Source organism: Scyliorhinus torazame, chromosome 24 (genome assembly GCF_047496885.1).
Source record: "Scyliorhinus torazame isolate Kashiwa2021f chromosome 24, sScyTor2.1, whole genome shotgun sequence".
Lineage (NCBI taxonomy): Eukaryota > Metazoa > Chordata > Chondrichthyes > Carcharhiniformes > Scyliorhinidae > Scyliorhinus > Scyliorhinus torazame.
The window spans coordinates 49,224,102-49,368,280 of NC_092730.1; the positions used below are offsets into that span (position 1 = coordinate 49,224,102).

A 144,179-nucleotide genomic window follows, 5' to 3' on the forward strand; every position below is an offset into this window, starting at 1 on the left:
TACTCACTCTCTGATACTGTGTGAGTGTGGGATTAACTCACTCTTTGATACAGTGTGAGTGTGTGGGATTTACTCACTCTCTGATACAGTGTGTGACTGTGGGATTTACTCACTCTGATACAGTGTTTGAGTGTGGGATTTACTCACTCTCTGATACAGTGTGTGAGTGTGGGATTTACTCACTCTGATACAGTGTGTGTGGGGGGGGATTTACTCATTCTCTGATACAGTGTGAGAGTGTGTGATTTCTTCACTCTCTGATGTAGTTTGAGTGTGGAATACACTTACTCTCCGATACAGTGTGAGTGTCTGGGATTTACTCACTCTCTGATACAGTGTGTGAGTGTGGGATTTACTCACTCTGATACAATGTGTGAGTGTGGGATTTACTCACTCTGATACAGTGTGTGAGTGTGGGATTTACTCACTCTCTGATACAGTGTGTGAGTGTGGGATTTACTCACTCTCTGATACAGTGTGTGAGTGTGGGATTTACTCACTCTCTGATACAGTGTGTGAGTGTGGGATTTGCTCACTCTCTGATACAGCGTGTGAGTGTGGTATTTATTCACTCTTTGATACAGTGAGAGTGTGTGGCATTTACTCACTCTCTGATACAGTGTGTGACTGTGGGATTTACTCACTCTGATACAGTGTTTGAGTGTGGGAATTACTCACTCTCTGATACAGTGTGTGAGTGTGGGATTCACTCACTCTCTGATACAGTGTGTGAGTGTGGGATTTACTCACTCTCTGATACAATGTGTGTGGGGGATTTATTCACTCTCTGATACAGTTTGAGAGTGTGGGATTTACTCACTCTCTGATACAGTGTGTGTGGGATTTACTCACTGTCTGATACAGTGTGTGAGTGTGGGATTTACTCACTCTCTGATACAGTGTGTGAGTGTGGGATTTACTCACTCGCTGATACAGTGTGAGTGTGGGATTTACTCACTCTCTGATACAGTGTGTGTGTGGGATTTACTCACTCTCTGATAGTGTGTGAGTGTGGGATTTACTCACTCTGATAGAGTGTGTGTGGGATTTACTCACTGTCTGATACAGTGTGTGAGTGTGGGATTTACTCACTCTCTGATACAGTGTGTGAGTGTGGGATTTACTCACTCTCTGATACAGTGTGAGTGTGTGATTTACTCACTCTCTGATACAGTGTGTGAGTGTGGGATTTACTCACTCTCTGATACAGTGTGTGTGTGGGATTTACTCACTCTCTGATACAGTGTGTGAGTGTGGGATTTCCTCACTCTCTGATACAGTGTGTGGGGGATTTACTCACTCACTGATACAGTGTGTGAGTGAGGGATTTACTCACTCTCTGATACAGTGTGTGTGTGTGGGATTTACTCTCTCTGATACAGTGTGGGATTTACTCACTCTCTGATACTGTGTGAGAGTGTGGGATTTACTCACTCTCTGATACAGTGTGTGGGTGTGGGATTTACTCACTCCCTGATATAGTGTGTGAGTGTGGGATTTACTCTCTCTCTGATACAGTGTGTGTGTGGGATTTACTCTCTCTGATACAGTGTGGGATTTACTCACTCCCTGATACAGTGTGTGAGTCTGGGATTTACTCTCTCTCTGATACTGTGTGTGTGTGTGGGATTTACTCACTCTCTGATACAGTGTGTGTGTGGGATTTACTCACTCTCTGATACAGTGTGAGAGTGTGGGATTTACTCTCTCTCTGATACAGTGTGTGTGTGTGGGATTTACTCTCTCTGATACAGTGTGGGATTTACTCACTCTCTGAAACAGTGTGTGAGAGTGTGATTTACTCACTCACTGATACTGTGCGAGTGTGGGATTTACTCACTCTCTGATAGTGTGTGTGTGAGATTTACTCACTCTGATACAGTGTGAGTGTGGGATTTACTCACTCTCTGATACAGTGCCCGAGTGTGAGATTTACTCACTCTCTGATACAGTGTGAGAGTGTGGGGTTTACTCACTCCCTGATACAGTGTGTGTGTGGGATTTACTCACTCCCTGATACAGTGTGTGTGTGGGGGATTTACTCACTCCCTGATACAGTGTGAGAGTGTGGGATTTACTCACTCTCTGATACAGTGTGTGAGTGTGGGATTTACTCACTCTCTGATACAGTGTGTGAGTGTGGGATTTCCTCACTCTCTGATACAGTGTGTGGGGGATTTACTCACTCTCTGATACAGTGTGTGAGTGAGGGATTTACTCACTCTCTGATACAGTGTGTGAGTGTGGGATTTACTCACTCCCTTATACAGTCTGAGAGTGTGGGATTTGCTCACTCTCTGATACAGTGTGTGAGTGTGGGATTTACTCACTCGCTGATACAGTGTGTGAGTGAGGGATTTACTCACTCTCTGATACAGTGTGTGAGTGTGGGATTTACTCACTCTCTGATACAGTGTGTGAGTGTGGGATTTCCTCACTCTCTGATACAGTGTGTGGGGGATTTACTCACTCTCTGATACAGTGTGTGAGTGAGGGATTTACTCACTCTCTGATACAGTGTGTGAGTGTGGGATTTACTCACTCTCTGATACAGTGTGTGAGTGTGGGATTTACTCACTCTCTGATACATTGTGAGTGTGGGATTTACTCACTCTCTGATACAGTGTGTGAGTGTGGGATTTACTCACTCTCTGATACATTGTGAGTGTGGGATTTACTCACTCTGATACAGTGTGTGTGATTTACTCCCTCTCTGATACAGTGTGAGAGTGTGGGATTTACTCACTCTCTGATACAGTGTGAGAGTGTGGGATTTACTCACTCTCTGACACAGTGTGTGAGTGTGGGATTTACTCACTCTGATACAGTGTGTGAGTGTGGGATTTACTCAGTCTCTGATACAGGGTGTGAGTGTGGGATTTACTCACTCTCTGATACAGTGTGTGAGTGTGGGATTTACTCACTCTCTGATACAGTGTGTGAGTGTGGGATTTACTCACTCTCTGATACATTGTGAGTGTGGTTGTATTACTCCAGCTGAGGCCTAACTAACGTTTTTATAGTTCCAGCAGAACCTGCCTGTTCTTAATCTCTCTGCATCGGCTATTAGAGACAAGGGTACCATAGGCCTGGCATTTTAAAGCACACGGTCGTGACCTATGGGTGGATCTCGGGAAGGTTACAGGAGGGTGGCGATAATCCAGATTGCAGGAGGAATGGCCAATGGTCACGACCAGCTTTTAAAAGTACTGGCTGTGATGGCCGTTTTGAGATTAACGGCCATCCCGCGCATGCCTGCCTTATCAAGTAGTGCGCAAGGTGTACCGGCTCCTCCTGATGTCAGTGCACAATCCCAGGCCAGTTATTTTCAGCAAATTCTGGAGTCCTCCCACCGGAGGCGGCGCCAGCGAGCAGGTCACACGCCCCGTACGCTGACATCACGTGTTCTGGGCCCGAGAGAGATTCCTCCATTTTGCAGCTGCCAGCAGTGCTGGTGTGAACTCCAGGGCCTCTGGTGAACAACCCATGAAGAAGCTGAAAACAGGAACAAAGCAGCACAATGATGATTATTTGAGGGGTGGGTTTATAAATTGTGCCACTGCAATCAGGAGTCAAATTTCATGGGTGTTACATGCAGGGAATTACTGGCAAATGAAAGTTTAAAACCCTCAAAATGTCAAAGACATTTGAAGAGTAAGCAGGGCGAGTTCCAGGACAAACCTCTGTATTTTTTTCAACGGATGCAGTGAGATCTTAAATCATCAGCTGAAGTCATTATCAGAAATGTAACATTGAATAACAAAGCAAGTGAGATCGTGGGGACCAAGCAGGCTCACCTGTCACATTAAAGTCAAGTGAAAATGGTGGGTCGCGAAGATCAGCCGGCGATGGTCGCAAAGGCCGCCCAGCGAGGGTCCCGAAGGATGGCCGGTTGGTAAAAATTGGACCCCAGTTAAAAAGTTTGATCCACACTGCCATAAGCTTCCTTAACCATTGTATCCAGCTGCTCTGCTACCTTAATGTACTGGTGTACATGCACACCAAGATCCCTCCGGTCCTTCGAGCCTCCCAGCGTCCTGCCATTTATCATGTATTCTCTTGTCTTGTTTGTCCTGCCCAACTGCATCTCTTCCAGATTGAATTCCGTTTGCCACTGATCAGTCCATCTGTGTCCTCCTGTATTCGGAGGCTATCCTCCTCAATATTTACCACCCCACCAAATTTCATATTAGCAGCAAACTTACTGATCAACCCTCCTATATTCATATCTAAAGCATTTGTATCAACCACAAACAGCAAGGGCCTCAACACTGATCCCTGTGGGAAACCACTGGACACGATCTTCCAATCAGAGGCTAGGAGCTGGTTTAGCACAGTGGACTAAACAGCGGAACAATGCCAGCAGCGCGGGTTCAAATCCCGTACCGGCCTCCCCGAACTGGTGCCGGAATGTGGCGACTTGGTGCTTTTCACAGTAACTTCATTGAAGCCTACTTGTGACAATAAGCAATTATTATTATTATTAGAAAGACACTCCTCCACCAACAGCCTCTGCTTCCTGCCACTCAGCAATTTTGGATCCAATTTGCCAAATGTCCTTCAGTCCCTTGGGCATGTGTCTTCACATCAGTCACCCATGTGGGCCCTGCTGAAAAGCCTTGCTGAAGTCCAAGTAGATTACGTCAAATGCATTTCACTCATTGACACTCCTGTTCATCTCTTCGAAAAATTCAATCAAGTTGGTCAGACATCTCCTCCCCTTAACCAAACCATGCTGACCTTTTAATATCTGCCTCTACAAATGCAGATTAATTCTGTGTCTCAGATTTGCTTCCAATAGTTTCCCCACCACACAGGTTAGACTGACTGGCCTGTAGTTTCCTGGTTTATCCTTTCCTCCCTTCTTCAATAATGGTACCACATTGGCGATCCTCCAGTCTGCCAGCGCCTCTCCTGTGGCCAGAGAGGAATTGAAAATTATTGCCAGTGTCCCTGCTATTTCCTCGCTTGCCTCACTCAACAGCCTGGGATACATTTCATCTGGCCCTGGAGCTTTGTCTACTTTGAAGCCTCCCACTCAGAACCTCCTCTCTGTCTATATTAATCTCTTTAGTTTTATTACATTCCTTCTCCCTGCTTTCTATACCCACACTGTCCTTCTCACGGGGGAACATTGACACAAAGTACCCATTTCGAACCCCACCTCCATCCCCCGGCTCCACACACATGTTACCACTGTGATCCATCATGGGCCTTACTCAGCCCCAAGTTATCATTTTACCCTTAATGTACTTTTAGAACAACTTAACAACTTTATTTTACCTGCCAGTATCCTTTCAGTATCTGGTGCGACTGCATTTGGAGTATTGCGTGCAATTTTAGTCGCCGCATTATCGGAAGGATGTGGAAGCATTGGAAAGGGTGCAGAGGAGATTCACCAGCATGTTGCCTGGTATGGAGGGAAGATCTTATGAGGAAAGGCTGAGGGACTGAGGCTGTTTTCGTTAGAGACAAGAAGGTTAAGGGGTGACTTAATTGAGGCATACAATAGGGCAGCACAGTGGCGCAGTGGGTTAGCCCTGCTGCCTCACGGCGCTGAGGTCCCAGGTTCGATCCTGGCATTGGGTCACTGTCCATGTGGAGTTTGCACATTCTCCCCATGTTTGCGTGGGTTTCGCGCCCACAACCCAAAGATGTGCAGGGTAGGTGGATTGGCCACACCAAATTACCCCTTAATTGGAAAAAATGAATAGGGTACACAATTTTTTTTTTTTTTTTTTAAAATTGAGGAATACAAGATGATCAGAGGATTGGATAGGGTGGACAGTGAGAGCCTTTTTCCTTGGATGGTGATGTCTAGCACGAGGGGACTTAGATTTAAATTGAGGGGAGATAGATATAGGACAGAGGTAGGTTCTTTGCTAAGAGAGTAGTAAGGGCATGGAATGCCCTGCCTGCAACAGTAGTGGATTCGCCAACACTAAGGGCATTCAAATGGTCATTGGATAGACATATGGACAATAAGGGAATAGTGTAGATGGGCTTTAGAGTGGTTTCACAGGTCGGCACAACATCGAGGGCCAAAGGGCCTGTACTGCGCTGTAATGTTCTATCTTCATGTCTCCTTTTTGCTCTCCTCATTTCCGTTTTAAGTCCCCTCTTGCACATTCGATACACCTCTAGCACTTCTGCTGTTTTGAGCCCTAGATATCTGCCACAAGCCTCCCCTTTTCTACTTATCCAACGCTGTATATCCCTCAATATACATGGTTGACTGGATTTGTTGGTCCCACCCTTTTCTTGATTGGAACATGTTGGCCGTGTACTCTCCCTATTTCCTTGTTGAATGTGTCCCACTGTTCTGTCACAGATTTACCTAATGGTGTCTGCTCCCTATCAACTCTGGCCAAATCATATCTGATCTTATTAAAATCAGCCTTCCTCCATTTGTGAACTTTGATCTCAGGTCCATCCATCTCCTTTTCCAGAACTATCTTGAATCTAATGAAGTTATGATCACTGTCTGCAAAATGCTCCCCCAACGATACTTCAACCACTTGTCCAGCTTCGTTACTGAAAATGAAGTCCAAGACCGCTCCTCTCTTGTCTGTCCTTCTACGTACTGGCTTAAAAAGTTCTCATGGATGCATTTTAAGAATTACGCTCCCTCGAAACCGTTCACACTATGACTACCCCAGTTCATATTGAGGAAGTTGCGATCCCCCACTGTTCCCACTATCACAACCCTATTACTTTTCCACTTCTCTGAAATTTGCCTCCATATTCACTCTTCTATTTCTCTCGGATGGTTAGGGGGCCAATGGAACACTCCAGCAATGTGATTGCTCCTTTTTGGTTTTTAAGTTCTTCCCATTTGGCTTCAGTATAGTTCTAATATCTGGGCCCCGCAAGGCTGCCTACTTAGCCCCTTACTATCCTCCTTGTACACACATGATTGCGTGGCAAAATTTGTTTCCAACCCCATCCACAAGTTTGCTGATGATACGATCATAGTGGGCCGAATCGCAAATAATGACGAGTCAGAATACAGGATGGAGATCGAGAACCTGGTGGAGTGGTGTAGCGACAACAACCTCTCCCTCAATGCCAGCAAATCTAAAGAGCCGGTCATTGACTTCAGAAAGCTAAGAACTGGACACACCACTGTCAGCATCTATGAGGCCGAGGTGGAGATGGTTAGCAGTTTCAAATTCCTAGTGGTTCACATCTCCAAAAATCTGTCCTGGTCCACCCACATCGACGTTACCACCAAGAAATCTCAACAGGGCCTTTACTTCCTCAGCAAACTAAGGAAATTCAGCATGTCCACATTAACTCTTACCAACTTTTACAGATGCACCATAGAAAGCATCCTAGCTGCTGCATCACGGCCTGGTATGGCAACCGCTCGGCCCAAAACCGCAAGACACTTCAGAGAGTCGTGAACACAGCCCAGTCCATCACACGAACCTGCCTCCCATCCATTGACTCCATCTACACCTCCCACTGCCTGGGGAAAGCGGCAAGCACAATCAAAGACCCCTCCCACCCGGTTTACTCACTCTTCCAACTTCTTCCATCGGGCAGGAGATACAAAAGTCTGGGAACACGCACAAACAAACTCAAAAACAGCTTCTTCCCCACTGTTACCAGACTCCTAAACGACCCTCTTATGGACTGACCTCATTAACACTACACCCCTGTATGCTTCACCCGATGCCGGTGTCTATGTATTTACATTGTGTACCTTGTGTTGCCCTATTATGTATTTTCTTTTATTTCCTTTTCTTTTCATGTACTTGATGATCTGTTGAGCTGCTCGCAGAAAAATATTTTTCACTGTACCTCGGTACACGTGACAATGAACAAAATCCAATCCAGTTGAAGAGCTTTCTAAGATGTCATCTCTCCTTACTGCTGTAATTCATTCTCTGATCAAAATTGTGACACTCCCTCCTCTTTTACCTCCTGCCCTATCTCTCCTGGAGATCCTGTATCCTGGAATATTGAGCTTCCAATCCTTCCCCTCTCCCAACCGTGATACAGTGACAGCAAATACATCATAACCCCATGTTCTCACTTCATCTGCCTTGTTCGTCTAACTCGCAATCTCGCTGTGATACAGAACGCATACTTACTGTTTACTGCTAAGTTAGTGTGTGTGAGTTTTATCCTCAATGTCTCTGTGATATATAATGCATATTTTACTCCTTCTTGCTCAGTTACTGGTGTGTCAGAGTGAGAGAATGTGAGTGTGTGTGCGTGTGTTTTATTTTCAATATCACTCTATGATATATAACACGTATTTTACTGCTTACTGATCAGTTATTGATGAGTGAGTGTGTGTTTATGTGTGTGAGAGAGTGTGAGTGATCGCATTAATGTGTGTGAGAGCGATCGCGCGTGAGAGCGAGCTCGTGTGTGAGAGCGTACGTGCGTGTGAGAGCGAGCACGCGTGTGAGAGCGAACGCGCGTGTGAGAGCGAGCGAGTGTGTGAGAGCGAGCGCGTGCGTGAGAGCGAGCGCGTGAGAGCGAGCGCGTGCGTGAGAGCGAGCGCGTGCGTGAGAGCGAGCGCGTGCGTGAGAGCGAGCGCATGCATGAGAGCGAGTGCGTGTGAGAGCGCGAGTGCGCGTGTGAGAGCGAGCGCGTGTGAGAGCATGAGAGAGTATGTGTGTGTGTGAGCATGTGTGTGTGTGAGCATGTGTGTGTGTGAGCATGTGTGTGTGTGAGCATGTGTGTGTGTGAGCATGTGTGTGTGTGAGCATGTGTGTGTGTGAGCATGTGTGTGTGTGAGCATGTGTGTGTGTGAGCATGTGTGTGTGTGTGAGCATGTGTGTGTGTGAGCATGAGTGTGTGTGAGCATGAGTGTGTGTGAGCATGAGTGTGTGTGAGCATGAGTGTGTGTGAGCATGTGTGAGTGTGAGCATGTGTGAGTGTGAGCATGTGTGAGTGTGAGCATGTGTGAGTGTGAGCATGTGTGTGTGTGAGCATGTGTGTGTGTGAGCGAGCATGTTTGCATTTTACCCTCTATCTCTCTTTGATATATTGCACATATTTTCCTGTTCCTGCCCAGTTACTGGTGTGTGTATGAAAGAGAGTGAGCGTGTGTTTTACCATCATTGTCTCTCTGTGATAGATGATGCATATTTTACTGCTTTTTACTCAGTAACTGTTGTGTCAGAGATTGTGAGTATCAGAAAGTGTGAATATGAAAGAGTGTGTGTGTGAGGGAGCATGTGCAAGTGAGTGTGTCAGTCTGTGTGAGGGAGTGTGTGAAATAGTCTGCAGGAGTGTGAGTGTGTGGGGGGAGAGAGTGTGTGTTTTACCTTCATTGTCTCTCTGTGATATATAACATATTTTACTGCTCAGTCACAGGTGTGTGAGTGTTTTATCCTCACTGTCAGTCTATCAAAAATAACATATTTCACTGCTCAGTAACTGGCGTGTGTGTGAGAGAGAGTGTGTGTGTGGGGAGAGCGCGTGTGAGCATGTGTTGTACCCTCACTGTCCCTCTGTGAAAACAGCAAGAAGTCTTGCTGGAGAGGGATAGGGCCATACGGCAGGGCAAGGTTTATAATTGGGGGAGGGGGGGGAACTTCCGGTTGCGGCTATGCGGAGCTAAGTTGCACATTCGGCGGCTCCCGCAAAAATGGACTTTTGGGCTCTTTTCAATGCCCCCAACGGCACTTTTTCGACGTTTCCCGGTGTGGGAAGGAGTCTACAACAGCTCCCCGTCAGTATATGGCTTCAACTAGGAGCGGGGTGAAAAAAAAGGTGGTGGTGGACCCGAAGAAGGTGCGAGGGAAGAAGGACAAAATGGCGGCGGGCGGAGACCAGGCAGCGTGGATGCAGTGGGCGGAAGAGCAGCAGGAGGGTATCCAGCGCTGCTTCAGAGAGAATAAAATGGACCTGCTAGAGCCGATGAAGGCGTCGATTGATAAGCTGCTGGAGACACAGACGGCCCAGGGAGTGGCGATCCGCGAGGCTCGACAAAAGATCTCTGACAATGAGGACGAGATCTTAGGCCTGGCAGGAAAAGTGGAGGCGCACGAGGCGCTCCACAAGAAATGGCAGGAGCGGTTCGAGGAGATGGAGAATCGGTCGAGGTGGAAGAATCTGCGGATTCTGGGCCTCCCGGAGGGGTCGGACGTGGGGGCCTATGTGGTCACCATGTTGAACTCGTTGATGGGAGCGGGGTCCTTCCAGGAGCCCCTGGAGCTGGAAGGGGCCCATCGAGTGCAGGCGAGGAGGCCCAAGGCTAATGAGCCTCCGCGGGCGGTGCTGGTGAGGTTCCATCGGTTCGTCGATCGGGAGTGTGTGTTCAGGTGGGCCAAGAAGGAGAGGAGCAGCAGGTGGGAGAACGCGGAGGTTCGGATATATCAGGACTGGAGAGCGGAGGTGGCGAAGAGGAGGGCCGGGTACAATCGAGCGAAGGCGGTGCTGCACAGGAAGGGGGTGAAGTTTGGCATGTTACAGCCGGAGCGACTGTAGGTTACCTACAAGGACCGGCACCACTATTTTGAGTCTCCGGAGGAGGTGTGGGCCTTTGTTCAGGCCGAGAAGTTGGACACAGATTGAGGGTCGGGACGGGCGATTGGGGACTATGGTTGATATGCTATGTTTATTTTTGTTTCGAGGGGGGGGCTTTTGTATTGCTCCGGGTTTCTTTTTCTTTGTGTTTTTTCTCTTTTGGGTCGGAGAAGGTGGCTGGGGCGGGTTGGGCACTGTTTTGGTTGGGTTGGTCGGGGGGGGCTCTTGAAGGTGAGATGGGGCCCCGCGGGGGTGGGGGAGGCCCGAGTCAGGGGTGAGGGGACAGGGCCTGTAAAAGGAGCTGCGTCAGAGGAGGCGGGGCCTGGTAGGTGGAAAGCGCGGGCTTTTTCCCACGCTGAAGACTGGAGGGGGCGGGGTGGGGAAGCGAGGGTCGTTTCCCGCGCTTAGAACAGAAGGGGGAGGGGGAGAGCCTATGGATGGGGACGGGAGAGGAGGGTGTGCCACACAATGGGAGGAGTCGAAGGAGAGGCGGGAGTGGCCGGGGTCAGCAGGAGACAGCTGACTTGCAGAAGTGCAATGGGGGGAGTAAATCAGCTAGGATGGGTCCTAACCGGGGGAGGGGGGTTGAGTGGGGGGGGGAAATCGAGCTGCTGCTATGGTCAAGGAGGAGCTGGAGAGAGTGGGGGTGGGGGGGGACTAGACGGGGGTATGCCGCTGTGGGGAACGGCCGGGTGTGGGGTGTGGGCACGTGGCTGGCCAAGGAGGGGCCATGGCTAGTCAGCGGGAGAGGGGGGCGGGTAGCCCCCTGATCCGGCTGATAACCTGGAATGTAAGGGGACTGAATGGGCCGATTAAGCGGGCCCGCATGTTCGCACACCTGAAGGGGCTCAAGGCGGATGTGGTTATGCTTCAGGAGACACACCTGAAGGTGGCAGACCAAGTAAGATTGAGGAAAGGGTGGGTAGGTCAGGTGTTTCACTCGGGGCTGCATGCCAAAAATCGAGGGGTGGCAATCTTGGTGGGAAGGAAGGTGTCGTTTGAGGCGTCGAGCATTGTGGCAGATAATGGCGGCAGGTACATGATGGTAAGTGGTAAGTTGCAGGGAGAGAGGGTGGTACTGGTCAATGTGTATGCCCCAAACTGGGACGATGCGGGTTTTATGCGGCGTATGTTGGGTCGGATCCCAGACTTGGAAGTGGGGGGCCTGATAATGGGGGGAGACTTTAACACGGTGCTGGACCCGACACTGGATCGCTCCAGGTCTAGGACGGGTAGGAAGCCGGCGGCGGCTAGAGTGCTGAGGGGGGTTTATGGACCAGATGGGAGGGGTGGACCCTTGGGGATTTGCAAGGCCGGGGGCTAGGGAATTTTCATTCTTCTCACATGTCCATAAGGGTTATTCCCGAATCGACTTTTTCATCTCGAGTTGGGCGTTGATAGCGAGAGTAGAGGATACTCAGTATTCGGCAATAGCCATTTAGGACCACGCCCCGAATTGGGTGGACTTGGAGATGGGGGAGGAGAGGGACCAGCGCCCGCTGTGGCGCTCGGAGGTGGGGCTGTTGGCGGACGAGGAGGTGAGCGAGTGGGTCCGAGGAAGTATAGAGAGGTACCTGGAGACCAACGCCAACGGGGAGGTCCGAGTGGGGATGGTATGGGAGGCACTGAAGGCGGTGGTGAGGGGAGAGCTGAACTCCATTAGGGCCCACAAGGAGCGGAGGGAGTGGGGACAGAGGCTGGTGGGGGAGATGGTGAGGGTAGACAGGAGGTATGCGGAGGAGCCCGAGGAAGGATTGTTGAGGAAGAGGCGCAGCCTCCAGGCCAAATTCGACCTGGTGACCACCAGGAAGGCGGAGGTGCAGTGGAGGAAGGCCCAGGGGGCGATTTACGAGTATGGGGAAAAGGCAAGCCGGATGCTGGCACATCAGCTTCAGAAGCAGGACGCAGCTAAGTTAAGGACAGTGGGGGGGGGGGGGGGGGGCGCGGAGTGGAGCGGGCATCAATAGGGTCTTCAGGGACTTCTACGAGGAATTGTACCGATCCGAGCCCACGGGAGGGAGGGAGGGATGGGCCGCTTCCTGGACCAATTGAGGTTTCCAAAGGTGGAAGAGGGACTGGTGGCGGGATTTGGGGCCCCAATTGGGCTGGAGGAGCTGATCAAAGGGATAGGAAGCATGCAGGCAAGGTAGGAACCGGGGCCGGACGGTTTCCCGGTCCAATTCTTGAAAACATATCTGGACCTGTTGGGCCCGCTGTTAGTTAGGACCTTCAATGAGGCAAGGGAGGAGGGGGCTTTGCCCCCGACGATGTCCCGGGCACTGATCTCCTTGATCCTGAAGCGGGCAAGGATCCCCTGCAGTGTGGGTCTTACAGACCGATTTCCTTGCTAAATGTAGATGCCAAGGTGCTGGCGTAGGTCTTAGCCTTGAGAATTGTGTGCCGCAGATCATCCATGAAGACCAGATGGGGTTTGTGAAGGGGAGGCAGTTGAACGCGAATGTGCGGAGGCTTTTGAACGTTATCATGATGCCGGCGAGGGAGTGGGAGGCGGAAATACTGGTAGCGATGGACGCTGAGAAAGCCTTCGATAGGGTAGAGTGGGGGTATCTGTGGGAGGTGCTGAAGAGGTTTGGGTTTGGGGAGGGGTTTGTCAGGTGGGTTAGGCTGTTGTATGAGGTCCCGATGGCGAGTGTGGCCACAAACAGGAAGAGGTCAGAGTACTTTCGGTTGCACCGAGGGATGAGACAGGGGTGTCCCCTATCCCCCCTGCTCTTCGCACTGGCGATTGAACCCCTGGCTATGGCACTGAGGGAGTCAAGGAACTGGAGGGGGTTGGTGCGTGGTGGGGAGGAGCATAGGGTGTCACTTTATGCGGACGACCTGCTGCTGTCTGTGATGGACCCGGTGGGAGGAATGCCAGAAGTAATGAGGATTCTTAGGGAATTCAGGGACTTTTCGGGGTACATCCTCAACATGGGGAAGAGCGAGCTGTTCGTAGTTCATCCAGGGGACCAGGAGAGGGGGATTGGCGAGCTCCCACTAAAAAAGGCGGAGAGGAGCTTCATGTATCTGGGAGTCCAGGTGGCCAGGAGCTGGGGGGCCCTGCATAGGCTTAACTTTACAAGGCTGGTGGAGCAAATGGAGGAGGAGTTCAAGAGGTGGGACGCGTTGCCGCTGTCCTTGGTGGGTAGGGTGCAGTCAATCAAAATGACGGTGCTCCCAAGGTTTTTATTCCTGTTCCAGTGCCTCCCCGTGTTTATCCCGAAGGCTTTTTCAGGCGGGTTAACAGGAGTATAATGGGGTTTGTGTGGGCGCGACGGATCCCGAGGGTGAGAAGGGTGTTCCTGGAGCGGAGGAGAGATAGAGGGGCACTGGTGATGCCCAACCTCTGTGGATACTACTGGGCCGCCAATGCGACGATGGTGCGCAAGTCGGTGATGGAGGGGGAGGGGGCCGCATGGAAGAGGCTGGAGACGGCATCTTGTGTGGGTACGAGACTGGGGGCGCTGGCAACGGCACCGCTCCCTCCAAGGAGGTATACCATGAGCCCGGTGGTGGTGGCTGCCCTCAAAATTTGGGGGCAGAGGAGGCGAAAGAGGCCGGAATTCTGGCCTTTGCATCCCTGCTAGCCCGGCGAAGGATTCTTCTTCAGTGGAAGGATGCGAGGCGGCCAAGCGTGGAACCTGGATCAACGATATAGCGGGGTTTATTAAGTTGGAGAGGGTGAAATTCGCCTTGAGAGGGTCGGTACAAGGGTTCTTTAGGCAGTGGCAACCGTTCTTAGACTTCCTGGCAGAGCGGTAGACATTGGTTAATGGCAGCAGCAACTCGGGCGGGGGGGGGTTCACTTTATTTTTTTTGTTTTTGTTATTTACACTGGAGAGTCTGAGGGGTTGGATATACTTGTTGTATTAAGTCAGGGTGTTAATGTTAATTTATTATTTATGTACAGGGCGGGAGGGGGATATGGAGGGTTGTTTTTCTGGACTGTGTTTTGTACTTAACCCTGTTGGGTTTCTTTTTCATTTTGTTATTGATATTTTATGAAAACCTTTAATAAAAATTATTTTTTAAAAAATAATAATAATTGTGGGAGGGGTAATGATGATGCGATTAGGCAAGAATTCGGAAGCATTAGATGGGAACAGAAACTGTCAGGGAAAAGCACAAATGAAAAGTGGAGCTTGGTCAAGGAACAAATACTGCGTGTCCTTGATAGGTATGTCCCTGTCTGGCAGGGAGCAAATGGCCGTGTGAGGGGACCATGGTTCACAAAAGAGGTTGAATGTCATGTCAAGAGGAAAAAGGAAGCGTATGTAAGGATGAGAAAACAAGGTTCAGTAGGGTCGCTTGAGGGTTAGAAAGTAGCAAGGAATGAGCTTAAAAAAGGGCTTAGGAGAGCTAGGAGGGGGCATGAGAAGTCCTTGGCGGGTCGGATCAATGAAAACCCCAAGGCTTTTTCCTCTTATGTGAAAAATAAAAGAATGACCAGGGTGAGGTTAGGGCTGGTCAAGGACAGTAGTGGGAACTTCTGTGTGGCATCAGAAGAGACAGGAGAGGCGTTGAATGAATACTTTTCTTCAGTGTTCACCAAAGAGAGGGGCTATGTTTTTGAGGATGAGTGTGTGAGACTGGCGGGTAGGCTGGAGGAGGTAGATGTTCTGAGGGAAGATTTATGAGGAATTTTGAAAAATCTGAGGGGCAACACGTCCCCTGAGCCAGATGGGAAATATCCTCGGTTTCTTTGGGAGGCATGGGATGAGATTGCAGAGCCTTTGGCTTTGATCTTTGGGTCCTCACTGTCCACGGGGATAGTGCCAGAGGACCGGAGAGTGGCGAATGTTGTTCCTCTGTTCAAAAAAGGCAATAGGAATGACCCTAGTAATTATAGGCCGGTTAGTCTTACTTCGGTGGTCGGTAGGTTAGTAGAAAGGGTCCTGAGGGATAGGTTTAATGACCATTTGGAAAGATTGCCCAATTAAGGGGCAATTTAGCTTGTCCAATCCACCTAACTTGCACATCTTTTGGTTGTGGGGGTGAAACCCCCGCAGACACTGGGAGAATGCGCAAACTCCACACGGACAGTGACCCAGGGCCAGGATTCGAACCCGGGTCCTCAGCGCCGTAGGCAGCAATGCTAACCACTGTGCCACCGTGCTGCCCTTGGTGGTCGATAAGTTCATGGAAAGTGTCCTGAGGGATAGGATTAATGACCATGTGGAAAGATGCAGCTTAATCCGGGATTGTCAACAAGGATTCGTGAAGGGTCTTGCCTCACAAATTTGATTGAATTCTTTGAGGAGCGAAGTGTGCAGATGAAAGTAGAGCAGTTGATGTACTATACATGGATTTCAGTAAGGTTTTTGATGAGGTTCCCCATGGTCAGCTCATGAAGAAAGTAAGGAGGTATGGGATCGAGGGAAATTTGGCCAATTCGATAAGTAACTGGCTATCACATAGAAGACAGAGGGTGGTGGTGGATGGAAAATTTTCAGACTGGAGACCAGTTACCAGCGGTGTACCACAGGGAGCAGTGCTGGGTCCTCTGCTATTTGTGATTTTTATCAATGACTTGGAGGAGGGGGCTGAAGGGTGGGTCAGTAAATTTGCTGATGACACCAAGATTGATGGAGTAGTGGATGAGGTGGAGAGCTGTTGTAGGCTGCAAAGAGACATTGATAAGATGCAGAGCTGGGCCGCAAATTGGCAGATGGAGTTTAACCCCTGATAAGTGCGAGGTGATTCATTTTGGTCGGACAAATTTGAATGCGGATTACAGGGTCAACGGCAGGGTTCAGAGGAATGTGGAGGAACAGAGAGATCTTGGGGTTCATGTCCACAGATCTCTGAAGGTTGCCACTCAAGTGGACAGAGCCGTGAAGAAGATCTATAGCGTGTTAGTGTTTATTAACAGGGGCTTGTGTTTAAGAGCCGTGGGGTTATGCTGCAATTTACACGACCCTGATGAGACCACATTTGGAGTATTGTATGCAGTTCTGGTCACCTTATTATAGGAAGGATGTGGAAGTATTGGAAAGGGTGCAGAGGAGATTTACCAGGATACTGCCTGGATTGGAGGGTAGGTCTTATGAGGAAAGGTTGATGGATCTAGAGCTTTTCTCATAGGAGTGAAGGAGGATGAGAGGCGACTTAATAGAGGTTTAAGATGATGAGGGGGATAGATAGAGCGGACGTTCTGAGAATATTTCCTCGGGAGGATGTAGCTGTTACAAGGGGGCATAACTATAAGGTTTGGGGTGGGAGATATAGGAGGGATGTCCGAGGTAGTTTCTTTACTCAGAGAGTGGTTAGAGTGTGGAATGGACTGCCTGCTGTGATAGTGGAGTCGGACATTTAGGAACTTTCAAGCGGTTATTGGATAGGCACATGGAGCACACCAGAATGACAGGGAGTGGGATAGTTTGATCTTGGTTTCGGACAAAGCCCGGCACAGCATCGAGGGCCGAAGGGCCTGTTCTGTGCTGTACTGTTCTATGTTCTAACAACACCAGGTTCAAGTCCCACAGGTGGTGCTTCGAAACAAACCTTTTGGACTTTAACCTGGTGTTGTAAGACTTCTTACTGTGCTCACCGTAGTCCAACGGCAGCATCTCCACATCATCGCTGTGATATATAACATATTTTACTGCTTAGTAACAGGTGTTGGAGAGTGTGCGAGTGTGTGTTTTACCCTGACTGTCTGTCTATCATATACAACATATTTTGCTGCTCACTGCTCAGTTGCTGGAGTGTGTGAGTATGTGAGAGTGGCCAGAGTGTGTTTTACCCTCACTATCCCCCTGAGACATACAATGCATATTTAACTGCTTACTGCTCAGTGACTGGTGTGTGAGAGAGCATGAGTGTGTGTGAGAGATAGTGCCTGTATGGAGAGTGTGAAGGTGTGATTTGCCCTCATTGTTTCTCCGTGATATATGATGCTCACTGGTGTGTGTGAGAGAGTGTGTGTGTATGAGTGGGTGCTTTATCCTCACTGTCACTCTCTGGTACATAACATATATTTTACTGCTTACTGCTCAGTTAATGGTTTATGAGTGTGTGCGTGAGTGAGAGAGTGTGTGTGAGATTCTCAGTGATGTCTAAAACCTTGTAATATTCAGTTAACGGCGTGTGTGTCTGAGAGAGAGAGTGTGAGCAGAAGAGTGTGTGTGGGTGTCAGTTTTAAGACCATAAGACCATAAGACATAGGAGCGGAAGTAAGGCCATTCGGCCCATCGAGTCCACTCCACCATTCAATCATGGCTGATTTCAACTCCATTTACCCGCTCTCTCTCCTTAGCCCTTAATTCCTCGAGAAATCAAGAATTGATCAACTTCCGTCTTAAAGACACTCAACGTCCCGGCCTCCACCGCCCTCTGTGGCAATGAATTCCACAGACCCACCACTCTCTGACTGAAGAAATTTCTCCTCACCTCTGTTCTAAAGTGACTCCCTTTTATTCTAAGGCTGTGCCCCCGGGTCCTAGTCTCCCCTGCTAATGGAAACAACTTCCCTACATCCACCCTATCTAAGCCATTCATTATCTTGTAAGTTTCTATTAGATCTCCCCTCAACCTCCTAAACTCCAATGAATATAATCACAGGATCCTCAGACGTTCATCGTATGTTAGGCCTACCATTCCTGGGATCATCCGTGTGAATCTCCGCTGGACCCGCTCCAGCGCCAGTATGTCCTTCCTGAGGTGTGGGGCCCAAAATTGCTCACAGTATTCTAAATGGGGCCTAACTAATGCTTTATAAAGCTTCAGAAGTACATCCCTGCTTTTATATTCCAAGCCTCTTGATGTGAAAGTGTACAAACTCAGCAATAGCATGATGGGAAAAATAGCCAATTCATGTAACCAAGTGTAGGACAGCTGTGTCAGCTAAGTGCCAAGATCAGACCCTGACAAACTAGACAAAGCTAAGAATCCACATAATTGTATCATACAAGGCCAGAAGAGGGAAAATAGTGCCTGACCTTATTAAAACCTGATAACAAAGCCACGATCTAGGAATGTCCTAATAACACAACCTCCTCATGTCCTAGGTTCATCTGCGTCAAGGCATCATGAGGGCAGAGGTAAAAACAAAATAGGACCACGTCTTAAACCCTCTAAAGACAAAATACTGCAAATAAGCCGAGTCAGGGTCTTTCCATGACAACATGTTTGATCAGAAGTTATGACTGTATTGACATTTTTGAACAAGGTCTGTTTTTGTAAAATGATACAGCTTTTGTATAAATATTGAACGTTTTCTCCATGTCTTTGCGAGCTTGAGAAAGAATGAGCAGGTTTACCTTAACAGCTCTCTCTCTCTCTAACCTGTAGCCATCTGCATGCAGACTTTGGTCAATAAAGACAAAGTTAGTTTTATCGAAACCAAGGTGTAAAGTTGTTTTTGTCGCAGTCTTGAAGTAGGAAAGATTTTAAAAGACGACATTGCATTTGCATGAATGACAACATTGCATTTGCTTTCTTAATTACGGACTCAACCTGCAAGTTTACCTTTAGCGAATCCTGGACCAGGACTCCCAAGTCCCTTTGCACTTCAGCATTATGAATTTTGTCACCGTTTAGAAAATAGTCCATGCCTCTATTCTTTTTTCCAAAGTGCAAGACCTCGCACTTGCCACATTGAATTTCATCAGCCATTTCTTGGACCACTCTCCTAAACTGTCTAAATCTTTCTGCAGCCTCCCCACCTCCTCCATACTACCTCCCCTCCACCTATCTTTGTATCATCGGCAAACTTAGCCAGAATGCCCCCAGTCCCGTCATCTAGATCGTTAATATATAAAGAAAACAGCTGTGGCCCCAACACTGAACCCTGCGGGACACCACTCGTCACGGGTTGCCATTCCGAAAAAGAAACTTTTATCTCAACTCTCTGCCTTCTGCCTGACAGCCAATTGTCAATCCATGTTAGTACCCTGCCTCGAATACCATGGGCCTTTATTTTACTCAGCAGTCTCCCGTGAGGCACCTTATCTAAGGCCTTTTGGAAGTCAAGATAGATAACATCCATTGGCTCTCCTTGGTCTAACCTATTTGTTATCTCTTCAAAGAACTCTAACAGGTTTGCGAGGCACGACCTCCCCTTACTAAATCCATGCTGACTTGTCCTAATCCGACCCTGCACTTCCAAGAATTTTTCTCCTCATTGTCTCTGTGATACATAAGGCATATATTAGTTTATGCTGCTCAGTTACTGATATGTTTGAGAGTGGGTGTGCGTGAGAGAGAGTTGGTGTGTGTGCAAGAGGGGAGTGGGCGTGCGTGTGTGAGAGAGAGTGGGCGTGCATGTGTGAGAGAGAGTGGGCGTGCGTGTGTGAGAGAGAGTGGGCGTGCGTGCGCGAGAGAGAGCGGGCGTGCGTGCGCGAGAGAGAGCGTGTGTTCGCGAGAGAGAGCGGGTGTGCGCGAGAGAGAGCGGGTGTGCGCGAGAGAGAGCGGGTGTGCGCGAGAGAGAGCGGGTGTGCGCGAGAGAGAGCGGGTGTGCGCGAGAGAGAGCGGGTGTGCGCGAGAGAGAGCGGGTGTGCGCGAGAGAGAGCGGGTGTGCGCGAGAGAGAGCGGGTGTGCGCGAGAGAGAGCGGGTGTGCGCGAGAGAGAGCGGGTGTGCGCGAGAGAGAGCGGGTGTGCGTGAGAGAGCGGGTGTGCGTGAGAGAGAGCGGGTGTGCGTGAGAGAGAGTGGGCACGCATGAGAGTGTGGGTGTGCGTGAGAGAGTGTGGGTGTGCGTGAGAGAGAGTGGGCGAGCGTGAGAGAGAGTGGGCGAGCGTGAGAGAGAGTGGGTGTGCGAGCGAGTGAGCCTATGTGTATTTAACCCTCATTGTCTCTCTTTGATATATAACACATATTTTGCTGTTGCTGCTCAGTTACTGGGGTGTGTGGTGAGTGTGTGTGAATGAGAGTGAGAATCTATTTGACCATCACTGTCTCTGTGATATATGATGCATATTTTACTGCTCACTGCTCAGTTACTGTTGTGAGAGTGTGTGAATATGAGAGTATGTGAATATGAGAGTGTGTGTGTGAGAGAATGTGCCACTGTGTGTTTGGGAGTGTCTGAGTGTGAGAAATAGTCTGCGTGAGGGTGTGTGTTTTACCTTCATTGTCTCGGTGATAAAAAACACATATTTTACTGCTCAGTTACTGGTGTGCGAATGTGTGTTTTACCCCCACTGTCCCTCTGCGATATAAAACGCATATTTAACTGCTTACTGCTCAATGACTGGTGTGTATGTGTGTGTGTGTGAGAGAGAGTCTGTGAGAGAAGGAACAAGAGTGTGAGAGAGAGAGCGTGAGTGTGTGTGTGTGAGAGTTAAAATATGTGAGTGTGCGCGCTTTACCCTCACTGTCCATGATGCATAACACATATTTTACAGCTTACTGCTCAGTTACTGCTGTCTGACTGAGTGAGAGAGTGTGAGTGAGAGAGTGAGTGCATGTTTTACCCTCACTTTATCTCTGTGGTATATATCACATATTTAATTGATTACTGCTCAGTGACTGGTGTGTGTATCAGAGGGAGAGTGTGTGTGTGTGTGAGAGAGAGTGTGTGAGTGAGTGTGTATTAACCTCACAGTCTCTCTGTGATATACAATTAATATATTCTTGATTACTGCTCAGTTATTGATTTGTGAGTGTGTGGGAGAGACAGTGCGTGGGTGTGTGAGAGTGTGTGAGAGACAGAGTGTGAGTGAGTGTGTATAAACCTCTCTGTTTATGTGTGCGATATATGACATATTTTACTGCTTAATGCTCAGTTAATGGTGTGAGAGTCCCTGTGATATATACTGCATATATAGTGCTTCCTGCTGAGTTACTTGTCAGTGAGCATGGGCATAAGAAAACGCGAGTGTGTGTTTTACCCTCACTGTCTATTTATGATATATGGCATATTTTACTGCTTCTTGCTCAGTTGTTGGTGTCTGAATGTGTGAGAGTGTGTTTTCCACGGTAGCTGTCTGTCTCTGTTATAAGTGTGAGGGGAAAAATTAATTTGATTCTCTAACTCCTCTCTCTGTGCTTGCATTTGTAGCTGTCTGTCTCTGTTATGGGATTCTGGGTTTAATCTCCGTCTGTAATATTATTTACAGATACACGAGAGGACAGGTAATCTCAGTCTGTCCACCTCTCTGATGTGCAAGATTTTACTGTATTTTCTGTACTTGTCAATATCTGTTTTGTGAGTTAAGGGTGAACATTCTGTTCAGTATTGATCCTCCATTATTACTTTTAGTGATAACATTGATATGTTAAATGATCTATTTCCATGTCTGGTTCATGAGAATGACACTGTACCATTATATCTGAGATTGTGTGAGATATTTGGATTGGAATTTAATATTTTGTTTTGCGAGGTGTCTCGGTAGAAGTTTATGATTAATTTGGCCCTTTTCAATAAGCTGTACTATCCGACCTTCCACTTGTATCAAAGGTTCACAACTTGTGAGAATGAAGGATGGCCTTACAATTTGATAAGTGTCCCTTTGGAGAACTATTTCAATGTATCATTTTTCTGTTAATGCCTTATTCAAGTGTTTTGCTTCTGATATATTTTAAACTAAGAAAGTTACAAAAAACTGCCAGTGGATACTTGCACATTGATTGCTGAATCTATAGCCTAATTAATACTATACTGATTACTTTACAGATGAAACGCTGTTGTCAAAAGTTGATCCAACATTCCTTGAGAGAGTAGGGGTGAATTGTGAAAAATTATGCCACCTGTCCTCTCGTGTATCTGTAAATAATATTTACATTTTCTCCAGAAGTCCAGATTTACTTGAATTTCTTCAATTGGATAATGAGGACTGTTGGATTGGACATGTTTATCTGGGACTTGAGGTCTCTGCGAATCTGACTGCTTCTGCTCTGTGACGGTGGAGCTGATGTGTCTGTGTCTCTGCAATGTTGCATTAATATTGTACTTACAGTCAGTTAGAAGGAGACGGCTGCACATTCACGTTGCTGAGGAGTCATCATAATCATCTTGGAACTCCTCTTTTCATCTGTTGAACTAGGAAGAAGAAAACAAATTTCATGTAAGTTAGGGTCAGATGAGACCAATGATAGATCAATCTATTCTTTCAACTGATAATCAGTAAAAGAAAGAAAATACTCCACGAATCCTATCCCAGAATCAGACAATAAGCCAGGCCCAAAAAGAGCTCTCCCTTCCCCCCCGCTCATTCCAAGTCCCGGAACAAGATCGTGCTCCGCTGCGCCTCTTGCAAACAGCGCCCGATTCTCCCTGAACTCCCCCCCCCGAGTCAGTCATGATCTCTGAGCCTCTTTGCTCACACTCCCAGATGGAGGTGCTGCTGCAATGAGAACGCTGTTTCCTCGCTGACCTGGGCGCTGACATTGACATTTAACTCAGTTTCAACAAAGCCATTCCACTCACTGACCAAATGGAGAGTGTGTGGGGGAGGGGCTGCGCATGCGCTTAATCTCAGAGTGACGTCTCTGGGGCGTGGTTCACCGGGCATGCGCAGATCCCCGCAGCAATTCCGCATTGAGAATCAATGGGAGTATTCCCCATTTCACTGTCATCACATGTGGAGCAAAACCTCCTCGAGAGCCCGTGTTGGGGGGACTGTGTGTGTGGCTGCAAGTGGCCCTGCGCCCTCGGCTCAACCAATCACCTTTGTAGCTGTGTGTTTGTCCCAATGAGAGATTCAATTTGCAGTCATTGCCTGCAGCTTGTTTGTTATTACTCTGTCACTCAGCCCCTCAAACTCACACTTTCTGCAAACTACCATTTCACTGAACCACAGAATTACTACACTGTGAAGGAGGCAATTCGGCCCATCGAGTCTGCAGCGACCCTCTGAAAGAGCACCCCAGCTCCGCCCACTCGCCGCCTTATCCCCATAAACCCGTAACCCCACTGAACCGACACACCCCTGGACACAGCGGGAATTCAGCATTGCCGACCCACCAAACCTGCACATCTATGGCCTGTGGGAAGAAATCGGAGCACCCGGAGGTAACCCATCCACACACACGGGGAGAACATGCAAACGCGAGACAGGCAGTCACTCAACGCGGGTCCCTGCCACAGTGAGGCAGCAGTGGAAATCACTGTTCCACCTCCGGGCTTACTCACTCCCCTGGTTTACACACTCACCTGGTTTACTCACTGTTGTGGTTTACACACTCACCTGGTTTATTCACTTCCCAGGTTCACTCACTCCCCCGATTCACTCACTCTCCCGGTTTACTCACTCTCCCGGTTTACTCACTCCCCCGGTTTACTCACTCCCCCGGTTCACTCACTCCCCCGGTTCACTCACTCCCCCGGTTCACTCACTCTCCCGGTTCACTCACTCCCCTGGTTCACTCACTCCCCTGGTTCACTCACTCTCCTGGTTCACTCACTCCCCTGGTTTACTCCGGTTCACTCGCTCCCTCGGTTCACTCGCTCCCCCGGTCCCCTCGCTCCCCCGGTCCCCTCGCTCCCCCGGGTTCACTCACTCCCCCGGTTCACTCACTCCCCGGCTTCACTCACTCCCCGGCTTCACTCACTCCCCCGGTTCACTCACTCCCCCGGTTCACTCACACCCCCGTTTCACTCACTCCCCCGGTTCACTCACTCCCCCGGTTCACTCACTCCCCTTGTTCACTCACTCTCCTGGTTCACTCACTCTCCCTGTTCACTCACTCCCCTGATTTACTCACTCCCCTGATTTACTCACTCTCGCGGTTCACTCACTCCCCTAATTTACTCACTCTCCTCGTTCACTCACTCTCCTCGTTCACTCACTCTCCTGATTCACTCACTCTCCTGGTTCACTCACTCCCCTGGTTTACTCACTCTCCTGGTTTACTCACTCCCCTGGTTCACTCACTCTCCCGGTTCACTCACTCTCCCGGTTCACTCACTCTCCCTGTTCACTCACTCCCCTGATTTACTCACTCCCCTGATTTACTCACTCTCGCGGTTCACTCACTCCCCTAATTTACTCACTCTCCTCGTTCACTCACTCTCCTGATTCACTCACTCTCCTGGTTTACTCACTCCCCTGGTTTACTCACTCTCCTGGTTTACTCACTCCCCTGGTTCACTCACTCTCCCGGTTCACTCACTCTCCCGGTTCACTCACTCCCCCGGTTCACTCACTCCCCCGGTTCACTCACTCCCCCGGTTCACTCACTCCCCCGGTTCACTCACTCCCCCGGTTCACTCACTCCCCCGGTTCACTCATTCTCCCCCGGTTCACTCACTCCCCCGGTTCACTCACTCTCCCGGTTCACTCACTCCCCTGGTTTACTCACTCCCCTGGTTTACTCACTCTCCTGGTTTACTCACTCCCCTGGTTCACTCACTCTCCCGGTTCACTCACTCCCCCGGTTCACTCACTCCCCCGGTTCACTCACTCCCCCGGTTCACTCACTCCCCCGGTTCACTCACTCCCCCGGTTCACTCACTCCCCCGGTTCACTCACTCCCCCGGTTCACTCATTCTCCTGGTTCACTCACTCCCCCGGTTCACTCACTCCCCCGGTTCACTCACTCCCCCGGTTCACTCACTCTCCCGGTTCACTCACTCCCCCGGTTCACTCACTCCCCCGGTTCACTCACTCTCCTGGTTCACTCACTCCCCTGGTTTACTCCGGTTCACTCGCTCCCTCGGTTCACTCGCTCCCCCGGTCCCCTCGCTCCCCCGGTCCCCTCGCTCCCCCGGGTTCACTCACTCCCCCGGTTCACTCACTCCCCCGGTTCACTCACTCCCCGGCTTCACTCACTCCCCCGGTTCACTCACTCCCCCGGTTCACTCACACCCCCGCTTCACTCACTCCCCCGGTTCACTCACTCCCCCGGTTCACTCACTCCCCTTGTTCACTCACTCTCCTGGTTCACTCACTCTCCCTGTTCACACACTCCCCTGATTTACTCACTCCCCTGATTTACTCACTCTCGCGGTTCACTCACTCCCCTAATTTACTCACTCTCCTCGTTCACTCACTCTCCTGATTCACTCACTCTCCTGGTTCACTCACTCCCCTGGTTTACTCACTCTCCTGGTTTACTCACTCCCCTGGTTCACTCACTCTCCCGGTTCACTCACTCTCCCGGTTCACTCACTCTCCCGGTTCACTCACTCCCCTGATTTACTCACTCCCCTGATTTACTCACTCTCGCGGTTCACTCACTCCCCTAATTTACTCACTCTCCTCGTTCACTCACTCTCCTGATTCACTCACTCTCCTGGTTTACTCACTCCCCTGGTTTACTCACTCTCCTGGTTTACTCACTCCCCTGGTTCACTCACTCTCCCGGTTCACTCACTCTCCCGGTTCACTCACTCTCCCGGTTCACTCACTCCCCCGGTTCACTCACTCCCCCGGTTCACTCACTCCCCCGGTTCACTCACTCCCCCGGTTCACTCACTCCCCCGGTTCACTCACTCCCCCGGTTCACTCACTCCCCCGGTTCACTCACTCCCCCGGTTCACTCACTCCCCCGGTTCACTCACTCCCCTGGTTCACTCATTCTCCTGGTTCACTCACTCCCCTGGTTCACTCACTCCCCTGGTTCACTCACTCCCCTGGTTCACTCACTCTCCTGATTCACTCACTCTCCTGGTTCACTCACTCCCCTGGTTCACTCACTCCCCTGGTTCACTCACTCCCCTGGTTCACTCACTCTCCCGGTTCACTCACTCTCCCGGTTCACTCACTCCCCCGGTTCACTCACTCCCCCGGTTCACTCACTCCCCTGGTTCACTCACTCCCCTGGTTCACTCACTCCCCTGGTTCACTCATTCTCCTGGTTCACTCACTCCCCTGGTTCACTCACTCCCCTGGTTCACTCACTCCCCTGGTTCACTCACTCTCCTGGTTCACTCACTCCCCTTGTTCACTCAATCTCCTGTTTCACTCACTCCCCTGGTTCACTCACTCTCCCACTTCACTCACTCTCCCGGTTCACTCACTCCCCCGATTTACTCACTCTCCCGGTTCACTCACTCTCCCGGTTCACTCACTCTCCCGGTTCACTCTCTCCCCTGATATACTCACTCCCCTGGTTTACTCACTCTCCTGGTTTACTCACTCTCCTGGTTCACTCACTCCCCTGGTTCACTCATTCCAATGGTTCACTCACTCTCCTGGTTCACTCACTCCCCTGGTTCACTCACTCTCCTGGTTCACTCACTCCCCTGGTTTACTCACTCCCCTGGTTTACTCACTCCCCGGGTTTACTAATTCCCCGGGTTCACTCACTCTCCTGGATCACTCACTCTCCTGGTTCACTGACTCCCCTGGTTCACTCACTCCCCTGGTTCATTCACTCTCCTGGTTCATTCACTCTCCTGGTTCACTCACTCCCCTGATTTACTCACTCTCCTGGTTCACTCATTCTCCTGGTTCACTCGCTCCCCAGGTTCACTCACTCTCCTGGTTCACTCACTCTCCTGATTCACTCACTCCCCTGGTTCATTCACTCCCCTGGTTCACTCACTCTCCTGGTTCACTCACTCCCCTGGTTCACTCACTCCCCTGGTTCACTCACTCCCCTGATTCACTCACTCCCCTGGTTCACTCACTCCCCTGGTTCACTCACTCTCCTGGTTCACTCACTCCCCTGGTTCACTCACTCCCCTGGTTCACTCACTCCCCTGGTTCACTCACTCTCCTGGTTCACTCACTCCCCTGGTTCACTCGCTCTCGTGGTTTACTCACTCCCCTGGTACACTCACTCTCCTGGTTTACTCACTCCCCTGGTTTACTCACTCTCCTGGTTTACTCACTCGCTCTGCTGGTTCACTCACTCTCCTGGTTTACTCGCGCCCCTGGTTCACTCACCCTCCTGGTTCACTCGCTCCCCTGGTTCACTCACTCTCCTGGTTCGCTCACTCTCCTGGTTCACTCACTCCCCAGGTTTACTCACTCTCCTGGTTTATTCGCTCCCCTGGTTTGCTCACTCTCCTGGTTCACTCACTCTCCTGGTTCACTCACTCTCCTGGTTCACTCGCTCTCCTGGTTCACTCGCTCTCCTGGTTCACTCGCTCTCCTGGTTCACTCGCTCTCCTGGTTCACTCGCTCTCCTGGTTCACTCGCTCTCCTGGTTTGCTCATTTCGCTGGTTCACTCACTCACTCTCCTGGTTCACTCACTCTCCTGGTTCACTCACTCCCCTGGTTCACTCACTCCCCTGGTTCACTCACTCCCCTGGTTCACTCACTCCCCTGGTTCACTCACTCTCCTGGTTCACTCACTCACCTGGTTCACTCACTCCCCTGGTTCACTCACTCACTCTCCTGGTTCACTCACTCTCCTGGTTCACTCACTCTCCTGGTTCACTCACTCCCCTGGTTCACTCGCTCTCCTGGTTCACTCACTCTCCTGGTTCACTCACTCTCCTGGTTTGCTCACTCCACTGGTTCACTCACTCACTCACCTGGTTCACTCACTCTCCTGGTTCACTCACTCCCCTGGTTCACTCACTCCCCTGGTTCACTCACTCCCCTGGTTCACTCACTCTCCTGGTTCACTCACTCTCCTGGTTCACTCACTCTCCTGGTTCACTCACTCTCCTGGTTCACTCACTCTCCTGGTTCACTCACTCACCTGGTTCACTCACTCCCCTGGTTCACTCACTCACTCTCCTGGTTCACTCACTCTCCTGGTTCACTTACTCCCCTGGTTCACTCACTCACCTGGTTCACTCACTCCCCTGGTTCACTCACTCACTCTCCTGGTTCACTCACTCTCCTGGTTCACTAACTCTCCTGGTTAACTCACTCCCCAGGTTCACTCACTCCCCTGATTCACTCACTCTCCTGGTTCGCTCACTCTCCTGGTTCACTCACTCCCCTGGTTCACTCACTCCCCTGGTTCACTCACTCCCCTGGTTCACCCACTCCCCTGGTTCACTCACTCCCCTGGTTCACTCACTCCCCTGGTTCACTCACTCTCCTGGTTCACTCACTCCCCTGGTTCACTCGCTCTCGTCGTTTACTCACTCCCCTGGTTCACTCACTCTCCTGGTTTACTCACTCCCCTGGTTTACTCACTCTCCTGGTTTACTCACTCACTCTGCTGGTTCACTCACTCTCCTTGTTTACTCGCGCCCCTGGTTCACTCACTCTCCTGGTTCACTCACTCCCCTGGTTCACTCACTCCCCTGGTTTACTCACCCTCCTGGTTCACTCGCTCCCCTGGTTCACTCGCTCCCCTGGTTCACTCACTCTCCTGGTTCACTCACTCTCCTGGTTCACTCACTCTCCTGGTTCACTCACTCTCCTGGTTCACTCGCTCCCCTGGTTCACTCGCTCTCCTGGTTCACTCGCTCTCCTGGTTCACTCACTCTCCTGGTTTGCTCACTCCGCAGGTTCACTCACTCACTCTCCTGGTTCACTCACTCCCCTGGTTCACTCACTCCCCTGGTTCACTCACTCCCCTGGTTCACTCACTCCCCTGGTTCACTCACTCTCCTGGTTCACTCACTCTCCTGGTTCACTCACTCTCCTGGTTCACTCACTCACCTGGTTCACTCACTCCCCTGGTTCACTCACTCACTCTCCTGGTTCACTCACTCTCCTGGTTCACTTACTCCCCTGGTTCACTCACTCACCTGGTTCACTCACTCCCCTGGTTCACTCACTCACTCTCCTGGTTCACTCACTCTCCTGGTTCACTAACTCTCCTGGTTAACTCACTCCCCAGGTTCACTCACTCCCCTGATTCACTCACTCTCCTGGTTCGCTCACTCTCCTGGTTCACTCACTCTCATTGTTCACTCACTCTCCTGGTTCACTCACTCCCCTGGTTCACTCACTCCCCTGGTTCACTCACTCCCCTGGTTCACTCACTCCCCTGGTTCACTCACTCCCCTGGTTCACTCACTCCCCTGGTTCAATCACTCCCCTGGTTCACTCACTCCCCTGGTTCACTCACTCCCCTGGTTCACTCACTCCCCTGGTTCACTCACTCTCCTGGTTTACTCACTCCCCTGGTTTACTCACTCTCCTGGTTTACTCACTCTCCTGGTTTACTCACTCGCTCTGCTGGTTCACTCACTCTCCTGGTTTACTCGCGCCCCTGGTTCACTCACTCTCCTGGTTCACTCACTCTCCTGGTTCACTCACTCCCCTGGTTCACTCAAAACCCTGGTTTACTCACCCTCCTGGTTCACTCGCTCCCCTGGTTCACTCGCTCCCCTGGTTCACTCGCTCCCCTGGTTCACTCACTCTCCTGGTTCACTCACTCTCCTGGTTCACTCACTCTCCTGGTTCACTCACTCTCCTGGTTCACTCACTCCCCAGGTTTACTCACTCTCCTGGTTTATTCGCTCCCCTGGTTTGCTCACTCCGCTGCTTCACTCACTCTCCTGGTTCACTCACTCACTCTCCTGGTTCACTCACTCTCCTGGTTCACTCACTCTCCTGGTTCACTCACTCTCCTGGTTCACTCACTCTCCTGGTTTGCTCACTCCCCTGGTTCACTCACTCTCCTGGTTTGCTCACTCCACTGGTTCACTCACTCACTCTCCTTGTTCACTCACTCTCCTTGTTCACTCACTCTCCTGGTTCACTCGCTCTCCTGGTTCACTCGCTCTCCTGGTTCACTCGCTCTCCTGGTTCACTCCCTCTCCTGGTTCACTCACTCTCCTGGTTTACTCACTCTCCTGGTTTGCTCACTCCGCTGGTTCAGTCACTCACTCCCCTGTTCACCTACTCCCCTGGTTCACTCACTCTCCTGGTTCACTCACTCTCCTGGTTCACTCACTCTCCTGGTTCACTCACTCCCCTGGTTCACTCACTCCCCTGGTTCACTCACTCTCCTGGTTCACTCACTCCCCTGGATTACTCGCATCCTGGTTTACTCGCATCCTGGTTTACTCACTCCCCTGGTTCACTCACTCTCCAGGTTCACTCACTCCCCTGGTTCACTCACTCACTCTCCTGGTTTACTCACTCCCCTGGTTCACTCACTCTCCTGGTTCACTCATTCTCCTGGTTTACTCATTCTCCTGGTTTACTCACTCCCCTGGTTCACTCACTCTCCAGGTTTACTCACTCTCCTGGTTTACTCACTGCCCTTTTTTACTCACTCCCCTGGTTTACTCACTCTCCTGGTTTACTCACTCCCCTGATTCACTCACTCCCCTGGTTTACTCGCTCCTCTGGTTCACTCACTCTCCTGGTTTACTCACTCTCCTGGTTTACTCACTCCCCTGATTCACTCACTCCCCTGGTTCAACCACTGCCCTGGTTCAACCACTGCCCTGGTTTACTCACTCTCCTGGTTTACTCACTCTCCTGGTTTACTCACTCCCCTGGTTCACTCACTCTCCTGGTTCACTCACTCTCGTGGTTCACTCACTCCCCTGATTCACTCACTCCTCTGGTTCACTCTCTCTCCTGGTTTACTCACTCTCGTGATTTACTCAATCTCCTGGTTTACTCACTCTCCTGGTTTACTCACTCTCGTGATTTACTCACCCCCCTGGTTTACTCAATATCGAAATGGACATATTAGTGAGAGGCAGCATGGTTTTGTGAAGGGGAGGTCATGTCTCACTAACTTGATAGAGTTTTTCGAAGAGTTCACAAAGATGATTGATGCAGGTAGAGCAGTGAATGTTGTCTATATGGACTTCAGTAAGGCCTTTGACAAGGTCTCTCCTGGAAGACTGACACAAAAGTTGAAGTCACACGGGATCAGGGGTGAGCTGGCAAGGTGGATACAGAACTGGCAAGGTCATAGAAGGGAGAGAGTAGCAATGGAAGGGTGCTTTTCTAATTGGAGGACTGTGACTAGTGGTCTTCCACAAGGATCTGTGCTGGAACCTTTGCTGTTCATCGTATATATAAATGATTTGGAGGAAAATGTAACTGGTCTGATTAGTAAGTTTGCAGATGACACAATGGTTGGTGGAATTGCAGATAGTGATGAGGACTGTCAGAGGATACAGAAGGAGTTAGATCGTTTGGAGACTTGGGCGGAGAGATGACAGTTGGAGTTTAATCCAGACAAATGTGAGGTAATGCATTTTGGAAGGTCTAATGCAGGTAGGGAATATACAGTGAATGGTAGAACCCTCAAGAGTATTGAAAGTCAAAGAGATCCAGCAGTACAGGTCCACAGGTCATTGAAAGGGGCAACATAGGTGGAGAGTTGTCAAGAAGGCATACGGCATGCTTGCCTTCATTGGCCGGGGCATTGAGTACAAGAATTGGTAAGTCATGTTGCAACTGTATAGAACCTTAGGCCACACTTGGAGTTCAGTGTTCAATTCTGGTCGCCACACTACCAGAAGTATGTGGAGGCTTTAGAGAGGGTGCAGTAGAGATTTACCAGGATGGTGCCTGGTATGGAGGACATTTGCAATGAGGAGCGGTTGAATAAACTCGGTTTGTTCTCACTGGAACGACGGAAGTTGAGGGGCGACCTGTTAGAGGTCTATAAAATTATGAGGGGCATAGTCAGAGGCTTTTTCCCAGGGTAGAGGGGTCCATTACTAGAGGGCATAGGTTTAAGGTGCGAGGGGCAAAGTTTAGAGTAGATGTACGAGGCAAGTTTTTTTACACAGCACAGTGGGTGCCTGGAACTCGCTGTCGGAGGACGTGGTGGAAGCAGGGACGATAGTGACATTTAAGGGGCATCTTGACAAATACATGAATAGGATGGGAATAGAGGTATACGGACCCAGGAAGTGTAGAAGGTTGTAGTTTAGTCGGGCAGCATGGTTGGCACGGGCTTGGAGGGCCGAAGGGCCTGTTCCTGTGCTGTACTTTTCTTTGTTCTCCTTTAGATTTACACACTTCTCTGGTATCACCATTCTCATGATTCACACAATCTTCTGGTGAATACACTCCCTGCTTTATACATTCCCCTGTTGTACACACTGCCCTGGTTTACACACTCTCTGGTTTACAAACTCTCAGGTTTACATAATTTTTAGTGTGCACATTCTCATGGTTTTGCACACTCTCCTGGTTTACACTCACTAATTTTAAACACTCTCCTGGATGGAAACTCCCCTGGTTGTAAACATTCCTCTGATTTCCAGGTGCCCGGATTGTGGAAGTGCCTCCCCTCCACACACAAAGTCCAGCTCTATGAGTTCATCCTTATCCTTGTTTCTCTGTCACACTCTCTATTTTTCTTGTCTTTCTCTCTCATTTTCAATATGTCATCAGGAGTGTTGTGGACACAGTGATAACATGTGTAACACTGGCCCTCACTGTGAACACTGGACACAGTGATAACACGTCGAACACTGGTCCTCACTGTGAACACTGGACACAGTGATAACACGTGTAACACTGGCCCTCACTGTGAACACTGGACACAGTGATAACACGTGTAACACTGGTCCTCACTGTGAACACTGGACACAGTGATAACACGTGTAACACTGGCCCTCACTGTGAACACAGCTGCCGTGTTGTGGGTGAGACGGTCAGTGTCCCTCCTCCACACAGAAAGTCCGGCTCTGTGAGTCCATCTTTATTTTTTAAATTTGCTATTGGGATCAGAATGGTCAGAATCTGTGTGTCACTGTGAAAATCTCCACTCTCAGAGGGGGTGGGATTATTCTTTAACTGGGTGTCCCTGCTTGTTGAGTTTGGGGTTCAGTGTTACCGGGCAGTGCAGGAGGATCACATCAAACAGGAAAATCTCCACTGATAGAGAGGAGATAAATTGTATTTTCACCTTCACGAAAGGTGGGTCATCAATGAATTTAGATTTAAAAATATGACTGGCTGCTGCCGGGTATTTAGGTAAACAGAAAACTCAGAGAATTGATCAGTGAGATGAAAATCTATAATTAAGACACGGATTGGGAACAAGTGCTGAGAAGAGGGAGAATTCTGCCCTGGGAAATGTCATTTCCAAACCTTGTGTGTGGATGTGAATATTGTGGAAGAGAGAGTGTGTGAAAGGGGCGGGCCAAACAGGAGAAACCAACTGTGTTTGTGTGTCCGCTCTGACCAGGAGATCTCCCAATCCCTCTGGGACTGAATGGAAATATTTTTCATTCCAACAATCCCCCTGTTCCCCTCCTACTTTTCCATGTTGGATTTCAGGGCAGTTTCGATGCTGCTTTCCAGATTTCTGTGGAAAAGTTGGGAAAATGAGAGCGATCGGGTGAGAGAGCGCGAACAGTGCATCAGTAAAACGGGGTTAAATGCAAAATGGAGCCTTCAAATCGCGTGAAACCTTTTCTACAGCAAACATGAGAGTGTGAGAGACAGGAAGGAATTATCCTGGGACACTGTGGAGCTGGAATTTGAGTGGAATTGGAGAGTTTGGGACGAGAGAAAAACACAGAGAGGCAGCAGCAGCCTGGAGCTGAGAGCAGGTTGTCTCCGCCCCGTCCGCTCGCTGCCTTTAAGTTGCTCAGTGCCGCCACCAGAGGCTTCATTTCTCACCCACATTGACGGAGAGATTTTGTGCAGAGTCTCGGACATGAGCGATAGTGCAGCCGCCGAAACGGCTCCTCCAGCCGCCGCCCCAGTCAAGGCTGTCAAGAAGCAGAAGGCGGTTCCCCGGAAGAAACAAGAAGGTCCCGGACTGGGCGAGCTGATCCTCCAGATTGTGGCGGAAAGCGGCGATCGCAAGGGGATTTCCTTACAGGCCATAAAGAAGGCGCTGCGGAGCAAAGGGGTCGATGTGGATAAACGGGGGGCCCAGATCAAGCAAAGTGTCAGGAGGAGTGTGGACAACGGCAGCTTGGCTCAGGTCAAGGGCACGGGCGCCTCCGGCTCTTTCAAGATCGTTAAGAAGACAACCGGGGGGAAAGTGAGACAGACCGGAGCAGGCAAGAAACCTTCAGTTAAGAAAACAGCAGCCAAGAAATCTCCCAAGAAACCATCAGCCACGAAAGCTTCAGTGAAGAAACCAGCAGCCAAGAAATCTCCCAAGAAACCAGCAGCCAAGAAATCTCCCAAGAAACCAGCAGCCAAGAAATCTCCCAAGAAACCAGCAGCTAAGAAGGCGGCAACTCCCAAAAAGAGCGCGAAGAAAGCAGCCCCGAAGAAAAGGTCTCCTGTGAAAAAGACCACGGGCGTAAAAAATCCGACCCAATCGAGGGCCAAGCCCAAAGTCAAATCAGTAAAGGCTAAGAAACCAGCAAAGAAGTGAAAGAAGGCGAGCAAATTGTAAACCTGAACCCAAAGGCTCTTATCAGAGCCACCCACATCTCTCCGGAAAGAGCTGACCCCCCGACCAATGAATCGCTGTCCCGGTGCTGGGAGCAGATTTCAGACAGAAATGTCAATCCAGTATTGCCGCTCACTCGCTGACATGCTCTGCACCGGGCCTCTCCCCCCACTCTGCACTAAAACACAGGGATGTTGCTGCCTCTTCTAACCCGGATGTGTCCGGGGCAACAGTCACAGTTTGTGTTAGTTTCATTATTCACAGATTCAGGGGAGAGTCTGTAAAAGAGTTACATGGCGAAGAAATCCCACCTCATAACTTTAACACTTTATATCAGCTGGAAGGGATGTTAGTAAAATCCCCAACCCGTCTGGGAGAGGAGTTGTGTGGGGATGGAATAGGAGCTGGGGTTGAAATAGGAGCAGATAGTTGGGCTGGTTCTAGAAAGGAGTGAACTGAGGCGGGAATATTACTGACAAGTCTGGATTTAATAGATCTGCGATTCTAACTAGCTGCTATCTGATGTTGCAGTTTGTACGTGTTGTTCAGCGCGCTCTTTTCACTTCTGTTTGGAATATAAAATGTGGGTTGGAGCAGGCAGGAGGCGGAGCTGGATGATCAAAGACATTTCACTGCTCTGTCTGTCACTCAGTCTGCTCCCCGCCTCTCTCTCTCAGTCAGGTCGGGGCGGGCTGTATAATAAAGGAAAGAGCAGCAACTCGTCTCACATTCGGCAGCGATTTGACTGAACAATCATCATGTCTGGCAGAGGTAAAGGAGGCTAAGGACTGGGTAAAGGCGGAGCAAAGCGGCACCGCAAAGTGCTTCGTGATAACATCCAAGGCATCACCAAACCAGCAATCCGCCGCCTGGCTCGCCGTGGCGGCGTCAAGCGCATCTCGGGTTTGATCTATGAGGAGACTCGCGGGGTGCTGAAGGTTTTCCTGGAGAATGTGATCAGGGATGCGGTCACCTACACTGAACACGCCAAGCGCAAGACCGTCACCGCCATGGATGTGGTTTACGCTCTTAAACGCCAGGGCCGCACTCTCTATGGATTCGGCGGCTGAGAAAGTCAATTTGACAATATAACAAAATCCAAAGGCTCTTTTAAGAGCCGCCCAAATCCTCACAATGAGACCACTGACCTTAGAATGGCAGCAGCATAACTCATCGAGCTGGTTTAGCGACTCATAGCTTGGAAACCTCGATTTCCTGTTAAAACGGGTGCCGTTAGAGCAGGAAATCCTTTCCGAGCATTGATTTCTGTTTTAACTCTTTTGAAGAGCCGGTGCAGATTCGATGGGCCGAATGGTCTCCTGCAGTATAAATTCTATAATTCGGCGACATAGTTGTACAGTCTGAAACACGAAACCATTCTCCGAGGTCAAACCTGTAACCGCGCACAATGAACACTGACATTGATCAGAGACACTATTTACATAACTGATCTGTAAACACCGCCTCCTCCTTCCATCTCCCCCAGAACAGTCGCTGAACGAATCAGCCAATTTTCCCTTTGATACCTATCGCTCTTTGCATTGAAAGAACCGATATCGCTGATCAGATAAAAATGAGACAGAATTCCGCCCCTCAATACGAGCTTTATCCCAGTCTGTTGTAGAACAATCAGGGAGTGAATCTGAATTTAATCCGGGTGCTCAGGCAGTGGGTCGAATCTGAGACAAAAATGGGACCAGGAATCATTGAGAAGTTTTTGATATTTATAACTTGAGATTGAGTTTGTCAGTTTTCTCAAATATCCGTTCCTTGTCCCTGTGAAATTGGCGGGCTTTTTGAAATTGATGGTTTGTCAGTTGCAGGTCCACCAATCAGGGCGCTGATATCCTTGCCGCTCATCGCTCTTTTCAAACTTGTCCACGGGATCGGGCTGCATCCAATGAGGAGAAGTGGGCGGTCACTATAATGTCTTAAATAGGCAGCGAGAGAGCGGCGCTAGCATTCTCAGCGTGTGCGTTTCCCCCAGTTTCACATCATGGCCAGGACCAAGCAGACAGCGCGCAAATCGACCGGAGGCAAAGCTCCTCGCAAACAGCTGGCTACCAAAGCGGCCCGCAAGAGCGCTCCAGCCACGGGCGGAGTGAAGAAGCCCCATCGCTACAGACCCGGCACTGTGGCTCTGAGGGAGATCCGCCGCTACCAGAAATCCACCGAGCTGCTGATCCGCAAACTGCCCTTCCAGCGCCTGGTGCGAGAGATCGCTCAGGACTTCAAGACAGACCTGCGCTTCCAGAGCTCCGCCGTCATGGCCCTGCAGGAGGCCAGCGAGGCTTACCTGGTCGGGCTCTTTGAGGACACCAACCTGTGCGCCATCCACGCCAAGCGAGTCACCATCATGCCCAAAGACATCCAGCTGGCCCGCCGCATCCGCGGGGAACGCGCCTAAAGCCCGGCTTCATCACCAACAGCAACAAAGGCTCTTTTAAGAGCCACCAAGTCTGTCAGGAAGGGAGCTTCACCACCCAATACTCATTTGACGTGATTTCGAATATAAGCATAGGCTTTAGGAAGCTTTATTGAAATCACATACCAGAATTATTCCCGGTCCTGAGTAAGAAACGAGTCACATAGTAACCCACTTAGATAGCCATTGCAGAAACATCGACACATTAAATAGCAGAGCAGAAACTCTACAGGATAGATTGGATCGCAGGCTTCCTTATTTGAGCAATATTATTGGAACGCGCTACGGATTGATACCATAAAGCGTTAAATATTTTCATATTAAGTAGCAGAGCAGAATCTCGAGTGTCAAAAAATAATTCGCTCTTTTTCAGATCAAGTGAGTGGCTCTGAAAAGAGCCTTTGGGTTATTAGATTAAAAAATGGTCGCTTCACTTCTTGCCGGCGCCAGCGCTGCTTTTCTTGGGCAGCAGCACGGCCTGGATATTAGGCAGCACCCCGCCCTGAGCGATGGTCACCCCTCCCAGCAGCTTGTTGAGCTCCTCGTCATTGCGGACGGCCAGCTGCAGGTGCCTGGGGATGATGCGGGTCTTCTTGTTGTCCCGGGCCGCGTTGCCGGCCAGCTCGAGGATTTCAGCGGTCAGATACTCGAGCACAGCAGCCAGATAGACCGGGGCTCCGGCCCCCACACGCTGGGCATAGTTGCCCTTTCTCAGGTGCCTGTGAACACGCCCCACCGGGAACTGCAGTCCAGCCCGGGAGGAGCGAGACTTGGCCTTGGCCCGAGCTTTACCGCTGGTCTTTCCTCTTCCAGACATTGTCCCAATTTCACAAACACTTTCACACAGAATGAGGAAACCCGCCCACATTCACTTCTCTTATAGCTTCAGGAGGAATGGCGGTGCACACATTGCTGATTGGTTATCTGAACAACATTGCGGAGTATGCTTCAACGTGACCAATCAGATATCTGTTTGAAGCACCAATCAGGGGGATCCCGGGTACTGAGGTCGAAAAGTTTGGGCGCCAAATGTTCAGATTCCAACCGAAGATTGATTTCAAAACTTAAAAGAGCGCGAAAAGATTTAAAAAAGAGAAAATTGAATAGGGACCGTAAAAAATGTGAATAAATCTATGAATATTGAGTGTAAGAATGTTGGATTCTCTCTCTATCCCTAGTCCACAGTTTCTCTTCATCTGTCAGTTTCTGATTTCGTGTTTTCTCTGTAACTGACAACAAACCCAAAATAAATTAAAGCAAAATAATGCGTTGCTGTAAATGTGAATTAAGGAGAACGTGCTGGATAAACTCAGCATGTCCGGGGGCATCTTTGTAAACGTTTTGAATCTGCAGAACGTGGATTTAGATCCGAAACTGTCTTCAAATATTTTTACAATTTGCAGTCCAGTCGGGTTTAATCTGGCTGCTGTTTAAAACGCTCTCAGTCGCCGACAGAATGTCAAATATACGGCCAAGTGAAAATTTTATAATTTGTTTCCATATTGTATACTGCTTCCTCAGTGTTAAAAGTGGAGCGAGCAATTTGGAGCTCGTGTCAGTATTGAAATGGAGTTTTCCCACACCACTGGTGTGCTCTCAATAAACTGATCGATTATTGAGTAAACCTGAACATAAATGGAAAGGGAGGTTTTTCGGAACCTGAACACAAATTGAAAGGGAGGTTTTGGAGTTCTATTGTCTCTCCAAATCTAGCGACAGGGACTGAATATGACCAAGTCAGAAACCAAAGACACACAGCGTCACCGAGCAGTCACGAAATGATGGGACTTTATTATCAAGGCACGAAGGATGTTATGTTCCAGTGAAACGCTATTTGAACGGATTTGGCTATTCTTAAACTGATAATTGAAAATATGATAGTTTGGCTGCTTTGCAGAAATTGTGGGTGGCTCTTAAAAGAGCCGTTGGGTTTTGATGAGTTTGAGAACAGTTTTACTTGGAGCTGGTGTACTTGGTCACCGCCTTTGTCCCTTCCGACACGGCGTGCTTGGCCAGTTCCCCGGGCAGCAGCAGGCGCACGGCGGTCTGGATCTCCCGGGAGCTGATGGTGCTGCGCTTGTTGTAATGGGCCAGGCGGGAAGCCTCACCCGCGATGCGCTCGAAAATATCGTTGACGAAGGAGTTCATGATGCTCATGGCCTTGGAGGAGATACCGGTGTCGGGGTGAACCTGCTTCATCACTTTGTAGATGTAGATGGAGTAACTCTCCTTCCTGGCTCGTCTCCTCTTCTTGTTGCCCTTCACTGGTACCTTCTTCTGGGTTTTCTTAGCGCCCTTCTTGGGAGCTGGAGCTTTCTTGTCCTCAGCCATGGTCAGAGCAAACTGCAGACACACAATAACTGAGAATTGCCACACAACTGTTCTTTTCTCGACTAACTCAGTGAACTATGTTAATGAAGGATGGGTGAGAGACCAAGTCACCATTGGTGAATTTAGAATGCTCAGACATTTATGAGCATCTGATTGGTTGTTTCAGGTACCCAATTAGAGCAATTTCCCCTCCCATCCACAAACTTCTGTGGCCAGTCAGATTCCCCTAATTGACACATTGCTCTGACTCTGGGCCTCCCTCTGCCGGCAGCAGCACATTCTCTCTGCTGGTAAAAACACGTCACTCTCCAGGGGCTGTCCCGGGTGCCGGCTATACCGCGCATGCGTGCCCACTCAGCCCGATCAGGCAGTGCGCAGGCGCGGTACACAGCGGGCCGGACCGCCTCCTCCTGACGTCACCGGGCTGTCCAAGGGCAGCTTCTTTGCAGCAACAGCAGGTTGAAGCGGCGCCAGAGAGCAGATCCTCCATTTTGTAGCTGGCAGCTGTGAAGAATTGAAAATGGACGGTTTTGTAATAAGGAAGAGAGGGTCAGAGACACAAACAGGCCCGGATCACACATCTAAATCTGTGGGAGAGAGTCGCTAAGGAGAGTCCACAGCAACACAAAGCAGAGCTGGGGTGAGCTCCACGGCCTCTGCTCAACAACCCATTAAGAAGAAGCTGGAAACAGGAACACAGCAGAATAAAGGTGATATTTGAAGGTATGTCTTTATAAATTGTGCCAATGCAAATCAGGATCCCCTCTGGCTGATTTGTTTGCTGATGAAACGTGGAAGCTCTCTATGTCTTACCTTGCAGACATCTTTTCAATTCTAAACACACTGAACCGCAAATTGTCAGGGAAGGAGGATGATTGCTTTTGGCGCTGTGAAGAATTTGATGCTTTCCAAAAGTAATTGAACGTTAGGCAACTGCACGTAGAAAGCCAAACCTACTACATGTTCCCCACACTGCAATGACATCTCGAAGAAAACGGTTAGGAAGGGAACTGTTGATAGACTGGCTGCGCTGAACAACAGTTTTTATCGCTATTTTCCAGAGGAGAAGTTTCAGATTTTGAGAGAGAATTAGTTGGTGAAAACTCCCTTTGAGTTCGAGACCCCAGACTCAATTTACTGATTTATAGCTGACTCCAAATGTACAAACTGAGCTTCTGCACCTTACCTGTGACAGCACATTAAAAATAAGGCACAACTCCATGAGGTTTTCAGAATTCTGGCATAGCGTCTAGGAGGAGTATCCAGTACGGAGTAAAACAAGCATTCTTTTGCTATTACACATCACAGGGATCTACATGTTCAAGGTTGGATTTTTCATCCTCAAAAGGATGAAGACAGCACAAAGGAACCAGCTGAACTCTGCACCTGATACACACACTGCCCTCTCCTCTAAACCTGATTGGAGTGAGATCATAAGGACCAAGCAAGTTCACCTACTGGATTAAAGGTAAGAGAACATAGTGGGTCACGGAGGTGTGGGTCCCAAAGGCTGGCCAGCATGGGTCCCAAGGGATAGCCGGTTGGTTAAAATGGGTTGCAGGTAAAAACAGTTTAAAAGTACTGCTCTGTAAAATTCTGCTGATTCAGTTCATCCACTTTTCCTTCATTTACCAGGACTAACTGATCTAATGTCATTGATGTAGTACATATGTTACAGATAAGAACATTTATAACTGAAGCAGAATGGAAAGGCAGTTTCAGACATCAGGACAAGACCAGGTCTCATGCTACAAGAAGAGACCTGAGCACTGATACATTGTTAGAATTATTATTGGTAAACATGCAGTTACTGAAGAAGAATTTTAAAATCCAGGTTTGGCAGTATGTCATGGTGCTCATTACAGAGAAAGTGCTGCAAACTGCTCCGAACTGTTTGTCAACAATTCAAGTGGAGACTGGAGAAGCTTTCCACTGGAGCTGAGTTCATAGATTTCATCGAGTCTACAGTGGCCACTCGGCCCATCAAGTCTCCAACGGCCCTTGGAAAGAGCATATTAATAATAATAGATTGTCACAAGTAGGCTTCAATGAAGTTATTGTGAAAAGCCCCAGTCGCCACATTCTGGCGCCTGTTCGGGGAGGCCGGCACGGGAATTGAACCCACGCCGCTGGCCGTGTTCTGCATTACAAGCCAGCTGTTTAGCCCACTGTGCTAAACCAACCCTCCCCAACTACCTAAGCTCACACCTGAACCCTATCCCCACACCTCCAACCCTTCCCTAACCTTTTTTGGGCACTAAAGACAATTTAGCACAGCCAATCCACATAACCTGCACATCTTTGGACTGGGAGGAAACCGGAGCACCCAGAGGAAACATGGGGAGAACGTGTGACTCAGTTGACTGTGTAAACCAGGGGAGTGTTCAAATCATATTCAATTTCAAATTGGAAAGGAGTGAAAATGAAGTCAGTCAGTGAAATGGTAGTTTGCAGAAAGTGAGAGTTTCAGGGGCTAAGTGACAGTGTAATAACAAACAAGCTGCAGGCAATGACTGCAAATTGAATATCTCATTGGGACAAACACACAGCTACAAAGGTGATTGGTTGAACCCGAGGGCGCAGGGCCACTTGCACCCACACACACACAGGGTCTCAGTCTTGCGGGAGTGGAGCTGCTGCTTTGCTACTGGAGGTGGGAGTGAGACTACCTGGGGCCTGTTGCTGCTCCCTCCCGGGGTGAAGGCCCTGACCTCTGTCCTCCCACCCCTCTGCCTGAGGTGGGACCACATGGGGCCTGGTGCTGTTTCCCCTCCCGGGGTGAAGACCCTGCCTTTGGTCCTCCCGCCCCTCTGCCTGAGGTGCGAGTGGGACCGCTTGCGGCTGCTGTTAAGAAAAGGACTTTGTTTCGGGCCCCCACAGGGCTGAACAGGGCCGACCGCCCACCATTCCCACCCCCTGTGGCGGGTGTGGGGCAGCTTGGGACATTGATTTCGGCCCCTCCAGGGCTGAAGAACGCTGCCCCGCTTACAGTGACTATCTGCTGTTGCCCTGCAGCTCCTTCTCTTGTGGCACCTGCTGTTGTGGGGCCATGTCCTTCCCCATGTACCCTGATCTCAGTTACAAGGCCATGCCATACCAGGGCCAGTAACCCAGGGGCACCCTCCACTCTGCCGGGGGCACGGTGGACAAGTCACTATGCGGGGAAGACAGCCTCCTCGCCCTTCCGCAACTTGGGGTCAAATGTTATGCCCACCCAACCATGGCCATCAAGGCGTGCACTCGTGCGATGGCCGGGGTCATCAGCCCTTTGGCCATCGTAGCCGCTTCTAGGATGTACGGTAAGGCCGTGTTTTTCCTGCGAGCCGAGCAGGCGGTCTACCGTGTCCTGGAAAGGGGGCTCACAGTGGGTGGGACACACGTGGTGGTGGACCCATTGGAGGCCACCGCCGAATGTGTCGTTCCTTCAAACGTCCCGCTCTACCTCCCCACCGAGCTCCTCCTCCCCATCTCAACTTCCTGAGGGAGGTCAGGTCCGGGGTGGCGCCGCTGACACTCGGCCTGCGGGACACTTCCCTCAGTCATGAATACTCCTTCCGGCGTCAGGGTTTTGTCTGCCTGACCCGGGAGGAGGTCATGGAGGGAGGATTTGTGGTTCCCCACCAAGGGAAGGACCATAAAGTGATCTGGTCTGCGGATGGCATGCGGTGCCATGCCTGAAGTGGGCTGGGGCATATATTCGCCGGAACTGCCCCACCCTAACGGCCACTGCCAACACCATCTCCAGGCCGGCCATGGCTGGCACAGCCCCCCTCTCCTCCACCACCTCTGTCTGCCCAGCACACCTTGGCCCCATCACGAGTACTGACCCCGTGCCCGTCCCAACCAACACAGAGGCCGCAGCCTCACCTCGCGATGCCGCCGCCACCTCGCAACAACATGAGGGGCCTGGAGAGACAACACACAGGCTCCGGAGGGCGGTGGGGACCCTGTGTACAGTCCCGAGCTGGATGCTGTTCCGGCCCCACCACAGTCCCAGGGGCTCAACAGATGCGGAGGGGGGGGGCATTGCAGAGGGTGGGGGGGGGTTGCTGCCGAGGGCCCTCCAGCAGTGGTGGCCCCGCAGCAACACCAGCTTGCCCACCGCAAGCACCAGCGGCCTGGGTTGGAGGTGGTGGTGGATCTCGCTACCCCCTCCCCAGGCGAGCGGGGTTTGGTATCTCCTGTGTTTATTTCCATCACCCTGATGCCCAGCCCCGTTAAAAAGGCCAAAGCAGCCGCCAAGGCAACCGAGCTGCCGTCGTCACCCGAGCAGGGAGGCCTGGGCGCGGGCGGAGACGTGACCCCCCAAATGCTTGTTCTGCCCGGTGCAGTTTTACTCCCCGAATACCTTTTGTTCATCGCTGGGGGCCGGCGGCAGCCACCAGAGCCCCTATATCTTCGGGTCGTGGGCGGGCGACGGGGAGGAAGGCTCCCCGCTCACAAGACCCAAGCAGACGATGCGAAGGAGCACAGGATCCATCCCGGAGCTGTTCCCGGGGGTCTTTCCGGGTCTCTCCGAGGGCCCGGCATCGACGGCGGGGTCGGTGTCGCCACGGACTCTGAATCGAGGGGGGGCAGCCTGCGAGGAACCCGCCTGAGGATGATCCTGGGGGTGGGATCGACTCGGACCAGGGGGAGCAGTGCCAATCTGTTCTGTTCCTCGCGGGGCTCCTCAGGGAGTGGAGGGGGCAACAACCCTCTACTCCCTCTGAGCAAAGTTATGGGTGATTGGTGAAGGACACACGCTACAACTGACTTGGAGGTAACCATAGCCAGCCTCAACATCCACGGCAGCAGGGACGCGCATCACCGTTTCCAGTGCTTCTCTGTCCTCCGGGATGCAAAGTATGGGGTGTGCTTCCTGCAAGAAACCCACGCCATTCCGGGGGACAAAGCTAAGTGGACCCTGGAGTGGCAAGGGGGTGTCTTCATGAGCCACTTGGCCCCACGTTCGGGCGGGGTGGCTATCTTGATGATTTCCCATTTTCAGCCAGAAATCTTGAGGGTCAAGGAGCCAGTGCCAGGCCGTCTGTTGCATTTAACGGTCCTTGACGGGGACGTGGTGCGTCACTTTGTGAATGTATACGCTCCCTGGCCGGGCCGCAGCAAACGACTTTCTTTGACAAAGTGTCCACTCTTCTTGGCACCATTCCTGTGGGCGAGTGCATCATCCTTGGAGGGGATTTCAATTGCACCCTCCAGGACAAGGACCGTGGTAGAGTCCAGTGCAGCACGCAGGCGGTGATGAAGTTAAGAGACCTGGTCAGGTCCTTTGACTTGGTGGGCGCCTGGAGAACTCTCCATCCTGAATCTCAGGTGGACACATTTTATGGGCCCTCTGTTGGGAGCGTCCAGAATCGACCGTCTTTACATTTCTAGGACGTACTTGCCCAGCGTTCAGACGGCCTGTGGAGCAGGTGCTGTGCTCGGATGACCACCTGGTGTGGGCGGGGCTCAGCCAGCTCCGCGCTCAGGCACGGTCCGCGTACTGGCACTTTAACAACCTGCTGCTGGAGGACAAGAGGTTCCTGGAATCGCTTTGTCATTTCTGGGCCGGCTGGAGAAAGAAGCGGGATGGCTTCCCCTCCTTGAGGCTATGGTGGGACTTGGGCAAGACTCATATCCGCGCCTTCTGTCAGAGGGACACAAAGCGGTCGATGCCAGGGCGGAAATCCACGATCGCCAAATTGGCTGAAGAAGTCTTCCATCTGGAGTCACGTCTCGCTCAGCCTGATGAGGACCCACCCTGGGGCTGCTGTACAGGGAGAAGACGGGCGCACTGCGGGACCTGCAACTTGTCGGGTCCCACGGCGCGTATGTGAGGTCACGGATCCGTCTCCTGACAGACATGGACCGTGGCTCCCCCTTCTACTCGCTGGAAAGAGGATGCAGAGCCAGTCGGCCGACGACGGTCCCTCGTCTCGGATCCGGAGGGGGTCAGGACCCCAATTAGGGACTTTTATTCTGACCTCTTTACTGCAGATCCGTGCAGCGAGGACGCTTGCAGAGTTCTGTGGGAGGACCTGCTGCAGGTCGGCCCGGAGGGCGTCGGGGTCTCGACCAAACCGTCAATCATCAAGAACGGCGCCCTCGACAGCAAGACCCCAGGGCTGGACGGGCTGACCATGGAGATCTTCAGTGCGTGCTGGGACGTCCTGGGGAGTGACTACGTGGGGTCCTGGGGAATGTATCGTGACCGGGGAGATGCCCCTTTCGTGGTGCAGGGCCGTTATGGCGACCGGTCTCCCTCCTCAGCACGGACTACAAAATAATTGCCAAGGTCATGTCTTTGCACCTTGGCCCTGTGCTGGACCACATGATCCACCCTGACAGTCCCACACCGTCCCGGACCGCACCAATTACCATGATCCACCCCGACAGTCCTACACCGTCCCGGACAGCACCATTTACCATGATCCACCCTGACAGTCCTACACCGTCCCGGACCGCACCATTTACCATGATCCACCCTGACAGTCCCACATCGTCCTGGACCGCACCATTTACCATGATCCACCCTGACAGTCCCACACCGTCCCCGACCGCACCATTTACCATGATCCACCCTGACAGTCCCACACCGTTCCCGGACCGCACCATTTACCATGATCCACCCTGACAGACCCACAACGCACCCTTTACCATGATCCACCCTGACAGTCCCACACCATCCTGGACCGCACCATTTACCATAATATCCATCTGGTCCGGGACATCCATCATTCCCAGACGACTGGGATGTTGAGCGCCTTCCGGTCTCTTGACCAGGAGAGGGCGTTCGACAGGGTGGGGCACGAGTATTGGCTCGGGACTCTGCGAGCCTTCTGGTTCAGGACGCACTTTGTCTTCTGGATCCGATTATTGTACGCTTCCTCGGAGTGTCTGATTAAGGTTAACCTGTCCCTGACGGCGCCCCTTCACTTTGGGAGAGGTGTGCGTCAGGGCTGCCCCTTGCCCGGCCAACTTTATTCTCTCTGCGTGGAGCCTTTCCTGCGCCTCCTGCGGAGGAGGTTGTCGGGGCTAGTTCTGAGTGAGCTGGGCATGGCGGTGGTCGTTTTGGCTTAGGCTGATGATGTGCTGCTCATGTTCATTGACCCCGGTGACCTGCGGAGGATGCGAGAGTGCCAGGCTGTGTACTCCGCCGGATCTTCTGCTGGGACCAACCGGGCTAAAATGTTCCGGACTCCTGGTCGGTCCATGGCAGATGGACCCCCTCCCAGAGGAGCTCAGGCCTTCAGCTGGCGCCGGTCCAACATCTACTTGGACCAACATCCTCGACTTGGGAGTCTATCTTTGCCCGGCAGAGGAAGCCTGGCCGGCGAACTGACAGGAGTTGGAGACCAAGATCACCGCTCGCCTGGGACGCTGGACAGGACTGCTCCGAGTGATGTCCTACAGGGGTCGAGTTCTCATCATAAACCAGCTGATAGCCTCCATGTTGTGGTACCAGCTGGTCACTTTGATCCCTCACCTTGACTTTGTCACAGGCATCCAGAGAACTCTGATTCGGTTCTTCTGGGACAATGGATTGCACTGGGTCGCTGCAGAGGTCTGCAGTCTCCCGCTTGCGGAGGGCGGTCAGGCGCTGGTGTGCCTTCGCATCCAGATCACGACATTACGCCTTCAGACTCTGCAGCGATACCTGGACGTTGAGCATCCTCCATGATGGTGTGCCCGGGCGAAGTATTTCTTCCCCCAGGTGCACGGCCTGAACTACGATGTGCAGCTCCTGTTCGGTGACCAGCAAGGTCTTCAGAATTCTTTGTTGACGCTGCCTGTCTTGTACCAGGATCTTCTCAAAGTCAGGAACAGGCGACATATTTCTTCTGCCAGGTGCACAGCCTGAACTATGACGTTGACCAGCAAGGTCTTCAGAATTCTTTGTTGGCGCTGCCCGTCTTGTACCAGGACCATCTCAAAGTCTGGATCAGGGTCCCCACGTGCCACAGCTCTCCGCTGTCAGAAGTAGTGGCTCTCGTAAGGGAGCCGCTGCTCAGGAATCCGCACCTCAGCCAATATCCATTCCGGTGGCTGGCGGAGCGGAGGGCTGTGGATGTCGGGGTGACCAGGATCGGGGACATGCAGGGTGGCAGAGGAGTGCACCTGATGACGCCCTACGAGCTCACCGAGCGCGGTGCTGTATCCATCCAGCACGCGGCCAAAGCCATCCGAGGCCTCAAAATGGTCGTGCTCGGCCCCTAGGACTCGAGACGGCGCAGTTGTGCGGTGGCATCCCGTCTGAGCGGACCCCTGCTCGGATGGAATGCCACGTTGGTCCCAGGACCCGGAACCCCTTCCGGGCGCCGGTACCCCACAACCCCAGTCGCTTCATGTAGACACCCCCCGTGCCTTTTCGTACCGCGCAGATGTGTTTCCTGTACGGCCTGCTGCTGCACACCTTCCACCTCCTTGCCCTCGCCCGCCATCCGGACACGGCTTGGCGTGCCTTGCTGCTGTCCGGCAGCGGAGGTCCCAACTGGAGTTCCCTCTACGGAGGCGTCTTCCCTATAAGACTTGGGGACCTGGGATGGAGGGTGCTGCACAAGGCAGTGTCGTGCAACCATCGCTTAAATCACCACACGGCCTCCCCAGAGACCTGCCACTTTTGCGGCCTGGTGGAGTCTGTGGAGCATGTGTTTGTTGTCTGTCTTTGGCTGCACTCCTTTTTTAGTTTTTTGACGATATTCTTGTTGAGGTTTTCTTTGCACTTAAGCCCCACGCTCCTGATCTATGGACATCTGGTGTGGGAAGGTGGGGAAGCGGGGAAGGCGGAGGACCTCCTTGTGAACCTGCTCCTGAGCCTGGCCACACTTGCCATTAATAGGTCCAGGCAGCGGGCGACCGAGGGGGTCGTCCGGCCTGAGTGTCTGCCCCTCCTCCGCAGCCTCGTTCGCGGCCGGGTGTCCCTGGAGTGGGAGCTTGTGGTGACCACGAGCACACTCGAGGCCTTCCGTGCTCGGTGGCCGCCGTAGGGGTTGGACTGCCTCATCAACCCTGATTTTCACACTTTAATTTAACGTGTTTTGTTCCGTTTCCGTTTCCTTTCTGATTCCTTTTTGGGCTCTGCTCCAGTTGCTTTCTTTTTGGAGCACCCCCCGGTTTGCTTTTGTCCCTCAGTTAATTTTTGTATTTTTACTTTCGTTGTCACGCCGTGCATCACTCCAGAATAGTCGGTGGATGCAGGGTTTTAATCCTGCTGCGTGGAGATAAATGCAGCAGGTCATCACTCACAAGGGAAGAAAACACAAGAAAAAAAACCAACACAAAAATATTATGACAGTTGTTAAACCCGATAAAACCCCCCACACACATTGCCCCCAACACGGGCCCTATAGGAGGTTTTGCTCTATATGTGATGACAGTGAAATGGGGAATATTCCCCTTGATTCTCAATGCGGAATTGCTGCGGGGATCTGCGCACGCCCGGCGTAACCCCGCCCCCTGCCTGTCGTCACTGAGGGTGAGAGCGCATGTGCAGCCCCTCCAGCCCAGGAACAGCGTTCTCATTGCAGCAGCACATCCATCTGGGAGTGTGAGCAAAGAGGCTCAGAGATCATTACTGACTTGGGGGGGAGTTCAGGGAGAATCGGGCGCTGTTTGCAAGAGGCGCAGCGGAGCACGATCTTGTTCCGGGACTTGGAGTGAGCGGGGGGGAGGGAGAGCTCTTTCTGGGCCTGGCTTATTGTCTGATTCTGGGTTAGGATTTGGAGAGTATTTTCTTTCTTTTACTGATTATCAGTTGAAAGAATAGGTTGATCTATCATTGGCCCCATCTGACCCTGATTTACAAGAGATATGTTATCTTCCGCCCAGTCCAACAGATGAAGAGATGAGTTCCAAGATGATGATTCCTCAGCAACGTGAATGTGGCGACTTGGGGCTTTTCACAGTAACTTCATTTGAAGCCGACTTGTGACAAGAAGCGATTTTCATTTCATTTCACATGGTTAGGTGGGGTTACTGGGTAAGGGTGGAGGCGTGGAACGCTCTTTACAAAGATGGGCTCGATGAACCGAATGGCCTCCTTTTGCACTATAAATTCTGTGATTATCAGTTGAAAGAATAGACTGATCTATCATTGGCCTCATCTGACCCTGATCTACAAGAGATATGCTTTCTTCCCCCTAGTTCAACAGATGAAGAAATGAGTTCCAAGAACAAGATGATGATTCCTCAGCAAAATGTATGTGCTGCCGTCTCCTTCTAACTGACAGTAAGTACAATATTAATCCAACATTGCAGAGACACAGACACAACATCAGCTCCACCGTCACAGAGAAAAGAAGCAGTCACACTCACATTGACCTCAAGTCCCAGATAAACATGTCCAATCCAACAGTGATACACGAGAGGGCAGGTGGGGTAATTTTCCACAATTCACCCCCCCCGCCATATCATGGAACGTTGGATCAACTTGTTGTGATAATAGCTTTTCGTAAAGTAATCAGTCTAGAATTAATTAGGTACAGATTCAGCAATGTGTAAGTATCCATTTGCACTTTTTTGTAACTTTGTTGGATTAAAATGTATCAGAAACACTTTAACCTCACAAGTTGTGAACCTTTGGTGCAAGTAAAAAGTCAGATAGTACAGCTGATTTAAAAATACAGAATTATTCGTAAGTTTCTACTGAGACAAGTCAGAAAACAAGATATTGGGGGAATGTCCAATTCACATAACAAGCATGTCTTTCGGGACTTGTGGGAGGAACCCGGAGCATCCGGACTAAACCCACACAGACACAGGGAAAACGTGCGGACTCTGCACAGGCAGCGACCCAAGCGGGAATCAAACCTTGGAATCTGGCACTGTGAAGCAATCCCCTGATTTACACAATCCCCTGGTTTACATCCCCCTGCTTTATACACTCCCCGGCTTTATACACTCCCCTGCTTCATACACCCCCCTGCTTTATACACTCCCCTGCTTTATACACTCCCCTGCTTTATACACTCCCCTGCTTTATACACTCCCCTGCTTTATACACTCCCCTGCTTTATCCACTCCCTTGCTTTATACACTCCCCTGCTTTATACACTCCCCTGCTTTATACACTCCCCTGCTTTATACACTCCCCTGCTTTATACACTCCCCTGCTTTATCCACCCCCCTGCTTTATACACTCCCCTGCTTTATACACTCCCTTGCTTTATACACTCCCCTGCTTTATCCACTCCCTTGCTTTATACACTCCCTTGCTTTATACACTCCCTTGCTTTATACACTCCCTTGCTTGATACACCCCCTGCTTGATACAACCCCCTGCTTAATACAACCCCCTGCTTGATACACCCCCCTGCTTTATACACTCCCCTGCTTTATACACTCCCCTGCTTTATACACCACCCTGCTTTAGACATCCCCCTGCTTTTCCACTCCCCGGCTTCATACACCCCTGTGCTTTACACCCCCCCTGCTTCATACACTCCCCTGCTTTATACACTCTCCTGCTTCACACACACCCCTGCTTTATAAATCCCCCTGCTTGATACATCACCCTGCTTGACGCACTCGCCCAGCTTGACACACTCGCCTGCTTGATACATCCCCCTGCTTGATACACCCCCCTGCTTTATACACCCCCCCTGCTTTATACACCCCCCCTGCTTTATACACCCCCCTGCTTTATACACCCCCCTGCTTTATACACTCCCCTGCTTTATGCACCCCCCTCCTTTCATCCCCCTGCTTTATACACCCCCCTGCTTTATACACCCCCCTGCTTTATACACACCCCCTGCTTTATACACCCCCCCCCTGCTTCATACACCCCCCTGCTTCATACACACCCCTGCTTTACACGCCCCCCTCCACACACCCCCCACCCCACCCCCACACACCCACAACCCCCCCAACCACACACCCCCACACCCCCTCCACCCCCCCTCAATACTCCCCCCTCCACACACATCCCCCCTCCACACACCCCCCCTCAAACCCCCCCACACCCCCTCCACACACCCCCTCCACACACCTCCTCCACCCCCCCTCCACACACACACCCTCCACACCCCCCACACACCCCTCCCCCACACCCCCACAGCCCCTCCCCTCCCACACTCCCCCCCCCCCCCCTTCCCCCCACCCTCCACAACCCACCCCCTCCACACACCCCCCCCGGCTTGGTATATCCCCCTGCTCTATACATCCCCCTGCTCTATGCACTCCCCTGTTTTACGCACTCCCCTGCTTTACGCACTCCCCTGCTTTACGCACTCCCCTGCTTTACGCACTCCCCTGCTTTACGCACTCCCCTGCTTTACGCACTCCCCTGCTTTACGCACTCCCCTGCTTTACGCACTCCCCTGCTTTACGCACTCCCCTGCTTTACGCACTCCCCTGCTTTACGCACTCCCCTGCTTTACGCACTCCCCTGCTTTACGCACTCCCCTGCTTTACGCACTCCCCTGCTTTACGCACTCCCCTGCTTTACGCACTCCCCTGCTTTACGCACTCCCCTGCTTTACGCACTCCCCTGCTTTACGCACTCCCCTGCTTTACGCACTCCCCTGCTTTACGCACTCCCCTGCTTTACGCACTCCCCTGCTTTACGCACTCCCCTGCTTTACGCACTCCCCTGCTTTACGCACTCCCCTGCTTTACGCACTCCCCTGCTTTACGCACTCCCCTGCTTTACGCACTCCCCTGCTTTACGCACTCCCCTGCTTTACGCACTCCCCTGCTTTACGCACTCCCCTGCTTTACGCACTCCCCTGCTTTACGCACTCCCCTGCTTTACGCACTCCCCTGCTTTACGCACTCCCCTGCTTTACGCACTCCCCTGCTTTACGCACTCCCCTGCTTTACGCACTCCCCTGCTTTACGCACTCCCCTGCTTTACGCACTCCCCTGCATTACGCACTCCCCTGCTTTACGCACTCCCCTGCTTTACGCACTCCCCTGCTTTACGCACTCCCCTGCTTTACGCACTCCCCGGCTTTACGCACTCCCCGGCTTTACGCACTCCCCGGCTTTACGCACTCCCCGGCTTTACGCACTCCCCGGCTTTACGCACTCCCCGGCTTTACGCACTCCCCGGCTTTACGCACTCCCCGGCTTTACGCACTCCCCGGCTTTACGCACTCCCCTGCTTTACGCACTCCCCTGCTTTACACACTCCCCTGCTTCATACATCCCCTGCTTTAGCGTATAAAGGGTGTATTAGCTGGGCTGGTTTAGCACACTGGGCTAAATCGCTGGTTTTTAAAGCAGACCAAGGCAGGCCAGCAGCACGGTTCGATACCCGTACCAGCCTCCCCGAACAGGCGCCGGAATGTGGCGACTCGGGGCTTTTCACAGTAACTGCATTTGAAGCCTACTTGTGACAATAAGCGATTTTCATTTCATTTATGCACTCCCCTGCTTGAACCACTTCCAATCGTTTAGAAGCTCCACTGGTTTCCACACTTTCTTGTTGCGCACATCCCTCTGTTTTCACATTTTAAAAAACAAAAAAAATTGCCGTTCGTTTTCATTTATTGTCCAGAAACAAAGGATTCTTCTTCGCTTTCTCTAATAACAGTCTGTCGCCATCTGGCTCAGCAAACAATCCTCCCTATTCCCCCCCGCACCCAGCTCGCCTCCCACTGACCCCCCCCCCCCCCGCCCAGCTCCCCTCTCCCTGAACCCCCCCCCCCCCACCCCCGCGCAGCTCCCCTCTCCCTGACCCCACCCGCCCCCCCCCCCCCCCGGCCCAGCTCCCCTCTCCCTGACCCCCCCCACCCAGCACCCCTCTCCCTGACCCCACCCGCCCCCCCCCCCCTGGCCCAGCTCCCCTTTCCCTGACCCCCCCCCACCCAGCACCCCCTCCCTGATTCCCCCCCCCGCCCAGCTCCCCTCTCCCTGACCCCCCCCCGCCCAGCTCCCCTCTCCCTGACCCCCCCCCGCCCAGCTCCCCTCTCTCTGACCCTCCCCCCCCCCCCCACCCAGCTCCCCTCTCCCTGACCCCCCCGCCCAGCTCCCCTCTCCCTGACCCCCCCCACCCTGCTCCCCTCTCCCTGACCCCCCCGCCCAGCTCCCCCCCCCCACAGCTCCCCTCCCCCTGACCACCCCACCCCCCCCATCCAGCTCCCCTCTCCCTAACCCCCCCGCCCAACTCCCCTCTCCCTGACCCCCCCCCCGTCCAGCTCCCCTCTCCCTAACCCCCCCCCCCCCGCCCAACTCCCCTCTCCCTGACCCCCCCCCTCCGTCCAGCTCCCCTCCCCCCGCCAAGCTCCCCTCTCCCTGACCCCGCTCCCCCCCCCAGCTACCCCCCCCGCCCAGCTCCCCTCTCCCTGACCCCCCCCCGCCCAACTCCCCTCTCCCTGACCCTCCCCCCCCCCCCCCCCAGCTCCCCTCTCCCTGACCCCCCCGCCCAGCTCCCCCTCCCTGACCCCCCCCCCCCCCCCCGCCCAGCTCCCCTCTCCCTGACACCCCGCCCCGATGGTCTCCTTTTTAAAAATAATTGATTTAAAATACAGTTTTGTCCAGGTTGTGGATACAGGTATATACCTGACAAAACAAAACACAGACTCCAGGAAATATACCCAGACAGGAGGGGTCTTTCCTCCCCTCTCTTCTTTCCTTTTCACTAATCATCTAACTGGGCAATTGTTCGTTTCCCCTTCCCAGTTTTCTTTGCGTTCTCTCACCGTGCTGTGGTTGCTCCTACTGTCGTCTTCCCCTGTGCTCTGCACCCCCCCCCCCCCCTCGCCCGTTTTAGTTTCCTTCTCTTCCCCCTTCTGGCTACCCCTTTTTGTCCCTTTTCCCCCCTTCACTGCTGCCCCCATTCTTTCTTGCTGGCTGGCTTTTGTTACATCACCTTCCCCCCCACCCCGGTCCTCCCTCGGTTTCCTCTTTCTGTCTCGTCCTGGCTATTTCTCCCGGGCTACTCGCTATTTATTCATGTGTTGGCCACAAACCGGTCTCGGAGCAGTCGGGTGAATGGCTCCCATGTTTTGTGGAAGCGCTCTTCCGACCAAGGATGGTGAATTTGATATTCTCCATTTGGAGAAATTCCGATCGGCCGGGAAGCCAGTCTGCAGTTTTAGGTGGTGCTGCTGATCGCCAGCCGAGCAAAATTCTACGGCGGCCGATCAGGGAGGTAAAGGCATCCGCCCTCCTCCCCATGAAGAGATCTGGCTGGTCTGATACCCCAGAGACTGCCACTTGCGGGCATGTCTTCACTCTCATCCCTAACACTTTGGACATTGCCTCGAAGAAGGCTGTCCAGTACCCACCAAGTCTGGGCAAGACCAGAACATGTGGGCGTGGTTGGCCAGGCCTCCTTGGCAGGTTTCACATCTATCCCCCACCTCTGGGAAGAACCTGATCATTCGGGTTCTGGTCAAGTGGGCTCTGTGTACCACTTTTAGCTGCGTTAGGGTGAGCCTCGGAGGGAGAGTTGACCCTGTGCAGTGCGTCGCTCCAGAATCCCCACCCTATTTCGAACCCCAAGTCGTCTTCCCATTTCCTCCTTGTCGTTCGTACATGTCACTACAGTTCCCTCTGCCTAGGATGTCTGCGCCCAGTAGCTCTTCCAATAGTGTCTGTCATGGTGGTCGTGGTTATGTCCTTGTCTCCTTCCTTGAGGAAGTTTTGTCGCTGCAGGTATCTGAGTTTGTTGCCTTTAGCTGGTTGGAATCGCTGCGTCAGTTCTTCCAGTGTTGTGACCCTACCGTCAGTGTATCGGTCCCTGACTGTCAATGTCCCCCACATCCTGTCTCCACCTTTTGAAGGTGGCGTCGGTGAGTGCTGGTGTGTACCTGTGGTTATTGCAGATGGGGGCTTTGTCGGATATTTTGGTCAGTCCGAATTGCTGCCGTAGTTGGTTCCACGTCTGGAGGTGGCTATCAACACTGGGCTGCTGGAGTGTTTCTTGGGAGAGCCGCCTTGGTGAGGGCCCGGGGGGAGGTCCCCTTGAGGGGGTCTCCTCTGCGTGCATCCACTTGGCTTCTGCCTCCTTTGTCCATCCCATCTCTCTTGGATTGGATTGGATTTGTTTATTGTCACGTGTACCGAGGTACAGTGAAAAGTATTTTTCTGCGAGCAGCTCAACAGATCATTAAATACATGGGAAGAAAAGGGAATAAAAGAAAATACATAATTGGGCAACACAACATATACAATGTAACTACATAAGCACTGGCATCTTATGAAGCATACAGGGTGTAGTGTTAATGAGGTCAGTCCATAAGAGGGTCATTTAGCAGTCTGGTGACAGTGGGGAAGAAGCTGTTTTTGAGTCTGTTTGTGCATGTTCTCAGACTTCTGTATCTCCTGCCCGATGGAAGAAGTTGGAAGAATGAGTAAGCCGGGTGGGAGGGATCTTTGATTATACTGCCCGCTTTCCCCAGGCAGCGGGAGGTTTAGATGGAGTCAATGGATGGGAGGCAGGTTCATGTGATGGACTGGGCGGTGTTCACGACTCTCTGAAGTTTCTTGCGGTCCTGGGCCGAGCAGTTGCCATACCAGGCTGTGATGCAGCCTGATAGGATGCTTTCTATGGTGCATCTGTAAAAGTTGGTAAGAGTCAATGTGGACATGCCGAATTTCCTTAGTTTCCTGAGGAAGTATAGGGGCTGTTGTGCTTTCTTGGTGGTAGTGTCGATGTGGGTGGACCAGGACAGATTTCTGCAGATGTGCACCCCTAGGAATTTGAAACTGCTAACCATCTCCACCTCGGCCCCGTTGATGCTGACAGGGGTGTGTACAGTACTTTGCTTCCTGAAGTCAATTACCAGCTCTTTAGTTTTGCTGGCATTGAGGGAGAGTTTGTTGTCGCTACACCACTCCACTCGGTTCTCTATCTCCCGCCTGTATTCGGACTCATCGTTATTCGAGATCCGGCCCACTATGGTCGTGTCATCAGCAAACTTGTAGATGGAGTTGGAACCAAGTTTTACCACGCAGTCGTGTGTTTACAGGGAGTAGAGTAGGGTGCTAAGTACGTAGCCTTGTGGGGCGCCGGTGTTGAGGACTATTGTGGAGGAGGTGTTGTTGTTCATTCTTACTGATTGTGGTCTGTTGGTAAGAAAATAGAGTATCCAGTTGCAGAGTGGGGAGCCAAGTCCTAGGTTTTGGAGCTTTGATATGAGCTTGGCTGGGATTATGGTGTTGAAGGCGGAGCTGTTGTTGAAGGCGGAGCTGTAGTCAATAAATAGGAGTCTAATGTAGGAGTCCTTGTTTTTGAGATGCTCTAGGGATAGGGAGTGTAGGGCCAGGGAAATGGTGTCTGATGTGGACCGGTTGCAGCGGTATGCGAATTGCAGTGGATAAAGGCGTTCTGGGAGTCTGGAGGTGATGCGCTTCATGATCAACCTCTCGAAGCACTTCATTACGACTGAAGTCAGGGCCACTGGTCGGTAGTCATTGAGGCACGTTGCCTGGTTCTTCTTTGGTACCGGTATGATGGTGGTCTTCTTGAAGCAGGTGGGGACCTCGGAGTGGAGTAGGGACAGGTTAAAGATGTCCGTGAATACCTCTGTCAGCTGCTCCATGCAGGCTCTGAGTGCACGACCAGGGATCCCGTCTGGACCCGTCACCTTCCGAGGGTTCACTTTCAGGAAGGCCAATCTGACTTCGGAAGCTGTGATGGTGGGTATGGGTGAATTATGGGCTGCTGGGGCACTCGCCAGCGGATTGTTGGTTACCTGCTCGAACCGAGCATAGAATGCATTAAGTTCATCGGGGAGGGGTGCGCTGCTGCCAGAGATACTGTTCGGCTTCGCTTTGTAGCCCGTTATATTGTTTAGTCCTTGCCACAGCCGCCGAGAGTCTGTCTGACTCTAGCTTGGTTTGATCTTCTCTCTTGGCATTCCGGATGGCTTTGCGGAGGTCGTACCTGGATTTCTTGTATAGGTCAGGGTCGTCTACCTTGAACGCCTCAGATCTGTCCTTCAGTAGGGAGTCAGTCTCGCGATTGAGCCATGGTTTCCGGCTGGGGAACGCACGTACTGCTTTCTTTGGCATGCAGTCGTCCACACATTTGCTGATGAAGTCTGTGACGGTGGTGGCACACTCATTTAAGTTGGGCGCTGAGTTCTTAAATATGGACCAGTCCACTGTCTCTAAGAGCTCTTCTGTCTCCTCGGACCAGCACTGCACAACCTTCTTAGCTGGATTCTCCCGCTTGAGTTTCTGCTTGTATGCCGGGAGTGTTGATCTCCAAATTTCTTTCCCTGTCAGTCTGGCCTCAATAAAAGTTGAGACGGATTCGCACGTAAACAGAAGTTATTTATTTAGCTTGCAAGCTTGAATCATCTTACAGAAATGTAACAGGACATCCAGCCTCTTACACTCCAGAAAACGACTGACTAAAAGACAAAGGGATCTCTGCAAAATCAGTTCAAATGGTATCAAGTTTCACATACTCGACGGACATAGGTCAGCCTAGGTCCCTCCTGACCTGTTTAATCTATTCTGATTGGCTCACTTCCAATCCCTTTCTCTGGCCCCTATCAATGCAGCATCACTCTCATAGACACACCTCTTCCTGCTTTTTCCATGCGGTCTCAAATTCCTTTGTCCCTAACTGCAAGAATCAAAGTGGCTTATTTCTACATTACATTAACTAGTAACTCTAAAGTAACTATTTTATATCACATTCGTCATTCCCTCCTTTTATCATTCCATGATAACCGAACTATCCAATCTATAGCTACGGTTCCTCATCTAAAAAGATCCGTCGCTGCATTTCCAATTCCTGTCTTAGCCCCCCTTCATCTGCCTCACCCTCATGGATTTTAACAGTTAAATTTTTTTTCTCGGTGATTGGGGCGGTGATCTGATCTAGTGCACCCCGCATTCTACCCATCACACATTTAAGGATGGCCAGGCCCACAAAGATGCAGCCGATAGCTACCACTAGATACATGGCCATATTTATCAACCAGTCCTTCCATCCTCCAGATCCCCAGTTACCCCAAGAGTCAGGATCCTGCATCCCGTCCAAGTGATCCCGTATGCGATCCATAAATTTAGTAATGTTAGCGGTCAAGTCCTGAACACCCATGATCCACTTGCCCTGTACTATGGCGCATACCCCACCCTCACGGGCCAGAAGATAGTCAAGAGCATACCGGTTCTGCATTGCAAACAACCGTAGCTGAGACAACTCCTTGGTTATTGCCCCGAGGGCTCCCAAGGTTTCATTTCCCAAGATGGTAAGGCCGCAAATAAAATAATTCCGATCACTAACAGCCAAGGAACCCCCCACACCTCCCAGTGTCAATACGCTCAGAATGCCCCACCCGGCTGAGTGGCCCCGGTTGGGTGCAAGAACCTGAGGTTTTTTCCAGTTCTCGCAAAATTCAGCAGAGACTGCCCGGCGTGCTAACTGATTATGCAGGTTCCACGCCGAAGGGCAGGGGACTGTGGTAGGGACCAGAGTCCCTATAGCAATTCGGCGGGGAAATGGGGTGACAAAACGTTGGTCGCCGTACCATTAAATAAAAAGTAGTATCCTTGTTCCGTGTGGAGACTAGCATCACAATCAGCATATCGGTTGCGTAAGGACCTCCCAGTAGCCCAGTTTATCCAATTTTGAAATGCCCATTCGGGCCGCCCAGCAATGCAGAAAGCCCTATTCCCAACAGTGATATGAGAGACATTCGCCCAGCCACAAAGGAGCTGGAGGCCAGCGTTCAATGGAACGCAAGTGATGTTGTAACAAACGCATTGGCCAGACGCCTGGGTGATATGGCACCTCCTGTCCGTACAGGTGGGAAACAGACATGTTATATTTGTGTCCACCTCTACCAGCAAACAGCCATATCCTTCACTGCTGAAGCAATTCTCGTACGACCGGGAATCCCTATTGGGAGTGAAGTGGCTAGGTATGTACGCCCTCCACCGTCGCAGCCTATCGTACTGTGAATGGGAATTATCCCGAGGGAGGGGAAGGCAAATATCCGGTGGTGCTGAATCCGGATCGTAAGGAAGAGTGACGTGCTCGGGCAATGGCTCGGAACGCTGACAATGAACCACCGTTTGGGGAGTGCCCCAAAGCGGTGAAACAGAAAATAACCTAGACACCACTGCGGGGTTTGGGTAGCAGACAACCCGTCCCTGGCCATACAGACGGTGGTAAATCTGGTAGAAGAGATTCATACTACCCGGGTTTTCCTCAGTTTGGCCTTTAGTTAACTTAAGTGCATCTCCCGGTAACCTACGTTCTAGCTGTACTTCCCTTCTCACACGCCCCGTCCTCTCTCTAGTCCCTTTCTCTTTCTCATGGTCTCTTCCTACACTCTTCTGACAGCCTGATGTTACATTTATTGTACCACTTTTAACACATCCAAAATCAAATTTACATGTATTCCAAAAACAAGGCAATGTCCATATAATGTTCCCTTCCCATCGCCGGGGCCGGTGCAGCTGCTTCATGACTCCCGCATTCTCCTTAACTTTGATGACCTTCCATGAGTCGATACCATGTCCTCGTATATGGGGGCAGTGAAGAACATCACCTTTGCATAGGTGATGTATCCTTGTAGATTGGTTGGGGCTACACAGATACATAATATTCCCCTTTTCCATGTCCATCGCCAATAACACGCCAAGCGAAGTGAGGCGAAATATCAGACAGACGATGCGTAGCCACTCCATCATGCTCCACACCTGTAAAATAGCACTGGAGAAGGGAGGCAGGTTAGTATCCGACCTTTTACAGTAGTGGAGATGGACTCAATTTACAGTGATGTAGGTGGACCCAAGCACTTCGCCCCTCCACTTTAACTGCTGTGGGGGTGGTAAGGAGAACTTGGAAGGGCCCGTCCCATCGCGGCTCCGACCCCTTCCTAGTCCAATTTTTTGACCATGACATAACTACCGGGCTGGACTGAAAGTGAGCTAGGTACTGGGGCAATGGCTGGTGAGCCGCACGGACTGGGCCATGGAGTTCCTTGAGCACTTGCGTAAAGGCTAGAACATAGGTGGTCATTTCTTCAGTCATCTGATGAAACTGAACCCATCTGGGAACCTGCAGGCTCCAAGGAATTCTAAGAGGCCTGCCATAAAGAATCTCGGCGGGAGAGAGCCGGGCTGGTCCCGCAGGTGTAACCCGCAGCTGGAAGAGGGCAACGGGGAGCAACTTAAGCCATGTCAGTCCCGTGTCTGCTCTTAATTTAGCCAATTTAGTTTTGAGGGTCTGATTGTGTCTCTCAACCACCCCGGCTGCCTGCGGTCTGTAAGCACAGTGTAACTGCTGGCGTATGCCCAACTGGGAGCAAAACTCCTTGTTAATTTGTCCAATAAAATGAGGCCCATTATCAGAACTTAACTGAGCTGGTATACCGTACCGGGGAATGATTTCCCTCATCAAGACTTTAACCACAGTAACAGCTTTACTATAGATAGTCGGATACGCCTCAACCCATCTGCTGAACACATCCACAATGACCAAAACATATTTATAACATTGACACCTTTCCAACTCAATGTAATCCATTTGGAGCGTCTCAAAGGGACCACTGGGCAACGGGGTTTGCCCCTTCCCACAAGGGATACCTTTTCCGGTGTTATATTGCTGACAAATCAAACACCGATTACTGATACTTTGGGCCAACCCCTGCATTTTAGGGTGCCACCAAGTGTCCAGCAACAAATCACTAGTCCCTCGAGCCCCACAATGAGTTGCAAAGTGTACACATTCGATGACCCATAAAGCCAGTACATCAGACATACAAGTCTGATGTGCAGGCGTGGTCCATAAAGAGGAAACAGAATCATATGTACAACCTAACCGTTTCCAGATTTGTTTATCACTCTCAGGAGCGTCCTCCTGTAACCTTATGACGTCTGGCATTGGCTTGTCAGAAGCAGACACATTCATAGTAGATCGTTTAGTCTGACTTAACATTTTAGGCACCATCACTTGCTGAATTTGTGCGGCTGTGCGCGCTGCACAATCTGCTCGTTCATTACCAACGTCAACTGGGGTTGTACCATTCGTGTGGGCAGCGCATTTAATAACGGAAATCTGCGCTGGCAGAAGGAGGGCCTGCAGTAGGTCATTAACTAAACCCCGGTGGGATATTTGACCACACATAATCATGTCAGGTTGTTCTGACGAAATGTCACTCAAATCGCCCCTTATTGTGGTAGTTTCCTGAATCAAGGCTAAACAGTCGTGGCCAGGTGCGTCTTCATGGACAGGGGGACCACTAAGAAAACAGGCTGGATTGATAGTGGTACAGTGTTTAAATGTCAGACGTGGATTGTTCAAAAGGTATATCTCATACCTATTCTGACGAGCTGCGGTAAGATGCTGACCATTCGCCCCATATCCCTGGCATGGTACTGGTCATGGACCTGACGTGTAATATGAGGGCTTACCGAAGCTGACTGTGGCCATAAATGTGGTGATATTGTAACAAAATCGGCTGTACCTTCTTTTCCCGTGACTGTGGCTGTAACCTTGACTGGCCATTCGGTCTCAAGTAATGGCCGGTATTTGTCCTCCAACTCCCTGTTTCGTCCAGTTCTGTCATAGGCCAGGGTAACGTGATGGAGTGACTGTTCAATGTCTAACGTCCACCACTGGGGGGTGATAGAAATATAGCACTGTTGTCTCATCCTCCTCTTCGCTGATCCACCCACCCAAAGTCACTATATTGGAGCTCCTGCTGGTAAACTACCATTTCTGCCGCTTGTTGGGATCGCAGATCATCCTTTTTCATTACATACTCAGTCTTAACCTTTGTAACTGAGCCTCCTTCTTGGCCTACACCCTCCTTCCAGTAAAATCTGACTGCCCTTGCCATCTGGGAAGGGTCGTTCTCTGTCCAATTCATGTTATTACATTTCACAGCAGTAACCACAGAAGGTGGTAGGCAATGCATTAACATAGCACAGTATTGAGGGGAATTCTGACCATTTTGATACAGCAAATCGCCTGACTGCCCCCGGTAGATTTCATTAAAACGCCCCAGACATTCCTATGGCTCGTCAATCTTCCTAGGTTTTAGGTCTAAGATAACAGAAAGATTTATGGGCCTTTGAAATGTGCTATTCAACGCATTCAAGATCTGTGTCCTTCTTTTCTCTATTTGCTCTCTTTTTTTTTAAAACTTAAAAATGTTTGAAAATTCAAATTGAATTACTGCAACTTGCAAGCTTAGCTCTGATCTCAACTCAGAACTAAATTTACAATTTGCTTAACACAAACTTGTATAACATTTACAACTTAATTATTTCTTTATCTTAACAATTTTTCTTTTAACAAGTTTTTTTTCTGTTACATACACATAAGTATTAGCAAAATCAACTATCATAAGTATTAGCAAAATCAATTATCATCTCCAGATTGACACTTTTTAAAATGGTGTCCATGATCTTCTTTAAGTTTCTATTAATCTCCAGATAAAATGAGATAAACCTTATTTCAAGTAAGTAAAATTTAAGATTCTGGCAATTTCAATCAATTGCTTTCGAAAATAATAACTTTTATCAAAGAGGTGGAGAAACCCACTGGTTTCCTTTAATTAATTCAAAACGTAACTTTGCTGGTGTTCACTGACTCAAAGGAAAGGTATCCGATTACACTGCAGACTGGTGCTGTTATCTCAAGGCCTGAGTGAGAAGCACTGTCTGTTTTCAACTCCGCCTGCTGCTGTTAACCCTTTGAGAGACTTCTGCTTCAACCTCACAATCTCAACTAGACCTCGGAACTTTACAGTCCAAGGAGACAATTTTAGCTTAATCAACTATATATTTAAAACACTCACACATAGAGTTGAACCATCTTCAGATTTAAAAACAGTTATACTGGACTGAACCTTCATTAATTAAGTCACATCAGCCTCTGAACCCTGATAATAGACTGAACCTTTATTATTTAAGTCACATCAGCCTCTGAACCCTGATAATAGACTGAACCTTTATTATTAAAGTCCCATCAGCCCAAAACCCTAACCCAAGCCGAAACAACAATATGAAATCCCATCAATTAAAGTGCTCATCCCCAGACTGACCTGTGATTTCGTCGAGGCGGTCTTTCTGTGCCAACCGCGAGTGACCAGACTAATCAGACGATAAGAAGAGGGGAACAATCAATGCTGGTCGTTTTCCATTTCTATATTGAGGGCCCTTTGTTCCCGTCCTCCTGTTCATAATCAGTCTAATACTGATTTCGCAGTTGGATCAGGATCGCCCAGAGAAATCCCGGTTTTCGGCACCAAATGTTGATCTCCAAATTTCTTTCCCTGTCAGTCTGGCCTCAATAAAAGTTGAGACGGATTCGCACGTAAACAGAAGTTATTTATTTAGCTTGCAAGCTTGAATCATCTTACAGAAATGTAACAGGACATCCAGCCTCTTACACTCCAGAAAACGACTGACTAAAAGACAAAGGGATCTCTGCAAAATCAGTTCAAATGGTATCAAGTTTCACATACTCGACGGACATAGGTCAGCCTAGGTCCCTCCTGACCTGTTTAATCTATTCTGATTGGCTCACTTCCAATCCCTTTCTCTGGCCCCTATCAATGCAGCATCACTCTCATAGACACACCTCTTCCTGCTTTTTCCATGCGGTCTCAAATTCCTTTGTCCCTAACTGCAAGAATCAAGGTGGCTTATTTCTACATTACATTAACTAGTAACTCTAAAGTAACTATTTTATATCACATTCGTCAGGAGAAGGAGCACCGTCCTATGGTCTGATTTCCCAAAGTGCGGTCGGGGGATGGAACGGTAGGCACCCTTGATTTTTGAGTAGCAGTGGTCAAGAGTGTTGTCGCCTCTGGTGGGACAGGAGATGTGCTGGTGAAATTTTGGCAGTACATTCTTGAGGTTGGCCTTGTTGAAGTCTCCAGCCATGATGAACAAGGCCTCCGGGTATTCTGTTTCGTAGTTGTTTATTACTGTGTATAGTTCGTCCATCGCCTTCCTCACTACTGCCTGGGGTGGGATGCAGACCGCTGTGATAATGGCTGAAGTGAACTCACGTGGAAGATAATATGGGCGGCACTTCACGGTCAGGTATTCCAGGTCTGGGAGCAGTGGGTCGCCAGAGTCGTCACATCCAAGCACCAGGAGGAATTGATGAGGAGGCAAACCCCTCCACCCTTCGCTTTGCCTGATGATGCCGTGCGGTCCACCCGGTGAATTGAGAAGCCTTCAGGTTGTATGGCACAGTCCGGTGAGGCAGGGGTGAGCCTTGTCTCTGTGAAACAGAGCACACAGCAGTCTCTTACTTCCCTCTGAGAGGTAAGTCTGGTGTTAAGTTCATCCAGCTTGTTTTCGATCGCTTGGACGTTTGCCAGGAGTATGCTGGGGAGAGGGGTCTTGAAACCACGTTGCTTCAGTCTAACCTGCAGACCGCCGCGTTTCCCTCGCTTCCTCGGTTGGCGGCTGCAGCTGGATGATCCTGGGATCCGATGGCAGATGTCAGTTCTTGTGGAAGGTAGGTGGTCGTGTCTGGCGGGGTCCAGGGCGCTGGCGGGGACAAGGGCGCTGTTTACGTAACTGGGGTCGCGTCTGGCAGGGTCCCGGGCACTGGTTGAGGTAGCGGGGTTGCAAGGGGGGCACGTTTGCGATCCGGATGGGTCCCAGCCTTCTGCGGGCACGGGAATACCTTGCAGCAATTTTGGGTCCTCGCACGGGGTCTCCGCCGTTTCGGGAGTCCTGGGTAGTGGGCAGGGGTTTCCTGAGGCAGGTTGGGCTGGGTCCCATGGTCTGTTCCCTCCCTGGGTGCTGCTGCGGTAGGATCTTGAAGTGGGCCCGTTCGGGCCTCCACGTGGATTTTTCTTTCTTCCATCACCAGGTAGGTCGGGTTGTTGGGCGGGCCTCTCAGGTTCGGGTCGCTGGGCGGGTCTCTGGGGGTCGCGTTGGGCCGGGTCTTGCCGTCGGGGGTCGGGAGCTCCGGGGACTGGGCAAGGCGATCCGGGGGCTGGCGTCGGTAGTTAGGCCGGGTTTGGAGCTCCGAGGTCCGGGTCGGCTCCAAATCGAGGTCGGGGCTTCACTTCCGGTTTGGGCCCGATCTTCTTCCAGGTCGCGGAGGTCAGGTCGGGTCGGGTCAAAAGGTCTCCAAGGGCTTCGGAGGATGTTCAAGCCTGCAAGAGAAGATAAAAGAGAGAGGATAGTAATAATGTTAGTTTTAGAATTAATTTTTAAAAGATTAGAACGAGTATAAGTTAAGTAAAAAGTGGATCTGTTTGGGAGAGCTCGCAGAGAGTTGCCTCGCTACGGCGCCATCTTGGTAAAAGATGCCGCTTTCGCTGCCCAGTGTTAGAATTGAAGGTTTGGGAGGGCTAGCACTCCCCTGGATTTTGGTTTCTGTTGGACCTTCTTTGTGATCCTAGCATTCTTTTCCCCCTATACAAACGCCATGATTAACTTGTCCAGTGAGTTAAAAAAGGCCTTGGGGATATCGATTGGGATCAATCTGAATAGGAAGAGGAACCTGGGCAGTACGTTCATTTTGATTGTCTGTACTCTCCCCAACAGGGAGAGTGGGAGTGTGTTCCATCTCTGCAGGTCCTTTTTGACTTCCTCTGCCAGACTGGTCATGTTCCATTTGTGGATCCCCATCCAGTGATGAGCGATTAGGATCCCCAGGTAGTGGAATTTGTGTTGGGATTGTTTAAACGGCAGTCCCACCAGTGCTGCCCCTCCCCCTTGCGTGTTCACCGGGAAAATCTCACATTTGCTCATATTGTGTTTAATCGGCCGAGACGGCACCAATCTCTTTCAGGAGCGCAATGATTCCTTTCATGCTGCTTTGTGGGACCGAGATGTAGAGGAGCAGGCCATCTGCAAAGAGTGAGACTCTATGCTCTCTGCCTCCTCTTCGGATCCCTCTCCAGTTCTTTGCTGTTCTGTGAGCGATCGCTAATTATTCGATCGCTGGAACGAACAGCAGCTGTAACAGCGGGCATCCCTGCCTGGTGCCCTTGTGGAGTTGGAAGTACTGGGAGCTGGTGTTGCTTCGCCATTGGAGCATTGTACAGGAGCTCCACCCAGGAGGTGAACCCTGATCCGAGCCCGAACTGCTCCAGCACCTCTATCAGGTACTTCCACTTGACTCTGTCGAAGGCCTTTTCTGCATCCAGGGAAACGATCACCTCAGGTGCTCTGACCCCTGATGGGATCATGAACACGTTCAGCAGGTGCCTGATGTTCGATGTTAGCTGTCTACCTCTGACAAAGCCCGTTTGATCCTCTGCGACCACCTCTGGTACGCAGTCTTCCACTCTTTTGGCTAGGATCTTGGCCAATATTTTGGAGTCTACTTTTCGTAGCAAAATGGGTCTGTATGAAACGTATTCAGTCAGGTCTTTCTTAGCTTTTAGCGAGATTGAGGCTTGTGCTAGTATAGGTGGCAGTCTGCCCCTTGCCAGCGAGTCTGTGAACATCTTCCTCAGGTGTGGGGCCAGTGCTGTCACAAATGTTTCGTAGAAGTCCGCCCGGAACCTGCCTGCATGGAGCTTATACTCTCCATGATCTCTCCCAGTTCTAGCGGTGCTCCCAGGCCCCATTTTCTGTCCTCCCCCACGACTGGCATGTCTAGTCTATCAAGGAACTGTTTCATCCCTGAGCCCCCTGTTGGGGGCTCTGAGGTGTACAGTCGCCAGTCAAAGTCCTCGAAGGTCTTGTTAACCTTGTTTGGGTCTGTTTCTAGTGTGCCTCTGTTGTCCCTAATTTGCGCGATCACTCTGGTGGCTGCCTGCTTTCTCAGCTGGTGTGCCAACAGGCGGCTGGCTTTGTCCCTGTTTTTTTGTAGGCGTCCCCATGCCTGGCGGAGTTGGTGCACTGCTTTCCTCGTGGAGAGCAGGTCAAAGTCCATTTGTAGCTTTTTCCTTTCCGCCAAGAGCTCTGCTGTTGAGGCCTAGCCGCTCTCTCCTCTCTCTCCCTTTGCGCTTTAAAGGCAATAATTTCCCAATTTTCTTTTTTAAATTTAGAGTACCCAATTAATTTTTTATTTTTTTTTCCAATTAAGGGGCAATTTAGCGTGGCCAATCCACCTAACTTGCACATCTTTGAGTTGTGGGGGCGAAGCCCACACAAACACGGATAGAATGTGCAAACTCCACACACAGTGACCGAGATCAAACCTGGTGCCTCGGCGCAGTGAGGCCGCAGTGCTACCCACTGCGCCACCGTTCTGCCCAATTTCCCCTCTAATCACGGCCTTCAGCGTCTCCCAGAACGTGGAGGATGAGACCTCTACCAATCTTGTTTGTCGTATACTCCGCTGTGGCCTGTGAAACCCTCTCACTGAAGTCCTTGTCGGCCAATAGGGCAGTGTCCAATGTCCATGTGGGGCATTGGGTAGTGCCCGTCCCCAACCTCACTTCCATGTACTGTGGAGCGTGGTCGGAGATTATGATTGCGGAGTACTCTGCCTTGACCAGCCCTGGGAGCACCGATTTTCCAACCACAAAGAAGTCAATCCTCGAGTATACGTTGTGGACTGAGGAGAAGAAGGAGAACTCCTTCTCCCCTGGGTGGGTGATCCTCCATGTGTCCACCACCCTCTTCTGCCCCATGAAGCGACCGGGTTCCTTCTCCATGTTCAAGGTCTTCCCTGCTCTAGGGTTTGACCTGTCTGTCCTTGGGTCCTGGACACAGTTAAAGTCCCCCCACCCCCCACCATGATCAGTTGGTGCGTCGCTATGTAGGATATTTCTGCCATGGTCTTTTTCATGAATTTTACGTTGTCCCAGTTGGGAGCAGGCCGCACAGGAAACCCATCTGCGCGGTACGAAAAGGCACGGGGGAGTGTTTCCGTGTGGCGGCTGGGCTTGTGGGGTACCGGCGGCCGGAGGAGGTTCCGGGGCCTGAGACCAACATGGAATTCCATCTCAGCAGGGGTCCGCTCAGACGGGATGCCACCGCACAACTGCGCCGTCTCGAGTCCAAGGGGCCGAGCACGACTGTTTTGAGGCCTCGGATGGGCTTGGCCGCGTGCTGGGTGGACACAGCACCGTGCTCGGTGAGCTTGTAGGGCGTCATCCAGTCCACTCCTCTGCCACCCTGCACGTCCCCGATCCTGGTCACCCCGGCATCCGCAGCCCTCCGCTCCGCCAGCCTCCGGAATGGATATTGGCAGAGGTGCGGATTCCTGAGCAGCGGCTCCCTTACGAAAGCCACTACTCCTGACAGCGGAGAGCTGTGGCACGTGGGGACCCTGTTCCTGACTTTGAGAAGGTCCTGGTACAAGACTGGCAGCATCAACAAAGAATTCTGAAGACCTTGCTGGTCAACGAACAGGAGCTGCACATCATAGTTCAGGCCGTGCACCTGGGGGAAGAAATACTTCGCCCGGGCACACCATCGTGGAGGAGGCTCAACGTCCAGGTATCGCTGCAGAGTCTGAAGGCGTAAAGTCGTGATCTGGATGCGAAGGCACACCAGCGCCTGACCGGCCTCCGCAAGCGGGAGACTGCAGACCTCCGCAGCGACCCAGTGCAATCCATTGTCCCAGAAGAACCGAATCAGAGTTCTCTGGATGCCTGTGACAAAGTCAGGGGGAGGGGTCAAAGTGACCAGCCGGTACCACAACATGGAGGCTATCAGCTGGTTTATGATGAGAACTCGACCCCTGTAGGACATCACTCGGAGCAGTCCAGTCCAGCATCCCAGGCGAGCGGTGACCTTGGTCGCCAACTCCTGCCAGTTCGCCGGCCAGGCTTCCTCTGCCGGGCAAAGATAGACTCCCAAGTCGAGGATGTTGGTCCAAGTAGAGGATGTTGGTCCGGCTTCAGCTGAAGGGCCTGAGCTCCTCTGGGAGGGGGTCCATCTGCCACGGACCGACCAGGAGTCCGGAACATTTAGCCCGGTTGATCCCAGCAGAAGATGCGGCGGAGTACACAGCCTGGCACTCTCGCATCCTCCGCAGGTCACCGGGGTCAATGAACATGAGCAGCACATCATCAGCGTAAGCCGAAAGGACCACCGTGTTGCTCTGTTTATCTGGTTATAAATATAAGAACATAAGAACTAGGAGCAGGAGTAGGCCATCTGGCCCCTCGAGCCTGCTCCACCATTCAATGAGATCATGGCTGATCTTTTGTGGACTCAACTCCACTTTCCGGCCCGAACACCATAACCCTTAATCCCTTTATTCTTCAAAAAACTATCTATCTTTATCTTAAAAACATTTAATGAAGGAGCCTCTACTGCTTCACTGGGCAAGGAATTCCATAGATTCACAACCCTTTGGGTGAAGTTCCTCCTAAACTCAGTCCTAAATCTACTTCCCCTTATTTTGAGGCTATGCCCCCTAGTTCTGCTTTCACCCGCCAGTGGAAACAACCTGCCCGCATCTATCCTATCGATTCCCTTCATAATCTTATATGTTTCTATAAGATCCCCCCTCATCCTTCTAAATTCCAACGAGTACAGTCCCAGTCTACTCAACCTCTCCTCATAATCCAACCCCTTCAGCTCTGGGATTAACCTAGTGAATCTCCTCTGCACACCCTCCAGTGCCAGTACGTCCTTTCTCAAGTAAGGAGACCAAAACTGAACACCATACTCCAGGTGTGGCCTCACTAACACCTTATACAATTGCAGCATAACCTCCCTAGTCTTAAACTCCATCCCTCTAGCAATGAAGGACAAAATTCCATTTGCCTTCTTAATCACCTGTTGCACCTGAAAACCAACTTTCTGCGACTCATGCACGAGCACACCCAGGTCTCTCTGCACAGCAGCATGTTTTAATATTTTATCATTTAAATAATAATCCCTTTTGCCGTTATTCTTACCAAAATGGATAACCTCACATTTGTCAACATTGTATTCCATCTGCCAGACCCTAGCCCATTCACTTAGCCTGTCCAAATCCTCTGCAGACTTCCAGTATCCTCTGCACTTTTTGCTTTACCACTTATCTTAGTGTCGTCTGCAAACTTGGACACATTGCCCTTGGTCCCCAACTCCAAATCATCTATGTAAATTGTGAACAGTTGTGGGCCCAACACTGATCCCTGAGGGACACCACTGGCTACTGATTGCCAACCAGAGAAACACCCATTAATCCCCACTCTTTGCTTTCTATTAATTAGCCAATCCTCTATCCATGCTCCTACTTTCCCCTTAATGCCATGCATCTTTATCTTATGCAACAACCTTTTGTGTGGCACCTTGTCAAAGGCTTTCTGGAAATCCAGATATACCACATCCATTGGCTCCCCGTTATCTACCGCACTGTTAATGTCCTCAAAAAATTCCACTAAATTAGTTAGGCACGACCTGCCCTTTATGAACCCATGCTGCGTCTGTCCAATGGGACAATTTCCATCCAGATGCCTCGCTATTTCTTCCTTGATGATAGATTCCAGCATCTTCCCTACTACCGAAGTTAAGCTCACTGGCCTATAATTACCCACTTTCTGCCTACCTCCTTTTTTAAACAGTGGTGTCACGTTTGCTAATTTCCAATCCGCCGGGACCACCCCAGAGTCTAGTGAATTTTGGTAAATTATCACTAGTGCATTTGCAATTTCCCTAGCCATCTGTTTTAGCACTCTGGGATGCATTCCATCAGGGCCAGGAGACTTGTCTACATTTAGCCCCATTAGCTTGCCCATCACTACCTCCTTGGTGATATCAATCCTCTCAAGGTCCTCACCTGTCATAGCCTCATTTCCATCAGTCACTGGCATGTTATTTGTGTCTTCCACTGTGAAGACCGACCCAAAAAACCTGTTCAGTTCCTCAGCCATTTCCTCATCTCCCATTATTAAATCTCCCTTCTCATCCTCTAAAGGACCAATATTTACCTTAGCCACTCTTTTTTGTTTTACATAGACATAGAATTTACAGTGCAGAAGGAGGCCATTCGGCCCATCGAGTCTGCACCGGCTCTTGGAAAGAGCACCCTACCGAAGGTCCAAACCTCCACCCTATCCCCATAACCCAGTAACCCCACCTAATCCCCATAACCCAGTAACCCCACCCTACGGGCAATTTTGGACACTATGGGCAATTTAGCATGGCCAATCCACCTAACCCGCACATCTTTGGACTGTGGGAGTAAACCGGAGAACCCGGATGAAACCCACGCACACACGGGGAGAACGTGCAAACTCCGCACAGACGGTGACCCAAGCCGGAATCGAACCTGGGACCCTGGAGCTGTGAAGCAATTGTGCTAACCACCATGCTACCGTGCTGCCCCAAGGAAACCGGAGAACCCGGTTTCCTTGTATTTGTAGAAACTTTTACTATCTGTTTTTATATTCTGAGCATGTTACTCTCATAATCTATCTTACTCTTCTTTATAGCTTTTTTAGTAGCTTTCTGTTGCCCCCTAAAGATTTCCCAGTCCTCTAGTCTCCCACTGATCTTTGCTACTTTGTATGTTTTTTCCTTCAATTTGATACTCTCCCTTATTTCCTTAGATATCCACGGTCGATTGTCCCTCTTTTTACCGTCCTTCCTTTTTGTTGGTATAAACATTTGCTGAGCACTGTGAAAAATCACTTGGAAAATCAATATGGCAGTCAATATGGTCGCCTTCCTTCATCCTAATTATGTTTACTTTAGAGTCGCCAGGTATCTCTCGATACCACCACAAGGTTCAATCCCGAATACTGATCAAAGAGCTAATACACAAGTTAGTTAGTTCAAAGTCAATACTATATATTTACACACACAGTCAGATCTACTCATGCACAACAGTACTACAAACTAAACTATCTCTAACGCTAACGCCTGTACTTAACTTCGGGTGCCCACTTTGTCAGAGGAACAATGGCCGTTGTTTGGATCTGAGGCTGTTGGGTTTGAAGATCCACAGGAGAACAGCGAAGATCGTCCGTCTGGTCGCGAGCGTTGACCTTGAACTTACTTGCTTCTGATGATGCTGGTGGATGGGTCTCTGTGCTTTGAGAGCCAAGTCCAAGAGAGTGAATCTCTCCTGGGGGTTCCTTCTTATCCTTGGAGGGGCTTTGCGCGCTTTTAGGTGGGCCTTAAACTTGGTCCCAATTAATTGGGCCGCTTCTCGATCACTGTTATCGATCTTGACCAATAAAGGGGTGGGTGCCCTGATGGCTGGGCGTGTCTCAGGTGGCCGTTGGCCTTGCTTTGTTTGTGCTTTTCGGTTGGGGAACTGGCGCCGGGATGCCTGCAATAGTATCGGTGACCTGAGTGTCATTCCTTTGTTTCCCGGAGATGGGCCATCAATATGCTAATCGACCCATAGTTTCAATTCCGTCTGGGAGCTGTTTCCCAAATATCCATTCAGGCTCTGTGCCTGCTTGTTTTCTAGCATTGTCCACAGTTCCCTATATTCTTTGCGAGAGTCCATTTTGTATTCTGGAAGTGGCCATCCCAGATGGCTACAACCGCCATGCCCGGCTCGCACAGAACCAGCCCCGACAACCTCCTCCGCAGGAGGCGCAGGAAAGGCTCCACGCAGAGAGAATAAAGTTGGTCAGCCCTGACGCACTCCTCTCCCAAAGCGAAGGGGCGCCGTCAGGGACAGGTTAACCTTAATCAGACACTCCGAGGCAGCGTACAGTAATCGGATCCGGGCGACAAAGTGCGTCCTGAACCAGAAGGCTCGCAGAGGCCCGAGCAAATATTCGTGCCCCACCCTGTCGAACGCCCTCTCCTGGTCAAGAGACCGGAAGGCGCTCAACATCCCAGTCGTCTGGGAATGATGGATGTCCCGGACCAGATGGATATTATGGTAAATGGTGCGGTCCAGGACGGTGTGGGACTGTCAGGGTGGATCATGGTAAATGGTGCGGTCCGGGACGGTGTGGGACTGTCAGGGTGGATCATGGTAAATGGTGCGGTCCGGGACGGTGTGGGACTGTCCGGGTGGATCATGGTAAATGGTGCGGTCCGGGACGGTGTGGGACTGTCAGGGTGGATCATGGTAAATGGTGCGGTCCGGGACGGTGTGGGACTGTCAGGGTGGATCATGGTAAATGGTGCGGTCCGGGACGGTGTGGGACTGTCAGGGTGGATCTAGGTAAATGGTGCGGCCCGGGACGGTGTGGGACTGTCATGGTGGATCATGGTAAATGGTGCGGTGTGGGACTGTCAGGGTGGATCATGGTAAATGGTGGGGTCGGGACGGTGTGGGACTGTCAGGGTGGATCATGGTAAATGGTGCGGTGTGGGACTGTCAGGGTGGATCATGGTAAATGGTGCGGTGTGGGACTGTCCGGGTGGATCATGGTAAATGGTGCGGTCCGGGACGGTGTGGGACTGTCAGGGTGGATCATGGTAAATGGTGCGGTGTGGGACTGTCAGGGTGGATCATGGTAAATGGTGCGGTCCGGGACGGTGTGGGACTGTCAGGGTGGATCATGGTAAATGGTGCGGTCCGGGACGGTGTGGGACTGTCCGGGTGGATCATGGTAAATGCTGCGGTCCGGGACGGTGTGGGACTGTCATGGTGGATCATGGTAAATGGTGCGGTGTGGGACTGTCAGGGTGGATCATGGTAAATGGTGGGGTCGGGACGGTGTGGGACTGTCAGGGTGGATCATGGTAAATGGTGCGGTTTGGGACGGTGTGGGACTGTCAGGGTGGATCATGGTAAATGGTGCGTTGTGGGACTGTCAGGGTGGATCATGGTAAATGGTGCGGTCCGGGACGGTGTGGGACTGTCAGGGTGGATCATGGTAAATGGTGCGGTCTGGGACAGTGTGGGACTGTCAGGGTGGATCATGGTAAATGGTGCGGTCCGGGACGGTGTGGGACTGTCAGGGTGGATCATGTGGTCCAGCACAGGGCCACGGCGCAAAGACATGACCTTGGCAAATATTTTGTAGTCCGTGCTGAGGAGGGAGACCGGTCGCCATAACGGCCCTGCACCACGAAAGGGGCATCTCCCCGGTCACGATACATTCCCCAGGACCCCGCGTAGTCACTCCCCAGGACGTCCCAGCACGCACTGAAGATCTCTACGGTCAGCCCATCCAGCCCTGGGGTCTTGCCCCTTGACAAGCTGTCGAGGGCGCCGGTCTTGATGATTGACGGTTTGGTCGAGCCTCCTGACTTGCTCCGGGCCGACCTGCGGCAGGTCCTCCCACAGCACTCTGCAAGCGTCCTCGCTGCACGGATCCGGAGTATAGAGGTCAGAATAAAAGTCCCTGATTTCGGGTCCTGACCCCCTCCGGATCCGAGACGAGGGACCGTCGTCGGCTGACTGGCCCTGCATCCTCTTTCCAGCGAGTAGAAGGGGGAGCCACGGTCCATGTCTGTCAGGAAACTGATCCGCGACCTCACGTACGCGCCGTGGGACCCGACAAGTTGCAGGTCCCGCAGCACGCCTGTCTTCTCTCTGTACAGCAGCCCCAGGGCCGGGTCCTCATCGTGCTGAGCGAGACGTGACTCTAGATCGAAGACCTATTCAGCCAAGTTGGCGATCGTGGATTTCCGCCCCGCCGTCGACCGCTTTGTGTCCCTCTGACAGAAGGCGCGGGCATGAGACTTGCCCACGTCCCACCATAGCCTCAAGGAGGGGAAGGCACCCTGCTTCTTTCTCCAGCCGGCCCAGAAAAGGCGAATCCAGTCCAGGAACCGCTTGTCCTCCAGCAGCAGGTTGTTAAAGTGCCAGTACGCGGACCGTGCCTGAGGGCGGAGCTGGCCGAGCCCCGCCCACACCAGGTGGTCATCCGAGCACGGCACCTGCTCCACAGGCCGTCGGAACGCTGGGCAAGTACGTCCTAGACATGTAAAGACGGTCGATTCTGGACGCTCCCAATTGAGGGCCCACAAATGTGTCCAACTGCGATTCAGGATGGAGAGTTCTCCAGGCGCCAACCAAGTCGAAGGACCTGACCAGGTCCCTTAACTTCACCACCGCCTGCGTGCTGCACTGGACTCTACCACGGTCCTTGTCCTGGAGGGTGCAATTGAAATCCCCTCCAAGGATGATGCACTCGCCCACAGGAATGGTGCCAAGAAGAGTGGACACTTTGTCAAAGAAAGTTGTTTGCTGCTGCCCGGCCAGGGAGCGTATACATTCACAAAGTGACGCACCACGTCCCCGTCGAGGACCGTTAAATGCAACAGACGGCCTGGCACTGGCTCCTTGACCCTCCAGCTCTCTGGCTGAAAATGTGGAGCCAGCAAGATAGCCACCCCACCCGAACGTGGGGCCAAGTGACTCATGAAGACTCCCCCTTGCCACTCCAGGGTCCACTTAGCTTTGTCCCCCGGAATGGCGTGGGTTTCCTGCAGGAAGCACACCCCGTACTATGCGTTCCGGAGGACAGAGAAGCACTGGAAACAGTGATGCGCGTCCCTGCTGCCGTGGATGTTGAGTCTGGCTATGGTTACCTCCAAGTCAGTTGTAGCGTGTGTCCTTCACCAATCACCCATAACTCTGCTCAGAGGGACTAGAGGGTTGTCGCCCCCTCCACTCCCTCAGGAGCCCCCCAAGGAACAGAACAGCCTGTCGCTGCTCCCCCTGGTCCGAGTCGATCCCACCCCCAGGATCACCCTCAGGCGGGTTCCTCGCAGGCTCCCCCTCCCGCCCCTCCGTGGCGACACTGACCCCGCCGCCGATGCCGGGCCCTCGGAGAGACCCGGAAAGACCCCGGCAACAGCTCCGGGTTGGATCCTGGGCTCCTTGGCATCATCTGCTTGGGCCTTGTGAGCGGGGAGCCTTCCTCGCCGTCGCCCGCCCACGACCCGAAGATATAGGGACTCTGGTGGCTGCCGCAGGCCCCTGGACGGGCATGGGGTCAGTACTCGTGATGGGGCCAAGGTGTGGATGGATTCGGTCTGACCGTCACGCCGTCTTCCGTTTGGCCTTTTTAGGCTGCCTCTGGTCTATTGGAGTCTCCCTCTCCCCCGCCAGCAGCCGCGGTGTTGTCAGGGGCCGGCTGCTGGGCAGGCGAAGAGGTGGTAGAGGAGAGGGGGGCAGTGCCAGCCACGGCCAACCTGGAGATGGTCTTGGCAGCGGCCGTTAGGGTGGGGCAGTTCCGGCGAATATGCCCCAGCCCTCTTCAGGCATGGCACCGCAGACCAGATCACTTTATGATCCTTCCCTTGGTGGGGAACCACAAAACCTCCCAGCGTGACCTCCTCCCGGGTCAGGCGGGCAAAAGCCTGACGCTCCGAGTATACATGACGGAGGGAAGGGTCCCGAGGCCGAGTGTCAGCGGCGCCACCCCGGACCTGACCTCCCCCAGGAGGTTGAGATAGGGGAGGAGGAGACACGTTTGGCGATGGCCTCCAGCGGGTCCACGGCCATGTGTGTCCCACCCACTGTGAGCCCCTTTCCAGGACACGGTGGACCGCCTGCTCGGCCCGCAGGAAAAACACGGCTTTGCCGTACATCCTAGAGGCGGCTACGATGGCCAAGAGGCCGATGACCTCGGCCATCGCACGAGTTAATGCCTCGATGGTCATGGTGGGGTGGGCATAACATTTGACCTCAAGTTGCCGCGTTAGTAGGCGGAAGGGCGAGGGGGCCGCCGAGTGTCGAGAGGCTGTTGCCCCCGCATAGGTTCTTGGCCACCCTGCCCCCGGCAGAGTGGAGGATGCCCCTGGGGTACTGACCATGCCCACACTTGGTACGGCACAGCCATGTAACTGAAATCAGAGTGCTGGGGGAAGGACATGGCACAACAACAGCAGGTGCCACAGGGGAAGGTGCTGCAGGGCAACAGCAGATAGTCACTGTAAACGGGCAGCGCTCTTCAGACCCGGAGGGGCCTAAAGCAAAGTGGCAACTGCCACACCCGCCACAGGGGGTGAAAGAAGTGCGCGGACAGCGCTCTTCAGCCCTGTGGCCCCCAAGACAAAGTCCTTCGTCTTCACAGCAGCACTCGGCGGTCCCACTCCCACTTCACCCCGGGAGGGGGAATAGCACCAGGCCCCAGGTGGTCCTACCTCAGGCAGAGGGGTGGGAGGACAGAGGTCAGGGCGTTCACCCCGGGAGGGGGCAGCAACAGGCCCCAGGTGGCCCCACTCTCTCCTCCAGCAGCAAAACATTTCATTGATTGACTTCATTTTCACCCCTTTCCAATTTGAAATTGAATTTGGTTTATACACTATCCTGGTTCACACAGTCCGCTGGTTGATACATTTCAGTGGCTTTGGACAATTGTCTGGTCTTGGACAGTCCCCTGGTTTTAAACATTCCCCTGATTTCCACACTCCCTGGTTTACCCACACCACTGATGTAGTCACTCCCCTGGTTTCCAATTTGTAATTGAATATGATTTGAACACTCCCCTGGTTTACACAGTCAACTGAGTCACACGTTCTCCCCATGTTTCGTCTGGGTGCTCCGGTTTCCTCCCAGTCCAAAGATGCGCAGGTTATGTGGATTGGCTCTGCTAAATTGTCCTTAGTGTCCAAAAAATGTTAGGGAAAGTTTCCGGGGTGAGGGTTGAGGTGTGGGCTTCGGTAGTTGTGGGGCTGGTTTAGCACAGTGAGCTAAACAGCTGGCTTGTAATGCAGAACAAGGCCAGCAGCGTGGGTTCAATTCCCGTACCGGCCTCCCCGAACAGGTGCCGAAATGTGGCTACGAGGGGTTTTTCAGTAACTTAATTGGAGTCGACTTGTGACAATAAGCAATTATTATTATTATTAGTTTGCTCTTTCCAAGGGCCATTGCAGACTCGATGGGCCGAATGGCCACCTTCTGCTCTGTAAATGTTATGAAATCTATGAACTCTGCTCCAGTTGAAAGCTTCTCCAGTCTCCACTTGAATAGTTGACATCCAGTTCTGAGCAGCTTGCAGCACTTTCTCTGTCAGGTGCACCATGACATACTGCCAAACCTGGATTTTAAAATTCTTCTTCAGTTTCTTCTTCCGTTACTGCATGTTTACCAATAATAATTCTTATAATATGTCATTGCTCAGGTCTCTTGTTGCATGAGACCTGGTCTCGTCCTGATGTCTGAAACTGCCTTTTCCATTCTGCTTAAGTTATGAATGTTCTTATCTGCAACATATGTACTACATCAATGACATTAGTATGAACTTCATCAAGCACCGATACTGTCTATGGCACAGTGATGGAGCCGGATTTTGCTGACATTTTTTGTATAATTGAAAAATACATTCCAGCTGTAATACATTGAGAATACCTTTAATACCTGCGACTCCAGTTCATGTATTCCAAGAAGTTTTCATAGTAAACTTACACACATCGATTAGGAGCTGCCAGATGTGTACAACTATCATATTCATTTTAAAGCCACGCAGAATACACGGGCAAAATGCTGGAGTTAAAATAAATCATTCTCTGCCAGAATCTGAGCATTATGGAATAGTGTAATAAACAAAAAATGTGTATTACAGATGAATCCATACATATGGATTGTAAACAGACAGGTGGCCCATAAACCCACAGCAGGGTTTTATTTCAGTCAGGTTTTTCTCAATGTTGTTGTCACTGCTCTTCTAACATTTTATCCAAAAACATTCGCAGCAATGTTCAAATGAGCCCCAGTTGTAAATCAATAATTCTGGATTCTACTTCCGGATGAAGGGCGGGATTAATAAACATCAGTTAGTCCTGGTAAATGAAGGGAAAATGGATGAACTGAATCAGCAGTATTTTACAGAGCAGTACTTTTAAACTGTTTTTACCTGCGACCCATTTTAACCAACCGGCCATCCTTTGGGACCCATGCTGGCCAGCCTTTGGGACCCACACCAGCTGACCTCCGTGACCCACTATGTTCTCTTACCTTTAATCCAGTAGGTGAACTTGCTTGGTCCTTATGATCTCACTCCAATCAGGTTTAGAGGTGAGGGCAGTGCGTGTATCAGGTGCAGAGTTCAGCTGGTTCCTTTGTGCTGTCTTCATCCTTTTGAGGATGAAAAATCCAACCTTGAACATGTAGATCCTTGTGATGTGTAATAGCAAAAGAATGCTTGTTTTACTCCGTACTGGGTACTCCTCGGAGACGCTACGCTGGAACTCTGAAAACCTCATGGAGTTGTGCCGTATTTTTAATGTGCTGTCACAGGTAAGGTGCAGAAGCTCAGTTTGTACATTTGGAGTCAGCTATAAATCAGTAAATTGAGTCTGGGGTCTCGAACTCAAAGGGAGTTTTCACCAACCAATTCTCTCTCAAAATCTGAAACTTCTCCTCTGGAAAATAGCGATATAAACTGTTGTTCAGTGCAGCCAGTCTATCGACAGTTCCCTTCCTAACCGTTTTCTTCGAGATGTCATTGCAGTGTGGGGAACATGTAGTAGGTTTGGCTTTCTACGCGCAGTTGCCTAACGTTCAATTACTTTTGGAAAGCTTCAAATTCTTCACAGCGCCAAAAGCAATCATCCTCCTTCCCTGACAATTTGCGGTTCAGTGTGTTTAGAATTGAAAAGATGTCTGCAAGGTAAGACATAGAGAGCTTCCACGTTTCATCAGCAAACAAATCAGCCAGAGGAGATCCTGATTTGCATTGGCACAATTTATAAAGACATACCTTCAAATATCACCTTTATTCTGCTGTGTTCCTGTTTCCAGCTTCTTAATGGGTTGTTGAGCAGAGGCCATGGAGCTCACCCCAGCTCTGCTTTGTGTTGCTGTGGACTCTCCTCAGCGACTCTCTCCCACAGATTTAGATGTGTGATCCGGGCCTGTTTGTGTCTCTGACCCTCTCTTCCTTATTACAAAACCGTCCATTTTCAATTCTTCACAGCTGCCAGCTACAAAATGGAGGATCTGCTCTCTGGCGCCGCTTCAACCTGCTGTTGCTTCAAAGAAGCTGCCCTTGGACAGCCCGGTGACGTCAGGAGGTGGCGGTCCGGCCCGCTGTGTACCGCGCCTGCGCACTGCCTGATCGGGCTGAGTGGGCACGCATGCGCGGTATAGCCGGCACCCGGGACAGTCCCTGGAGAGCGACGTGTTATTACCAGCAGAGAGAATGTGCTGCTGCCGGCAGAGGGAGGCCCAGAGTCAGAGCAATGTGTCAATGAGGGGAATCTGACTGGCCAGCGTTTGTGGATGGGAGGGGGGGGGGGGGGCAGATGCTGCAATTGGTTACCTGAACCAACCAAACAGATGCAAATAAACGTCACAGCATTCTAAATTCACCAATGGTGACTTGGTCTCTCACCCATCATTCATTAACATTGGTAAGTGAGTTTCAATCAAAGAAAAGCACAGCACAGGAACAGGCCCTTCGGCCCTCCAAGCCCGTGCCGACCATGATGCCCGTCTAATCTAAAATCTACACTTTCTGGGTCCGTATCCCTCTATTCCCTTCCTATTCATGTATTTGTCCATATGCCTCTTAAATGTCATTATCGTCCCTACTTCCACCACCTCCTCTGGTAGCGCGTTCCAGGCACCCACTACCCTCTGTGTAAAAAACTTGCCTCGTACATCTCCTCTAAACCTTGCCCATTGCACCTTAAACTGATGCCCCCTCATAATTGTCCCCTCTACCCTGGGGAAAAGCCTCTGAGTATCCATTCTGTCCATGCCCCTCATAATTTTGTAGACCTCTCAGGTCGCCCCCAACCTCTGTCGTTCCAGTGAGAACAAACCGAGTTTACTCAATCGCTCCTCATAGCTAATGCGAGTTATTCTGGAAAAGAGCAGGTGTGTGGCAGTTCTCAGTTATTGTGTGTCTGCAGTTTGCTCTGACCATGGCTGAGGACAAGAAAGCTCCAGCTCCCAAGAAGGGCGCTAAGAAAACCCAGAAGAGGGCAACAAGAAGAGGAGACGAGCCAGGAAGGAGAGTTACTCCATCTACATCAACAAAGTGATGAAGCAGGTTCACCCCGACACCGGCATCTCCACCAAGGCCATGAGCATCATGAACTCCTTCGTCAACGATATTTTCGAGCGCATGGCGGGTGAGGCTTCCCGCCTGGCCCATTACAACAAGCGCAGCACCATCAGCTCCCGGGAGGTCCAGACCGCCATGCGCCTGCTGCTGCCCGGGGAACTAGCCAAGCACGCCGTGTCGGAAGGGACAAAGGCGGTGACCAAGTACACCAGCTCCAAGTAAAACTGTTCTCAAACTCATCAAAACCCAACGGCTCTTTTAAGAGCCACCCACAATTTCTGGAAAGCAGCCAAACCATCGTTTTAAAATTCTTATTAGATTATGAATAGCCAAATCGGTTCAAATAGTGTTTCACTGGAACATAACATCCTGGGTGATGTCCAGTTATCGCCCGGTCGATCTTCGTGCCTTGAAAATAAGTCTCCTCATTTAGTGACTGCTCGGTGTCCCTGTGTCTTTGGTTTCTGACTTGGTCATATTCGGTCCCTGTCGCTAGATTTGGAGACAATAGAACTCCAAAACCTCCCTTTCAATTTGTGTTCAGGTTTCCAAAAACCTCCCTTTCTCTTTCAGGCTTCCTCAATAATCGATCAGTTTATTGAGAGCACACCAGTGTTGTGGTGAAATTCCATTTCAATACTGACACGAGCTCCAAATTGCTCACTCCACTTTTAACACTGAAGTAGTCTACAATATGGAATATTTTTAATAAGGTTTGTAGTTGGCTGTAAATTAGACATTCTGTCTGCGGCTGAGAGCGTTTTAAACAGCAGCCAGATTAAACTCGATTGGACTCCAGATTGTAAAAATCTGTGGAGACAGTTTCGGATTAAATGCCCCTTTTATAAATCCGAAACATTTCCACAGATTCTCCCAGACATGCTGAGTTTATCCAGCATTTCTCTTCAATTCACATTTGCAGCATCCGCATTATTTTGCTTTAATTCATTTTAGGTTTGTTCTTTTAGAGAAAAACCGAAATCAGAAACTGACAGATAAAGGGAAACTGTAGATTACGGACAGAGAATCCAACAATCTTATACTCAGTGATTTAGTCTCGTTTTTACGGTCCCAATTCAATTTTCTCTGTTTTATCTTTTCGCGCTCTTTTAAGCTTTGAAATAAATATTCGGTTGGAATCTGAACATTTGGCGCCCAAACTTTCCGCCCTCAGCACCGTGGAGTCTCCTGATTGGTGCTTCAAACAGACATCTGATTGGTCAGTTTGTGCCAGGCTCCACAATGTTGTTCAGATAACCAATCAGCAATGTGTGCACCGCCATTCCTCCTGAAGCTATAAGAGAAGTGAATGTGGGCGGGTTTCCTCATTCTGTGTGAAAGTGTTTGTGAGATTGGGACAATGTCTGGAAGAGGAAAGACCGGCGGTAAAGCTCGGGCCAAGGCCAAGTCTCGCTCCTCCCGGGCTGGACTGCAGTTCCCGGTGGGCCGTGTTCACAGGCACCTGAGAAAGGGCAACTATGCCCAGCGTGTGGGGGCCGGAGCCCCGGTCTATCTGGCTGCTGTGCTCGAGTATCTGACCGCTGAAATCCTCGAGCTGGCCGGCAACGCGGCCCGGGACAACAAGAAGACCCGCATCATCCCCAGGCACCTGCAGCTGGCCGTCCGCAACGACGAGGAGCTCAACAAGTTGATGGGAGGGGTGACCATCGCTCAGGGCGGGGTGCTGCCTAATATCCAGGCCGTGCTGCTGCCCAAGAAAAGCAGTGCTGGCGCCGGCAAGAAGTGAAGCGACCATTCTTTAATCTAATAACACAAAGGCTCTTTTCAGAGCCACTCACTTGATCTGAAAAAGGGCGAATTGTTTTGTGTCACTCAGATTCTGTTCTGCTACTTAATGTGTAGATGTTTCTGCAATAACTATCTGGGTTAATGTATGTGACTCGTTTCTTACTCGGAGCCATGAGACGAGAGAAACTCCATTGGAATGAAGCGTTAATTGTAACTTGGAGGCATTGGAATCAGTAACAGGAGGTCGCAGCTTTTATTTGTCGATTGAGCGGCTCTGAACCAGCGCTGGGACCGGGAAGAATCCAATAACCCAAAGGCTCTTTCAGAGCCACCCACTCCCTCCGGACAAGGGTGACCTGTTGTCCATTCGCTTAATTCTGTCACTAAAGCTTCCGAATGCAGAGATACTGCCGATGATAATATTCTAAATTACCGCATCTCTACTGAGGGAATTGGGTGTTGAAGCTCTTTTCCTGAAAGACTTGGTGGCTCTTAAAAGAGCCGTTGTTGTTGTTGCTGAATCCGGGCTTTAGGCGCGTTCCCCGCGGATGCGGCGGGCCAGCTGGATGTCTTTGGGCATGATGGTGACTCGCTTGGCGTGGATGGCGCACAGGTTGGTGTCCTCAAAGAGCCCCACCAGGTAAGCCTCGCTGGCCTCCTGCAGGGCCATGACGGCGGAGCTCTGGAAGCGCAGGTCTGTCTTGAAGTCCTGAGCGATCTCTCGCACCAGGCGCTGGAAGGGCAGTTTGCGGATCAGCAACTCGGTGGATTTCTGGTAGCGGCGGATCTCCCTCAGAGCCACAGTGCCGGGTCTGTAGCGATGGGGCTTCTTCACTCCGCCCGTGGCTGGAGCGCTCTTGCGGGCCGCTTTGGTAGCCAGCTGTTTGCGAGGAGCTTTGCCTCCGGTCGATTTGCGCGCTGTCTGCTTGGTTCTGGCCATGTTGCGAAACTGGGGGAAACGCACACGCTGAGAATGCTGGCGCCGCTCTCTCGCTGCCTATTTAAGACATTATAGTGACCGCCCACTTCTCCTCATTGGATGCAGCCCGATCCCGTGGACAAGTTTGAAAAGAGCGATGAGCGGCAAGGATATCAGGGCCCTGATTGGTGGACCTGCAACTGACAAACCATCAATTTCAAAAAGCCCGCCAATTTCACAGGGACCAGAAACGGATATTCGAGAAAACTGAAAAACTCAATCTCAAGTTGTAAATATCAAAAACTTCTCAATGATTCCTGGTCCCATTTTTGTCTCAGATTCGACCCACTGCCTGAGCACCCGGATTAAATTCAGATTCACTCCCTGATTGTTCTACAACAGACTGGGATAAAGCTCCTATTGAGGGGCGGAATTCTGTCTCATTTTTATCTGATCAGCGATATCGGTTCTTTCAATGCAAAGAGCGATAGATATTAAAGGGAAAATTGGCTGATTCGTTCAGCGACTGTTCTGGGGGAGATGGATGGAGGAGGCGGTGTTTACAGATCAGTTATGTAAACCGAGCTTCTGATCAAATTCTGACGCTGAACATTCATGTCCGAAAGTAGATTAATAAAATCCAGCAGGTACAATTTCACAGGGACAAGTAACGGATATTTGAGAAAATCAATCGCAAATTGGAAACATAAAAAACTTCTCGATGATTCCTGGTCCCTTTTTTGTCACATTCGATGCACAAAACTGTGCAGGTATTCATTCCCGCTCTCGTTACAATGTCAGTGTTCACTATGTGCGGTTACAGGTTTGACTTTGGAGAAAGGTTTTGTTTCAGACTGTACAGCACATCAATGTCGCCTTATAATGTGAAAAGAGAAATCAATGATAGGAAAGGAGTTCCTGTTATAACAGTACAAACTTTAACAAAATCGTGGTATCTCATTTATGACGCGTGAAACCAAGTCCTTACATTCCTTTATTATCCAGTCCGCCCCGACCTGACTGAGTCAGGGAGAGAGGCGGGGAGCGGACTGAGTGACAGACAGAGCAGTGAAATGTCTTTGATCATCCAGCTCCTCCTCCTGCCTGCTCCAACCCACATTTTATATTCCAAACAGAAGTGAAAAGAGGGCGCTGAACAACACGTACAAACTGCAACATCATACAGCAGCTTGTTAGGAACGCGGATCTATTAAATGCAGACTTGTCAGTAATATTCCCGCCTCAGTTCACTCCTTTCTAGAACCAGCCGAACTATCTGCTCCTATTTCAACTCCAGCTCCGATTCCACCCCCACAACTCCTCTCCCAGACGGGTTGGGAATTTTACTAACATCCCTTCCAGCTGATATAAAGTGTTTATGTTGTGAGGCGGGATTTCTCCGCCCTGTTACCTCTTTTACAGACTCTCCCCTGAATCTGTGAATAATGAAACTAACACAAACTGTGACTGTTCCCCCGGACACATCCCCGTTTAGGAAGAGGCAGCAACATCCCTGTGTTTTAGTGCAGAGTGGGGGGAGAGGCCCGGTGCAGAGCATGTCAGCGAGTGAGCGGCAATACGGGATTGACATTTCTGTCTGAAATCTGCTCCCAGCACCGGGACAGCGATTCATTGGTCGGGGGATCAGCTCTTTCCTGAGAGATGTGGGTGGCTCTGAGAAGAGCCTTTGGGTTCAGAGGTTTACAATTTGCTCGCCTTCTTTCACTTCTTTGCTGGTTTCTTAGCCGTTGCTGATTTGACTTTGGGCTTGGCCCTCGATTGGGTCGGATTTATTCTGCCCGTGGTCTTTTTCACAAGTGACTTTTTCTTCGGGGCTGCTTTCTTCGCGCTCTTTTTGGGAGTTGCCGCCTTCTTGGCTGCTGGTTTCTTGGGAGATTTCTTGGCTGCTGGTTTCTTGGGAGATTTCTTGGCTGCTGGTTTTTTGAGAGATTTCTTGGCTGCTGGTTTTTTGAGAGATTTCTTGGCTGCTGTTTTCTTCACTGAAGGTTTCTTGCCTGCTCCGGTCTTTCTCACTTTCCCCCCGGTTGTCTTCTTAACGATCTTGAAGGAGCCGGAGGCGCCCGTGCCCTTGACCTGAACCAAGCTGCCGTTGTCCACACTCCTCCTGACACTTTGCTTGATCTGGGCCCCCCGTTTATCCACATCGACCCCTTTGCTCCGCAGCGCCTTCTTTATGGCCTGTAAGGAAGCCCCCTTGCGATCGCCGCTTTCCGCCACAATCTGGAGGATCAGCTCGCCCAGCCCGGGACCTTCTTGTTTCTTCCGGGGAACCGCCTTCTGCTTCTTGACAGCCTTGACTGGGGCGGCTGGAGGAGCCGTTTCGGCGGCTGCACTATCGCTCATGTCCGAGACTCTGCACAAAATCTCTCCGTCAATGTGGGTGAGAAATGAAGCCTCTGGTGGCGGCACTGAGCAACTTAAAGGCAGCGAGCGGACGGGGCGGAGACAACCTGCTCTCAGCTCCAGGCTGCTGCTGCTCTCTGTGTTTTTCTCTCGTCCCAAACTCTCCAATTCCACTCAAATTCCAGCTCCACAGTGTCCCAGGATAATTCCTTCCTGTCTCTCACACTCTCATGTTTGCTGTAGAAAAGGTTTCACGCGATTTGAAGGCTCCATTTTGCATTTAAACCCGTTTTACTGATGCACTGTTCGCGCTCTCTCACCCGATCGCTCTCATTTTCCCAACCTTTCCACAGAAACCTGGAAAGCAGCATCGAAACTGCCCTGAAATCCAACTTGGAAAAGTAGGAGGGGAACAGGGGGATTGTTGGAATGAAAAATATTTCCATTTAGTCCCAGAGGGATTGGGAGATCTCCTGGTCAGAGCGGACACACAAACACAGTTGGTTTCTCCTGTTTGGCCCGCCCCTTTCACACACTCTCTTCCACAATATTCACATCCACACACAAGGTTTGGAAATGACATTTCCCAGGGCAGAATTCTCCCTCTTCTCAACAAACAAAGAAATGTACAGCACAGGAACAGGCCCTTCGGCCCTCCAAGCCCGTGCCGACCATGCTGCCCGACTAAACTACAATCTTCTACACTTCCTGGGTCCGTATCCTTCTATTCCCATCCTATTCATATATTTGTCAAGATGCCCCTTAAATGTCCCTATCGTCCCTGCTTCCACTACCTCCTCCGGTAGCGAGTTCCAGGCACCCACTGTGCTCTGTGTAAAAACACTTGCCTCGTACATCTACTCTAAACCTTGCCCCTCTCACCTTAAACCTATGCCCCCTAGTAATTAACCCCTCTACCCTGGGGAAAAGCCTCTGACTATCCACTCTGTCTATGCCCCTCATAATTTTGTATACCTCTATCAGGTCTCCCCTCAACCTCCTTCGTTCCAGTGAAAACAAACCGAGTTTATTCAATCGTTCCCCATAGCTAATGCCCTCCATACCAGGCAACATTCTCGTAAATCTCTTCTGCACCCTCTCTAAAGCCTCCACATCCTTCTGGTAGTGTGGCGACCAGAATTGAACACTATACTCCAAGTGTGGCCTAACTAAGGTTCTATACAGCTGCAACATGACTTGCCAATTCTTATACTCAATGCCCCGGCCAATGAAGGCAAGCATGCCGTATGCCTTCTTGACTACCTTCTCCACCTGTGTTGCCCCTTTCAATGACCTGTGGACCTGTACTCCTAGATCTCTTTGACTTTCAATACTCTTGAGGGTTCTACCATTCACTGTATATTCCCTACCTGCATTCGACCTTCCAAAATGCATTACCTCACATTTGTCCGGATTAAACTCCATCTGCCATCTCTCCGCCCAAGTCTCCAGACAATCTAAATCCTGCTGTATCCTCCAACAGTCCTCATCGCTATCCGCAATTCCACCAACGTTTGTGTCGTCTGCAAACTTACTAATCAGACCAGTTACATTTTCCTCCAAATCATTTATATATACTACAAAGAGCAAAGGTCCCAGCACTGATCCCTGTGGAACACCACTGGTCACAGCCCTCCAATTAGAAAAGCATCCCTCCATTGCTACTCTCTGCCTTATATGGCCTAGCCAGTTCTGTATCCACCTTGCCAGCTCACCCCTGATCCCGTGTGACTTCACCTTTTGTACTAGTCTACCATTAGGGACCTTGTCAAAGGCCTTACTGAAGTCCATATAGACAACATCTACTGCCCTACCTGCATCAATCATCTTAGTGACCTCCTCGAAAAACTCTATCAAGTTAGTGAGACACGACCTCCCCTTCACAAAACCGTGCTGCCTCTCACTAATACGTCCATTTGCTTCCAAATGGGAGTAGATCCTGTCTCGAAGAATTCTCTCCAGTAATTTCCCTACCACTGAAGTAAGGCTCACCGGCCTGTAGTTCCTGGGATTATCCTTGCTACCCTTCTTAAACAGAGGAACAACATTGTCTATTCTCAAGTCCTCCGGGACATCCCCTGAAGACAGCGAGGATCCAAAGATTTCTGTCAAGGCCTCAGCAATTTCCTCTCCAGCCTCCTTCAGTATTCTGGGGTAGATCCCATCAGGCCCTGGGGACTTACCTACCTTAATATTTTTTAAGACACCCAACACCTCGTCTTTTTGGATCACAATGTGACCCAGGCTACCTACACCCCCTTCTCCAGAACACTTGTTCCCAATCCGTGTCTTAATTACTGTTCAACTCTCTGAGTTTTCTGCTCCCTATTTTCTGTTTACCTAAATACCCGGCAGCAGCCAGTCATATTTTAAAATCTAAATTTATTGATGACAAACCTCCCTTGAAGGTGAAAATACAATTGATCTCCTCTCTCTCAGTGGAGATTTTCCTGCTTGATGTGATCCTCCTGCACTGCCCGGTAACACTGAACTGCAAACTCAACAAGCAGGGACCCCCAGTTAACGAATAATCCCACCCCCTCTGAGAGTGGAGATTTTCACAGTGACACAGATTCTGACCATTCTGATCCAAACAGCAAATTTTAAAAATAAAGATGATCTGATAGACCAGGACTTCCTGTGTGGAGGAGGGACAGTGACCGTTTCACCCACAACACGGCAGCTGTGTTCACAGTGAGGGCCAGTGTTACAGGTGTTATCATTGTGTCCAGTGTTCACAATGACGGCCAGTGTTCCACGTGTTATCACTGTGTCCAGTGTTCACAGCGAGTGCCAGTGTTACACGTGTTATCACTGTGTCCAGTGTTCACAGCGAGTGCCAGTGTTACACGTGTTATCACTGTGTCCAGTGTTCACAGTGAGGGCCAGTGTTACACGTGTTATCACTGTGTCCAGTGTTCACAGCGAGTGCCAGTGTTACACGTGTTATCACTGTGTCCAGTGTTCACAGCGAGGGTCAGTGTTACATGTGTTATCACTGTGTCCAGTGTTCACAGTGAGGGCCAGTGTTACACATGTTATCATTGTGTCCAGTGATCATAGTGAGGGCCAGTGTTACACGTGTTATCACTGCGTCCAGTGTTCACAGTGAGAGCCAGTGTTACACGTGTTATCACTGTGTCCAGTATTGACAGTGAGGGCCAGTGTTACACGTGTTATGACTGTGTCCACAACACACCGAATGACAGATTGAAAATGAGAGACAGAAAAATAGAGCGAGCGACATAGTAACGCAGCAATGTGGAGCGGGAGAGAGGGAGTGAGATACTCATATTGAAGTAGACAGATATTGAGGACAGAGACACATAAAGGAAACTAGAGAGAAACAGAGAGAGAGAGAACAATGGAACGAGTGGCACATAACACAGAGATGTAGAGCGGAAGAGAGGGAGTGAGATAATCATATTGAAGGAGAGAGACATTGAGACACTTAGACAGAGACAGAAAGGGAAGGAGAGAGAGACAGAGTGAGAGACAGAGAGAGAGAGACAGAGGGAGAGACAGAGAGAGGGACAGAGAGAGAGACACACAGGGAGACAAAGAGAGAGAGACACAGAGAGATAGAGAGTGCATAAGTCTGCAGCTCCTAATCGATGCGTGTATGTTTAATCTGAAGGGAAATAAAGTAAAGCGAAGATCCGGAACACATGGAACATGGACACAGAGGCTGATGAAAGATAATGGACAACCGTTTTCATCTCGGTTGGAACTTAACATTCATGCTCAATTATTTATCATGAAAACTTCTTAAAATTTGTGAACTGGAGTCATAAACATTAAATATATTCTCAACCTGACACAAAAGCAAATCAGTTTTCTATTAATCAAAAACCCCCAGCACAATCCAGCTCCATCACTGTGCCATAGACACTCTCGGTGCTTGATGAAGTTCATACTAATGTCATTGATGTAGCCCAGATGTTACAGATAAGAACATTCATAACTTAAGCAGAATGAAAAAGGCAGCTTCAGACATCAGGACCAGGTCTCATGCTTCAAGAAGAGACCTAAGCAATGACACACATTATAAGAAGTATGATTGGTAAACATGCAGACTTCTATATCAGACAAACTGAATAAGAATTTTAAAATCCAGCTTTGACAATATGTCATGGTGCCTATTGCAGAGAAAGTGCAGTAAGCTGCTCAGAACAGGATGTCAGTTATTCAAGTGGAGACTGGAGAAGTTTACAACTGGAGCTGAATTCTTTGACAAGAGTATTAGATTTGTTCAGAGATTGTGTTGAGCATGGGAGCTCAATAAGGAAGCTTTTACTATTTCCCCCCAGTACAATATGTCCCACACCAACACAAGGAGATACCTTGATACATTTGGTATTGAAATATTGAGTCAGATGTGCTTCATTTTCTAACGGAAAGAGTGGAATTCAATCAAAACTATCATAATATAATGGAATTATGTAAACTGGGAATGTGTAAAGCTGGGAATTTGGTACAACCAGAGGAGAGTGTAAAGCCAGGGGTGTAAGTGTGTTAATGAGGGGAGTGTGGAAAATGAGGTGATTGTGCAATATCGATGTCTGTAAACCTGGAGGCTGTAAAATCAGGGGTGTGTTTGAGTGGATTGTGACAAAGAAGGAAAACACAATGTGGGCATGTATAAATCAGTGGCGTTTAAATCCAGGAGTGTGTAAAATTAGTGTGAGTGTAAACCAGGAGTGTGGGCATATCAAATAGTGTGTAAACCTGTGTGCACAAAAGTAGGTGAATGTGCAAAACAAGGTGAGTGTGGAAAGCCACACATAACAAATGAGTAGATAAAGCAGGTAGTGTGTCAGCCAGGGAAGTGTACGCACACAGGGGAGTGTATGGATCCAATGGAGTATACACTGTGTAAAGCAAGAAGTGTGCAAAACCAGTGGATGGTTTAAACCAGTTGAGTGTGTGAAATCAGGGGAGCGGCAAACCAGGGGAGTGTGGAAACCAGGGTGGTGTGTAACATCTTCGCTGTATCCAAACCCGTAGTGTGTGTAAATCAGGGGAGTGTAAACCAGGGTGTGTGTAAAATCTTTGCTGTATCCAAACCCATAGAGTGTGTAAACCAGGGGAGTGTGGAAACCAGGGGAGTGTGGAAACCAGGGGAATGTGTCATTAGGGAAGTGCGTAAATCAGGGGAGTGTGTAATACAGGGGAGTGTGTAAACAGGGCAGTGTGCAAACCGGGGGAGGGGGGTTGTAACCAAATAATGTGCAATTCGAGGCTGCGTATAAATCGGGCGAGTGTGTAAAAGATGGTGCTTGGGAAAACTGCCGTGAACCAGGAGAGTGAGCAAACCAGGAGAGTGAGTGAACCAGGGGAGTGAGTGAACCAGGGGAGTGAGTGAACCAGGAGAGTGAGTGAACCAGGAGAGTGAGTGAACCAGGGGAGTGAGTGAACCAGGGGAGTGAGTGAACCAGGAGAGTGAGTGAACCAGGGAAGTGAGTGAACCAGGAGAGTGAGTAAAACAGGGCAGTGAGTAAACCAGGGGAGTGAGTGAACCAGGGGAGTGAGTGAACCAGGAGAGTGAGTGAACCAGGAGAGTGAGTGAACAAGGAGAGTGAGTGAACCAGGGGAGTGAGTGAACCAGGGGAGTGAGTGAACCAGGAGAGTGAGTGAACCAGGAGAGTGAGTGAACCAGGAGAGTGAGTGAACCAGGAGAGTGAGTGAACCAGGAGAGTGAGTGAACCAGGTGAGTGAGTGAACCAGGGGAGTGAGTGAACCAGGGGAGTGAGTGAACCAGGAGAGTGAGTGGACCAGGAGAGTGAGTGGACCAGGGGAGTGAGTGAACCAGGGGAGTGAGTGAACCAGGGGAGTGAGAGAACCAGGGGAGTGAGTGGACCAGGAGAGTGAGTAAACCAGGGGAGTGAGTGAACCAGGAGAGTGAGTGAACCAGGGGAGTGAGTGAACCAGGGGAGTGAGTGAACCAGGAGAGTGAGTGAACCAGGAGAGTGAGTGAACCAGGAGAGTGAGTGAAGCAGGAGAGTGAGTGAACCAGGAGAGCGAGTGAACCAGGAGAGTGAGTGAACCAGGAGAGTGAGTGAACCCGGGGAGTGAGTAAACCAGGAGAGTGAGTGAGCCAGGAGAGTGAGCAAACCAGGAGAGTGAGTAAAACAGGGGAGTGAGTAAAACAGGGGAGTGAGTAAACCAGGGGAGTGAGTAAACCAGGGGAGTGAGTAAACCAGGAGAGTGAGTGAACCAGGAGAGTGAGTGAAACAGGGGTGTGAGTGAAACAGGGGAGTGAGTGAACCAGGAGAGTGAGTGAACCAGTAGAGTGAGTGAACCAGGAGAGTGAGTGGACCAGGAGAGTGAGTGGACCAGGGGAGTGAGTAAACCAGGGGAGTGAGTAAACCAGGGGAGTGAGTAAACCAGGGGAGTGAGTAAACCAGGGGAGTGAGTAAACCAGGGGAGTGAGTAAACCAGCGGAGTGAGTAAACCAGGGGAGCGAGTAAACCAGGAGAGCGAGTGAACCAGGAGAGCGAGTGAACCAGGGGAGTGAGTGAACCAGGAGAGTGAGTGAACCAGGGGAGTGAGTGAACCAGGGGAGTGAGTGAACCAGGAGAGCGAGTGAACCAGGGGAGCGAGTGAACCAGGGGAGCGAGTAAACCAGGGGAGCGAGTGAACCAGGGGAGCGAGTGCACCAGGGGAGCGAGTGAACCAGGGGAGCGAGTGAACCAGGAGAGCGAGTGGACCAGGAGAGTGAGTGGACCAGGAGAGTGAGTGGACCAGGGGAGTGAGTGAACCAGGGGAGTGAGTGAACCAGGGGAGTGAGTGAACCAGGAGAGTGAGTAAACCGGGAGAGTGAGTGCAGCAGGAGAGTGAGTGAACCAGGAGAGTGAGTGAAGCAGGAGAGTGAGTGAACCAGGAGAGTGAGTGAACCAGGGGAGTGAGTGAACCAGGAGAGTGAGTGAACCCGGAGAGTGAGTGAATCAGGAGAGTGAGTCAACCAGGGGAGTGAGTGAACCAGGAGAGTGAGTGAACCAGGAGAGTGAGTGAACCAGGGCAGTGAGTGAACCAGGGGAGTGAGTGAACCAGGGGAGTGAGTGAACCAGGAGAGTGAGTGAACCAGGAGAGTGAGTGAACCAGGAGAGTGAGTGAACCAGGAGAGTGAGTGAACCAGGAGAGTGAGTGAACCAGGGGAGTGAGTGAACCAGGAGAGTGAGTGAACCGGGGCCGTGAGTGAACCGGGGGAGTGAGTGAACCGGGGGAGTGATTGAACCGGGGGAGTGATTGAACCGGGGGAGTGAGTGAACCGGGGGAGTGAGTGAACCGGGGGAGTGAGTGAACCGGGGGAGTGAGTGAACCGGGGGAGTGAGTGTACCGGGGGAGTGAGTAAACCAGGGGAGTGAGTGAACCAGGAGAGTGAGTGAACCGGGGGAGTGAGTGAACCAGGGGAGTGAGTGAACCAGGGGAGTGAGTGAACCTGGAGAGTGAGTAAACCTGGAGAGCGAGTGAACCAGGGGAGTGAATACATTTGGAAGGGGAACATTGGTTTCACTGCTGCCTCACTGTGCCAGGGATCCTGGTTCAATTCCAGCGTTGGGTGACTGTCTGTGTGGAGTTTGCATATTCTGCCTGTGTCTGTGTAGATTTCCTCCGGGTGCTCTGTTTTTCTCCCACAAGCCAAAGATGTGCAGGTTAGATGGATTGGCGATGCTGAATTACCACTTTGTATCCAAGGGTGTGTAGATTACGTAGGGATACAGATTTATGGTGGTCGGGTGGGGAGTGGTCCTAGGTGGGCTGCTCTTTCTGAGTGTCGGTGCAGACTCGATGGGCCAGATTGCCTCCTTCTGCACTGTGGTAATTCTATGGTTCAGTGGAAAATGAAGTAAATCAGTGGAAAGGTAGTTTGCAGAAAGTGTGAGTTTGAGGGGCTGAGTGACAGTGTAATAACAAACAAGCTGCAGGCAATGACTGCAAATTGAATCTCTCATTGGGACAAGCACACAGCTACAAAGGTGATTGGTTGAGCCCGAGGGCGCAGGGCCATTTGCAGCCACACACACAGTCCCCCAACAAGGGCTCTATCGGAGGTTTTGCTCCACATGTGATGACTATGAAATGGGGAATGTTCCCATTGATTCTCAATGCGGGATTGCTGCGGGGATGTGCGCATGCCCGGTGTAACCCCGCCCCTGCTAGTCGCGATGTGGAGATGCCGGCGTTGGACTGGGGTGAGCACAGTACGAATTCTTACAACACCAGGTTAAAGTCCAACAGGTTTGTTTCGATGTCACTTGCTTTCGGAGCGCTGCTCCTTCCTCAGGTGAATGAAGAGGTATGTTCCAGAAACATATATATAGACAGATTCAAAGATGCCAGACAATGCTTCGAATGCGAGCATTAGCAGGTGATTAAATCTTTACAGGTCCAGAGATGGGGTAACCCCAGGTTAAGGAGGTGTGAATTGTGTCAAGCCAGGACTGTTGGTAGGATTTTGCAGGCCAGGTGGTGGGGGATGAATGTAATACCTGGGATTCATGTCGCATTACATACATCCCCAAACATCTGGCCTGCGAAATCCTACCAACTGTCCTGGTTTGAGACAATTCACACCTCCTTAACCTGGGGTTACCCCATCTCTGGATCTGTAAAGATTTAATCACCTGCTAATGGTCACATTCGAAGCATTGTCTGGCATCTTTGAATCTGTCTCTATATATATTTCTGGAACATACCTCTTAATTCACCTGAAGAAGGAGCAGTGCTCTGAAAGCTAGTGACATCGAAACAAACCTGTTGGACTTTAACCTGGTGTTGTCAGACTTCTTACTGGCTCACCCCAGTCCAACGCCGGCATCTCCACATCATTCTGAGATTGGGAGCGCATGCGCAGCCCCTCCCCCACACACTCCATTTGGTCAGTGAGTGGAATCGCTTTGTTGAAACTGAGTTAAATGTCAATGTCAGGGCCCAGGTCAGCGAGGAAACAGCGTTCTCATTGCAGCAGCACCTCCATCTGGGAGTGTGAGCAAAGAGGCTCAGAGATCATTACTGACTCGGGGGGAGTTCAGGGAGAATCGGGGGCTGTTTGCAAGAGGCTTAGCGGAGCACGATCTTGTTCCGGGACTTGGAGTGAGCAGGGGGAAGTGAGAGCTCTTTCTGGGCCTGGCTCATTTGTCTGATTCTGGGTTAGGATTTGGAGAGTATTTTCTTTCTTTTACTGATTGGGGGCAGCAAGGTAGCATAGTGGTTAGCACGGCTGCTTCGCTGCTCTATGGTACCAGGTTCAATTTCCAGGCTTGTGTTGCTATCTGCGGAGTCTGCACGCTCTCCCCGTATCTGCGTGGGTTTCCTCCGGGTGCTCCGGTTTCCTCCCACAGTCCTAAGATGTGCAGGTTAGGTGGATTGGCCCGAATAAATTGCACTTAGTGTCCAAAAAGGTTAGGTGGGGTTACTGGGTTAGGGTGGAGGCATGGGTTACTGGGTTAGGGTGGAGGCATGGGTTACTGGGTTAGGGTGGAGGCATGGGTTACTGGGTTAGGGTGGAGGCATGGGTTACTGGGTTAGGGTGGAGGCATGGATTTCTGGGTTAGGGTGGAGGCGTGAGATGCTCTTTACAAAGATGGACCCGATGGACCAAATGGCCTCCTTCTGCACTGTAAATTCTGTGATTATCAGTTGAAAGAATAGATTGATTTATCATTGGCCTCATTTGACTCTGATTTACAAGAGATATGCTTTCTTCCCCCTAGTTCAACAGATGAAGAGATGAGTTCCAAGAACAAGATGATGATTCCTCAGCAAAATGTATGTGTCGCCGTCTCCTTCTAACTGACAGTAAGTACAATATTAATCCAACATTGCAGAGACACAGACACAACATCAACTCCACCGTCACAGAGAAAAGAAGCAGTCAGACTCACATTGACCTCAAGTCCCAGATAAACACACTCGCACGACTGTCACACACACTTACACTCTCTCTCACACACAGATGTTCCCTCTCACACACACTCACAGACTCTCTCTCACACACACTCAGTCACTCTCACTCACACACATACCAGTCACTGAGCAGTAAGCAGTTAAATAAGTTTTATATATCACAGATACATAGTGAGGGTAAAACTCACAAACACCTGTAAGTGTAAATTATGTGTTATATATCACAAATACATAGTGAGGGTAACACTCACACACACACCTGTAAGAGGAAAATATGTGTTATATATGACAGATACATAGTAAGGGTAAAACACACACACACCTGTAAGAGTAAAATATGTGTTATATATCACAGATACATAGTGAGGGTAAAACACACACACAGACCTGTACGAGTAAAATATGTGTTATATATCACAGATACATAGTGCGGGTAAATCACACACACCTGTAAGAGTAAAATATGAGTTATATATCACAGATACATAGTGAGGGTAAAACACACACACACCTGTAAGAGTAAAATATGTGTTATATATCACAGATACATAGTGAGGGTAAAACACACACACACCTGTAAGAGTAAAATATGTGTTATATATAACAGATACATAGTGAGGGTAAAACACACACACACCAGTAAGAGTAAATTATGTGTTATATATCACAAATACATAGTGAGGGCAAAACTCACACACACACCTGTAAGAGGAAAATATGTGTTATATATCACAGATACATAGTGAGGGTAAAACACACACACACACCTGTAAGAGTAAAATATGTGTTATATATCATTGATACATAGTGAGGGTAAAACTCACACACACCTGTAAGAGTAAAATATGTGTTATATATCACAGATACATAGTGAGGGTAAAACACACACACACCTGTGAGAGTAAATTATGTGTTATATATCACAGATACATCGTGAGGGTAAAACTCACATTCTCTCACTGACACACTCTCACTCACCAGTACCTGAGCAGTAAGCAGTAAAAGCTGTTATACATCACAGAGAGACAGCGACAATAAACACACACACACTCACTCATATACTCACACACACACTCCCAAACACTGTCTCACTCACACACACACTCCCAAACACACTGTCTCACTCACATACACACTCCCAAACACACTGCCTCACTCACACACACACTCCCAAACACACTGTCTCACTCACACACACACTCCCAAACACACTGTCTCACTCACACACACACTCCCAAACACACTGTCTCACTCACACACACTCCCAAACACACTGTCTCACTCACACACACACTCCCAAACACACTGTCTCACTCACACACACACTCCCAAACACACTGTCTCACTCACACACACACTCCCAAACACACTGTCTCACTCACAAACACACTGTCTCACTCACACACACACTCCCAAACACACTGTCTCACTCACACACACTCTCCCAAACACACTGTCTCACTCACACACACACTGCCAAACACACTGTCTCACCCACACACACACTGCCAAACACATTGTCTCACTCCCAAACACACTCCCAAACACACTGTCTCACTCACACACACACTCCCAAACACACTGTCTCACTCACACACACACTCCCAAACACACTGTCTCACTCATACACACACTGTCTCACTCACAAACACACTCCCAAACACACTGTCTCACTCACACACACACTCCCAAACACACGGTCTCACTCACACACACACTCCCAAACACACTGTCTCACTCACACACACACTCCCAAACACACTGTCTCACTCACACACACACTCCCAAACACTGTCTCACTCACAAACACACTCCCAAACACACTGTCTCACTCACACACACACTCCCAAACACACTGTCTCACTCACAAACACACTGTCTCACTCACAAACACACTCCCAAACACACTGTCTCACTCACACACACACTCCCAAACACACGGTCTCACTCACACACACACTCACAAACACACTGTCTCACTCACACACACACTCCCAAACACACTGTCTCACTCACACACACACTCCCAAACACTGTCTCACTCACAAACACACTCCCAAACACACTGTCTCACTCACACACACACTGCCAAACACACGGTCTCACTCACACACACACTCACAAACACACTGTCTCACTCACACACACACTCCCAAACACACTGTCTCACTCACACACACACTCCCAAACACACTGGCTCACTCCCACACACACTCCCAAACACACTGTCTCACTCACACACACACTCCCAAACACACTGTCTCACTCACACACACACTCCCAAACACACTGTCTCACTAACACACACACTCCCAAACACTGTCTCACTCACACACACACTCCCAAACACACTGTCTCACTCACACACACACTCCCAAACACACGGTCTCACTCACACACACACTCACAAACACACTGTCTCACTCACACACACACTCACAAACACACTGTCTCACTCACACACACACTCCCAAACACACTGTCTCACTCACACACACACTCCCAAACACACTGGCTCACTCCCACACACACTCCCAAACACACTGTCTCACTCACACACACACTCCCAAACACACTGTCTCACTAACACACACACTCCCAAACACTGTCTCACTCACACACACACTCCCAAACACTGTCTCACTCACACACACACTCCCAAACACACTGTCTCACTCATACACACACTGTGTCACTCACACACACACTGTCTCACTCACACACACACTGTCTCACTCACACACACACTCCCAAACACACTGTCTCACCCCAAAAACACTGTCTCACTCCCAAACACACTCCCAAACACACTGTCTCACTCACAAACACACTCCCAAACACACTGTCTCACTCACAAACACACTCCCAAACACACTGTCTCACTCACACACACACTCCCAAACACACTGTCTCACTCTCACACACACTCCCAAACACACTGTCTCACTCACACACACACTCCCAAACACACTGTCTCACTCACACACACACTCCCAAACACACTGGCTCACTCCCACACACACTCCCAAACACACTGTCTCACTCACAAACACACTCCCAAACACACTGTCTCACTCACACACACACTCCCAAACACACTGTCTCACTCACACACACACTGTCTCACTCACACACACACTCCCAAACACACTGTCTCACTCACAAACACACTCCCAAACACACTGTCTCACTCACACACACACTGTCTCACTCCCAAACACACTGTCTCACTCACACACACACTCCCAAACACACTGACTCACTCACACACACACTCCCAAACACACTGTCTCACTCACACACACACTCCCAAACACACTGTCTCACTCACACACACACTCCCAAACACACTGTCTCACTCACACACACACTCCCAAACACACTGTCTCACTCACACACACACTCCCAAACACACTGTCTCACTCACACACACAATCCCAAACACACTGTCTCACTCACACACACACTCCCAAACACACTGTCTCACTCACACACACACTCCCACACACACTGCCTCACTCACACACACACTCCCAAACACACTGTCTCACTCACAAACACACTCCCAAACACACTGTCTCACTCACACACCCACACAGCAGTAAGCAGTAAAATATTCATTATATATCACAGAGAGACAGTGAGGTTAACACATACACACAGATATGACTCTATCTTATAATAATCTTTATTGTCACAAGTAGGCTTACATTAACACTGCAATGAAGTTTCTGTGAAAAGCCCCCAGTCGCCACATTCTGGCGCCTGTTTATGTACAGGGAGGGAGAATTCAGAATGTCCAAATTACCTAACAGCTCGTCTTTCGGGACAATCGACCTATGAGTGTGTGTAGTAACCTCTGTGATAGTAACCACTGTCTCTCTGTGATATATATTGAATATTCTACTGCTTATTGCTCAGTTACTGGCGTGTGAGAGAGAGTGTGAGTGTGTTTACCCTCACTGTCTCTGTGCTATATAACTCGTATTTCACTCTCTCTCACACATTCTCTCTCACACACACTCATACACTCTCTCATTCACACACACACACCAGTAACTGAGTGGTAAATTATGCTTTATCTTTCACAGAGGGACAATGAGAGACAGTGTGACACACACTCACTATTTCTCTGGCAAACACTAACTCTCACACACACTCACTCTCTCACACTCCTAGTCCCTCTCTCTCAGACTGCCTCACACATGGACACACCAGTCACTGAGCAGTAAGCAGTTCAAAATGTGTTATATATCGCAGAGGGACAGTGAGGGTAAAACACACTCTCGCCACTCTCACACTTAAGTAACTGAGCAGTAAGCAGTAAAATATATTATATATGATAGCCAGACAGTGAGGATAAACACACTCGCACACCAGTAACTGAGCAGTAAAATATGTGTGAAATATCACAGAGACAATGAAGGTAAAACACACACACACTCACGCAGACTATTTCTCACACTCGTACACTCTTGCAGACATAGTGACACATTCCCTCGCACACACTTCCTCACACACACTCACATATTCACAAACTTTGATATTCACACACTCTTTGACACAACAGTAACTGAGCAGTACACAGTAAAATATGCATCATATATCACAGAGACCGTGATGGTAAAACACACTCTCTCTCTCTCACACACACACCCCAGTAACAGAGCAGCAAGAGTAAAATATGTGTTACATATCAAAGAGTGACAATGTAAAATACAGAGGCTCACTCGCTCACACACGCACTCTCTCACACACCCACTCTCTCTCTCACAAACGCACTCTCACACACACCCACTCTCTCACAAACACACTCACACACACATCCACTCTCTCTCTCTCTCACACACCAACTCTCTCACTCACACACACATCCACCCACTCTCTCTCACACACACCCACTCTCTCACACACCCTCTCTCTCTCACACACACCCACTCTCTCATACACACCGACTCTCTCTCACAAACACACACACTCTCTCACATGCACCCACTCTCTCTCACACGCACCCACTCTCTCTCACACGCACCCACTCTCTCACACGCACCCACTCTCTCTCTCACACACCCACTCTCTCTCTCACACACCCACTCTCTCTCACACACACCCACTCTCTCTCACACACACCCACTCTCTCTCACACACACCCACTCTCTCACACACACACACACACACACACTCTCTCACACACACACACACACTCTCTCACACACACCCACTCTCTCTCACACACACCCACTCTCTCTCACACGCACCCACTCTCTCTCACACGCACCCACTCTCTCTCACACGCACCCACTCTCTCTCACACGCACCCACACTCTCACACACCAACTCTCTCTCACACACCCACTCTCTCTCTCTCTCACACACCCATTCTCTTTCACACGCACCCACTCTCTCTCACACACAGACACCCACTCTCTCTCTCACAGACCCACTCAATCTCACACACACCCACTCTCTCTCACACACACCCACTCTCTCTCACACACACCCACTCTCTCTCACACACACACACACTCTCTCTCACACACAACCACTCTCTCACACACAACCACTCTCTCTCGCACACACCCACTCTCTCTCACACACACCCACTCTCTCTCACACACACCCACTCTCTCTCACACACCCACTCTCTTTCACACACACCCACTCTCTTTCACACACACCCACTCTCTCTCACACACAGCCACTCTCTCTCACACACACCCACTCTCTCTCACACACACACTCTCTCTCACACACACACACTCTCTCTCACACACAACCACTCTCTCACACACACCCACTCTCTCTCGCACACACCCACTCTCTCTCACACACACCCACTCTCTCTCTCTCACACACACACCCACTCTCTCTCTCACAGAGCCACTCTCTCTCACACCCACCCACTCTCTCTCACACACACCCACTCTCTCTCACACACACCCACTCTCTCTCACACACAACCACTCTCTCTCACACACACCCACTCTCTCTCACACACACCCACCATTTCCACTCGCCTTTAATGTGACAGGTGAGCCTGCTTGGTCCCCACGATCTCACTTGCTTTGTTATTCAATGTTACATTTCTGATAATGACTCCAGCTGATGATTTAATATCTCACTGCATCCGTTGAAAAAAATACAGAGGTTTGTCCTGGAACTCGCCCTGCTTACTCTTCAAATGTCTTTGACATTTTGAGGGTTTTAAACTTTCACTTGCCAGTAATTCCCGACATGTAACACCCATGAAATGTGACTCCTGATTGCAGTGGCTCAATTTATAAACCCACCCCTCAAATACTCATCATTGTGGTGCTTTGTTCCTGTTTTCAGCTTCTTCATGGGTTGTTCCCCAGAGACCCTGGAGTTCACACCAGCACTGCTGGCAGCTGCAAAATGGAGGAATCTCACTCGCGCCCAGAACACGTGATGTCAGCGTACGGGGCGTGTGACCTGCTCGCTGGCGCCGCCTCTGGTGGGAGGAGTCCAGAATTTGCTGAACAAAACTGGCCCGGGAAAACGCACTGACATCAGGAGGAGCCAGTCCAACTTGCTGGGCTCCAGGCCTGCGCACTACTTGATAAGAGACGCATGCGCGGAATGGCCGACAATCTCAAACGTCCATCATGGTTGGCATTTGTAAACACTAGTCGTGACCATTGGCCATTCCTTCCGCGATCTGGATAACTACCACCCTCCTGAAACCTTCCTGAGATCCACCCACAGGTCACGACCCTGAGCTTGAAAACCCCGGGCCTATGATATCCTTGTCTCTATTCGCCGAGGCACAGAGTTTAAGAAAAGGCAGGTTATGCTGGAACTGTATAAAACATTGGTTAGGCCTTAGCTAGAGTAATACTCACACTCACACTGTATCAGAGAGTGAGTAAATCCCACACACACACTGTATCAGAGAGTGAGTAAATCCCACACTCACACTGTATCAGAGAGTGAGTAAATCCCACACACACACTGTATCAGAGAGAGAGTAAATCCCACACTCACACTGTATCAGAGAGTGAGTAAATCCCACACTGTATCAGAGAGTGAGTAAATCCCACACTCACACACTGTATCAGAGAGTGAGTAAATCCAACACACACACTGTATCAGAGAGTGAGTAAATCCCACACTCACACACTGTATCAGAGAGTGAGTAAATCCAACACACACTGTATCAGAGAGTGAGTAAATCCCACACTCACACAGTGTATCAGAGAGTGAGTAAATCCCACACTGTATCAGAGAGTGATAAATCCCACACTCACACACTGTATCAGAGAGTGAGTAAATCCAACACACACTGTATCAGAGAGTGAGTAAATCCCACACTCTCACACTGTATCAGAGAGTGAGTAAATCCCACACTCACACACTGTATCAGAGAGTGAGTAAATCCCACACACACACACTGTATCAGAGAGTGCGTAAATCCCACTCTCACACACTGTATCAGAGTGAGTAAATCCCCCACACACACACTGTATCAGAGAGTGAGTAAATCCCACACTCACACACTGTATCAGAGTGAGTAAATCCCACACTCACGCTGTATCAGAGAGTGAGTAAATCCCACACTCACACTGTATCAGAGAGTGAGTAAATCCCACACTCACACAGTGTATCAGAGAGTGTGTATATCCCACACTGTATCAGAGAGTGAGTAAATCCCACACACTCACATATTACAAGGCACTCACAGTTCCTGAAGGAATCCCACAGTCTCTCTGTGCTGAAGGGTCCCTCTCACCGACAGCCAGGTACTTTTCCCGGTGGATCTTTACACACTGACAAACTGGGACTGGAGACATTCTTTCTGAAATGTATTTCCTGTTTGTAATATGATTGTAATTTGAGGTTTATGATTGGTGCAAAATCCTAATTCTGATTGGTCTGTTTTTTTATCCAGTCAAATAAACAGAACATAACTGGCTGTCCTCATTCTTACAATGTCCAATCACAATCATTCCTTTCCCCATTCCTCATTAGCATAGATGTGAGGCTCTGTCTATTTAATCAGCGCTCGGGAGGGGTTTGCTTTATTTCTGGGTAAAATTGACGATGGCTGACGAGAAGAAACCAACATCGAAACCAGCTTCCAAGAAGGGAGCCAAGAAAGTCATTAAGAAACCGGCAGTAAAGGGCGGCAAGAAGCGGCGAAGGTCGAGGAAGGAGAGTTACTCCATCTACATCTACAAAGTGATGAAGCAGGTTCACCCCGACACCGGCATCTCCTCCAAGGCCATGAGCATCATGAACTCCTTCGTCAACGATATTTTCGAGCGCATCGCGGGTGAGGCTTCCCGCCTGGCCCATTACAACAAGCGCCACACCATCAGCTCCCGGGAGATCCAGACCGCCGTGCGCCTGCTGCTGCCCGGGGAACTGGCCAAGCACGCCGTGTCGGAAGGGACAAAGGCGGTGACCAAGTACACCAGCTCCAAGTAAAACTGTTCTCAAACTCATCAAAACCCAACGGCTCTTTTAAGAGCCACCCACAATTTCTGGAAAGCTGCCAAACCATCGTTTTTAAATTATTATTAGACTATGAATAGCCAAATCGGTTCAAATAGGGTTTCACTGGAACATAACATCCTGGGTGATGTCCAGTTATCGCCCGGTCGATCTTCGTGCCTTGAAAATAAGTCTCATCATTTAGTGACTGCTCGGTGTCCCTGTGCCTTTGGTTTCTGACTTGGTCATATTCGGTCCCTGTCGCTAGATTTGGAGAGACAATAGAACTCCAAAACCTCCCTTTCAATTTGTGTTCAGGTTTCCAAAAACCTCCCTTTCACTTTCAGGCTTCCTCAATAATCGATCAGTTTATTGAGAGCACACCAGTGTTGTGGTGAAATTCCATTTCAATACTGACACGAGCTCCAAATTGCTCACTCCACTTTTAACACTGAAGTAGTCTACAATATGGAATTTTTAAAATAAGGTTTGTAGTTGGCTGTGAATTAGACATTCTGTCTGCGGCTGAGAGCGTTTTAAACAGCAGCCAGATTAAACTCGATTGGACTCCAGATTGTAAAAATCTGTGGAGACAGTTTCGGATTAAATGCCCCTTTTATAAATCCGAAACATTTCCACAGATTCTCCCAGACATGCTGAGTTTATCCAGCATTTCTCTTCAATTCACATTTGCAGCATCCACATTTACTCCACTTTTAACACTGAGGAAGCGGGAGCAGTCTACAATGGGAACAAATGTTATAGTTTGCAGATGGCTATAAAATAGACACTGCCGACAGCTGAGAGCGTTTTAAACAGCAGCCGGATTAAACCTGTGGAGACAGTTAACGTTTCGGATCTAAACGTCCCTTCTACAGATCTTAAACGTTTCTCTCCACAGATTCTCCCAGATATGCTGAGTTTATCCAGCATTTTCTCATTAATTCACATTTGCGGCATCCGCGTTATTTTGCTTTAATTTATTTTGGGTTTGTTCTGTTAGAGAGAAAACCCGAAATCAGAAACTGACAGATAAAGGGAAACTAGACTCGGAAAAGAGAGAAAATCCAACAATCTTATACTCAAAACTCAAATGATTTATTCACATGTTTTACGGTCCCTGTTCAATTTATCTCTTTTATCTTTTCGCGCTCTTTTAAGCTTTGAAATAAATATTCGGTTGGAATCTGAACATTTGGCGCCCAAACTTTCCGCCCTCAGCACCGTGGAGTCTCCTGATTGGTGCTTCAAACAGACATCTGATTGGTCAGTTTGTGCCAGGCTGCACAATGTTGTTCAGATAACCAATCAGCAATGTGTGCACCGCCATTCCTCCTGAAGCTATAAGAGAAGTGAATGTGGGCGGGTTTCCTCATTCTGTGTGAAAGTGTTTGTGAGATTGGGACAATGTCTGGAAGAGGAAAGACCAGCGGTAAAGCTCGGGCCAAGGCCAAGTCTCGCTCCTCCCGGGCTGGACTGCAGTTCCCGGTGGGTCGTGTTCACAGGCACCTGAGAAAGGGCAACTATGCCCAGCGTGTGGGGGCCGGAGCCCCGGTCTATCTGGCTGCTGTGCTCGAGTATCTGACCGCTGAAATCCTCGAGCTGGCCGGCAACGCGGCCCGGGACAACAAGAAGTCCCGCATCATCCCCAGGCACCTGCAGCTGGCCGTCCGCAACGACGAGGAGCTCAACAAGCTGCTGGGAGGGGTGACCATCGCTCAGGGCGGGGTGCTGCCTAATATCCAGGCGGTGCTGCTGCCCAAGAAAACCAGCGCTGGCGCCGGCAAGAAGTGAAGCGACCATTCTTTAATCTAATAACCCAAAGGCTCTTTTCAGAGCCACTCACTTGATCTGAAAAAGGGTGACCTGTTCTCGATCCGCTTAGTGCCGTGTTTGTGAGAATTTCCCAGAGGCTTCCGGCTGGAATGAGCTTCCCCTGTATTGTTGGTATTTACCGGGGGACGGCAGTTTTTAGCCGGCAGGCTTTCCTAAACAGACCATTTATGGGCAATGGGTCTGCGCGTTTTCAGAATTCATTCCCGCTCCCATTACAATGTCAGTGTTCACTATGTGCGGTTACAGGTCTGACTTGGGAGAAAGTTTTTGTGATTCAGCCTCTCCAGCAGATTCATGTCGCCTTGTAATGTGAAAAGAGAGATCAACGAGAGGAAATATTGGTTTATTTTGCCTCCTTACTCGTAAACCAGCTCGGTACATTATGCTGCTGCCATTCTCAGGTCAGTGCTCTCAATGTGAGGATTTGGGCGGCTCTGAAAAGAGCCTTTGGGTTTTGTTAAATTGTCAAATGGATTTTCTCAGCCGCCGAATCCATAGAGAGTGCGGCCCTGGCGTTTGAGAGCGTAAACCACATCCATGGCGGTGACGGTCTTGCGCTTGGCGTGTTCAGTATAGGTGACCGCGTCCCTGATCACATTCTCCAGGAAAACCTTCAGCACCCCGCGAGTCTCCTCATAGATCAAACCCGAGATGCGCTTGACGCCGCCACGGCGAGCCAGGCGGCGAATTGCTGGTTTGGTGATGCCCTGGATGTTATCACGAAGCACTTTGCGGTGCCGCTTTGCTCCGCCTTTGCCCAGTCCTTTGCCTCCTTTCCCTCTGCCAGACATGATGCTTGTTCAGTCAAATCGCTGCCGAATGAGAGACGAGCTGCTGCTCTTTCCTTTATTATACAGCCCGCCCCGACCTGACTGAGAGAGAGAGAGGCGGGGAGCAGACTGAGTGACAGACAGAGCAGTGAAATGTCTTTGATCATCCAGCTCCGCCTCCTGCCTGCTCCAACCCACATTTTATATTCCAAACAGAAGTGAAAAGAGGGCGCTGAACAACACGTACAACTGCAACATGATGGGCTGCACAGTGGTCAGCACTGCTGCCTCACAGCGCCAGGGACCCGGGTTCACTCTGACCCTGACATTCTGTGTCTGTGTGGGTTTCCTCCCACAGTCAAAGATACGCAGGTTCGGTGGATTTGCCATGCTAAATTAGCCCTTTGTGTCTCCGTGTGTGTGTTAGGTGGAGTTGCGAGGGAGTGGGCCTGGGTAGGTTTGCCCTTTCAGAGAGTCGCTGTGGACTCGATGGACTGAATGGCCTCCTGCACTGTCGTAAACCAGGAGAGCGAGTGAACAAGGCGATCAAGCAGTGGTCTGCACGTAATGTCCTCGAGGCCCTTAGGGAAAAAGAGATGGTGGATCATGTCAGATGGTTCCCCTGAGCGGACTCTCAGAGGCATCTGGCAGATCATCTCATCACCAGAACTTTCAAACAAGCACCAAGCCCCAGCTTGGCTGGTGGTGAGCAGGACTCTCCCGGCAGATCCTTCCTGCACTCCCGAAGTCTCAACGCCATCACACGCTGCCCTCGAAGTGGCTGGGGGGGAGGGGGGCGCGAAACGGTCACTCGCCTCCATGTGGAATGTGCCTTTCCAAATGAGGTCTGGAGAGTGAAAGTTCATGGATGACACCAAGGTTGGTGGGAGTGGCAGAGAGTGTTGAGGATTGTCAGAGGATACAGCAGGACATACATAGGATGGAGACTTGGGCAGAGAAATGGCAAATGGAGTTTAATCTGGACAAACGGGAGGTAATGCATTTTGGTAGGTTTAACATAGAGGGGAAATATACCGTAAATGGCAAAACTCTTAGGAATACAGAAAGTCGGAGAGATCTGGGCACGCAGGTCCACAGATCTTTGAAGGCGGCAACGGAAGTGGACAAGGTTGTCAACAAAGCAGACGGAATGCCAGCTTTCATTGGACGGGGCATTAAGTATAAAAACTGGCAAGTTATGCTACAGCTGTATAGAACCTTGGTAAGGACGCACTTGGAATATTGTGCACAATTCTGGTCGCCACCTTACCAGAAGGCTGTGCAGCCTTTGGAGAGGATGCAGAGGAGGTTTATCAGGCTGTTGCCTGGTCTGGAAAGTGAGCTTTATGGAGAGGCTGAATAGACTCGGACTGTTTTCATTAGAAAGACGGAGGTGTGATCTGATAAAGGCCGACAAAATTATGAGCGGCATGGACAGAGTGAATGGGCAGGCAATCTTTCCCAGGGTGGAGGGGCCAGTCACCAGGGGGCATAGATTTAAGGTGCACAGGGTAAAGTTTACAGAGGATGTACGAGGCAGGTTTTTTTACACAGACAGTGGGGAGAGCATGGACCGCGTTGCCAGGGGAGGTTGTGGAAGCAGCTACATTATGGTGGTCAAAAATCATCTTGACAAACACATGGATCGGATGGGTAGAGAGGGATACGGCACAAGGAAGTGCTGAGGGTTTTGGCAAAGTTTGGTATCATGACCGGTACAGGTTTGGACGGCCGAAGGTCCTGCTCCTGTGCTGTATTGTTCTTTGTTTAAGAGATGAAGTGGGATTTGTCCAGGTTCAGCCCGAGCAGCTCTGTGACACAGGATTCTGTGCTCTACGGGCTATTCCCAGGGGGACACACTGAGACAAACATCAACTGCTGCTGGAGGATCATAAACTCGGTGAAAGACTCTCTTTGGTCTGCCCGTAACCTGTTGATCTTCCAGGGTAAAGAATTGGCCTCGACTGAGTGTTGCAGTCTGGCACATTCCAAAGTCCAGGACTACGTGCTGAGGGACGCACTCAAGCTTGGGGTACCCGGCACCAAGGCACAATGGGGAGAGGCCACTGTGTAAGTTTTTGCAGCAAATGTACACCAAGAGGCTGGTAACCGGGTAAAACCCAGGGTCTGTGTGAGTAACACTAAAGAGGGGCTGGTAACTGTGTAAAATCCACCTCGTATGTGTGATTAACACTAAATGTTTAAAATTATTTAAGCTTTACAGGGTGGAACATGACTGATGTAAATATTTTGAGAAGAATTGTAATGTAAATATTGAAATGTGTGTTATGTCCTCATTATCCAACTGAAGAAATTCAAGTAAATCTGGAGCTCTGGAGAAAATGTAAATATTATTGTACGAAACGATGTTATTGTGATGACAATTTGAAATGTTTGACCATGTTTATTTCAAGGGATTTTATAAATGAAGTATATTTTTGAAAATAAATTGTGTGCTTCTATGAAAAATGAAGTCAGTCAGTGAAATGGTAGTTTGCAGAAAGTGTGAGTTTGAGGGGCTGAGTGACAGTGTAATAACAAACAAGCTGCAGGCAATGACTGCAAATTGAACCTCACATTGGGACAAACAGACAGCTACAAAGGTGATTGGTTGAGCCCGAGGGCGCAGGGCCACTTGCAGCCACACACACAGTCCCCCCAACACGGGCTCTCTCGGAGGTTTTGCTCTCTATGCGATGACAGTGAAATGGGGAATTGATTCTCAACGCGGAATTGCTGGGGGATCTGCGCATGCCCGGCGTAACCGCTTGCCTGACGTCATTCAGATATTTAGAGCGCATGCGCAGCCCCTCTCCCGCACACTCCATTTGGTCAGTGAGTGGAATCGCTTTGTTGAAACTGAATGAAATGTCAATGTCAGGGCCCAGGTCAGCGAGGAAACAGCGTTCTCATTGCAGCAGCACCTCCATCTGGGAGTGTGAGCAAAGAGGCTCAGAAATCATTACTGACTCGGGGGGTGTTCAGGGAAAATCGGGCGCTGTTTTGCAAGAGGCGCAGCGGAGCACGATCTTGTTCCGGGACTTGGAGTGAACGGGGGGGGGGGGGAGGGAGAGCTTTTTCTGGGCCTGGCTTATTTGTCTGATTCTGGGTTAGGATTTGGAGAGTATTTTCTTTATTTTACTGATTATCAGTTGAAAGAATAGATTGATCTATCATTGGCCTCACCTGACCCTAACTTACAAGAATTTTTTTTTCTTCTTCCTCGTTCAACAGATGAAATGATGAGTTCCAAGATGATGATGATGATTCCTCAGCAACATGAATGTATCGCCGTCTCCTTCTAACTGACTGTAAGTACAATATTAATCCAACATTGCAGAGACACAGACACAACATCAGCTCCACCGTCACAGAGCAGAAGCAGTCAGATTCGCAGAGACCTCAAGTCCCAGATGAACATGTCCAATCCAACAGTCCTCATTATCCAATTGAAGAAATTCAAGTAAATCTGGACTTCTGGAGAAAATGTAAATATTATTTGCAGATACACGAGAGGACAGGTGGCATAATTTTCCACAATTCACCCCTACTCTCTCATGGAATGTTGGATCAACTTTTGATAACAGCGTTTCATCTGTAAAGTAATCAGTATAGTATTAATTAAGCTATAGATTCAGCAATCAATGTGCAAGTATCCATTGGCACTTTTTTTTAAACTTTCTTAGTTTAAAATATATCAGAAGCAAAGCACTTGAATAAGGCATTAACAGAAAAATGATGCATTTACATGGTTCTCCAAAGGGACACTTATCAAATTGTCAGGCCATCCTTTCATCTCACAAGTTGTGAACCTTTGGTACAAGTAAAAGGTCGGATAGTACAGCTTATTGAAAAGTGCAGAAATAATCATAAACTTCTACCGAGATACCTCCCAAAACAAAATATAAAATTCCCATCCAAATATCTCACACAATCTCAGATATAATGGTACAGTGTCATTCTCATGAAACAGACATGGAAATAGATCATTTAACATATCAATGTTAGCACTAAAAGTAATAATGGAGGATGAATACTGAACAGAATGTTCACCCTTAACTCACAAAACAGATATTGACAAGTACAGAAAACACAGTAAAATCTTGCACATCAGAGAGGTGGACAGACTGAGATTACCTGTCCTCTCGTGTATCTGTAAATAATATTACAGATAGAGATTAAACCCAGAATCCCATAACAGAGACAGACAGCTACAAATGCAAGCACAGAGACAGAGTGTTAGTGAGTCAAATTAAGTTTCCCCCTAACACTTGACCTATAACAAAGACAGACAGCTACCGTGGAATACACACTCACACATTCAGACACCAACAACTGAGCAAGAAGCAGTAAAATATGCCATATATCATAAATAGACAGTGAGGGTAAAACACACACTCGCGTTTTCTCATGCACATGCTCACTCACAAGTAACTCAGCAGGAAGCACTATATATGCAGTGAATATCACAGGGAGTCTGAGGGTGAAACACACACACACCAATAACTGAGCATTAAGCAGTAAAATATGTCATATATCGCACACCGAAACAGAGAGGTTTATACACACTCACTCACACTCTGTCTCTCATACACTCACACACATCCATGCACAGTCTCTCCCACACACTCACAAATCAATAACTGAGCAGTAATCAAGAATATATTAATTGTATATCACAGAGACTGTGAGGTTAATACACACTCACTCACACTCTCTCTCTCACACACACATTCTCCCTCTCTCACACACACACACCAGTCACTGAGCAGTAATCAATTAAATATGCAATATATACCACAGAGATACAGTGAGGGTAAAACATGCACTCACTCTCTCACTCACACTCTCACTCAGTCACACAGCAGTAACTTTGCAGTAAGCTGTAAAATATGTGAGTGTGTGTGCTTTACCCTCACTGTCTCTCTATGATGTATAACACATTTTACAGCTTACTGCTCAGTTACTGCTGTGTGACTGAGTGAGTGTGAGTGAGAGAGTGAGTGCATGTTTTACCCTCGCTGTATCTCTGTGGTATATATTGCATATTTAATTGATTACTGCTCAGTGACTGGAGTGTGTGTGTGTGTGTGAGAGGGAGAGAGTGTGTGTGTGTGCTGTGAGCAGTAAAATATTTGTTATAAATCAGAGAGAATCAGTGAGGGTCTTTTTCTTTTTAATCATTGAATTTACAGTGCAGAAGGAGGCCATTCAGCCCATCGAGTCTGTACCGGCTCTTGGAAAGAGCATCCTACTGAATCCCACACCTCCACCCTATCCCCATAACCCAGTAACCCCACCCAACACTAAGGGAAATTTTGGACACTAAGGGCAATTTATCATGGCCAATCCACCTAACCTGCACATTTTTGGATTTTGGGAGGAAACCGGAGCACCCGGAGAAAACCCACGCACATACGGGGAGGATGTGCAGACTCCGCACAGACAGTGACCCAAGCCGGAATCGAACCTGGGACCCTGGAGCTGTGAAGCAATTGTGCTATCCACAATGCTACCGTGCTGCCCTTTTTAAGAAACAGATAGATTTAGCACTCAGGACGAAGTGTATCAAAGGAGATGGGGGGGCGGGGGGGAGGGGGTAAAACACTCTCTCTCATAGAAACCCTACAGTGCAGAAGGAGGCCATTCAACCCATCGAGTCTGCATTGACCTTTTGAATGAGCAGGCTACCCGAAGACCAATCTCCCACGATCTCGTTGTAACCCTACCGAGGGACAGTTTAGCCTATTGAACCAACCTAACCTGCACATCTTTGGACTGTGGGAGGAAACTGGAGCACCCGGAGGAAACCCAAACTCCGCACAGACAGGCGCCTGAGGTCAGAATCAAACCCAGCCTCTGGTGCTGTGAGGCAGCACTGTGCCACCCTGCTGCCCATCAGCAGCACATCCACTTTTCACCCTGTTGCTCTCACACACATTCACCATCCCTCACACATACTCACAGACTCACCCTCTCTCACACACTCTCACACACCAGGAATTGAGCCATAAGCAGTAAAATATGTGTAATACATCACAGAGACGGTGAGGATAAAACTTACACTCAATCTCTCTCACACAGACACTGGCACTCACACACACCATTAACTGAGCAGTACGCTGTAAAATATGTGTCTATATCATAGAGAGACAGTGAGGATAAAAATCTCACCCACACTCCCTCCATCTCACACACACTATCTCACTCATGCTCTCCCACACACACACACATTAATTGAGCACTAAGCTGTAAAATATTTGTTATATAATCACAGAAAAACACACACTCGCACACTGTCACACACACGCTATCTCTCACACACAGATGCTCCCTCTCTCATACACACGCACAGACTCTCTTTCACACACACTCAGTCACTCTCACTCACACACATACCGGTGGTAAGCAGTTAAATATGTCTAACACATTAACACAACAATAACTGAGCAGTAAGATATGTTTTATTTCATAGAAACACTGAGCATAAAACTCACACTTGCACTCACACACTCTCACTCACCAGCAACAGTGGCACAATAATCATTAAATATCAACTCTGTCTCTCTCTCCTCTCTCTCACTCTCTCTCACACACACCCATTCACTCTCACACACCAGTAACTGAGCAGTAAGTATTAAAATATGTGATATATATATCATCGAGAGACATTAAGGATAAAACTCGCACACACTCTCTCTCACACGCCAGCAACTGAACAGTAAGAATAAACACACACACAGTCACTAATATACTCACACACTCTCGCTCACACACCCACACACCAGTAATTGAACAGTAAGCAGTAAAATATTCATTATATATTGCAGAGAGACATTGAGGTTAATATGACTCTATCTTCTAATAATCTTTATTGTCACAAGTAGGCTTCCATTAACACGGCAATGAAGTTCCTGTGAAAATCCCCTAGTTGCCACATTCTGGCACCTGTTTGGGTACACGGAGGGAGAATTCAGAATGTCCAAATTACCTAACAGCACATCTTTTGGGACTATCTATCCATGAGTGCGTGTAGTAACCTCACTGTCTCTCTGTGATATATAATGAATAGTCTTGTGCTTCCTGCTCAGTTACAGGTCTGTGTGTGTGAGAGATAGTGAGTGTTGAGAGTGAGAGTGTGTCTTTACCCTCACTGACTCTTTATGCTATATAACTCATATTTACTACTCTCACACACATTCTGTCTCTCACACACTCATACGCTATCTCATTCACACACTCACACCAGTAACTGAGCGGAAAAATATGCATTATCTATCGCGGAGAGACAGTGCCGGTAAAACACACTCTCTCTCTATTTCTCTTGCAAACACTAACTCTCCCACACACTCACGCTCTATCTCTCTCACTATTGCTGCTTCTTTCACAGACTCTCTCTCACACACACACATACACACCAGTCACTGAGCAGTAAGCAGTTAAATATGCGTTTTATATCGCAGAGGGTCAGTGGGGGTAAAACACACATTCGCACATCAGTAACTGAGCAGTAAAATATGTGTTTTTTATCACCGAGACAATGAAGGTAAAACACACACACACTCACACAGACTATTTCTCCCACTCAGACACTCCCAAACACACAGTGACACATTCTCTCACACACACTCTCATATTCACATACTCTCATACTCACACACTCTCATATTCACACTCTCACAACAGTAACTGAGCAGGGAGCAGTAAAATATGCATCATATATCACAGAGACAGTGATGGTCAAACACATTCTCACCACACACCCCAGTAACTGAGCAGCAACAGCAAAATATGTGTTATATATCAAAGAGAGACAATGAGGGTTAAATACACATAGGCTCACTCGCTCGCTCACCCGCTCTCTCTCACGCACACCTGCTCTCTCTCACGCACACCCGCTCTCTCTCACGCACACCCGCTCTCTCTCTCGCACACCCGCTCTCTCTCACGCACAACCACTCTCTCTCACGCACAACCACTCTCTCTCACGCACAACCACTCTCTCTCACGCACAACCACTCTCTCTCACGCACACCCACTCTCTCTCACGCACACCCACTCTCTCTCACGCACACCCACTCTCTCTCACGCACACCCACTCTCTCTCACGCACAACCACTCTCTCTCTCACACACCCGCTCTCTCTCACACACCCGCTCTCTCTCTCACGCACACCCGCTCTCTCTCTCACGCACACCCGCTCTCTCTCACGCACACCCGCTCTCTCTCACGCACACCCGCTCTCTCTCACGCACACCCGCTCTCTCTCACGCACACCCGCTCTCTCTCACGCACTCGCTCTCTCTCTCACACACCCGCTCTCTCTCTCACACACCCGCTCTCTCTCACGCACACCCGCTCTCCTCATGCACACCCGCTCTCTCTCTCATGCACACCCGCTCTCTCTCATGCACACCCAGTCTGAAACATATCAATGACTGAGCAGCAAACACTAATATATGCATTATATACCACAGAGACAGTGAGGAGAAAACTGATACCCACACACACACTTCTGCTCACACTCTCTCGCTCACACACACACCGGTAACAGAATATTACAATGTGTTAGACATGACTGAGAGATCTCACACACACTCTCACACACACCAGTAAGTATCATATATCACCGAGAAACAATGAGGGCAAATCACAACTTCACACTCTCATACAGACACTATCTCTCACACACACCAGTCACTGAGCAGTAAGCAGTTAAATATGCATTGTATGTCTCAGGGGGACAGTGAGGGTAAAACACACTCTCGCCACTCTCACATACTCACACACTCCAGCAACTGAGCAGTGAGCAGCAAAGTATGTTGTATATGATAGACAGACAGTGAGGATAAAACACACACTCGCACACTCTCCAACACCTGTTACTGAGCAGTAAAATATGTTATATATCACAGAGATGATGTGGAGATGCCACCGTTGGACTAGGGTGAGCACAGTAAGAAGTCTTACAACACCAGGTTAAAGTCCAAAAGGTTTGTTTCGAAGCACCACCTGTGGGACTTGAACCTGGTGTTGTTAGAACATAGAACAGTACAGCACAGAACAGGCCCTTCGGCCCTCGATGTTGTGCCGGGCTTTGTCCGAAACCAAGATCAAGCTATCCCACTGCCTGTCATTCTGGTGTGCTCCATGTGCCTATCCAATAACCGCTTGAAAGTTCCTAAATGTCCGACTCCACTATCACAGCAGGCAGTCCATCCCACACTCTAACCACTCTCTGAGTAAAGAACCTACCTCGGACATCCCTCCTATATCTCCCACCCCAAACCTTATAGTTATGCCCCCTTGTAACAGCTACATCCACCCGAGGAAATAGTCTCTGAACGTCCACTCTATCTATCCCCCTCATCATCTTTCAACCTCGATTAAGTCGCCTCTCATCCTCCTTCGCTCCTATGAGAAAAGCTCTAGATCCATCAACCTTTCCTCATAAACCTACCCTCCAATCCAGGCAGTATCCTGGTAAACCTCCTCTGCACCCTTTCCAATGCTTCCCCATCCTTCCTATAATGAGGTGACCAGAACTGCACACAATACTCCTAATGTGGTCTCATCAGGGTCCTGTACAGTTGCAGCATAACCCAACGGCTCTTAAACTCAAGCCCCCTGTTAATAAAAACTAACACACTATAGGTCTTTTTCACGGCTCTGTCCACTTGAGTGGCAACCTTCAGAGATCTGTGGACATGAACCCCAAGACCTCTCTGTTCCTTCACATTCCTCAGAACCCTGCCGTTGACCCTGTAATCCGCATTCAAATTTGTCCGACCAAAATGAATCACCTCGCACTTAGCAGGGGTTAAACTCCATCTGCCATTTTTCGGCCGAGCTCTGCATCATATCAATGTCTCTTTGCAGCCTACAACAGCCCTCCACCTCATCCACTACTCCACCAATCTTGGTGTCATCAGCAAATTTACTGACCCACCCTTCAGCCCCCTCCTCCAAGTCATTTATTAAAATCACAAATAGCATAGCCCCTCTCTTCGGTGAATACTGAAGAAAAGTATTCATTCAACGCCTATCCTGTCTCTTCTGATGCCACACAGAAGTTCCCACTACTGTCCTTGACCGGCCCTAACCTCACCCTGGTCATTCTTTTATTTCTCACATAAGAGTAAAAAGCCTTTTGCTTTTCCTTGATTCGACCCGCCAAGGACTTCTCATGCCCCCTCCTAGCTCTCCTCAGCTCTTTTTTAAGCTAGTTCCTTGCTACCTTCTAACCCTCAAGCAACCCTACTGAACCTTGTTTTCTCATCCTTACATACGCTTCCTTTTTCCTCTTGACAAGACATTCAACCTCTTTTGTGAACCATGGTCCCCTCTCACGGCCATTTGCTCCCTGCCAGACAGGGACATACCTATCAAGGACACGCAGTATTTGTTCCTTGACCAAGCTCCACTTTTCATTTGTGCTTTTCCCTGACAGTTTCTGTTCCCATCTTATGCTTCCTAATTCTTGCCTAATCACATCATCATGAACCCTCCCACAATTATTTTATTTTATTTTAAAACATTTTTATTGAAGGTTTTCATAAAATATCAATAACAAAATGAAAAAGAAACCCACCAGGGTAAAGTACAAAACACAGTCCAGAAAAACAACCCTCCATATCCCCCTCCCCCCCCCCTGTACATGAATAATATTACATACATAATCAGGTATGTTCCAGAAACATATATACAGACAGATTCAAAGATGCCAGACAATCTTTACAGATCCAGAGATGGGGTAAGCCCAGGTTAAAGGGGTTTGAATTGTGTCACAATTCACTTGACACAATTCACACCTCTTTAACCTGGGGTTACCCCATCTCTCGATCTGTAAAGATTTAATGAAATTAAAAAAAATGAAATGAAAATCGCTTATTGTCGCAAGTAGGCTTCAATGAAGTTATTGTGAAAAACCCCTAGTCGCCACATTCCGGCGCCTGTTCGGGGAGGCTGGTACGGGATCATCTGCTAATGCTCACATTCCAAGCATTGTCTGGCATCTTTGAATTTGTCTATATATATGTTTCTGGAACATACCTCCACATTCACCTGAGGAAGGTGCAGCGCTCCGAAAGCTAGTGACATCGAAACAAACCTGTTGGACTTTAACCTGGTGTTGTAAATCCCTCTGTGGTGAAGGGTCCCTCTTACCGACAGCCAGGTCACTTTCCCCGGTGGATCTTTACACACTGACAAACTGGGACTGGAGACATTCTTTCTGAAATGTATTTCCTGTTTGTAGTAAGCTGGTTTCTGATTGGTGGAAAATCCTAAATCCGATTGGACTGTTGTTATATCCAATCAAATGAACAGAACAGAACTGGCTGTCCTCATTCTCACAATGTCCAATCACAATCATTCCTTTCCCCATTCCTCATTAGCATAGATGTGAGGCTCTGTCTATTTAATCAGCGCTCGGAAGGGGTTTGCTTTATTTCTGGGTGAAATTGAAGATGGCTGACGAGAAGAAACCAACATCGAAACCAGCTTCCAAGAAGGGAGCCAAGAAAGTCATTAAGAAACCTGCAGTAAAGGGCGGCAAGAAGCGGCGAAGGTCGAGGAAGGAGAGTTACTCCATCTACATCTACAAAGTGATGAAGCAGGTTCACCCCGACACCGGCATCTCCTCCAAGGCCATGAGCATCATGAATTCGTTCGTCAGCGATATTTTCGAGCGCATCGCGGGTGAGGCTTCCCGCCTGGCCCATTACAACAAGCGCCGCACCATCAGCTCCCGGGAGATCCAGACCGCCGTGCGCCTGCTGCTGCCCGGGGAACTGGCCAAGCACGCCGTGTCGGAAGGGACAAAGGCGGTGACCAAGTACACCAGCTCCAAGTAAAACTCCACAATGGACTGAAAACCACCCCAAACACAACGGCTCTTTTAAGAGCCACCCACAATCTCTGTGAAAAAGCTGCACCGCATTGACTTGATGAAAAATCTCTTTGTGGAGGATAGAGATTTGTCCCGTTCCAGAATGTTGTGAATGTGGCTTCATACCCGCCCGTCACAGACAGTTTCACACAGAAGAGAATCAAACTGAATTGAGAGCCGATTTTAAACGCAGTCTGGCATTTGTGACGGACAATGAGGAGAAACACAATTTCAGGAGGGAATTATTTCAATTTAATGATAACTATATTCAGAGTTTAACAACTGGTGAGTTAAACTCATAAGGAAATTACTATTTTTTCTCTCGGGTGATGTGTTTCCCGCTCTCGGGACACAGTAAAGGCGGGAATGAAGAGGTTATTTTCGCGCTGATCTGTTTATTCCGCAGTTTTCCCAGGGACGGAATCAGCGAGATTTGAGCACACACAGGACCTGAGTCCATTGCAGCGCTTTAAGATCTGCCTCTCCCCGGCCCTCCCTATTCTCCGGACACAAAGCTGCCTGTTCCACCGGCTGGATAGAGTCGGGGATTCTCTCCACACTTCCCAGTGTAACATTCCCGGCCGCTTTCAGGAGAGGCTCAGAAATCAGCCCTTTCCCTCTGTCCCTGTGAAGCCTGTGTGAAGGAGTTGGTTGGTAATCTCTGTTTCTGCTTTTGCAGTGAGCTGAGATTTGCTCCGTTTTAAATTGCTGAACGGGGTCTTATTACCGCCGGTTACAGATAAGAGATTGACAAATTAAAACTGTTCCGAAAATAGCGCCCGGATTCTGGGATGGAAAAATCAATAAACAGATCACCAAGTGTGAGATTCAAATAGTTTCCTGAACATGGAGCCGTTCCGTTATTCGGGATTTTCCTGCACTGAAATTGGCGGGAGTTTCGAATTTGAAAATGTCAGCCAATCAAAACCTCCATATTCTTCTCCCTGGCCTGTGATTGGTTAATTGTTGACTGTACTTGAGTTTTAAAATATAATTTGTTTCCACAGACAAAAACCAGAATATTCTGAAGATGAATAAATGTGATGTTTCCTCCACACAAGTTACAGGGAAGAGTGTCGCCAGCTCCTTCCCACACACAATCCGTACATTGTCACTGACAGAGCAAAGAGACGCAGACAGGTCATCAGTTCCACAGTCTCAGGCAGCAGAAACAGTTCCAGAGACACATTTTCAACCCATCAATCAAACAGCAGGAGAGACAGACGCTGTGTCCATGTCACCCTAACTCAGTTCCACTGACAGGAGGCCCCATAAATCCCAGTGCAAATTCTCACCCATTCTCATCATCACTGTATCAATGGAGCAGCTTAGTGAAATAATCAACATCAGAGAAAACTGACACATGGATTCCGGTTTAGAATTACACAATTAACCGTAATAATGTACTCTGAGATTCGAGTTAAATACCAGTTACATCACTCACATCAGGGGTGGCTGTACTAATCCTCAGACTGTGTCCTCACAAATACATTAGCTGCAAACACAAATATCAGGTGCATTCTCAGATTGAGATATGCTGAAAGCGACAAAGATACAAACTCTGATTCTCGTTTAAAACTCACCTAATTTATGAAAATAAAAGATGCAATATAATTTCGCTGACTATGAACTGAGCTGTAACTTGCAAACTATTGCAAAATCCTCACTCACTCTGTTCCGGATGGAAGATACTGCAGCAATTCCAGACTGTGGTCCATTTTACATTCATGTCAAAATTCTGACTCAGAATCAGACTGAGTCTCACAGATCAAATCAATGTGTACAGCCTGAGTTAAACTTCCAGAGCAATCCAGTATCAGGTTGAAGGTTACATTATCTTTCACAATTGTGTTCTTATATTAAATGCTGGTCCAAAACTATCACACATTGTTTGCTTCAAACCTCCCACAGCAATGGTTTCTTTCTGTGCTGGAAATTTACGTGGAATGAATGCAAACTTATAAACTGTCCCAGAGATTGAAAGGTCACATCCTGAACCGCATCCTCCCACTGAGTCACAGAGCCTGACAGGTACAGGATAATCCTCAAACACGTGTTCAGACTAAGATCCATCATGACACTGAGTCCTGGAGCATGACAGATTCAGGATTATTCTCAAACGGTTGTTCAGAGTAAGATGCTGAAAGACACTGTACTCACTCATAAATAGCAATCACAAAAAGCAATCAGACTCAACAATTGTACCTCTGAGAGATTTAGAAATGGTTAAAAGACTCTCAGAGAGGAAACAATAATGACATACAATCACACGTATACACACAGTGTACAGGCCCACACACATTATACACAGAGTTGCACACACACAGATACACAAACATACACACACAGGTATATACACGTGTACACACACAGTACACAGAGTCACACGCATTAAACACACACAGTTGTACACACCCGCAAACACAGGTATACAGACACAGGCACATAAACATTCACACATATTCTCAGATACACACACATATATAGAAACACGCATGTACAGACAGAGATATACACAGAGACAGATACATTACATCAGAGAAATAAAATTAATCCAGCTACAGTGAAGTAACAGAGATATAGTTCTAATACAGGATGGTGAGTGGCTGGAGTAGAGCCTCCAGGTCGCGGTGTCGCTTTGTGTTGGCCGCCCTTGTAGTATATATAAATGATTTGGAGGAACATGTAACTGGTCTGATTAGTAAGTTTGCAGACGACACAAAGGTTGGTGGAATTGCGGATAGTGATGAGGACTGTCAGAGGATACAGCAGGATTTAGATTGTTTGGAGACTTGGGCGGAGTGATGGCAGATGGAGTTTAATCCGGACAAATGTGAGGTAATGCATTTTGGAAGGTCTAATGCAGGTAGGGAATATACAGTGAATGGTAGAACACTCAAGTGTATTGAAAGTCAAAGAGATCTAGGAGTACAGGTCCACAGGTCATTGAAAGGGGCACCACAGATGGAGAAGGTAGTCAAGAAGGCATACGGCATGTTTGCCTTCATTGGCCGGGGCTTTGAGTATAAGAATTGGCAAGTCATGTTGCAGCTGTATAGGACCTTAGTTAGGCCACACTTGGAGTATAATGTTCAATTCTGGTCGCCACACTACCAGAAGGATGTGGAGGCTTTAGAGAGGGTGCAGAAGAAGAAATTTGCCAGAATGTTGCCTGGTATGGAGGGCATTAGCTATGAGGAGCGGTTTAATAAACTCGGTTTGTTCTCACTGGAACGAAGGAGGTTGAGGGGTGACCTGAAAGAGGTCTACAAAATTATGAGTGGCATAGACAGAGTGGATAGTCAGAGGCTTTTTCCAAGGGTAGAGGGGTCAATTACTGGGGGGCATAGGTTTAAGGTGTGAGGGGCAAGGTTTACAGGAGATGTACGAGGCAGGTTTTTTACACAGAGGGTAGTGGGTGCCTGGAACTCGCTGCCGGATGAGGTGGTGGAAGCAGGGGCGATACTGACATTTAAGGGCATCTTGACAAATACATGAATAGGATGGGAAAATAGGGATACGGACCCAGGAAGACTAGAAGATTTTAGCTCAGATGGACAGCATGGTCGGCACAGGCTTGGAGGGCCGAAGGGCCTGTTCCTCTGCTGTACTTTTCTTTGTCTTTGTTCTTTGTTGTAAAATCTCCCCTCTTTCCTCTTGTGTAACTGTGTTATCTGCATCTTCACTCTGTTATTGAAAGGTCTTCCCTGATGTTAATTAAACTGCTTTCCGATATTTAAGTATATTCTCTCCCGCTGAACTGTGATTTCTACTGTGGAACCGAGATCTCTACTGTGTAACTGCTCTCTGCTGTGGAATATGATCAATGCTGTGAACTGTGCTCTGCTGGGGAACGGCGACCTCTCCTGTGGAAATGTGCTCTCTGCTGTGTTACTGTGCTCTCTGCTGTGTTGCTGTGTTCTCTGCTGTGGGACTGTGTTCTCTGCCGTGAACTGTGCGCTCTGCTGAGAAACTGCGATCTCTCCAGTGGAAATGTACTCTCTGCTGTGAAACTGTGCTCTCTGCTGTGGAAACGTGGACCAGATGTGATGCAGCTGAGGATGCTGAGTGATGTAACGTGGACATGGTGAAGTTACTGTCCAGAAACTTCCGAATTCTATTTTTGTTTTTAATGGACCGCTACAATCCACGTGTTTATTCTAGGACACAACAATGAATAAAAATGAATCAGTGCTGAGCAGATTCTAACATCCCACACCTCCAGTTTGTTCTTATTGAGAACCCCGTCCTCGATGGAAGCTTTTGCTCTCCGGATCACACCACCGCCTCCTGTGAATACAGAAGCGATACCTCCAAGATCTGATCTGTAACAGAATCACAGAATAATACAGTGTCCCCTTGTGACTGAGGGGAACAGCTGCTCCCTATCCGCCCTGTCTATATCTAACATAATCTTGTACACCTCGATGAGATCACCCCTCAATCATCTCTGTTCCCGCGAGAGAGAGAAAACAAGCCTATCCACCTCTCTTCATATCCTAAATGCTCCATCCCAAGCAACATCCTGCTGAATCACCTCTGCACCCCATCCAGTGCAGTCACATATTTCCTAGAATGTGGTGACCAGAATTGCACACGGTACTCCAGCTGTGACCTCCCCAACATTCTATACAACTCCACCATGACCTCTCTGCTTTTGTAATCCATGCCCCGAATGATAAAGACATGTATCTCAAATGTCTTTTCCACCACCTTATTAACCTGCCCTTCTGCCTTCAGAGATCTCTGGACAAGCACTCCAAGGTCCGTTTGTTCCTCAGGACTTCCCAGTGTCAGGCCATTCACATTAATCCAATAATAATAATATAATATTCTTTATTGTCACAAATAGGCTTATATTAACACTACAATGAAGTTACTGTGAAAACCCCCCTACCAAATGGATCACATCTAATTTTTCAGCGTGAAATTCCATCAGCCATTTTTCTGCCCATTTGACCATCCCGTCTGTATCTTCCTGTAACTCAAGACACTCAACCGAACTCTGAGCTTGAAACTCAGTGAAAGGATTTCACCCTCCTCTCGGAATCTGATCACCACCTCAATCCCAACATTCAGCTTGGGTGGGCAGACAAGACAACGTCCTTCCCGCAGCCCCCCAGCACAGACTGGATAATATCCCAAACTCGTATCCTGCTATTGTCACATTGCTCCACCACCTTGTTCTCTTCACAAAACGCCAGGAATCTCAGACCAATTCTTCAGACCTTTGATTCTCTCTTCAAACAACACCTTGTCCCTGATTAAGTCCATCCTGGGAAGAGGGGCTCCCTATTCCGAGTTCCTCTGCGTACATCCGGTTGCTGTTGATGGACCAAAAGAGGTCTCATGCCTGAAAGAAAGCCTCTCTCACAGCCCTGTGAGCATGTCTCCATTAGATGGTGCAGTCGACACCTGCAGAGTAGATAACAATGGAGAGAAGTGTGAGCAATTTCAGCGTCACAATTCTGTGGAAATAGAGCATTCAAAATATAATATTACTGAAAATACTGAACTGATCCTCTGGGAGTAGGACTCAAGTCAAAGGGGAAAATCCAGTGGATTTCTAGTGGAAAGATTTAACAACTGGATGATGGCAGCTGAAATCAGTCCTTGCGTTACAATCTCTGTAGATATTCTACTGAATTGAAACCTGCAAAAGACATATTTTCCGACTAGAAATCCAACACATTTCCCCCTGTTGTGGAGGAAGTTCTCAATCGCACAGGTGGTCAAACGGAATAAGGCTGGGCTGGGATTTGAGTCCAGATTTTTCTTCTGTGAACAGACACTTTACCGGACGAAGCTGCAGAGTGTGAGGATGTTCAGCTAATCACAAGGGAATGCTGGAAATACTGTACGGATCTGTGAAAAGAGAAATAGTTACCATTTCAGATCCTGACATTTCATTGGAACGATCTGTTTCTCTCTCCACAGATGCTGCCGGATCAACTGAATATTTCCAGCATTTTCTGTCTTTGTTTCAGATTTGCAGCATCCGCAGTATTTTGCTTTTGGGCCAAAGGACAATGAGTTGCCTTTCCTGCCCTGAGGGTTATTGCAGGTCTCTCTGGCTGTGATTGTCGCTGATTCGGCCAAACATTTACAATCTATCATTAATTGACCGCGAGAATGGGCGGTGAGGGGATTCTGGAACCGCTGCAAGTCCATATGGTGTATGTACACACACAGTGCTGTTAGGGAGGGGTTCCAGGTTTGGATGGTGCCTCGCGGAGGAAAAGTCAATTTCAGGAGTGGGATTCGAGCCCTGACCTCCAGAGGAGACTGCGACCTGCGCTCGGTCATCCTGACGTATTCGAAAGGTTAGGTGCGTTTGGGCCGAAATCGGGTGCTCTTTCCGAGGGTCGGTGCCGATTCGATGGGCCGAATGGCCTCCTTCTGCACTGGAGGCATTCTATGATTACTGAAATAGGGTGAAAATGGCAGCATCCAGGACACAAGGACAAGTTAAGGTCTCAGGCCAGAGTAAGTGTCCTGTGTAATGACACATAGAATGTACATTTATTGTGGACTGGTGCCATCTCCTGGCTGAACGGGAGCCGTGCGACACGGACACTTTCATTCAGGAGCATTTTAAATTGGAGTGAAATAACTTACGCAAAGTAAGTATTTGTTACGAAACAGTAAATCAAACTGATCTAAAGAACCAAAAGGATACGTTATAATCAGTGAGTGATGGTGGTATAGTGGTGAGCATAGCTGCCTTCCAAGCAGTTGATCCGGGTTCGATTCTCTGCCATCGCAATAATAAATTCGCAATTTTTGCACCTCTTTGTGAGTTTCAAACTGAGGAAGAGAAAGTTTCTCACTCGGAATTTAGTGGCAAGTACAGCGAGGAGTGAAATAATATGGACAGTGTTCGACTATTCACTGCCCAAGCCCTCCGACAAAGGCTAAAAATCACAGCGTTTTCACTCATGCCTCATGAAGTGGACCAAACAGAGACACTACAGACGAGGATGGGATTTGAAGCCACGTGTACAGAGCACAATGGATTATTGTGCATCACCTTAACCACGTGGTACAGCTGCTTTACTTCAGGGCCCTTTAGTATCCCTCAATCTAACTTCCTTGGGTTTCTTTCGCACGGTTGGGTGTAAATAAAACATAAATCTATGAGGAGAAACGCTCAGTTCTTGGGCTTGGGCTTGTGGCGCAACGGTAGCGCGTCTGACTCCAGATCAGAAGGTTGCGTGTTCAAATCACGTCAGGCTCAGGAAGTTTTTCTGCCGCTGGTTCCAGGAATTTCTCTCTGTGGGAATGTTCCCGAAATGACTCCGTTCAAACCACAATTTGTCCGAATGTTTCAGATTTACCCGCTCAGTTTATATTTTTGAGCAGTTTCATCAATCATTCGGATAGCTCAGTCGGTAGAGCATGGGACTCTACCTCCCAGCATCGAGGGTTCGAGCCGCACGTTGGCCGCTTCCATATTATTATCTGAGAATATTGAACCAACTGTGCTACCGTGCTGCCCAAACAGTTGGTTCAATCTCACTGCTCGTGGGTGAGACCAGAACTACTGGGCAGTTAAAAACAAGGACGTCGCTCTTTTTCGGACGGAGATGAGGAGATTTCTCCCTCTCAGAGAGTTGTGCGACTTTGGAACTCTGCCTCAGAAGGCCGCGGAAGCGGGACATTAATTATGTTTAAGGCGGAGATGGGGAAATTCTTGTTCAGCAAATAAATCAAAGGTTTATTGGGGTTGCATACAACCATTGCATTCAGCCAGTTACCTGGGTGCACGAGCGTGCGGTTTTTTATTTGATATATCAGTTCCACACCATGGTGAAACGGTGTTAAAATGTCGTTTTCATTTCTTCACGTGTTCTTCACTGATATATTCGCTGCAATAACTTCTCTGGGCACAAAGCACGGTAGCACAAGTGGCTAGCACGGTGGCTTCACAGCGCCAGGCTCCCATGTTCGATTCACTCTCTCTGCGGAGTCTGAACGTTCTGCACGTGCCTGCGTGGGTCCCACAGTGCAAAGACGTGGATTAGGTGGATTGGCCAAATTACCCTTAGTGCCCATACGGGACCAGTCTTTATAAATAGAAGCGTCATCCCGGCCCTGGGTCACTGCCCGTCTGGAGTTTGCTCATTCTTCCCATGTGTGCGTGGGTTTCACCCCCACAACCCAAAGATGTGCAAGGTATGTGGATTGGCCACGCAAAATTGGCCCTTAATTGTGATAAAAATAATTGGGTACTCTAAACTAATACAGAACTAAATAAATAAATAGAAACGCCGAGCACAAAGGCAAGGCCGCTATGGGGATTCTTCATAAAATCCTGCGACAGAAATAGACAATGTTGGATAACTCGGCTGGTCTGGCAGCATCTGTGGAGAGAGAAACAGAGTTACAGTTTCCAGTCCAGTCTGACCCGCCCAATAGATTAGCAATCCGGCCCCTTAACTACTCGGCCACCTCATCCCGCAAGCGCGTTTGTCAAATCAAAGGTTTATCAGGTACAAATAACCATTGTATTCAGCCAGCTGCGTGGATGCTGTTTTTACTTGAGGATCAATTCAGAATCCCACACCTTGATCAAACGACCTTTAAATACCCTGTCCGTTTCTTCACGTGTTCTGCACTGATATATTCGCTGCAATAACTTCCCTGGAGCTCAAACCTCCTCCCGATTTCAGTCAGTGACACCATCCGGGCTCGTCCGGGTTTTTGAACCCGGGACCTCTGGCATTTTATCGCAGCTGAGAATCAATGTCAATGTCAGGAGTGGGATTGAACCCTCGTCTCCAGAGGAGACTGACACCTGATGTATCCAAACGGTTCTAGGGGATTGGGCCGTGTTGGGGTGCTCTTTCCGAGGGTCGGTGCAGACTGGATGGGCCGAATGGTCTCCTTCTGCACTGGAGGGATTCTATGATTACTTAACCAGGGTGCAAACGGCAGCATCAGGACACAAGGACAAGGTGAGGTCTCAGGCCAGAGCAAGAGTCCTATGTAATGACACACAGAACATCAGAAGTAAAAACATTTATTGTGGACTGGCTGACCGGGAGCAGTGCGACACGGACACTTTCATTCAGGAGCATTTTAAATTGGAGTGAAAAAACAGAAACATAGTAAGACGTTGTTTACGAAACAAAGCAAAGCATCAAAAGGACTCAACATTCGGCAGTAAGTGATGGAGGGATACTGGGAGCATCGCTGCCTTCCAAGCAGTTGATCCAGGGTCGATTCCCGACCATCGCAATAATAATTTGGTCGGAGGCGTTTGCGTGATTTCGTGTGTTTCGAGCTGAGGAAGAGAGCTGGAGAAAGTGAGGTGGCTGGAGGCAGGAATCTCCGCTTGTTCGAAATAGTCTGGTTGGATTGTTCACATCCGTCCGATTGGCGAAACTGTGATCTCGGTTTCTGTAGTGGTTTATTATTGGATATTGTTCTCTATAGAATTTACAGTGCAGAAGGAGGCCATTCGGCCCATCGAGTCTTCACCGGCTCTTGGAAAGAGCACCCTACCCAAGCCCACACCACCCTATCCCCATAACCCAATAACCCCACTCAACCAACACTAAGGGCAATTTATCATGGCCAATCCACCTAACCTGCACATCTTTGGACTGTGGGAGGAAACCGGAGCACCCGGAGGAAACCCACGCAGACACGGGGAGGATGTGCAGACTCCGCACAGACAGTGACCCAGCCGGGAATCGAACCTGGGACCCTGGAACTGTGAAGCTGATGAATGTGATATAAAATAGTTAGTTTAAATGTATTAGTTACAGTAATGTAGATGTAGGCCAGTCTAATCCTAGTGAGTTCACAGACAAAGGATTTCAGAAAGCATGGCACGAAAGGGGGAGGTGTGTCTGGTGGAGGAGGAGAAAAGGATGCTGGGTAACAAGAGATCCAGGGGTAAGGAATGAGAAGTGAGCCAATTAGGATGTATTGCCAGGTCAGGAGGGGTATAGGATGACCAATGGGAATCTGTATGTGAAACTTGATGTCATTTGAATGTATTTGTAGAGATTCCTTTGTCTCCAATAGCACTCGATTCGGAAGACCCAGGAGGCAGCTTGTGTTCTGGGTTTGTGTGATGCGATTCAGACTTGCAAGTTGGTTAAAAATAAATAATACTATGCCTACAAATCCATCTCGAGTTTTATTGAGGCCAGACTAACGGGTAAAGAATTCAATGTTTTGTCATTTGGTGCCGGAAACCCGGGATTTCTCCAGACGGTTAGCGACCAACTGCGACATCAGAATTAGACTGATTTTCGACAAGGAAAGTGGAAACGGGCCCACAATGTGTGTAGCTGTAAAATGACACACATTTGTTTTCCCCCTTCTCCCCTGGTCACTCGCGGTTGGTACGGAAAGATCGTCTCGACAAAATCAAAGGTCAGTCTGGGGATTAGAAAATTGAACTGATGGGACATCTGGCAAGATGGTTCCGTTCTACGAGTGTTTTTGATGAACTGATGGGACATCTGCCAAGATGGTTCCGTTCTACGAGTGTTTTTGATGAACTGATGGGACATCTGGAAAGACGGTTTAGTTCCACGAGAGTGTTTTTGAAACTATCGTTCATTAAGCTAAAATTGTATCCTTGGACTGTAGTGGCGAGAAAAGATACATTTTAAAACAAACTGGATGCTGCATGTTAGTTAAAGCAGAAGTCTCTCAAAGGGTTAACAGCAGCTTGAGATAGCAGGCAGCTTGTGGTGAAATTGGATACCTTTCTTTCGAGTCAGTGAAACTCCAGCAAAGTTGCAGCTTGTGGTGTAATTGGATACCTTTCTTTCGAGTCAGTGAAACTGCAGCAAAGTTACGTTTTGAAGTAATTAAAAGGTAAAGGAAGCCAGTGGATTTCTCCCCCTCTTTTACATAAGTTAATCATTTTAGCAAGCAATTGATTGAAATTGCCAGAATCTTAAGTTTGAATTACTTGAAATATTGTTGATCTCATTTTATTTGTGAATTAATAGAAACTTAAAGAAACTCACTGACACCATTTAAAAAAGTGTAAATCTGGAGATGACAGTTGACTTTGCTCCGGTATAAACCACCGCAGCTAACTGCTTCCTCATTGATAGCAGCCAACATTTTTGTGAATGTTAGCTGTAATGTTGGCTGAAGCTGCCCCCACCATAAACTTAAATTAAACTAATCAATTAATTAGTGATGGCTGATCAGGTGATGTGCTTGAGCTGCTTGATGTGGGAGCTGGCAGGTCCCATTGCGAGCTGCAGCGAACACATCTGCAGTAAGTGTTGGCTGCTCGAAGAGCTCTGGCTCAGAGTTGATGAGCTGGAGTCTGAGCTTTAAACACTGAGGCACATCCGGGAGGGGGAGACTTACCTGGACACTGTGTTTCAGAAGGCAGTCACACCTGTCAGAGTAAGTAGTTTAAATCCTGCTAGTGGCTAGGGACAGCAGGGTGTGACTGCAAGTCAGGCAGGTAAAGGGAACCAGCAGTCAGGAACTCAGGAGCCTCAGCCCTTGACTCTGTCCAACAGGTATGAGGCACTTGCTCCCTGTGTGGATGGCGAACAGGGTTGCAGGAAGGATGAGTCAGCTGACCAAGGCACCATGGTTCAGCAGGCCATTCAAGGTGAGGGAGTAAATAGGCAAGGTGTAGTTGTAGGGGATTCTATTATCAGGGGGATAGATAGTATCCTTTGTGAGCAGGATAAAGAGTCCCGCATGGTATGTTGCCTGCCCGGTGCTAGGGTGCGGGACACCTCTGACCGGCTTGAAAGGATACTGGAGAGGGAGGGGGAGGATCCAATTGTTGTGGTCCATGTCAGTACCAACAACATAGGCAAGTCTAGGAAAGAGGACCTGTTTAGAGATTATAAAGAGCCAGGATTCAAATTAAAAAACAGGTCATAATCTCCGGATTACTGCCCGAGCCACGTGCAAATTGGCATAGGGAGGCAAGAATAAGGGAAGTTAACACGTGGCTGAAAGAGTGGTGTGGGAATGAGGGGTTCCTTTTCATGGGACACTGTCATCAGTTTTGGGACAGGGGGGGACCTATACCGTTGGGATGGTCTCCACCTGAACCGAGCTGGGACCAGTGTTCTGGCGAAAAGAGTAAATAGGGTGGTCAATCGATATAACTAAAGATTGGCGGGGAAGGAAAAGTCAGGGAACCAAGCGGTGAAGTAATCAGTGGGAAGCGTAGCTGCTTAGGAATACAAAAAAGCACGAAAAGACAGAACTCAGGAAAGGTTACAATAGTCCCCATCCCACAAAATATGACACGATGTATGGAAAGGCTCAGTAAACCAAGGTCCACCACACTAAGAAAACTAAAAGGGACGGTCAATAGAGAATTAAAGGTGCTATATTTAAATGTGCGCAGTGTACGGAACAAGGTAGATGAGCTTGTGGCCCAGATTGTGACTGGCAGGTATGATGTGGTAGGCATCACAGAGACATGGTTGCAGGGGGTTCTGGACTGGCATTTAAACATCCAGGGATTCACAACCTATCGAAAAGACAGAGATGTGGGCAGAGGGGGCGGGGTTGCCTTGTTAATTAGGAATGAAATTAAATCAATAGCACTAAACGACATGGGGTCGGATGAGGTGGAATCTGTGTGGGTACAGATGAGGAACCACAAAGGCAAAAAAACCATAATGGGAGTTATGTACAGGCCTCCTAACAGTGGTCAGGACCAGGGGCACAAGATGCACCACGAAATAGAAAGTGCATGTCAGAAAGGCAAGGTCACAGTGATCATGGGGGACTGTAATATGCAGGTGGACTGGGTAAATAATACTGCCAGTTGACCCAAGGAAAGGGAATTCATTGAATGTTTACAGGAGGGCTTTTTGGAACAGCTTGTGATGGAGCCCACGAGGGAACAGGCCATTCTGGACTTAGTGTTATGTAATGAGCCAGACTTGATTAAAGATCTTAAAGTAAGGGAGCACTTAGGAGGCAGTGATCATAATATGGTCGAATTCAATCTCCAATTTGAAAGAAAGAAGGTAGAATCAGATGTAAAGGTGTTACAGTTAAATAAAGGTAACTACAGGGGCATTGAGGAGGAACTGACGAAAATCGACTGGGAGCAGAGCCTAGTGGGAAAGACAGTAGAACAGCAATGGCAGGAGTTTCTGGGAGTAATTGAGGACACAGTACAAAGGTTCATCCCAAATAAAAGAAAGGTTATCAGAGGGGGGATTAGGCAGCCATGGTTGACAAAGGAAGTTAGGGAATGCATCAAAGCAGAAGAGGAAGCCTATAATGTGGCAAAGAGTAGTGGGAAGTCAGAAGATTGGGAAGGCTACAAAAACAAACAGAGGATAACAAAGAGATAGATAAGGAAAGAGAAGATCACATTTGAAGGTAGGCTAGCCAATAACATTAGGAATGATAGTAAAAGTTTATTTAAATACATTAAAAACAAACGGGAGGCAAAAGTTGACATTGGGCCGCTCCAAAATGACGCTGGTAATTTTGTGATGGGAGACAAGGAAATAGCCGAGGAACTGAATAAGTACTTTGCGTCAGTCTTCACAGTAGAAGACATGAGTAATATCCCAACAATTCCGGAGAGTCAGGGGGCAGAGTTGAATATGGTAGCCATCACAAAGGAGAAAGTGCTTGAGAAACTAAGAGGTCTAAAAATTAATAAATCTCCGGGCCCAGATGGGCTACATCCTACAGTTCTAAAGGAGATAGCTGAAGAAATAGTGGAGGCGTTGGTGATGATGTTTCAAAAGTCACTGGAGTCAGGGAAAGTCCCAGAGGATTGGAAAATCGCTGTTGTAACCCCACTGTTCAAGAAGGGAACAAGGAAAAAGATGGAAAATTATAGGCCAATTAGCCTAACCTCGGTTGTTGGCAAGATTCTAGAATCCATTGTTAAGGATGAGATTTCTAAATTCTTGGAAGTGCATGGTCGGATTAGGACAAGTCAGCATGGATTTAGTAACGGGAGGTCGTGCCTGACAAACCTGTTAGAGTTCTTTGAAGACATAACAAATAGGTTAGACCATGGAGAGCCAATGGATGTTATCTATCTTGACTTCCAAAAGGCCTTTGATAAGGTGCCTCACGGGAGACTGCTGAGTAAAATAAGGGCCCATGGTATTCGAGGCAAGGTACTAACATGGATTGACGATTGGCTGTCAGGCAGAAGGCAGAGAGTTGGGATAAAAGGTTGTTTTTCGGAATGGCAACCACAATGACGAGTGGTGTCCCGCAGGGTTCAGTGTTGGGGCCACAGCTGTTCTCTTTATATATTAACGATCTAGAAGACGGGACTCGGGGCATTTTGGCTAAGTTTGCCGATGATACAAAGATAGGTGGAGGGGCAGGTAGTATGGAGGAGGTGGGGAGGCTTCAGAAAGATTTAGACAGCTTAGGAGAGTGGTCCAAGAAATGGCTGGTGAAATTCAACGTGGGCATGTGCGAGGTCTTGCACTTTGGAAAAAAGGATAGAGTGGACTATTTTCTAAACGGTGACAAAATTCATAATGCTGAAGTGCAAAGGGACTTGGGAGTCCTAATCCAGGATTCTCGAAAGGTAAACTTGCAGGTTGAGTCCGTAATTAAGAAAGCAAATGCAATGTTGTCATTCATCTCAAGAGGCTTGGAATATAAAAGCAGGGATGTACTTCTGAAGCTTTATAAAGCATTAGTTAGGCCCCATTTAGAATACTGTGAGCAATTTTGGGCACGACACCTCAGGAAGGACATACTGGCACTGGAGCGCGTCCAGCTGAGATTCACACGGATGATCCCAGGAATGGTAGGCCTAACATACGATGAACGTCTGAGGATCCTGGGATTATATTCATTGGAGTTTAGGAGGTTGAGGGGAAATCTAATAGAAACTTACAAGATAATGAATGGCTTAGATACGGTGGACGTAGGGAAGTTGTTTCCATTAGCAGGGGAGACTAGGACCCGGGGGCACAGCCTGAGAATAAAAGGGACTCACTTTAGAACAGAGATGAGGAGAAATTTCTTCAGCCAGAGAGTGGTGGGTCTGTGGAATTCATTGCCACAGAGGACGGTGGAGGTCGGGACGTTGAGTGTCTTTAAGACAGAAGTTGATAAATTCTTGATTTCTCGAGGAATTAAGGGCTATGGAGAGAGAGCAGGTAAAAGGAGTTGAAATCAGCCATGATTGAATGGTGGAGTGGACTCGATGGGCCGAATGGCCTTACTTCCACTCCTATGTCTTATGGTCTTATGGTAAGAAAAACCTGTTAAAAGAAAAAATGTTAAGATAAAGAATTAATTAAGTTGTAAAAGTTATACAAGTTTGTGTTAAGCAAATCGTAAATTCAGTTCTGTGTTGTGATCAGAGCTAAGCTTGCAGGTTGCAGTAATTCAATTTGAATTTTCAAACATTTTAAGTTTTAAAAGAACACTGTTAAAACCTTTTAAATAATTTTGCCAAGTAGCAGAAATTGCCATTGGTCATAAATAGGCAAATATTTTTTTTTTTTTTAAAAAAGATAGCCAAAGTATGAAAGCTAAAGAGTTAATTAGATTATGGAGACAATATTGTCAACATGAGAGGGATAAGATCATGTTTTTAAATTGGCAAGAAAATGCCCGTAAAATGGGGATTCCAATAAGTGAAAGGGGAACCAGAAAACTCTGGAGATCTTGAAAAAGGAGTGTGCATTCAAAAAACGCGCAAGTAAAGAGAGGGTGGACTCGAGAAAAAAAAATTAGCTACGTAGTTCAATGGCTGTCCTTGCATTGTCAGAAGCAGATGAACACCTAGAAAATCGGACCATGTCGGGTAGAGTCCCGACTGCACCAGTAGCATTGTCTGCACTAATTCAGGAACCAGCAGGGTATCATAATTTATATCCAGTCACTGCTCCCCAGATTCAAATCATGTCAGCCTCTCCAGCCCCTTTGGTTGATAGCTTGCGTCCTAATTCAGCACCTTCACCGTCTGTTAGAGAAGGGGAGCTGTGTTCAACAAGCCCAGTTAGTGTCTATGACACGATCTCGGACGATGAGAGAGAGGCCTGATCATATCCAGAAACAATCACGCATACCACCTAGATCCCTTCAGACCGATATGGTAGGACAGAAAAGTATGAGAACAAAAAAGAGGATGGGAATGGTTCTGAGAAGCTGGAGCTCCCCGTAGTCGCAGGGAAGGACGTCAAAGTCTTTGAAGAGCCAGAGGAATCCGCTAGAGCGCCCGCTAGTGAGACTCTGAGACAGTTGCCGATTCGGAAAATACCAAACCCTGATGCTGTAACGGCGGCCGCCCAGCCCACGATAGACGTTTATTTCCCATGGAGACCCAGTGAGATGATGGCTATTCTGGCTGCAATACCAGACAGGAAGAAATCTCCTGCTGCTTTCGTGGATTATCTGAGAACTACCATTTCAGTTTATCAAGCTGATTCTCGGGACATCTGGGCCCTAGTCCAGCAGGGTTTAACCCCAGCAGAGTACAGCAATCATCTCAATCACTTGAATTATGCTAGCCACGCTGCACTTCAGCAAGCCCATGCTTTGGACGATGATAGACGGGCACAAATCATGAATGCATTGAATGTCACATTACAAAAGCCCATAAACATTTCTGCTATCTTAGACCTCAAACCTAAAAAGACTGAAGAGCCAGAGGAATTTCTGGAATGTTTTAATGAAATCTACCGTGGGCAGTCAGGCAACTTGCCGTACCAAAATGGTCAGAATTCCCCTCAATATTGTGCTATGTTAATGCATTGCCTAGCACCTTCCGTGGCTGCTGGCGTGAAATGTAATAACATGAATTATTCAGAGAATGACCCTTCTCAGATGGCCAGGGCGGTCAGATGTTATTGGAAGGAGGGTATAGGCCAGGAAGGATGCTCAGTTACAAACTAAAGATGCATGGCATTGAGGGTAAAGTGGTAGCATGGGTAGAGGATTGGTTAACTAACAGAAAGCAGAGAGTGGGGATAAATGGGTGTTTCTCTGGTTGGCAACCTGTAACTAGTGGGGTCCCTCAAGGGTCAGTGTTGGGCCCGCAGTTGTTCACAATTTACAGAGACGATTTGGAGTTGGGGACCAAGTGAAATGTGTCAAAGTTTGCAGACGACACTAAGATGAGTGGTAAAGCAAAAAGGGCAGAGGATACCGGAAGTCTGCAGAAGGATTTGGATCGGTTAGGTGAATGGGCTAGGGTCTGGCAGAAGGAATTCAATGTTGCCAAGTGTGAGGCTATCCATTTTGGGAGGAATAACAGCAGAATGGATTATTATTGAAACGGTAAGATGCTAAAACATGCTGCTCTGCAGAGGGACCTGGGTGTGTTGGTGCACGAGTCGCAAAAAGTTGGTGTGCAGGTGCAACAGGTGATTAAGAAGGCTAATCGAGTTTTGTCTTTCATTGCTAGAGGGATGGAGTTCAAGACTAGTGAGGTTATGCTGCAATTGTATAGGGTGTTGGTGAGGCCACATCTGGAGTATTGTGTTCAGTTTTGGTCTCCTTACCTGAGAAAGGACATATTGGCACTGGAGGGAGTGCAGAGGAGATTCAATAGGTTGATCCCAGAGTTGAGGGTATTAGATTATGATGAGAGATTGAGTAAACTGGGACTGTACTCATTGGAGTTTAGAACAATGCGGGGGGGATCTAATTGAGACATATAAAATTATGAAGGGAATAGATAGGATAGATGTGGGCAGGTTGTTTCCACTGGTCGGGGAAAGCAGAACTAGGGGGCATAGCCTCAAAATAAGGGGAGGTAGATTTAGGACGGAGTGTAGGAGGAACTTCTTCACCCAAAGGGTTGTTAATCTCTGGAATTCCTTGCAAAGTGAAGCAGTTGAGGCTCCTTCTTTAAACGTTTTTAAGAAAAAGATAGATAGCTTTCTAAAGAATAAAGGGATTCGGGGATATGGTGTACGGGCCGGAGAGTGGAGCTGAGTCCACAAAGATCAGCCATGATCTCAATAAATGGCGGAGCAGGCTCGAGGGGCCAGATGGCCTACTCCTGTTCCTAGTTCTTATGTTCTTATTAAGAGTGAGTATGTAATGAAAAAGGATGATCTGAGACCCCAACCAGCGGCAGATACGGTGGCTTACCAGCTGGAACCCCAATATTGTGACCTTGGGTGGGGTAGGATATCAAACCCACCCAAATGGACCCTCAGCTCCTCTGTATGGCCCACCGTATGCACCAACAGCTTCACAACTGCCGCCCCCTCTGAGGGGCCATTGGTCTACTGGGAAAAGAGGACGAGGCAGATATAGAGGGAACAATGCATGTCTTAATTGCGGCCGTGCAGATCACTGGCAACAGGAATGCCCCTTTAAAAGACGGGCAGCAGAAGGAGACTACCCGACCCAAAGGAGGGGGTACCCACCAAGGGGAGGACAGACGAGGTACACTGACTTCTCCCAGGCAAACCTTTTCCCAACCAAAGATTGACTAGCTAATTTAGTCATAAGGGCTCTCCAATCGGACAGGGAACCTATTATTTCTCTGCAGATAGGAGATCAACACTGCCCATTTGTAATCGACACTGGAGAAGCCATGTCTTCGGTGCAATCAGAACTTCGACAACCACTATCCGACCACACCCAGCATTTGTCGAGGTTTCAAGGACAGGTGTGCGAGTATCCTATTTCTGAACCTGTGACAGCCACTTATGAGAATAAGTCTGCGGATCATCAGTTTGTGGTGACTACTGGATTGTACTGTAACTTGTTGGCCCGAGATTTACTGTGTATCTTCCAGCTACAGCTAGAGTGCGGAGACGAAGGGGTAACGGTTCAATCATGGAGGATGAGACTACAGTGCTATATTTCTATCACTCCCCAGTGGTGGACGTTAGACATTGAACATTCACTGCACCACGTTACCCTGGTCTATGACAGAACCGGAAAAAACAGGGAGTTGGAGGACAAATACCGGCCGTTAATTGGGACCGAATGGCCAGTCAAGGTTGCAGCCACAGTCACGGGAAAAGAAGGTACAGCCGATTTTGTTACAATACCACCACATTTATGGCCACAGTCAGCTTCTGTGGGCCCTCATATTACACGTCAGGTCCACGACCAGTACCATGCCAAGGATCTGGGGCCTATGGTAAGGAGGACAGTGGATCATTCAGGTCCAACAGAGTACGCACTTCAAGTCACGCCAGACGGCACTTACATAAAATATTTTGAGGTCCCTGAAACGATTAACACTCGACGACAGCAAACCCACAGCTCTGGAAGAATAGGTAATTCCTTATCTCGGCCGGCACGGTAATATCCCACCGGGGTTTAGTTAATGACCTACTGCAGGCCCTCCTTATGCCCGCGGATATTTCCGACCCCAGTTGACGTTGGTAATGAACAAGCAGATTGTGCAGCGCGGACAGCTGTGCAAATTCTGCAAGTGATGGTGCCTAAAATGTTAAGTCAGACTGAACATAAGAACATAAGAACTAGGAGCAGGAGCTAGCCCCTGGCCCCTCGTGCCTGCTCCACCATTCAATGAGATCATGGCTGATCTTTTGTGGACTCAGCTCCACTGTCCGGCCCGAACACCATAACAATTAATCCCTTTATTCTTCAAAAAACTATCTAGGGCAGCACGGTAGCATTGTGGATAGCACAAGTACTTCACAGCTCCAAGAGCCCAGGTTCAATTCCCGGCTTGGGTCACTGTCTGTGCGGAGTCTGCACATCCTCCCTGCGTGTGCATGGGTTTCCTCTGGGTGCTCTGGTTTCCTCCCACAGTCCAGAGATGTGCAGGTTAGGTGGATTGGCCATAATGAACTACCTTTAGTGTCCAAAATTCAATGTTTTGTCAAAGCAATTCCACTATGCTACCGTGCTGCCCTTACCTTGTCCTTATACCCTCTGTGGGGTATTCCTGGAAGTTATTATATGAACATTTCCCTTTCGCTTTGTTAAAGGAATTGGAAACATTGGAAAACTCCTGGTTCTATCTTTATCAAATGATATGACTGTGTTAATAAAACATAACCCATTTCAGTCAGTGGAGATGTGATATTGGCACCAATAAAACTCACACACCTCAGCAGATATTGTCTGTTTCCCTCAGAGAGAGTCAATTGAAGAGTTTCCCGATTTCGTTACTTTGAGCTTCCCAGTGATGTGAAATGACAAATGTCCGGATCACACTGGAAGCAACACTTTGATACTAATTTACTGAAAAGAAAAGGCGGATGCACTGTGATAGCGACATGTTTACTTTTGGTGTGAGTGAGAATATAAACAGCAGAGGTTGGTTTATGGGTTATGGGCCCAGCACGCTTCCGCTGCGCCACTCCGCTCCTTAGGTCCGCCGTGTTCGCAATTACTGCTCTGAGGCAGCCAGATAACTATTTTTTTAAACGAAAACCCAAGTGTTGTGAAGCTCACTTTGGCTGGACAATAACACGGAACTTCAGCACAGCTGTAACAGACAGAGAAAGACACACAGGAAAGCAGGAAGAGAATATCAGGACACACACACACAATGACACACAGCAGAGGTGCAGTGCAAACCAGCAAGATACTGAGATGGACAAACTGGTTATTTAGGAAAACGGGGTTTTCTGTTGCACAAAGATAGGCAATTAAATGTATTTATGCTGTGTAACAGTGCTTTCTGCTGTGTAACTGAGCTCTCTGCTGCGTAACTGTGCTCTGTGCTGTGCAACTGAGCTCTCTGCTGCGTCACTGTGCTCTCTGCTGTGTAACTGAGCTCTCTGCTGCGTAACTGTGCTCTCTGCTGCGTAACTGAGCTCTCGGCTGCGTAACTGTGCTCTTTGCTGCGTAACTGAGCTCTCTGCTGTATAATTGTGCTCTCTGCTGTGTAACTGAGCTCTCTGCTGCGTAACTGTGCTCTCTGCTGCGTAACTGAGCTCTCTGCTGCGTAACTGTGCTCTCTGCTGCGTAACTGGGCTCTCTGCTGTGTAACTGTGCTCTCTGCTGTGTAACTGAGCTCTCTGCTGCGTAACTGTGCTCTCTGCTGCGGAACTGAGCTCTCTGCTGTATAATTGTCCTCTCTGCTGTGTAACTGAGCTCTCTGCTGCATAACTGTGCACTCTGCTGCGTAACTGTGCTCTCTGATGAGTAACTGCGCTCTCTGCTGTGTAACCGTGCTTTCTGCTGTGTAACTGAGCTCTCTGCTGTGTAACTGAGCTCTCTGCCGAGTAACTGTGCTCTCTGCTGAGTAACTGAGCTCTCTGCTGTGTAACTGTGCTCTCTGCTGCGTAACTGAGCTCTCTGCTGTGTAACTGTGCTCTCTGCTGTGTAACTGAGCTCTCTGCTGCGTAACTGTGCTCTCTGCTGCGTAACTGAGCTCTCTGCTGTATAATTGTGCTCTCTGCTGTGTAACTGAGCTCTCTGCTGCGTAACTGTGCTCTCTGCTGCGTAACTGTGCTCTCTGCTGTGTAACAGTGCTTTCTGCTGTGTAACTGAGCTCTCTGCTGTGTAACTGAGCTCTCTGCTGAGTAACTGTGCTCTCTGCTGAGTAACTGTGCTGTCAGCTGTGTAACTGTGCTGTCTGCTGTGTAACTGAGCTCTCTGCTGAGTAACAGTGCTCTCTGCTGTGTAACTGCGCTCTCTGCTGTGTAACCGTCCTCTCTGCTGTGTAACTGAGCTCTCTGCTGTGTAACCGTGCTCTCTGCTGTGTAACTGTGCTCTCTGCTGTGTAACTGTGCTCTCTGCTGTGTAACTGAGCTCTCTGCTGTGTAACCGTGCTCTCTGCTGTGTAACTGTGCTCTATGCTGTGTAACTGAGCTCTCTGCTGAGTAACTGAGCTCTCTGCTGTGTAACCGTGCTCTCTGCTGTGTAACTGTGCTCTCTGCTGTGTAACTGAGCTCTCTGCTGTGTAACTGTGCTCTCTGCTGCGTAACTGTGCTCTCTGCTGCGTAACTGTGCTCTCTGCTGAGTAACTGCGCTCTCTGCTGTGTAACTGAGCTCTCTACTGTGTAACTGTGCTCTCTGCTGCGTAACTGTGCTCTCTGCTGAGTAACTGCGCTCTCTGCTGTGTAACTGAGCTCTCTACTGTGTAACTGTGCTCTCTGCTGCGTAACTGTGCTCTCTGCTGAGTAACTGCGCTCTCTGCTGTGTAACTGTGCTTTCTGCTGTGTAACTGAGCTCTCTGCTGAGTAACTATGCTGTCTGCTGTGTAACTGAGCTCTCTGCTGAGTAACTGCGCTCTCTGCTGTGTAACTGAGCTCTCTGCTGAGTAACTGTGCTCTCTGCTGTGTAACTGAGCTCTCTGCTGAGTAACTGCGCTCTCTGCTGTGTAACTGTGCTCTCTGCTGTGTAACTGAGCTCTCTGCTGAGTAATTGCGCTCTCTGCTGAGTAACTGCGCTCTCTGCTGTTTAACTGTGCTTTCTGCTGTGTAACTGAGCTCTCTGCTGAGTAACTGCGCTCTCTGCTGTGTAACTGTGCTCTCTGCTGTGTAACTGCGCTCTCTGCTGTATAATTGTGCTCTCTGCTGCCTAACTGTGCTCTCTGCTGAGTAACTGAGCCCTCTGCTGTGTAACTGAGCTTTCTGCTGTATAATTGTGCATTCTGCTGCGTAACTGTGCGCTCTGCTGCGTAACTGTGCTCTCTGCTGCGTAACTGTGCTCTCTGCTGTGTAACTGTGCTCTCTGCTGTGTAACTGTGCTCTCTGCTGTGTAACTGTGCTCTCTGCTGTGTAACTGTGCTCTCTGCTGTGTAACTAAGCTCTCTGCTGTGTAACTGAGCTCTCTGCCGAGTAACTGTGCTCTCTGCTGAGTAACTGAGCTCTCTACTGTGTAACTGTGCTCTATGCTGCGTAACTGAGCTCTCTGCTGTGTAACTGTGCTCTCTGCTGTGTAACTGAGCTCTCTGCTGCGTAACTGTGCTCTCTGCTGCGTACCTGAGCTCTCTGTTGTATAATTGTGCTCTCTGCTGTTTAACTGAGCTCTCTGCTGCGTAACTGTGCTCTCTGCTGCGTAACTGTGCTCTCCCCTGAGTAACTGCGCTCTCTGCTGTGTAACAGTGCTTTCTGATGTGTAACTGAGCTCTCTGCTGTGTAACTGAGCTCTCTGCTGAGTAACTGTCCTCTCTGCTGAGTAACTGTGCTGTCTGCTCTGTAACTGTGCTGTCTGCTGTGTAACTGAGCTCTCTGCTGAGTAACAGTGCTCTCTGCTGTGTAACTGCGCTCTCTGCTGTGTAACCGTCCTCTCTGCTGTGTAACTGAGCTCTCTGCTGTGTAACCGTGCTCTCTGCTGTGTAACTGTGCTCTCTGCTGTGTAACTGTGCTCTCTGCTGTGTAACTGAGCTCTCTGCTGTGTAACCGTGCTCTCTGCTGTGTAACTGAGCTCTCTGCTGAGTAACTGAGCTCCCTGCTGTGTAACCGTGCTCTCTGCTGTGTAACTGTGCTCTCTGCTGTGTAACTGAGCTCTCTGCTGTGTAACTGTGCTCTCTGCTGCGTAACTGTGCTCTCTGCTGCGTAACTGTGCTCTCTGCTGAGTAACAGCGCTCTCTGCTGTGTAACTGAGCTCTCTGCTGTGTAACTGTGCTCTCTGCTGCGTAACTGTGCTCTCTGCTGAGTAACTGCGCTCTCTACTGTGTAACTGCGCTCTCTGCTGAGTAACTGCGCTCTCTGCTGTGTAACAGTGCTTTCTGCTGTGTAACTGAGCTCTCTGCTGAGTAACTGCGCTCTCTGCTGAGTAACTGCGCTCTCTGCTGTGTAACTGAGCTCTCTGCTGAGTAACTGTGCTCTCTGCTGTGTAACTGAGCTCTCTGCTGAGTAACTGCGCTCTCTGCTGTGTAACTGTGCTCTCTGCTGTGTAACTGAGCTCTCTGCTGAGTAACTGCGCTCTCTGCTGAGTAACTGCGCTCTCTGCTGTGTAACTGTGCTTTCTGCTGTGTAACTGAGCTCTCTGCTGAGTAACTGCGCTCTCTGCTGTGTAACTGTGCTCTCTGCTGTGTAACTGCGCTCTCTGCTGTATAATTGTGCTCTCTGCTGCCTAACTGTGCTCTCTGCTGAGTAACTGAGCGCTCTGCTGTGTAACTGAGCTCTCTGCTGTGTAACTGTGCCCTCGGCTGCGTCACTGTGCTCTCTGCTGTGTAACTGTGCTCTCTGCTGTGTAACTGTGCCCTCTGCTGTGTAACTATGCTCTCTGCTGCGTAACTGTGCTCTCTGCTGTGTAACTGCTGTCTGCTGTGTAACTGAGCTTTCTGCTGTGTAACTGAGCTCTCTGCCGAGTAACTGCGCTCGCTGCTGTATAATTGTGCTCTCTGCTGTTTAACTGTTCTCTCTGTCCTGCAACCGTGACTGTGCCGTTGACAGATCTTCACTGTGGTTGGGTCAAATCATTCCCTGTTGTGTAAATATGTTCCCAGTTGTGGAAATGTGATCCGTCTGAATCAGAACCTTTCTCCGCCATTACTGAGACGAAATTTCAATTCCAGATTTATCAAATCTTGTCATGAAAGATTAGTTCAGGCCTCTGGATTTCCAGTCCAGGGACAGAACCTTGTATTCCTGTTATCAAAACAGTTCGGTCAGCTCAACATTCTGAGATGGAAGAGCCCAATATGGGGCTTGAACCCAATATGAAACAATATAGGGCTTGAATCCACGACCGTGGGATTAAATGTCCGATGCTCTACCGACTGAGCTAGCCGGGCTGCTGTCAGAAATATTATTATCCCTCTTCCTGAGGAGATTATAATTTGCTGAGCAGCGAACCTTGTGTCAAACCGTTTACTAAAATTTCGATTAATTCTTCGGTCACAGTCGCTGGGAGCAGGGCTCGAACCTGCTGGGGAAGTCCAACACCTTAACCACTCGACCATCGCAGCTCGGTTCAATAGGTCATTCATTAAACATTATAAAACATACAAAACATTATAAAACCGGCCAGGAATCACTGCAGGAAGGTCTTGCATTCCTGCGATGAACGGTGCCCCGGTTTTTCTGTGAGGAGCGGTTTAATCTACCTCACAAATGACCATTGGATTTGGAGAGAAGCCTTGAGAGACTCGAAAATCCAAGTTCCCGAAACGCACAATTTCACTGATTCAATTGTTTGCGGAAGAAAATAAGTTACATTGGAAATATCCTAGAAGTTCATTTTTGCTTTACATTGAACAGCACCGAACTTCCCAGTCCAGCTCCAAATTAAAGCAATTCAATCACAGAAACTGGCAGCACAGAAGGAGGCCTGTGCAGACCGAATGGTCACGTGACTACGTGTCCCGCATCTAAAATGATCAGGTGTTCTCCCCGGATCGCGCTCAGAGCACAAGCCTGGAGCAGCTGCTCAAACAGTAAATAAATTATTTTTTGTTACACGTCCTTGGTCGCCAGTCTTTGAGAGATCAGAATTTC

The 144,179-nt window shown here is 49.3% G+C and overlaps 1 protein-coding gene, 1 long non-coding RNA gene and 1 other non-coding gene across 4 annotated transcripts; all 3 read left to right on the top strand.

The window, feature by feature from the left end:
- The first annotated feature begins 39,766 nt into the window (after window positions 1–39,766).
- Window positions 39,767–103,864, top strand: LOC140400052 (uncharacterized). 2 transcript variants are annotated; one of them, XR_011938010.1, is made up of 5 exons: window positions 39,767–40,053; window positions 40,639–40,798; window positions 49,459–49,543; window positions 95,739–95,823; window positions 102,265–103,864. It is a non-coding gene; the product is annotated as an uncharacterized lncRNA (long non-coding RNA). The 2 variants fall into 2 exon arrangements; XR_011938011.1 differs by lacking the exon at window positions 40,639–40,798 and having other exon boundaries at window positions 39,768–40,053.
- Window positions 103,865–110,231: 6,367 nt separating this feature from the next.
- Window positions 110,232–123,099, top strand: LOC140400053 (histone H2B-like). Its single transcript, XM_072489534.1, has 2 exons — window positions 110,232–110,302; window positions 118,388–123,099. The coding sequence occupies exon 2, from the start codon at window positions 118,460–118,462 to the stop codon at window positions 118,844–118,846; it is 387 nt and encodes a 128-aa protein (XP_072345635.1). The 5' UTR covers window positions 110,232–110,302; window positions 118,388–118,459; the 3' UTR covers window positions 118,847–123,099.
- A 2,947-nt stretch (window positions 123,100–126,046) lies between these two features.
- trnaw-cca (transfer RNA tryptophan (anticodon CCA)) lies at window positions 126,047–126,118 on the top strand. Its single transcript has one exon. It is a non-coding gene; the product is annotated as a tRNA-Trp (tRNA).
- Window positions 126,119–144,179: the final 18,061 nt, after the last annotated feature.

Coding starts and splice junctions, on each gene's coding strand:
- LOC140400053 (XM_072489534.1), top strand. CDS start 118,460: ATGGCTGACGAGAAGAAACCAACATCGAAACCAGCTTCCAAGAAGGGA.